The sequence below is a fragment of the Macaca fascicularis genome, chromosome 7 (genome assembly GCF_037993035.2).
Source record: "Macaca fascicularis isolate 582-1 chromosome 7, T2T-MFA8v1.1".
Lineage (NCBI taxonomy): Eukaryota > Metazoa > Chordata > Mammalia > Primates > Cercopithecidae > Macaca > Macaca fascicularis.
Window position 1 is genome coordinate 130,998,042 of NC_088381.1, and position 144,179 is coordinate 131,142,220.

Genomic DNA, 144,179 nt, shown 5'->3' on the forward strand with positions numbered 1-144,179 from the left:
TTGTAAATCAGCACAATCATGAAGTGGAAAACAATAAAAGGAGATTTCATAAAATGTGTGTCTGGAAAATAAACACCTTGCAAGAATTTTGCATCTTAATAATAAGGTAGGAGTCTTTGGGGCACTTAACCTGAAGGCCATGTGTGGCTCCATCCACCTTCTGTCTATGGCTACTGGGGTTATAAACATGGAAGAATTTAATTCCCTTTTTTCTTTTGTCCTGGGGATTTTCAAAGGTTTGTTTGAAGGTGTTTTTCACCCCCTCCTCCTCCCCAGCCAACGACTGTTTCTTCCACTTATCCCATTGAGGGTTGGTCCCTAAATCTTTTCTCCCAGTCTCTATCAAATCTGAGACTTGAGCTGTGGTCTCATTCAAGCCCTGGTAGTTTTCGTGACTCTCTTTTTTCTGATACAGATGATTTCTAGATACAAAGTAATTAGCAAATGAGCTGTTAATGAAACCTGAGCAGACATCTTCAGTCGGTAGAGTTACATTTCTTTCCACGTTTCGTGCTTCACCAACAACGGGTTGGTCAGCAACCAGCAGGCTCTCAGGGAAACTTGTATTTGTGTAATCCAGTCCAATAACCAAAATGCCTCCTTGAATACAGCAGAGCACAATGCCCCCAGCTGCTGTTGAGAGGCCTTCAAGTCCTCCATCTATATATTAATTTTTAATGACATTGATGCTACCAGAGCATTGTAAATAGAAGGCAAGTTTTTAGTTGTTTTCCTAGCAGAAGTGGAAAATTTCCACCAATCTTTCTTACTCTCCCAAGAGATCCCTCATACAAAAAAGGACAAGAGGTTGTGACTTCCAATCCACGGAAGTTCAGCCTGTGGCAGACACATGATGCTTGCCCACCCAGACGATGACCAACCCAATGACTTTAGCCTTTTTGGACCCGTATCACTAAGTAGAGGAAGTCACCACCAAAGATCTTTGTTTGACTTTAAGATGGCTATTTCTGCAAGCTATTCCTGCTCTGTGGCCTTGGTGGAGGAACAACCCAGACTACCTCAATACCAAACTTTTCTCCCTTCTAAAGCATACCCCTCCAATCAGAAGATCAGGAATCAATGGGAAAGTTATTTCTAAACTGTTACCTAGCTTCAGATTTTCTGCATTAAGGGAACTTAAAAGTCTCTAATTTCCTGATTCCCATAGAAAGAGACAAAAAAAGTCAGATAAACCACAGGACTCTCTTCCTCAGAGACAGGGCTTTGTATTCAGAGTTAAGGGACGTAATAATGAAATGCAGAAGAAACACACACATACACCTTTACCATTAGTGGCCAAATCAGCCTCTTCTTTCCTAGGAAGGAAAAAGACGTCCCATCTGCCTGTGGCTTGCAAGTCACCTACATCTCTCAGAATTAAGAGATTTGGGGAAAAAAACAGAAATCTTCCAAATAAGAAAAAGAAAGTCATTTCTGGAATTATAAAAAGATCATGTCCAAGAAAATGTAGCTGATGTGATGTGATGTGTGATATATAGCATGATATGACATGGACAATAGCCAGAGGCTGGGTGCAGGTGGCCTCACAGAAGAAAAATGCAGATACATGGGCATCCCTGACAGCAATGACTCACTTCCCTTGGGGGAGGGGTGGTTCCAGTCCAGACCAGTCCTAGGATGGCCTGTTCAGTTTTAGCAGTGCCCCTACTGATGCTGAGGTTTAGGTCAGTGGGAGATTTAGGTCAGAACCCCTAAAACTACATAACCCATCCTGATTCATAACAATTACCAGTAAAGGCCGGACTCTCACATTAGCCCCAGAAAGGGCTTTCTCTGGAGTGGAAACTCATGACGAGGCTGGGCATCCTAGAATTATCAGAATCACAGCACATCTCATGTTCCTAAGACTGGAGTCAAAACAATATCCTCCATAGAGGCTAATCCAGAATCAGAGTATCTGATCTCATTGCATTACTTCCCTATGTAACTTCTAGCTTCAAGCACAAAAAAAAAAAGGTGGGCAGTGAAGACTTGGCTGTCTTATTAAGGTCATAATAAAACTGAAAGCAATAAGAAGAGTCAGAATTTTACACAAAAAATGCCCTGTTGGCATTTGGGGAAATTTGTGTGAAGCCAAAGCTCAGAGGACAAGAAAGAGCCAAGGAATTAAGATCTCTCGGAAAAAGCAGAAAATATCACCCAAAAAGATTTCACCACATTCTGGTAAGTTGTGTAAGCTTGGTGCTTGAGGTAAACCAAATAATTAATGGCTACATAACCACCACTCAACCATTTTCATGGCCCAAGATTCAAAAGCACAGGCATCTGGTAAAGAGTATTTTAGCAAATGGTCTTCATGCCACTTCTAAATGCATACCTGTCAACCTTTGGAATTGAAGGACATTCTTGACCATGCTACCCGGGCAAGCAATCAGTTCTGTGGACTCATGGACCTATAAAAATGACGATGAATTGTCTTTACTTTTTTATTTTAAGATTCTGTTATTCTGGTTCAGTTCCATTTTTTAAAATTTAAAAAGATTTAGTCTCACATGGACAACAAGATCCACATAATCAGAAGGCTGAGATGTTAAGAATTTTAACTTTTTGCCCCTTTTAATAGGATGTCTCAAAATCTTTTCTCCATAAATATTCAATTTGGTGCAGGGGGAGTAAACAGTGATAAACCATGTTTGTTTTGAGAAATATAGCCAACATTCTTAATGGTCATAACCCATCTTTGCATATAATCCAGTCTGGCAGATGTACCAATCCTTTGAGTTAGAGGTAAAGGATCTAAAACTAGATACTTCAAGTCTCCCAGATGTCTCCATTCACATAGAAATCACAATGGACTTAAATGTCTGTGTCTGATGGCATAAGATTTAGGCTATACGTAGATATAGCAAAATTTCACCTCAATCCAATTTCACAATTTTTTCCTAGGCCAAGGACTCACTGAGTTGGGGCATGTTTGTAGTGTTGGGATAAAAGCTTTTAGTTGACCAGGGTGGACAGGCATGTTTTATAACTCCATGAATGGAGTACCGTGCCACATTCACTGCCCAATCTCAGGGACAAAGTCAAAGGAAGAACCTTCTCAAAGTCCTGCCAAATACGTATCATCATTGTGCTCATTGTGCTCAAAGTGATTGTGCTCATCTTCAGGATGAAGTCTTATCACTGCCAATCACTCTTTCATCTGCACAGATTTGTTAGGCTGCCACTTTCAGACTCAAGCCTCTTTTCTAGAAGCAAAACACAAATTTTCACATTCTAATTTTGTTATCACATATTCTAGGTGTTCCAAGTAGGCTAAATGAGAATAAAATTATATAAATCAAATTAAGTCATAGGTGTCTTCAAATACTTCAGAATGGCACTAAACATAAACAATTCAACTTCCATATTGCAAATAAAACCTCAGCTAAATGATCTGTGGTTGCCACACAGGCTGTCCACCAATATTTGGTCCTCTCCTTTCTGATACATGGTAGGATTATGCTTCTGACCCTCCTGTTGAGCCCAGCATGGGCATGTAATTGGCTTTGATCAACAAATATAAGCACAAGTGTCACTTCCAGGAGGAAGCCTTAAGAGTCAACAGGATGTCTCAAAATTTTTTCTCCATAAATATTCAATTTGTCGTGGGGGTAGTACCTCTTTGTCATATTCATTTCTTCCTCTGCCATGATGATCATCAATATTCTCAATATGACTGCTCTATCGGCCTAGATCCCTGAATAAAGATGATAACAATATACAATAGAGACACAATGTGAGCAATAAATACATATATGTTAACTCATTTAGCTTCAGGGATTGTTTGTTACTGCAACATAACCTGACTGATACACCATAACCTGACTGAAACACCATCTGTTTATAGGAAAGAAAGGCTTGGACACTAAGCACTATGATAAATGCTACTATAATCCCAAACAGAAGAAACTTAAGACTATACCTACTATATGGCAGCATATAGATGATATGTGGGTATATCTATAACAGACTTTTCTCCCATCTCACCCCTCACCAAAAAAAACAAAGACAAAAAACTTCTCAAACAATTGGATAATCTGAATTCTTCAAAATCAATGTTCGAAAACTGAAAGTGAAAAAAACAGAGTTCCCTCATTTTGACCCATTTGTCAAAAATCATTTGCAGACTTCCACTTCTTTTCTAAGACCAAGCACATTAATCAAATACAGAGCTTCAAAGGGGCTTCATTTTGAGTGACGGAACAGACAAATAAATTAGCTGCCCATGGCTCCTTTGTAATTGAAGAGGACCAGTCTGACCCAAGGGGAGAAGACTAAATCAAAAAGCAAAACATCCAAGTAAAAACAGCATCGAGGGCCTTAAACAAACCAAAAAGCCATCCTATACCCTCTGGTGTCCAAGGGTGTTATGTATGAGCCAAGCACGTGTGTGTTCATCCACTATATAAGAGAATGCAAACATCCCACATGTGATTGATTTCTTATGTGCTACCATCATAAAAATAAGTTTGTGTCTGGAATACATATTCCAGACATGTGGCAGTTTATAAACCTGATCATGCATGTTACACCTACAACTTACAAACATTTTTCTCTTTGAAATGATGTGACTCTAGAAGGTTTTCTTCTTTATTTCTGGGAAGAATCGCTTCAAGTTTCTCATTTAAGTAAGTAAAGAACTGCTCGTTTTTAGTTTGAAGAGCTTTTAACTAGTGACTCAGTGAAGAGTGATGTCATATGTTATCCTAGGACTGCTGGTGTGGTTCTCTCTGCTCATTCTAACCATTCCCCCTGTTTCTGTGGCAGGCAGTAATCCCCGTTTTCCATCCTCTAGTCAGCTTCTTCCCAGCCAGCCATAAGCGAACAGCCTCACAAGCAGCGGATGAAACAGGAAGTCTGACAGCTTGAGTCTGCAGTGGGACCCCTAGTGTTTTCCCACTCCATGTCCTGGCATCGTTCCCCAGAAGTACAAACACACACACACACAGAGCTCCCATTGTTGCAGCCTTCCTCAGCCCACTGATCCTAATATGGAATGCAGCAGGAAACCCATGATTTCCTGACACTCGGCAAGCTGGAGGAAGCAAGGGGAAAAAACTCCATTAAAAAGCCCAGCTTTCCTCCATGTTAGATGTGACTTGGAAAATGAGAAAGATTTAGCAAAATTCCACCGTGTCTTTTGCCAGGCTGGAGACAGGGAGAGCAGAGTAAAACCCTCAGGCTGCTGAAATTTCTAGGCTGTGAGGAAGCCCCTCAAATTCTGTGAAAATAAGGGTTTCTTAACTCACACTGAGAACGGAAAGGGGCAGACCCTTTTCATAACCCCCCCAAGTGTGTGTTACCTTTCTTTACCAGTATGGTAAGCAACAGGGCATATCCCAGCCTCGGACATGTCTGTATGATCCAAGGTACCCAAAGTCAGACAGAGTAAATTCAAGCCTGGCACTGGCTTTCCGCCGCTTCATGTGCTTTGGAAGAAGCAGGAGAAGCAACAGCAGCAGCAGGAGTCCCCAGCAGCTGGAGCCGCAAGAATGAACTGCAAAGAGGGAACTGACGGCAGCTGCGGCTGCAGGGGCAACGACGAGAAGAAGATGTTGAAGTGTGTAGTGGTGGGGGACGGTGCCGTGGGGAAAACCTGCCTGCTGATGAGCTACGCCAACGATGCCTTCCCAGAGGAATACGTGCCCACTGTGTTTGACCACTATGCAGGTAAGAAAAAGTGGGAAACTCTCTGCATCCAGATAAACGATGCAGGAGGCGATACCTTAAGTTCAGAGGGGCCTGGCTCATTTCTAATGTCAGTATTGGGTGCGGGCCTGGCAGTAACCAGGGAGTTTAGCATAGTGTACAACCCAGGACTTGACTGTTGGTAGAACAATTTGTGCATCAATTTGTATGGTAACACTTTTTCTCCCTTAAAGCGAATGGGTAACGGCAGGAAAATACTCTGACGTGCCTTCTAGATTTGGGGGACAGAGATTTTACTCAACATTTGCCTTAAGATTCATTAAAGTTTTACTATGAACATTTTTAAATGCAGTGTAATTGCATCACAATTCTTTTCTGCCAAAAAAAGAACCACCACTAGACACACAAATGGTAAAAGGATTGTTCTTGCCGCTCTTTGCGTATTCACCTCATGCCATTTACAAATGAAAATGCTAAGATTAAGAAAACATTCATTTTTTCTAAAACAGTTGGTGCTGTAATACTATAGTTTTATTTTCCTGGGGTTGTAGATTGGGGGAGAGTTTTTAAAAGGTTCTAAATATGTATTAGGCAATCTGTATCTTAAAAGAAAAATGTTTAATTAACATGTTTTTAAAAGTAAAAATAAAAATAAAATCTGAATTATTTTAAAGTATGTCCTGAAAGGACAAAATGCACATAAAATATTTTAAAGCATGGCAGTTAAGACACTGTAGTCACAACTTGCTGGGGACTTTTTATTTTTTGAGTGTTCTAAAGTTTGTAGGTGTACTTGTCTGGGTGATAGTATTATCTAAATTTTTCCATTTTGATTCTGACTTTTTCTCTTAATTTCCAAAACAAATTTTATTAAGTTTATCAAAAGCAAGTTAATGAAATTTTTCAAGCTTATAGTAGCTTACATTTTATAACTTTTTAATCATAACGATCTTTATCAGAGATCTGAGACCTTGTGAATGGAAAATTTCTCCTCCTTCATTTTGGCTTTGGGTCAGGTTCAGCAAAGGGGAAATGGCCCACAGGAAACCAGCATGAGTGTCTGCTTGGCAATGTGGCCATTTGAAATCCTCCTTCTATAGAAAGTAGCTTCTTTTCCAGAACTAAGCCATCACCTAAGTCACTGCTTCCCCCAACACTTACATGATGTATGAAAATATTACACAGCAGACAGGGAGAGAACCACAGTGAATACAGTATCCATCTCCCAGCAGGTTTTTCTATATTTGTAGAAATTAAGAGCAAATTTTAATGCTGGCTCACTTAAGCCTTTCTGAAAATATAATGACTCTGCCCAGAGAAGAACATTTTAATGAGAACAGAATAAAGAGAAGAACAGGTTGACTTTCATCTTGAGAAAAAAACTAATTATAAAATTTGAGGGTCTGCGCCTTGAGAAAGTTCCTCAGATTCTTGTCCTGAAAGCATCTTAGCAAAAGTTATTTATTCTACACCTTCTTTCTGCCAAAAAAGGGAAAGTGGCTACCTTATTTCAGAAACTTTTAAATCAAAGGTAGAACTCAAAATCTAAAGGGAGAGGCTTCAAATGCTTATGAAAATTATGTATCCAAATCCCCATGTATTCGGGGAGCCAGTTACAGTATGGTATCAGGAAAAAGGAGAATCAAGTCAGCTATAAAAAAAACCACACTAGAAATCAAACAAAGGCTGAACCACAGCTAGATTCCACTAGGCTCCAATAATTTTATATTTTAATTATGTACATACTTACTATTGTTGAGCATTAAAGAATCTTAAAGATTTTGGCTAGTCTATTATTTTAGCTCCCAAGAAATCACAGCCACTATACTCAGAGCAATACTTTGCACATAGTAAGCATTCCTAAACATGGTTACTTTGATGTACACTTTGTACCTCCTTAAGTGTATAATCATCTCATGTGCTTTCAGTAAGGTTAAAAAGAGAATGAAGACATGAGCCACATACATCTAGGACTGTAATGAAGTCGTCTTTTTTTTTTTTTTTTTTTTTTTTTTGAGACAGAGTCTTGCTCTGTCACCCAGGCTGGAGTACAGTGACGTGATCTTGGCTCACTGCAACTTCCACCTTCCAGGTTCAAGCGATTCTCCTGCCTCAGCCTCCCGAGTAGCTGGGATTGCAGGCGCGCACCACCATGCCTGGCTAATTTTTGTATTTTTAGTAGAGATGGGGTTTCACCATGCTAACCAGCCTGGTCTCAAACTCCTGATCTCGTGTTCCACCTGCCTCAGTCTCCTAACGTGCTGGGATTACAGGCGTGAGCCACCACACCAAACCAGAAGTGGTCATTTCTGTAAGCAGAAGGATCTTCTCCACCACAAAGACTTGAGTTCCTTTTACCACCACTGTCCTGATATATGATCTGGTTGAATATAAATCCTTAAGCAGACATGTGAGCATCTACAATCAATTGCAAAAGAACTAAATGCCCTCTTCTCCATTTGGATCCAGTGTCTAGTTCCTGGGTCCTACCGGCCTACTCTAAAATGACAACCTGCAGTTGAGTGCTGAGACTTTAGAAGTTATAGTTCAAGTCATAGAGAGCCTATCCATTTTTACTAGTAGACTTTTTACTAGTAACTGCCCAACCCAGAAAAGTAGGGATAAAATAGTAAGGATGGAAATACAACCTACTGTGCAAGATGGTGATCTCTGAAGCCAGGCAGCCCAGTTCTAATACTGGCTCTGTCATTTACTCTGTGGCCTTGAGCAAGTTACTTAACCTCTCTGTGCCTCGGTTATCACAAATGAGAAACAGGGACAATGAAGGTATTAGAATTGTGTGTGAGAACAAAATTGTGTGTGAGAACAAAATGATTAAATATATCTTAGAACAGTGCCTCCTGTGTGATAAGAGTTAGGTACATGGTAGCTATTAAGAATATGGTCTTGATACTTGCATACAGCCAGGAAAAGGAATGAAAATGTAATTAAAAGATAAAGACTACAAGGAGGAAAAATGTAATTACAAGAGTATCCTTTAGAAGACTAAGGTAGAATGGATTGTATGTATTTTCTTTATAAAATGGTTACCATGTTTACTGATAATTAACAAATGTGTCTATATGAAGTAATAGTAGTGGGATATTAAATTAGGAGGGGAAATATCAGTTTTGCATGAGTAAAAATATGCAAAATTGTTTTGAATGAGTTTATTTTTACAGGAAAAATCAACAACCAGCTACAAAAAACAATTTTTAAAGTTTTATGAATTCTGATGTATCCCTACCTCCTACCTACCAAAATCCAAAAGCACATCTGCTCCATGTAGCTTTCCTTGATTCCCCAAGAATAATTCCCTGTTCCATCTTCAATCCCAATTTCACAAATTTGTTTACATCTCTAGGATCTTCCACTACTGTATAGCAACTTATATGCTTCCTTATTTTCCCATCTCTGCTGTGCTGGAAATTCCTTAAGGGAAAGGAGCTGTGTCTTTCACGTCCTGTGAAATCCAACAGTCAGTTCTAGGTCCTCCTCTTGATCTCTTGGAAGCTTTTTTTATGGTTCATTACCCCCCTTCCTAAAGCATTTTCTTGGCTTGGTTTCTGGGATGCCACATTCTCCTGGTTTTGTTTCCACTCACCAGCAAATCTTTCTCCATCTCCAATGCCACCTCCCCTCTCTCTTCCCAACCACCAAATGTTGGGAAACACTGAAACCGCAGTGTTCAGTCCCTGGGTCCTCTTCTTTATTTACACTTAGGGTATGCTTGATTGTATCTAGTTTTGTAACTTTAAACATCATTCATATCCTGATAACTCCAAAACTTGTAGCTCTACCACCAAAACCCCTTGAGACTCAGACTCATATATCCAACTGTTTGAATATCTAATAGGCATCTCATTCTTAACCTGTCCAAACCGAATTGTTTAACTTCCCCAATCTACTCTTCCCCTAGGTTTCCCCATGTAAGTACATGACCACTATTATCCATCCAGTTTCTGAAAACAAAAACTTTGGTATTGACTCCTTTCGTCCTTTGACAACATTCCCCTCCCTTTCCATTCAAACCAATAGTTATCATCCCTTCCTCCTACCGATCAGCTCAACATTCAAAATACATCCAAAACCTGATCACTTATCACCATCTTCATTGCCTTCACTCTTTTTCAAGCCACCATCACCTCTCATTCAAACTATTATAATCAATTCCCAATTCCCTACTTCCAATCTTGCCCCCTATCATCAATTCTCCACATAGCTGGCAGAGGGACTGTCCAAAACCCCAACTTCTCCAATCACTTCCCTTAACACTCAGACCCAACCCTGTATTATCTTGTATATGATGCACTCCATGACTCAGTCCCCGTTATCTCTCCAATCTCATCTCTTAACACTCTCCTCATCAGTGTTTTTGCTGTAGCCACACTCACCATCTTGCTATTCCTCAAGCACACCAAACTCCTTCCCTTGAAGAGTTTGTACTTGCTTTTTCCCCAGCCTCATACTATTCCGCTAGATCTCCCATAGCTTCAATTGACCAGATTATTTAATGCATGTGTGCATGCACACACTCACACCACACACACACTCTCTTTCTCTCTTTAACCTATCTTGCCACAGCTTTCATTATAATAGTTAATACTACCTGATATTATGTATGTATTTGCTATCTCTAGTTTCAAAAAACAAAGTCCCACATATTATAGACTCTCAACAGACTCTCAACTCTCAGATTATTCTCAGCTGAATAAATGAATTACTATGTCTTCACAGTCTCAGTCCTTCCAACACTTAGTTTCTGGTCCATTGAAACTTTGATGACTAAATGAACAAATTGCTTGTCCAATAGATATCTCTTTAGGAATGAACATACAAAAATGTTTATTACATTTATTATATTTCTGAACTATTTTGTTCATATTTTAAATAATCATTTTATCCCCATTGTAATTGTAATATAACATTGAATTTTCTTTTTTTTTTTTTTTTTTTTAAGACGGAGTCTCACTCTGTCGCCAGGCTGGAGTGCAGTGGCACGATCTCGGCTCACTGTAACCTCTGCCTCCCAGGTTCAAGCAATTCTTCTGCCTTAGCCTCCCAAGCAGCTGGGACTACAGGCACGTGCCACCACGTCCAGCTAATTTTTTTCTATTTTTAGTAGAGACGGGGTTTCACCATGTTGGCCAGGATGGTCTTGATGTCTTGACCTCATGATCCACCCACCTCAGCCTCCCAAAGTGCTGGGATTACAGGCATGAGCCGCCACACACAGCCAGTATTGAATTTTCTTGACCTAAGTGGCCTGTGTCACATCTACTGAATAGTGTAACTATATAATGTGTAAATAGCACTTGGGATTCCTTCATTTACATTATATTCAAAAGCTGACATACATTTTGGGTGCCTCACTCAAACTCTTCTAGTTCTAATATACAGAGCATATTTCAGAGTAACCCTAAGTTTGGCTGACGGCTAGGTCTAAAGGGTAGGAGCAGGGGGATGAAGGTGGGAAAAGTCACTCTTGTTTATTACAAGTGTGCCTAAGAAACAGCCCTGGGCTCTGCTCCTTACTCCCTTCCAGGGATGACTCAATGTGTCCTAACAACCTTTAGAGCTTTCACAGCTTACCATGGAAGAAGTGCATTTCTTCCCACATCCTATCTTTAGTTTTGAGTTTTGTAGCAGACCCCTCACTGGTGAAATATTCTTACCGATTAATGTTTCACGTGACATATGGCATAAGCATAAGAGCTCCATTTTGAATTTAGATTGTATGTTGAGTTAGATTTGTACATGGTTTATATGTCCAGGTACATAGGTGTGTAAAATAAGCTCATTCCAGATGAAACGTCTTTATGATGTTCACCATTTCCGTCATCCTCTGTATTATTTTGTCTGTGAATATTTCTTCTGTCACCCACCCCTCCAGAGCTTGTTTGTTGAAAGCCATCAAATTTGGAATACCACATGAAGCCACTATTTGCAAACCCAGGCTGCCTATGCAGGAAATTAACACAATTCATGGAAAGGAGAGAAATCCAGTTATTCTATCAGCTGATTGAGATGTAAAAGGAAGTTGTTTTTACAGACAGCTGAAAGTCAGTTCTAACTTTTTCCACTTCGTTAAATGGTGATCAACCCAAGGTAGACAGTCACAACCTTAATGGCCAGAGCAGGGGGTAGGAAACAGGTCCAACCCACAGGGGGAAGAAAATAACATAATCATAATAAAGAGTGAGTAACAATAAAGTCCCGGGTTTATAAAGGGTTGTGACATAGTTCTGCTCATTTGGGAAAATTTATTCAGAAGCTTCTCTTTTGCTCTTTCTGAAGACACCTGAGAGTCTCTGAAGAATGGATGAGATTCTTTTTTTGTAAGCCCAAGGAAAGCTAAAGCAATTTGCATGAGACTATAAAATAAATCACCAGGTTCTGAAACACAAATATAAAAGAAGTTTGTGAAAGAGGAGACAAGAATGGGCCAGGTGAATCACTCACTCTGTTCCTTCTAAATGAAATGATACTCAAAACCCTAAAGTCTCATAGGTATCTAGTCCCCTGATGTTTCTTTTTGAGGCAGTGTGATGTGTAGCTGATGATCTTTCTAGATTCTAGAAGGCCACACTAAAGATACAGTGACAGGAATCAGGTGCACACATTCCTCCACAGTGTACACTGTGATACTTAATAAGAGCAATCTCCCTCAGAGGCTTTAGGGATGGAAATTGCACTCAGAAAGCTGAAATGTACTGTAGAGGTGGTAAATTGTGAGCTGCTTCTCTTAGGAGTAAGAAAGAAGAAAAAATAGAAGAGGGACAAAGAAAAGTATCTGTGACCAAAGGAGCATGAGAAAAGCCATGTTCCCAGGGGTAGAAGCTGCATCTGCCCCTGTGACCCTCTTGCATTCCAGCTTCAGCTGGCAACAAACCAAGGACTGTGACCAATTCAGGCCTCATTGGACAGTCTCCCTCTGAGCAAGACTTTGCAAGACTTTTAGTTCCACATAGCTCTGCACCCTGCACCATCCAGGTCCAGAAATTCTTCATAAATTTTACTACCTATTTGCCCACTGAAGTTGAGCTTCAGGTAAACAGTATTTTATTCCTAGACTAGCTTTTTTCAAACTTTTCCATCCCTTCTCCTTCTTGTGGGACAAATAACAAATTTGGCTCAAATGACTCCGTACATAGGATATCTGTGTTTTTGGATAGAGTGGCCCTGTTCTGCGTCAGCATGGAGGTGGGCACAAACATAAGGTGGCTCAGGAAAGGACAGGAAGAAAATACAGCAGAAACTGTCTCCCTCATTAACCCTGAGCACAAAAACCACAAGGATCTATGGAGGCCCTACCATCTGTGTGACACAGGTTCTGATTTGGCTGAAGGTTTACTTCCCGGCAAATAAAAATCTATGACATATCTTGGGTTAGTTGGCAGAATCCAAACAGTTAATGTTCTGGAGATACCACAGTCAGGATCAATCCCATCATAAATTCAATATGGGTCAGCTCTGAGTCACAGAGTGGCCTGGCGTTGTTCCTGAATGCTCCAAAGTCCCTAAACATTTTGGATGTGCCCAGTTTTCACACAACAAAAGGACTTGATTCATGTCTATTCACTTAGCACTGTGTCTTGGTTCATGGTACAGCTTTCATCTATGGTGTTCTTCACTCCCAGCCTCAGCATGAATTTCACTTTGGCCACGTGTGTGTGATCCTACAAGCAGTATGGTGGTATTAATTATGACACTAGGACACCACTAGAATATATGTTAACTACAATAAGAATAGCTATACACTTATATAGTTCTTGCTATGAGTCAGGCATATTTAAAGTATTTTTATATATCAATTCATTGCCTCCTCACAATGATCCTTTAAGATGCTATTTTTTTCACTTTTCATTTTTTAAATTTTTATGGATACAGGCCAGGTATGGTGGCTCATATCTGTAATCCCAGTGCTTTGGAAAGCCAACGCACAAGGATCTCTTGAGCCTAGAAGTTCAAAGTTACAGTGAGCCGTAATTGTGCCACTGCACTCTAACCTGGGCAACAGAGCAAGACTTCGTCTCTAAGACAAAAAAATTGTGGATACATTAATAGTTGTTCATATTCACTTATGGAGTATATGTGATGTTTTGATACAGGCATATAATGGGTAATGATCAAATCTAGGTAACAGGTATATCTATAACCTCAAACATCTATCATTACTTTGTTCATTACGTTCTAAACCTACTCGTCTAGTTATTGTGAAATATACAATAAATTATTGTTAACTATAGTCACCCTGTTGTGCTACTGAATACTAGATTTTATTTCATCTAACTATATTTTTGTACCTTGTACCAAATAGCCAACCCTCCTTTATCATAAGATGCTATTATTTTCTCAACTTTGCTGATGAACAACTCCCAGCACAAAGATATTACTCTATTTCCCTCAAGGTTAAATTGCTTGTAATGGGGTTAAGTGGAGGCCATGGAATAGTAAACAATATAAGCAGTGTATAGGTAATAACAATAAAAGAGCCACTGTGAGTTAGGACCTGCCATTAACAAGTAAACCCAAACATGTAAGGGATTAACTCAATGGCAAAGTATTCCTTGCTCATGTGATGCTCCTAAGCAGGTATTCAAGTCAGTAGGGCTGCTTTCTTCCATATGGTCATTTAAGGTCCCAGGCTTCTCACATCTGGTAACTGTGACATCCTCTAGGATTTCAGTTATCTGCGTCCACCCAGCCTAATGAGAAAGAGCATGGAGAAACTTGAATGGAAAGTTTTATGGGCCAGGCCTGGAAGTGACAAACATCATTTTCAATCACACTGCATAGGAGTTTATTTAGTAACAAGGCCACACCTCACTGTAAAGGCGGTTGGGGGGAAAACCTACCTATGTGCCCAAAAGAGGGAAGAATGGATTTTAATGGAAACTAGCAATCTCTGCCTGCATCACACTCTGTGGCCACCAAATATCCTTGCACATTTTTTCCCACATGTAAAACAAACTCACCCTTTTCCCTGGAGGGACCACCTAGAGTTGCATTCTGGCACTGCAACTGTGTCAAAGACCAGCAACTGTTAAGTGATGCATGATTCTTTTCATTTGATCTAAATGTGACTCCTTGTGATCCAATAAAAGACAAATTATCTACCCATATGCACCATTTGCCCCCGTGCAATGGTAGAACAGGAGTGGGATAATCAAAACAGTCAAACTCCCTTTCAGAAAGGGAAGAATGGGAGACACGTTGTAATAATAGAATTCTGATGACAATCCTGATAGTATCATCTATTAATGGAATCCAGAAACAATCGTTTTCTAACTCTGTGAAACCATGAAGATCTGTATTCTATCAATCTCAGCTTTAAAAACAACCAATTCATCTCTTCCCTTTCTTATAACACCTTGCTAAATACATAAAGTAACAATTAATACATACTAACATTCTGTCATTTTCCTGTCTCTTCATAGAGTGCTGTGGACTCAGTAGGGAGTAGCTTTACCTTCCAGGTTTCACAGACAATAGTTTTACAAAATGTTTTGCTACAGTATAACATAGATCATCTTTCCAACCTGCTCTGTTTTGTCACCATCTGCCACCTAACAGCCAAGCCAACAGTACATGTATTTTTAGGTTTTTGTAATGATGGCACCACACTACTAGGTAAGCTAAGATGCTGTAACAAATAGGCCAAAATATATAAGGGTTCAAACTATTACAATCCTATTTTCTTACATAATTGCAACATGTATGTTAGATTTAGAGGGTACATGTGCAGATTTGCTGGCTGGGTATATTGCATGATGCTGACGTTTATGATATGAATGATCTCATCACCCAGGTGGTGAGCACAATACCCAATAGTTAGTTTTGAGACCCTTGCCCTCTTCCTTCCCTCCCCCACCAGTGGTACCCAGTATCTATTGTTGCCGTCTTCCTGTCCATGTGTACCTAGTGTTTACATCCCACTTACAAGTGAGAACATGTAGTATTTGGTTTTCTGTTTCTATGTTGCTTTGCTTAGGATAATGGCCTCCAGCTACATCCATGTTGCTGCAAAAGACATGATTTCATTCTTTTTTATGGCTACGTAGGATTCCGGTTGTATATGTACCACATTTTCTTTATCCAATCCACCACTGATGGGCACCTATGCTGATTCCATGTCTTTGCCATTGTGAATAATGCTGAAATGAACATGTAAGTTCATGTGTCTTTTTGGCATAATGATTTATTTTCTTTTGGATATATGCCCAATAATAGGATTGCTGGGTAGAATCCTGCTTTTGGTCATATAAGAGACCTTGGCAGGTCTTCAGGTTGGTGAGATAGTTCTGTTCCATGTGGTCATTCAGGGATCTCCTTTTTTCCATCTTGTTACTCTGCCATCATCTAGGGCGTTGTGGTGCTCTGTATCTAAACACTGGAAGATGACAGACTATGGAGGAGTAAGGCTAGGGAGTGGTGGTATGGGCCAGACTCACAGGTGGCATGTATCACTTCTGTTCACATTTCAATAGAGAGAACGTAAACTGTAGGCCACACATAATCACAAGGAAGGTGAGCTATGTGCCCAAAGAAGGGACAAACAGACTCTAATAGACACTTAGTCATCTTCACCACAGTCATTAAGTTGAAATTGCTTATACCAAATACAATAGGTACAAATAAACATATCAACTGCCTTAGCACCATATTTAACTTCCTATTTATTGTACTACATATGACACACCTATATTTCCCAAACTTGCCTGGTCATAAGAAAAGCTTACTTGTTAAAAATGCAGATTCTTGGGTCCATATAAGGGCTTCTACACCAGACCCATTTAGAGACAGAGCTGTGAATATGAATTTCTTTTTATTTATTTATTTATTTTTTATTATTATACTTTAAGTTCTAGGGTACATGTGCACAACGTGCATGCAGGTTTGTTACATATGTATGCATGTGCCATGCTGGTGTGCTGCACCCATTAACTCATCATTTACATTAGGTATATCTCCTAATGCTATCCCTCCCCCCTCCCCCAACCCCACTACAGGCCCTGGTGTGTGATGTTCCCCTTCCTGTGTCCAAGTGTTCTCATTGTTCAATTCCCACCTATGAGTGAGAACATGCAGTGTTTGGTTTTCTGTCCTTGCGATAGTTTGCTGAGAATGATGGTTTCCAGCTTCATCCATGTCCCTACAAAGCACATGAACTCATCACTTTTTATGGCTGCATAGTATTCCATAGTGTATATGTGCCACATTTTCTTAATCCAGTCTATCATTGATGGGCATTTGGGTTGGTTCCAAGTCTTTGCTATTGTGAATAATGCTGCAATAAACATATGTGTGCATGTGTCTTTATAGCAGCATGACTTATAATCCTTTGGGTATATACCCAGTAATGGGATGGCTGGGTCAAATGGTATTTCTAGTTCTAGATCCTTGAAGAACCGCCACACTGTTTTCCACAATGGCTGAACTAGTTTACAGTCCCACCAACAGTGTAAAAGTGTTCCTATTTCTCCACATCCTCTCCAGCACCTGTTGTTTCCTGACTTTTTAATGATCGCCATTCTAACTGGTGTGAGCTGGTATCTCATTGTGGTTTTGATTTGCATTTCTCTGATGGCCAGTGATGATGAGCATTTTTTCATGTGTCTGTTGGCTGCATAAATGTCTTCTTTTGAGAAGTGTCTGTTCATATCCTTTGCCCACTTTTTGATGGGGTTGTTTGAGTTTTTCTTGTAAATTTGTTTAAGTTCTTTGTAGATTCTGGATATTAGCCCTTTGTCAGATGGGTAGATTGCAAAAATTTTCTCCCATTTTGTAGGTTGCCTGTTCACTCTGGTGGTAGTTTCTTTTGCTGTGCAGAAGCTCTTTAGTTTAATTAGATCCCATTTGTCAATTTTGGCTTTTGTTGAAATTGCTTTTGGTGTTTTAGTCATAAAGTCCTTGCCCATGCCTATGTCCTAAATGGTATTGCCTAGGTTTTCTTCTAGGATTTTTACAGTTTTAGGTCTAACATTTAAGTCTTTAATCCATCTTGAATTAATTTTTGTATAAGGTGTAAGGAAGGGATCCAGTTTCAGCTTTCTACATATGGCTAGCCAGTTTTCCCAGCACCACTTATTAAATAGGGAATCCTTTCCCCATTTCTTGTTTTTGTCAGGTTTGTCAAAGATCAGATGGCTGTAGATGTATGGTATTATTTCTGAGGCCTCTGTTCTGTTCCATTGGTCTATATCTCTGTTTTGGTACCAGTATCATGCTGTTTTGGTTACTGTAGCCTTATATAGTTTGAAGTCAGGTAGCGTGATGCCTCCAGCTTTGTTCTTTTGGCTTAGGATTGTCTTAGCAATGTGGGCTCTTTTTTGGTTCCATATGAACTTTAAAGTAGTTTTTTCCAATTCTGTGAAGAAAGTCATTTGTAGCTCGATGGGGATGGCATTGAATCTATAAATTACCTTGGGCAGTATGGCCATTTTCATGATATTGATTCTTCCTATCCATGAGCATGGAATGTTCTTCCATTTGTTTGTGTCTTCTTTTATTTCGTTGAGCAGTGGTTTGTAGTTCTCCTTGAAGAGGTCCTTCATATCCCTTGTAGGTTGTATTCCTAGGTATTTTATTCTGTTTGAAGCAATTGTGAATGGGAGTTCACTCATGATTTGGCTCTCTGTCTGTTATTGGTGTATAAGAATGCTTATGATTTTTGCACATTGATTTTGTATCCTGAGACTTCGCTGAAGCTGCTTATCAGCTTAAGGAGATTTTGGGCTGAGACTATGGGGTTTTCTAAATATACAATCATGTCATCTGCAAACAGGGACAATTTGACTTCCTCTCTTCCTATTTGAATACCCTTTATTTCTTTCTCCTGACTGATTGCCCTGGCCAGAACTTCCAACACTATGTTAAATAGGAGTGGTGAGAGAGTGCATCCCTGTCTTGTGCCAGTTTTCAAAGGGAATGCTTCCAGTTTTTGCCCATTCAGTATGATATTGGCCGTAGGTCTATCATAAATAGCTCTTATTATTTTGAGATACATCCCATCAATATCTAATTTATTGAGAGTTTTAGCGTGAAGGGCTGTGGAATTTTTTCGAAGGCCTTTTCTGCATCTATTGAAATAATCATGTGGTTTTTGTCTTTGGTTCCATTTATATAATGGATTACGTTTATTGATTTGCATATATTGAACCAGCCTTGCATCCCAGGGATGAAGCCCACTTGACCATGGTGGATAAGCTTTTTGATGTGCTGCTGGGTTCGGTTTGCCAGTATTTTTTTGAGGATTTTTGCATCGATGTTCATCAGGGATATTGGTCTAAAATTCTCTTTTTTTGTTTTGTCTCTGCCAGGCTTTGGTATCAGGATGATGCTGGCCTCATGAGTTAGGGAGGATTCCCTCTAATTCTATCAATTGGAATGGTTTCAGAAGGAATGGTACCAGCTCCTCCTTTACCTCTGGTAGAATTTGGCTGTGAATCCGTCTGGTTCTGGACTTTTTTTGGTTGGTAGGCTATTAATTATTGCCTCAATATCAGAGCCTGTTATTCATCTATTCAGTGATTCAACTTCTTCCTCGTTTAGTCTTGGGAGGGTGTATGTGTCCAGGAATTTATCCATTTCTTCTAGATTTTCTAGTTTATTTGCATAGAGGTGTTTATAGTATTCTCTGATGGTAGTTTGTATTTCTGTGGGATCGGTGGTGATAACCCCTTTATCATTTTTTATTGCGTCTATTTGATTCTTCTCTCTTTTCTTCTTTATTAGTCTTGCTAGCAGTCTATGAATTTTGTTGATCTTTTCAAAAAACCAGCTCCTGGATTCATTGATTTTTTTGAAGGGTTTTTTCTGTCCCTATCTCCTTCAGTTCTGCTCTGATCTTAGTTATTTCTTGCCTTCTGCTAGCTTTTGAATGTGTTTGCTCTTACTTTTCTAGTTATTTTAATTGTGATGTTAGGGTATCAATTTTAGATCTTTCCTGCTTTCTCTGGTGGGTATTTAGTGCTATAAATTTCCCTCTACACACTGCTTTAAAAGTATCTCAGAGTCTGGTATGTTGTGTCTTTGTTCTCATTGGTTTCAAAGAACATCTTTATTTCTGCCTTCATTTCGTTATGTATGCAGTAGTCATTCAGGAGCAGATTGTTCAGTTTCCATGTAGTTGAGCGGTTTTGAGTGAGTTTCTTAATCCTGAGTTCTAGTTTGATTGCACTATGGTCTGAGAGACAGTTTGTTATAATTTCTCTTCTTTTACATTTGCTGAGAAGTAATTGACTTCCAATTATGTGGTCAATTTTGGAATAAGTGTGATGTGGTGCTGAAAAGAATGTATATTCTGTTGATTTTGGGTGGAAAGTTCTGTAGATGTCTATTAGGTATGTTTGGTGCAGAGCTGAGTTCAATTCCTGGATATCCTTGTTAACTTTCTCTCTCGTTGATCTGTCTAATGTTGACAGTGGGGTGTTAAAGTCTCCCATTATTATTGTGTGGGAGTCTAAGTCTTTTTTAAGTGTCTATGGACTTTCTTTATGAATCTGGGTGCTCCTGTATTGGGTGCATATATATTTACGATAATTAGCTCTTCTTGTTGAATTGATCCCTTTACCATTATGTAATGGCCTTCTTTGTCTCTTCTGATCTTTGTTGTTTTAAAGTCTGTTTTATCAGAGACTAGGATTGCAACCCCTGCTTTTTTTTATTTTCCATTTGCTTGGTAGATCTTCCTCCATCCCTTTATTTTGAGCCTATGTGTGTCTCTGCATGTGAGATGGGTCTCCTGAATACAGCAAACCGATGGGTCTTGATTCTTTATCCAATTTGCCAGTCTGTGTCTTTTAATTGGAGCATTTAGCCCATTTACATTTAAGGTTAATATTGTTATGTGTGAACTTGATCCTGTCATTATGATATTAGCTGGTTATTTTGCTCATTAGTTGATGCAGTTTCTTCCTAGCATCGATGGTCTTTACATTTTGGCATGTTTTTGCAGTGACTGGTACTGGTTGTTCCATGTTTAGTGCTTCCTTCAGGAGCTCTTGTAGGGCAGGCCTGGTGGTGACAAAATCTCTCAGCATTTGCTTGGCTGTAAAGGATTTTATTTCTCCTTCACTTATGAAGCTTAGTTTGGCTGGATATGAAATTCTGGGTTGAAAATTCTTTTCTTTAAGAATGTTGAATATTGGCCCCCACTCCCTTCTGGCTTGTAGAGTTTCTGCCAAGAGATCTGCTGTTAGTCTGATGGGCTTCCCTTTGTGGGTAACCAGACCTTTCTCTCTGGCTGTCCTTAACAATTTTTCCTTCATTTCAACTTTGGTGAATCTGACAATTATGTGTCTTGGAGTTGCTTTTCTCAAGGAGTATCTTTGTGGCATTCTCTGTATTTCCTGAATTTGAATGTTGGCCTGCCTTGCTATTTTGGGAAAGTTCTCCTGCATAATATCCTGCAGAGTGTTTTCCAACTTGGTCCCATTCTCCCCATCACTTTCAGGCACACCAATCAGACGTAGATTTGGTCTTTTCACATAGTCACATATTTCTTGGAGGCTTTGTTCATTTCTTTTTACTCTTTTTTCTCTAAACTTCTCTTCTCGCTTCATTTCATTCATTTGATCTCCAATCACTGACACCTTTTCTTCCAGTTGATCGAATAGGCTACTGAAGCTTGTGCATATGTCACATAGTCCTTGTGCCATAGTTTTCAGCTCCATCAGGTCATTTAAGGACTTCTCTACACTGGTTATTCTAGTTAGCCATTAGTGTAATCTTGTTTCAAGGTTTTTAGCTTCTTTGCAATGGGTTCAAACATCCTCCTTTAGCTTGGAGAAGTTTGATCACCTGAAGTCTTCTCTCAACTTGTCACAGTCATTCTCCACCCAGCTTTGTTCTGTTGCTGGCGAGGAGCTGCATTCCTTTGGAGGAGAAGATGCGCTCTGATTTTTAGAATTTTCAGCTTTCCTGCTCTGGTTTCTCCCCATCTTTGTGGTTTTATCTACCTTTGGTCTTTGATGACAGTGACATTCAGATGGGGTTTTGGTGTGGATGTCCTTTCTGTTTGTTAGTTTTCCTTCTAACAGTCAGGACCCTCAGTTGCAGGTCTGTTGGAGTTTGCCGGAGGTCCACTCCAGACCCTGTTTGCCTGGGTATCACCAGTGGAGGCTGCAGAACAGCAAATATTGCAGAACGGCAGATGTTGCTGCCTGATCCTTCCTCTGGAAGCTTTGTCTCAGAGAGGCACCTGGCCGTGTGAGGTGTCAGTTGGCCCCTACTGGGAGGTGCCTCCCAGTTAGGCTACTTAGGGGTCAGGGACCCACTTGAAGAGGCAGTCTGCCCGTTCTCAGATCTCAAACTCCATGCCGGGAGAACCACTACTCTCTTCAAAGCTGTCAGACAGGGACATTTAAGTCTGCAGAAGTTTCTGCTGCCTTTTGTTCAGCTATAGCTCCTAGTGACGGGAGCTCCAAAGTGACAGGGAGAATGGAACCAAGTTGGAAAACACTCTTCAGGATATTATCCAGGGGAACTTCCCCAACCTAGCAAGGCAGGCCAACATTCAAATTCAGGAAATACAGAGAACGCCACAGAGATACTCCTCGAGAAAAGCAACTCCAAGGCACATAATTGTCAGATTCACCAAAGTGGGGTGGATTCCACCTAGCTTGAGCTTCCTGGCCGCTTTGTTTACCTATTCAAGTGTCAGCAATGGCGGGCGCCCCTCCCCAAGCCTCACTGCCTCCTTGCAGTTCAATCTCAGACTGCTGTGCTAGCAATGAGTGAGGCTCCGTGGGCATGGGACCCACCAAGCCAGGTGCATGATATAATCTCCTGGTGTGCTGTTTGCTAAGACCATTGGAAAAGTGTAGTATTAGGGTAGGAGTGACCTGATTTTCCAGGTGCCATCTGTCACAGCTTCCCTTGGCTAGGAAAGGGAATTCCCTGACCCCTTGCACTACCTGGGTGAGGCAATGCCTCGCCCTGCTTCGGCTCTCGCTCGGTGGGCTGCACCCGCTGTCCGGCACCCACTGTACGACAAGCCCCAGTGAGATGAACCTGGTACCTCAGTTGGAAATGCAGAAATCACCCATCTTCTGCATCGCTCACACTGGGAGCTGTAGACTGGAGCTGTTCCTATTTGGCCATCTTGGAACCTCTAAATATGAGTTTCAATAAGTTTCATAGGCATTTCTAATTAGGTAGAACTTGTGACACTGCCGTTTTAGAGTTCAAACCCATTTAGATATCACAAATGTATATAGTTTAAGCTAATGTGACTTAGTAGGTTCAGAAAACCCTTCTTTATGCTGTAAAGGTGCCTATGAATCAAGCCAAAAGGATCAATTATATAGTCAACCATCCATCAGTAAAAAGCAACTTAAAAACACTTATGCATGTAAAATTTCTTGACTTGGGAGTTTCCAGCAGATTGCATCAAACAGAAAAGGCCTTTATAGCCTCTTGGAAACAGCTATCAAATTCCTAAGTAAGGAACCAGGGTGCTCTCTAAAAAGATCTGTACCCATGGTGGGGACATAGAGAGCCCCTGGAAGAAGGAGAATACAGAAGGCTGAGAACAGAAAGTATTGGGAGAGGGCTGGTGCAGGGTGGGAGGAGAAGCCTCAGGGAGTCAGACTAGAGGCAAGTGGGAATTGTGATGTGTAGCAGTAAGGAGACTAACCTTACCTACTCAAGGGCAGCCATGGGTAGCCAAGTACCAGCTGCTGGGGAAAAGCCTTGAGCTTGGGCATAATCTGCAAAGCTACATACATGTGAATCACTCTGCCTATGAAATAAATAATCAACATGACCATAAGACCTTCAGAGGGTTCACTGAGGGAAATTAGAGAGCACCTGCCCTCATGGGAATAAACAAAGGAATCTTAAAAAAAAAAAAAAAAAAAAAAAAAAAAAAAAACAGGAAAGAGCCTGGGATCTTTGGGATGGTTTTAATGTAGTTGTGTTTTGAAGCTGTGATTTGTTGTTCCACATCCATCCAGCCTTGTGATTATGAAATGAACAGTAAACATCTGTTTCCCCTCTGCAAATCCTTCTGTTCTTCTTCATGCTTTGACCTAACATTTGGGGAAAAGGAAAGAAAACAAAAACAGAAAACTTCTTACAGTACAAGTTCTCTGAGTCCAAAAAGACCTCTACTTAGGTCTTCCTGAAAGAGAAATGCATAAATTTGGGGAAAGGCAGATATTTTGTAACCGGAACTCAGCCACCCTTATCTGGACAGCCAGTTTACAATCACTGTTGCTGACAAGGACCAAGCCTTCCTTTAGTCTCTCCAGCTGTTTTAATACAAACTGGTAAATCAACTGACTACAGATTACCAACAAGAGAGAAACAACACTCTGCATGGCCTGAGCAGAATGCACCACAATGAACAAAATGATTCCTGATCTTTTTGCAGCAAGTTACTTAATTAGCTAACATTAAGTAGCTGAGTATTTACTGTGTGTCCAGCCCTGTGTTGCCTTTGCTATCTTGCTTGAGCCTCACATTATCTCTAGGTAGTAAGTATCCTCATTCCACAGACAAGAAAACCAAAGCTCAGAGAAGTGACATGTCCAACATCACTCAACAAAGAAATGGCAGAATTGGGATTCAAATCTATCAGCTCTGCAAAGGGGGCCCACTCTGATTAAGTTGGGCCCCCTTTCAAAACCTGTTTATCTCCTCTATCATTATTATTTTCTTCATTTACTTAATTTTCCATGGCTTGTCTCCCCCTACAATATACAATTCCTGAAGGCAAGGCTCTTTCTGTCTTGTTTACTTTTATGTCCTCCATACCTGAGAATGAGCCTACAACATAGTAGCCACCCAGAACTGTTTATTGAATGATTGAATGATGAATGACATCCAAGAGTCTCAGTCTTAACCAGTGCACTACACTGAAGTTAGCATCCTGTGTGGACACTCAGGATAATTTTCTATGTTGAAATTATTTTGTCCTCCCACATGCTGAAAGGATATAATGTAAGCACCATGAGCATACTTTAAAATAGATTATATTGACCTTATTTAAAACTTGTAAAAAAAATTGTTTTCTCTGGAAAAGAAAACACCAAAAGGTTTTGCTTCCAGTCAAATTTTAAGCTTATGAGTTCTGAATGATTTAGCTAGGCACAAAGTTGTTTTCCTAATTATACTCAGGATTTCTGTTCTACTTCTATTATATTCTGATGCTATATCTGAGAGGCAAAGGGAAAAACTTAATTACTTAAAGTATGTGCCGCATACATTTTTTCAAATAATGAGATTAATTAAGAGGAAAAATAATAAGCAAGTAATCTCCTTAATATATGCCAGATACAAACCTCCTAAGAATTATGAAGAATGTTCATAAAATGTAACAGTTCATCTCTTAGAAAATACACCAATTTTCAACTGGTATGCTTGCAAGAGATTCAATGACTATGTTCACATTCATTAATAATGGGGCACATTATACTTGTCAAAGTAAGAATTATTAGGAGGAAAAAAAGGCTATGCTCTCTCTCCTCAGGAGTCCTCCTCTCTGCTCATATTGAATTAGCTTGCACTGGAAGCGCTAAATGCTTTTTTATCTCAACTAAAATGAATTTCTTATGACATTTACAATAGTTCAAGGTGGTAAATAAGAGCCTTAAGAGTTTTCCATAGTACACACACTTTTAACCAAACTTTTCAAAAGAGACAAAGAGTTGATGCTAAATCTTAAGTGTCAATATTAGGCATAAACTTTGCTGTAGAGATTCTACTCTATTCATTTCATTCATTTATCCTCTTAATAAGTCTCCATACCATGTTCTTTCTTTTGGATAAACTAAATCTGTCAGGCTGGTCAGAGCCATTTTCTTTCCCTCAAGTCTAGCCAAGATGAAGAATGCCTCATTATTATCCTCAGAATAATTACTCTTCATGTATTTCAAGACCTAGAAAATTCTCATCCCTGTCATCCTCAGATGATACACCCAGATCCTTCTCACTCCCCTATAGCTATTTGACCTATTCTTTCCCCCTTTTAATGGACAACTTTTCGTGAATTCACTACAAGTCAATCACAAATGACTTGTATTTCAAATCTACAGCAAGCACACAGTCACTCTTGCACTTTTTGGTAGGAATAGGTATCTTGTCAACATGGCTAGGTGCAGTCCTGCAGGAGGTAAACTCTAAACGGTCTTTTAGATTACCTCTTTTTCTTTTTTCCCCTGGGTATGCAAGTTAATATAGGTCAACCTAATTAAATGTAGACAACTGAAGTCACCAACATGAAAGTACTACATTTCTCTTCTGGCATTTTAATAAATCTCCATTCAATTATCCCAGGTTTATCTACATTATAATATCATGTTAAAGCTTTCAAAAGACAGGATTTCTTTAGATCTAAGAATTAATACCATTGTGGAATCTTCATATAAGTTCAAGAGACCACATGGCACCTAATTAGAAATGCCTGGCCGGGCGCGGTGGCTCAAGCCTGTAATCCCAGCACTTTGGGAGGCCGAGACGGGCGGATCACGAGGTCAGGAGTTCGAGACCATCCTAACGGGCTAACACGGTGAAACCCCGTCTCTACTAAAAAATACAAAAAACTAGCCGGGCGAGGTGGCGGGCGCCTGTAGTCCCGGCTACTCGGGAGGCTGAGGCAGGAGAATGGCGTAAAAACCCGGGAGGCAGAGCTTGCAGTGAGCTGAGATCCGGCCACTGCACTCCAGCCTGGGCGACACAGCGAGACTCCGTCTCAAAAAAAAAAAAAAAAAAAAAAAAAAAAAAAAAAAGAAATGCCTATGAAGCTTATTGAAATTCATATTCACAGTTCTGTCTCTAAATGGGTCTGGTTTCGAAGCCCTTATATGGACACAAAAATCTGCGTTTTTAACAAGTAAACTTTTCTTATGACCAGGCAAGTCTGGCAAATATAGGTATGTCATGGCACTTGAAGAGCATGCTTAACCTTGGCTCAACAGTTTTTGGTAGTTTAGGAGGCATTTTTGTCCCTGTGACTACCATAGATCACTGTGTTTTAGAGTAAGGAATATGGTATCATTTTAATAGATAGTCTAGTTTTACTAAGATTTAGTATGCAGTACATTACACCTCATCTTGAGTTACTCTTTTGCTTCATTCATTTCCTACCAGTTAACACATTAAAAGTTTCTTAAGGGTAGTGCACGTCAGCCAAACATCCTATTTAGCAACGTCACCAACTGCTACAGATCCAATTCCAGTTTCACTGGAAAAGATACTCTATACCACGGTAATCTAGAACTCAGCAGATTTTTCTGGATACAGGAAAAAATCTTAGGCTCTAAGCTATAAACAACCCCTGAGACAACTACAATTGACCACAAGTTATCTTGGAGCCTACTACTTCATCAACTAACCTTAAGTGTAGTCATATACACGGCAGAAGAAATGGCTTTGTGTCATCATAAAAGTTTCTATATGTGGTTCCTCAAGTAATTTCCGAAACTCTAACTGATGTCCAAGCGCTGTACTTATGGTAGGAGATGAAGAGTAGAAGAGGGTTAGGATATAGATAAATAGATATATAGCTTCAGTGTCACAAGCAGCTAGTAAACTTACCATAGTTTTCCTTTGTGATATCCCTACCGACTCAGCTTTCCCATCTTTTACCATCTCCTGAGCAATTTAGAAGACTGTTCCCTGTGAAATGAGGAAAAGAATTATATTTTATTGGCAGACACTTAGCTCCACTTTTACAGCCAGTATCTAGTTATTCCCATAAACCCTGCAATTAACTCAGAGCCCAGAAAAGAGCACCATGCAGAGCATTTTGAGGGTGAAAAGGGTCAGCCCACAGAAGGATCCATTTGTTCAGTAAAAAATGTTAGCATTTTTCCACTTCTTTGAAAACGGGGACCGGCAACCTTTAAAGAAAGTATCTGATAATGGTGACTTCAGAGGATTTAATGCACTTTTTTTTTTCATTTCATGGTTGTTGAAATCAAGAATCTACTATATCAAGAAATATTGTTTTTTCTTATTTAGTCTTTTTGCCTTCTTCTACTTCTTTTTTAAAGGTTTCTAAACTTTCTTTGGTATGTGCATTAAGAGTTCTCTTTTCTGGCTGGGCATGGTGGCTCACACCTGTAATCCCAGCACTTTGGGAGGCCAAGGTGGGAGGATCACAAGGTCAGGAGATCAAGACCATCCTGGTCAACATGGTGAAACCCTGTCTCTACTAAAAATACAAAAATTAGCTGTGTGTGCTGGTGTATGCCTGTAGTCCCAGCTACTTGGGAGGCTGAGGCACGAGAATCACTTGAACCCAGGAGGCGGAGGTTGCAGTGAGCCAAGATCACACCACTGCACTCCAGTCCTGATGATAGTGCGAGACTGCATCTCAAAAAAAAAAAAAAAAGTTCTCTTTTCCTCCCCCTCTGCAGTAGCTCTGCCTGGTGAATTTCTACATGAAGGAGAATGCACATCTCTCTAAGAGAAAAGCAGCAGTACATTAACTTGACGAGCAGCTTCTGATGAGCCAAATTTCATGATAGTACTATTTAAATTTCATCCTTTATTAAGAAATAAAATGACTTAAAATATTTTAATGGTATATATGAGAATCATAGAAATTCAGTTATGGAAATTACGCTGCGATGCAAGGACTAGCATATTTCTTCTTTGGTGAATTAATCAGAGATTCTGAAGAAATAATGCAAGTCTATCCCCAAGCAATGTCTATCAAATCTATAGAAAGATAAAATTAAATAACATTTTTCTCTGTGATTCTTCAAGGACAAGGTTTTTTTAATCCCCATTCTTTGTTCCACTAGGATTCGTTAGTATCCTCTTTGGTGCAGACAGTGATCCTCCTCTATTACTCCCCAAACTTCTGCTCTTTTCTCATTATAATATCAAGTCTCTTAATACCTGGGTGATTAAAAAAAAATCTGTACAATAAACCCCATGACACAAATTTACCTATGTAACGAACCTGCACATGTACCTCTGAACTTAAAAGTTAAAAGAAAAAAAAATCTGGTTGGTTACATTAAATAGAAAAAAAAAAAAACAAAAACCAACCAAACAAACAAAATTCAGGTCTCAGAAACAAGAAGATTCCATGTAATCCATGTAATCTAGAGAGGAAGACAAGCTGAGGAAATACCCAGTGCCAGAAATCCTGGCTGGGCAGCTCCATCTCATTGGCCAGGAGATGTGCTTTCGAGAGAAGGATCTGCCTGGAATCCTGTTCCGTTACATCAGAGTAGGCACCTAACTTAAGGGAGCTGGATATTCTCAGAAAAGATCAAAGTGTTCCCTGGAATACAAAAGACTGCATTTTAACTTGACTTCCCAAACTCCTTCCTCCCTCATACACACTATCCTTCAATGGCTAATGATACAGAAATTCAAAAAGCAAAATGGAATTTTTTACTAAAGAATCTGACACTCTGTTCTATTTCTAAATATCTATGTTGTGCTTGGTCTCTTGAGGCAGTAAGACCCCACAAACTTTCCTACTTCTCCTCTGTTGTCTCTCAGCTACATGAGACCCTCTCTAAAACAGCTGCTCAGGCTGGGCACAGTAGCTCACACCTGTAATCCCAGCACTTTGGGAGTCCAAGACAGGGAGATTGTGTGAGTCCAGGAGTTCGAGACCAGCCTGGGCAACATGAGGAGACCCCATCTCTACAAAAAAAATTTAAAATGAGCCGGACGTGGTGGTGCGTGGTTGTGGTCCTAGCTACTTAGGAGGCTGAGGTGGGAGGATCACTTGAGCCCAGATCAAGGCTGCAATGAGCCATGATCGAGCCACTGATCTGAGCTTGGGCAAAAGAGTGAGATTCTGTCTCAAAAAAAAAAAAAAAAAAAAAAAAAAAAAAAATATATATATATATATATATATATACACACACTCCTAATCCCTCTGCCAGGCTCTTCCTTCTCACAAGGTAAGCCTCTTTCTTCCTGTCACACATGGGCTTATAGTAGGTACTTGGTAATAAATGCTGATTGTATTGCTAGCTCTGGAGAATGGTGATAGCATTCTCTGACATTAGAAATAAAATCAGCATTATATATGAAAGGATACAGCACTTTTTCCAGTGTCAGAAACACATTTCCCAGTGATGAGAACTGTGTTATGCATCTCCCATGGATAAGCCCAAGGAGTTCATTTTAAACTGCAAAATGAGAAATTTAAACTAGACAGGTTTGAATATGACGTTGCCATGCAATTTCCAAAGTGGTCGTGGCATCCTCCTGCAGAGGCTCTGAGAAGACTTCGGTGTGAGTGGATTCACTACATAATGGGCACAGCCTGGTGTTATGGTGGAACTGAATGTCAAGAGAACAAAGGCAGAAGAATGCAACTTTTTTTTTCTTCTTTTTTTTTTTTTTTTTTTTTTGAGATGGAGTCCTCCAGGCTGGAGTGCAGTGGCACAATCGGCTCACTGCAAACTCCGCCTCCCAGGTTCACGCCATTCTCCTGCCTCAGCCTCCTGAGTAGCTGGGACTACAGGCACCCGCCACCGCGCCCGGCTAATTTTTTGTATTTTTAGTAGAGACGGGGTTTCACCGTGGTCTCGATCTCCTGACCTTGTGATCTGCCCACCTCGGCCTCCCAAAGTGCTGGGGAATGCAACTTTTTAAAAAGCATCTTATTTATTGCCCTCCTCACCTCTGTGTTTCAGGATAACACAAAGGAGCTAGGGAAGGAAGGACATAGCTCCTCCTGCTCTCATCTCACCTATCATTGTTGAATGACAAAGGACAAGAAGGAGTCAGAGCAGAGTTTGGGCTCATGAGCAAATCAGTGGACCTTGAGTTTGTTTTTCACAGAATTTAGAGATGCAAGTCATGTGTGAAGATGTTCCGTCCTGGAGGCACTTTCTCCAAGTTTTATGCACTCTGCTGGGTATAGTTGAGAAGCAGGAAATGATGGTCAGCCATCTGGACTATTGGTTCTGGTGGACCTATTGGTCTAGGAAAGAGGTCCTATTTTCCTCTGCCTCCAAGGCCCCACCCGGCTTCTCTGTGTTGAGCCCCCACCCTTGACAGATGACTCTCCCTTAGTGTTGCAGATCACTTTTCTCTCCTCTTCATCCAAGTTTACATTTACATCTGACATGTTTAACGATTACCCTACTCTCCCATCATCTCAGGATCTACAAGTTGAGTATTGCCCAAAACCCCATTCTCTCATTCCCCTATATCAGTGCTCCTCTTACTGGGAGGTAATTATTATCTGCAGAGTTTCATGGAAAAGTTATGAAATATTCATAGAGGCTAACTTTCATACCTATCGCATTAGTTCAGTGCTGGGAAGGATGTTTTAAATATGAATATCCCAACCTTGAATTTCAAGGGCACCACTGGAAGAAAAGACAGAGAAAGGCAGAGACAGAGACACAAAGACTTCCTCTCTCTTGGTGGTACAAGAAGGAGGGAGATATACTAATATATTCCTCGAGTATTGTTCTCCAATACCCCTACACAAACTCTGCTTTTTCAGATTAGGGTTCAACCTCATCCTAAAAAGATGATGTCAACATGTTTTAATTTTTTTAAAGAAATGATAGTATTATCCATGAAAGTTCTTTAAAGGTTTTTATAGTCTCATTTCATAGTCCAATTTCACTCAATCCTGAGAGCCTCTAAAAATAGCTTGTTGAGCAAATTTATTGCCACAGCTCACAATCTCTCTCTACTATGTCATTTTACATTGAAACCAGGTACTTAGGAAATATCCTGTCTTCTTGATAGCACAGTGCTCCAGGAGTCCCCAGGCAATTAATCTTTGCTAGCCAAATACTCCCAAGAAATCACACATTATATAATGCACATGAAAGCGTTTGTGTGCTGGAAAGCACTATAAAATGTTATTGTTTCTTATTAATAAAAAATCACTTAATGTATTAAGTGTGCCAGGAGTGTAGAATGACATAAGGTGTAATTAGCCACAAGGCACAGCAAAATCCTAAAACCAAAGACATCCTCTTTCCCCAACACTGCATCTCTAAGAATGTAGTTAATCTTTATTTGTTCCTTCACACATACATAAGCAATATGAATACATGAGTGCCAGAAATAGGGCTCAGAACTGGAGGTCTCTGCTTCATGTACTGTAACTCATGCGCACGGTCTTGTTCCTTTTATGGGTAGAAATGCCTCCGAGCTGTTTGCATTATCTCAGCAGCAGTTGGGGGAGGGGGGATCTGCACAGTCCACATCCCTCAGCCACAGTACCAGAAGAATCGTTTCTAATCAAGCATGTAAATCCATTTGTATGACCTTAGAAAGACTCCCAATAAGAACGTTTGGATATTAAAACACTCTATTCTAAAAGACATCATTGTAATTGTACTGTTTACTGTTGATACTATACCTAAAACAATGTATTATCTAGTGAAAAATCCAGGCCTGCTTTAAACAGAATAGTTAATAAGCACAATGAGTCCCTACTAGGATAGATCTAGAATTTAGTTATTTGGAAGATTTTGTTTGTTTCTTTCCTGATTCCCCTAGCATTCTGACTTTGGAAGTTAATGCTCACTCTTACCCCACACTCCCAGTTTGGGAGCCCTGAGCCCAGCCCCTCGACCCCATCTCAATTTTGGAAGTGTTTGAGGTCAATCTTCAAGGAAAGCCAGTGTCCTCAGATGTATCCAACTATCACTTAAATAAACTATCATTTATACTTTTTTTCTTTTTTTTTTTTTTAATGGAGTCTCGCTCTGTCGCCCAGGCTGGAGTACAGTGGTATGATCTCGGTTCACTGCAAGCTCCACCTCCCGGGTTTACGCCACTCTCCTGCCTCAACCTCCCGAGTAGCTGGGACTACAGGCGCCAGCCACCACGCCCAGCTAATGTTTTGTATTTTCAGTAGAGACGGGGTTTCTCGGTGTTAGCCAGGATGGTTTCGATCTCCTGACCTCGTGATCCATCCGCCTCGGCCTCCCAAAGTGCTGGGATTACAGGCATGAGCCACCACACCTGGCCTCATTTATATATTTTTAAACAATAAAGGTTAGAAGTTGATGCAGGAGAAAAATTTCCCCTTGGAGCAACATAAATTGCCTCCAGCTTTCCAGGAGAGGGTTATATTTGCTATCAAAGAAAAAAGAAAAGAAAGCCATTTATAAACAATCTCATCCCTATTCCCATAAACATTGAAAATCTTTCATTTCTCAAGCAATTTCAACTCTAAAATGCATACTGAGAGTTTCTGAAAACCTATTTGATGTTTTCATCTTTTTTTTTTTTTTTTTGAGACGGAGTCTCACGCTGTTGCCCAGGCTGGAGTGCAGTGGCGCGATCTCGGCTCACTGCAAGCTCCGCCTCCCGGGTTCCCGCCATTCTCCTGCCTCAGCCTCCTGAGTAGCTGGGACTACAGGCGCCCGCCACCGCGCCCGGCTAATTTTTTTTTTTTTGTATTTTTAGTAGAGACGGGGTTTCACTGTGGTCTCGATCTCCTGACCTTGTGATCCGCCCGCCTCGGCCTCCCAAAGTGCTGGGATTACAGGCTTGAGCCACCGCGCCCGGCCTGATGTTTTCATCTTTACTTCTGTAAAAATAACAATATCTCATTGAGACTTCTGATATGACCATGATTGTATAAATCCAGTTTTCTTCTCTTCTATTCCTGAAAACTATCCAAAAGAAAAATGAGAAACAAAAACACAAATTGTATTTTCAGTAAAACGAGGACACAGACTCTAAAGTATTTTTGAAAAGGATGCCAAAAAAACAACAGAATTCACAGAAGAGACAACAGTGGGAAGTAGAAAGAAGGACCAGTGGTGTCAGGTCTCAGAAATGTCCCATAAAAATATACTTTTTTTGAAGGCGAGGGACATGCCTGGAGGGGAAAAGGACTACAACCCATGTATATAAAAGAGGTTCAGAAAAGAGATGAATCTTGCAGGTATCAAAAGCCTTCAATAGACCCAGTTCACATCACAGAAGCTAAGGGCTTCAGGAAGAATAATGTAGATCGAGCCATATTTATCTGAAGACATAGTCTCTGTAACAATTGAAAGTATCAGCCTTTTCATGTAAAAAAACCTGCCCAATCAGGAATACCCCTTTGACCCCTTCTCATGACCATTCACAATAGCTTATACAGAAAAATTCACCTCTTCATATAATAATCAATTTTTGAAAGAAACTAGTATTGCACTTAAAGGTGCCAGAAGAAATAAAGGAGGAAAAAAATCAGCAAAATTTATTAGCAGATGAGACTCGTTTTCAGGAAAAATAATGCCATATGATAGGTAAATATTGTGAACAAATATTTTGCTATAACTGAGAAAAACATAATGAAACAATTACCTCTATTAAGAAAGACAACAAGGCAAAAATGCAAGAAATCAAGAAGAGATGGCAAGACACGTGGAGATAGTGGAATGTGGGCTAGCAAAACTCAGGAAAGAACTAGAAGGAAAAATAAAGCCATCAGAGAAATGCAGATAAAATTGGAAACAGACCCTGTAGAAAACACATTAAGGGGTATGAGAATAGAGATATGAAAAGTAAGCCAGATGTAACATAAATAGCTTAAAAGAATTAGAGAGAAAACTATGTATAAAACAATATACAAATAAAATAATAAAATATGAATATAATATATAAAATTACATATAAAAGAATAAACAAGGGAAACTCAGCATATGTATAACTGGAGTTCCCAAAGGATAAAAGAATAAAAGCATAGTAACATCATAGACCAGATTTGAATATTGCTCAAGAAAAAAAATATCCTGGAGTGAAAGACATGAATCTACACCTTGAAAAATTTTTGCTAGGATAATTAACCTGGCACAATCAATGCAAATACAACTCCTAGAAAAGTTAAAGAATGCTAGCTTTAAAGAGACAGGCAAAAAAGATCACATCACTTAATGAGATGAAGGGAGTGTATTAGATGGTAGTAAGACCTATTCCTGCCGGGCGCGGTGGCTCAAGCCTGTAATCCCAGCACTTTGGGAGGCCGAGACGGGCGGATCACGAGGTCAGGAGATCGAGACCATCCTGGCTGACATGGTGAAACCCCGTCTCTACTTTAAAAATACAAAAAACTAGCCGGGCGAGGTGGCGGGCGCCTATAGTCCCAGCTACTCGGGAGGCTGAGGCAGGAGAATGGCGTGAACCCGGGAGGCGGAGCTTGCAGTGAGCTGAGATCCGGCCACTGCACTCCAGCCTGGGCGGCAGAGCGAGACTCTGTCTCAACAACAACAAAAAAAAAAACCTATTCCTAATACTAGAAGATGATGGGGCAATACCTAATGATAATCCAAAGAAACGAAGTGTGAGCTAACTATTCTTTTTTATTTTATTTTATTTTATTTTTTTAATATACAGAGTTTCATTCTTGTTGCCCAGGTTGGAGTGCAGTGGTGCGATCTTGGCTCGCTGCAACCTCCTGGGTTCCATCAATTCTCCCACCTCAGCCTGCCGAGTAGCTGGGATTACAGGCGCCTGCCACCACACCCAGCTGATTTTTGTATTTTTAGTAGAGATGGGGTTTCACCATGTTGGCCAGGCTGGTCTCGAACTCCTGGCCTCAGGTGATCCACCCGCCTCGGCCTCCCAAAGTGCTGGGATTACAGGCGTGAGCCTCCACGCCCAGCTGAGCTAAGTATTCTTACATTCAGCAAATAATACTTCAAGTAATGGCTACAAACAAACTGTTTTGAATATGCAAGGACTCTAGGAATACTGGTCTCATGAGGCTTTCTTGGAGAAATAAACTAATATAAGACAAATTTCAAGCAGCAAAGATTGAGGAACCTATAGTAATAGCACTAGGAGTTAACAGTAAATGTATTTAGCAGTAGAACTAAGACACAACAAATGTAGGTATTAAACTGACAGAACAAAATGTAAGTATAAGAAGCCTTTCCAGTATAAAAATAATATGGCTGGGCACGGTGGCTCATGCATGTAATCCCAGCACTTTGAAAGGCCTAGGCGGGTGGATCACTTGAGGTCAGGAGTTCAAGACCAGCCTGGCCAACATGGCAAAACCTCATCTCTACTAAAAATACAAAAAACATTAGCCAAGCACAGTGGCAGGTGCCTGTAGTCCCAGGTACTCGGGAGGCTGAAGCAGGAGAATTGCTTGAACCCAGGAGGCAGAGGTTGCAGTGAGCCGAGATCGCACCATTGCACTCCAGCCTGGGCAACAAAGTGAGACCCTATCTCAAACAATAATAATAATACCATCAACAACAATTGGGAACGGAAATAAGAAAGGGGGTGGGGAACAATGGGCACATACACCAATTGCTTCTTCTGTAGAAACTTGGAAATCAAAAGAACACTTAAAGCTAACAAGTTTAATAATAGACGTATACATGTGATAAATCCTAAGAAAGATAATACTATTCACTGAAATTGGATAATGGCAAAAAGGAAGTGAAGAGGAGAGAAAGAAAATATGTATTTATCGTTGTTCATAGTAAGGAAATAATAAATACTCTAAAAAATGGAAGAAAAAGGCCATTATATGAAATTAACAATGATGAATTAATACCTAGTACAAAAATGTGAGCATTCTTAAATATCAGTGCTATACATACCAGAATATTTATTCTAAATATAGAATATGTAATATGAAAGAATTAAGACCAATCATAACTGTCATATCAATAACTGTAAATGGCCAAAATTAACCTTTTTTAAAAAAGAGTATTTCTGAATGAATTGCAAAGCAAAACCCGGTTTTATGCTGTATACGGAAGACATACCCAAAACTAAATGATTCAGAAAAATATTTGTTAAAAGATAGTCAAAAGTTCATAAGATAAATGCATAAAAGGAAGCAAGGTCTTGACTGTATTATCAAACACAGTAAAATTCAGATCAAAATGTACCAAAAGAGAAGAGGGCAGTTTATAATGCTAAAGAGCTCAAAACAAAGTGAGAATATAACGTATAACTATCAATGCATGATATAACATAGTATCAATAGTCTGAAAGTAAAATCTAGAAAATATAGAAGAGAAATAGGAACACATTGGTAAAAGTAATCTTTAGTTCACTTCTCTCAGTCTATGGTAGATCAAGTGGATGCAGACAAAAAATCTCAAAAGAAATATTTCCAGAGAAGAAATAGAGAAAGTTGTTAAAGGGCTAACCACCGCCCCCCAGCAAAAAAAAAATTACCAATCTCCAAGGGTTCTGTAGGACAACCTACAAATGAAAGTACCAGAACCAGATGATTTTGTAGGAAAATCCTACCAAACCATTTACGTGATATTAGAACTATTCGAGAGCATCAAAAAAGAAGGAAAAGTTACAAATTACTTTTGTGAAATAAGTATAACACTAATACCAAAGCCCAACAAAGATTTAACTAAAGAAATCTACAGAATAATCTCATTTTAGAAATATCAATACATGACTACCATATGGCTGATAAAAAAAAGAAAACAATTATTAAGCAGTAGAAATATCAATACAAAAGTCATATATAAAATACTGCCAAATAGAATTCAGCAGCCAGGTGCAGGAGTTATCCAAAGTGTTTTAAGGATGGTGCAACATCAGAAAATCTGTTAATAAAATGTATCATTTTAGTAGGCCTGAGGAGAAAGATGATATGATCATCTTCATGGAAGATATTTAAGGCATCAGAAAAATGAATTACTAAAATTTAATTTAAACAACAAAATAGGGAAATGATGGTATGATAGCCTCAATGTTGACCACTGTCAGTTCCTTCCCTCCCTCTATATATAACATGTCCCTCCCTCTATACATCAAGGCATCTATACATCTCCCTCCTCTATATAGCAATAAAAGGAGTTTATTCCTCAACTCTTGAATCTGAGCTGGTCCTATAAGCGTCTTAACCAAAAGAATGCAGAGAAATTGAATGAAGAAAAATCTAAAGGACACAAAAAGGAGCAATACCCTACAAGTCATTAAAACAGATAATAAAATCTCTAATTACAGCAGTGTGGGACTGACAAATAAATGTACCAACAGTCCAAAACAGTACTGTATAGAAAGCCGAAAACACAGAAAATACAAAGGGGACTTTGGCAGAAGAAAAGCAAATTATTCAACAAATACTTTGAGACTGCTGGATTTGACAATGATTCTAGCTTAATAACACACTTGACTGGCAAAGATGTAGAAAAATAAACACCAAAGACGGATTTACAAGAAGCTAATGAAGATTACAATTCAGAGCCCCTCATTTGCAGGGGCACCTTCCAAGGTTCTGGAATGGCTGTAAAAAGGTGCTCACATGGTCATGGATTAATTAATTTGAATTTAGTCACATCGGTATAGGGTTTTGCTGCTTTTATGCCCGGTTAAGTTATTGCTAGCCTCCCTAGGATAAGAATGGCTTCCAAGAATATTCCTGTGGCCTGCCTACCAACTCCCCTCGTGCTGTAGGACAGAGGTTAAAGGCCATAGATTCCATTGTCCTATGAGCATGTCCAGGCACCCAGCACTGGAAGGATAAGTTGCAGAGGTGATAAAAGGCTTGATATGTTTCTCATTCTAAATAAAATATGTGTATACTTTTACACTAACTTTGTATTTCTGTTGTTGGATTATCTTTCTTAAAGAAAACTCATCCATTGATTGATGGTGGGAATGTAAACTGGAGAGCAAATTTATCAGAATTTCAAACACATATTCTTTTGACCCAACAATCCTTCCTTCTGAAATTTTGTCCTACAGCTGTTCTCATACATGTGCAGAGTGACTTACAGACTTGTTCTTGGCAGCATTGCTTGTAATAGCAAACAATTGGAAATAATCCAGCTATCTAAGAACAGGGGACTGATTCAGTAAAGGATGACACACTCATAAAATGGAATACCATGCAATTGTTAAAAATAAAAAGGAAGCACTTAAAGAATTGATCAATAAATATCTCATGATAAAGTTTTATGTGAAAAAAGTCAAACTACAGAAAAATGTGTATAGTGTGCTTCCATGTGTGTAAAAAAGACTAAAACAGAATAGAAACACAATTGCAATGCACACACACTGTAAAAATCTGAAGAATAAACAAAACACTAACACACCAGTCATCTATTGGAGGTTGTAAACTGGATAAATGAGAAACATGAGTGGGAAATGGACTATTCACTGCATGCATTTATATATTTTTTATGTTTTTACTCATGAATGTTATTATGCATTCACAATTAAGTAATTTTTTAAGGAACTCATGGCAGCATTACCTTCCGAGTTTCTTCCAGAAGCCTTCCAGAGCCCGCCGTGAGGATTGCCTGCTTTCCCTACATGCTCTCACAGCTCCTTCTTCTGACCTGTCATAGCACCTATCACACTGTATTGTGATGGCCTATTTACTGAGGTGTCTCTTTCACTAAAATACAAGTTTCATAAGAGGAACCAAATCTCTAAGCATCTGGCACGGTACCTGCTTCATACAAGGTGTACAAAATGCTTGTCAAGAAAAAGTCAATAGGAAATAAGTTATTTCCTTTTAGAAGTAAAATGCTCAACACTATTTGCTTAGACAGTATATCTACGAAGTGAGTCCAAATTATTTGGGTCCAAATAACTGCTTTAAAGCAAAAAAGAGAAGGAGGAACGTTAGTTTGAACTTAAGCATGTTAGTATTATGTATTGATTTTCTATTGCTGTATGGCAAACTACCACAATCTTAGTGACTTGAAACAATGCTCATTTATTAGCTCCCAGTTCTGTAGGTCAGAAGTCCAGCAGGCATGAATAGATTCTCTGCTTAGGATATAATAAGGTCAAAATCAAATTGTGGCCAGGCTGGTCTTATCAGGAGTCTCTGGAGAAGAATCTGCTTCTAAGCTTATTCTTTTTGCAGAATTTGTATCCTTGGGATTGTAGAGCTGAGGTTCCTATTTCCTTGCTGGCCATCAGCCAAGCACTGTTCTCAGTTTCTAGAGGTCACTCACAGTCTTTGACACATGGCCCCCTCCATCTGCAAAGCTATCAATGAAGCACTGCCTTCACAACAGATTCTCCTGTTTTAAATCGCTAATTTTCCCTTATGCTACCAGCTAGAGAAAACTCTCTGCTTTTAAAGGGAACATGTGACTAGGTCAGGTTCATCCAGATAATCTCCTTATCTTAAGGGCAGCTGATTGGTAATTTCATTGCATCTGCAAAATCTCCTTTGCCAGGTAACAGTAACATAAACATGGGAGTAATACCAGGGGTCAAGGATCACTGGGGTTATTTTAGAACCATTTCCACCATACCATGTTGACTCTTAACATGTCAACACTAATTATCCCTAAGGAATAGTTACCCAAATTTAGGCAGCAAAGAATTTTCTCCCTTCTCCACATATTTCTCTCTCCTTTCAATTTCTGGGATTTAATGACCTGAGAACACCAGCTGGTGTGTCTAAAGATTGCCTCAACCACCATGACAGAAAAACAGTGTGTGGGAGGGCAAAGTGGGGTGGTGGTGGTGATGGAAGCAAAGGTATGTGCATGGACAATCCTAAAAATAGTCACAGGAAACTGAACAACAAAAAACGTTTTTATTAAAAAAAAAAAAACCTGATAAGTACAATTTCTATAGGTATCTAAGACTGACCAAGATTTAGAAGGAAATTCCCCAGACCCAAGTGGAGTCCTACTGAAAACAGAAATGTTGTCCCTCACATAAAGCCTTTGAAGTTGCCATCAAGTCCACTGACTTTGGTGTTTTCTAGTTTTTCTCCCTATAACTATGTTTAAATGCTTTCCTTCCTTTCTTATTATCTGGCATTATTTGACATGTCTATTCTCTATTTCCCTTTGATTCGACATTGTTCTTCTATGTAACAGTACCATCAGAACTAGCAGTAGTTCCCACTGTCTATTCTCTATTTCCCTTTGATTTGACATTGTTCTTCTATATAACAGTACCATCAGAACTAGCAGTAGTTCCCACTGCCCAGCATTTATGCCCCCAGTACTCACATGACTGTCCTTCACACCTTCTTCAGAACCCTGCTCAAATGTCACGTTAGCAGCAAGGTCTTCCCTAATCAAGTTGGGTAAAAAGGAGCTACTCTCCACTCATCTTGCCTTATTTTTCAGTAGAATTTATCACTATCTAATACATTGCACACACATATGTACATACACACAAACACAAACACACACACACACACACTTCTTTATTATCTGTCTATTAAGAAAAGGGGGCCATATCTCTAGCATTTAGAAGAATTCCTGCACTCAATAAATATTTTTTGAGTGAATGAATGGAAGTTTAATGGAGTCTCACTCTGTCACCCAGGCTGGAGTGCAGCTCACTGCAACCTCCACCTCCCAAGTTCAAGCAATTCTCTCGCCTCAGCCTCTCAGGTAGCTGGGACTACAGGTGCCCTCCACCATGCCTGGCTAATTTTTGTACTTTTAATAGAGATGAGGTTTCACCATGTTGGCCAGGCTGGTCTCAAACTCCTGACCTCAGGTGATCTGCCTGCCTCGGCCTCCCAACGTGCTGGGATTACAGGTGTGAGCCACCACGCCTGGCCAAGACTTTCACTTTTAATTATTTTTATATGTTAGTTCTTCCTCAATTCCAACAATGATTTGTATCCATCCCTACCTTTTTCCTCAGATTTTATAAGCCCTTTATAGTGGACATAAGAGAGTACTTATGAATAAGCACAGAAATTTTTACCAGTTCCATAATTCACTAGTGAACACAACTACCTTGCTCGGTGATATTAACAACTACTCAAATAAAGTGAAATCACTTTCTTTATAACATGCTCTGCTTCAACCATTGTTTTTCCTGGTTCCATGGGCAAAGAACTAGTCATGCTTTTGCAAAACTTCACATTACAATAACGTTTTATAGCCATGCTAGGAATGGATGCACACACATGTACAGTGGTCAAAAGATGTGATTTTAAATCAAATATGCACAAATTAAATACTCAGCTCAGTATTGCAGTGGTGACTTGATTTTAGACAAGTCACTTAAACTCTCTAAGCTATTGTTTCTTCATGTATGAAATGAGGATAATAATAGGACTTATTTCACCTAAAACTTATGAGGATTACATAAGCCAATGTATCAGTATATGTAGCAGTGTTGAACAAACATCAGTGGCTTCTGCTATTGTTATTTTTGTTCATGTGGGAAAGATACTTGATACAACTTCATTGTCCTTTTGTAATATCTCATCTCATAGACTATATTTTCTTTGGCTATGCTCAGTTTCCTATATCCAGGGAAGAGTAAATAATACAAAATGCCCATAAACAAAACCAGTGTGGATTAATATCGGTTGGTTTGGCTCCTAAAACACTGAAATGAGGTTGGAAGTGATGGGGCACACATGTGTGATGGTCTCTTCATAAGAAGAACAGACAGTCATGAGAGTTGAGTGCTTAGGACACTGGCATGCCTGAGACAGGGGATGATGCAACATGACTTCCTGGGGTCTCTTCCAGACCTACATTTTATTTTTCTTGGTAAAAGCTCCATACACTATGAGTTTCATCAAATCATTTTCAACTAGAGAATCACGCCTGCCATCCTCAAGTGAAGTCTTACATTCTTGGGAATTCAGGCCTACTTTCTTCCTTTCTGATACGTGAAAAGATTACTTGTTCACAAGTCCTTAACTTTAAATTTAGAATAAGAAAGCTGTCTAAAAACTACATTTTGCTGATCGAAGATAATCCAAAAGAGGATTCAGATGGTAGCAGAAGGGAGAAAGGTATGCTAGGGTACCTGGGAAATGGGCAACAAGGAAAACAAGCACAGTCTGTGTCTCAGAGCCACTTCCCGGAATAGCTGTTTAGGAAGTTTGCCAGAATCTAAAGCCAACGCACACGGGTCCCTTGCAGGCAGCTCTTGACCACACAGTCTATATCAAAACTCAATAAGCCATAGTTGGTTTAAAATTAAGTCACATTATCATGTTTCCCATATAAGATTGAGAGGCAATAATAAATATGATTTATGCAATCATAATAATTATACCATACAATTCATCCATTAAAGTCTTTTTTTGTCTTTCTTTCTTTTTTTTTTTTTTCTTTTTTGAGACAGGGTCTCACTCTGTCACCCACACTGGGGTGCAATGGTGCAATCTCAGCTCACTGCAACCTCCATCTCCCAGGCTCAAGCCGTCCTCCCAACTCAGCCTCCCGAGTAGCTGGGACCAGAGGCATGCACCACCATGCTGGGCTAATTTCTGTGTTTTTGCAGAGACGGGGTTTCACCATGTTGCCCAGGCTGGTATCAAACTCCTGGATTCAAGCAATCCACCTGCTCGGCCTCCCAGAGTGCTGACATTACAGGCATGAGCCACCATACCCAGCCTCCATCATTCAATAAAGACATATTTTCATGAGTATTCTTAATTCTTCAAAGTTGAGGTGAGTAGCCAAAGGATAGGTGAGGCAATATAAATTGAGGAGAATGTGAGGATCATGGGAAGTGGTATGTAAAAAAAATGGAAAAGTTAGTTGGGAAGGAAAAAAAAGAGAGGGCTTTGTATTCTCAAACAGTGCTCAAGAGCATGGCCTTTGAGCTCATGAAATAAGTAACTTCCTGCCAAATCCTGAGAGACAAATAGTATATTAGTGGTTTTCAGGGACTGTGAAGGGGCTGAACGGGGAGTAACTGCTCATGGGTACAAGGTTTCTTTTTAGAGTGATTAGAATATGCTGAAATGTATTATGGTGGCGGTTGCACAACTCTGGGATTCTACCCAAAAAACTATTGAATTGCACTTTAAATGGATGAATTGTGTGGTATGCAAATTATATCCCAATGAAAATGCTGAAAAAAATAACTGAAAGAGGGAAAAGTAAAGATAGTAATATGATGCCTTTGCTTACGAAAGTTAACCTCAAACTAGATAGTAGCTAACAACTGAAATAATGGGAGAGAAAATTTTATTTCAAATTCTTAGATAAATTCATCAAAGTCCTTAGTTCCTGAAATCACAAACTAGATTTTATTTAATAGCTACAATAACACCTGGCTACCAGGACAAATAACTCTTGAATCTGTCATCTCCATTCCTACTGTCACTGATTTAGTCCTCCTCTCTTCCCTGGACCATTATACAGTAACAGCCCTTTAACCAGCCTGGCTTCTCCCTTGGGACTCATTCTCCATGTTACCACTGGAGAGGTCTTCCAAACAACATAACAACAAATCCAAGCACATCAATCCTCTGATCAATAGCATTCAGCAGCTCCCAACCCTTCCCAGAATAGAGTTAGGAATCTCTAAACAGGCTTAAAATGCCTCCATTTTCTGTGTTCTGACTCCTCTTTTCAACCATATCCCCACCCACACCCAGGTGAACCCTGGGACTGGACCACACTGCACTGCGTGTCAGTCCCACACTCTCATTTCCATATTTGTGCAAGCCACCTGGTGTGTACAACCGTCACTGTCCCTGAAAAGCTTTAATACACAGCTCAAACTTTACCTCCTTCTTGCAAGCTTCGTTATTTCCCCAGATGTTCTACTGGGTGATTCCTACTCTATGATTCCTTAATTCATCCATGTGTTCTACAAATATTTATCGAGTGGCTTTTGTAGGTCAAGCATATAGTACCTTGTCTGTGCCTTTATTACAGCAGGGTTCACACTGATAGAACTTTGTACATCTCTGCTCCTCCCACTAAACTATGATCCCTCAAGGACAGATATCATGTTCTATTGTTCATCTTTGCATCCCTGCTCCTAATATACTGCCTGATATATTATAGGTACATAACAATGCCTTGGATAAGTGAAAAAAAGGCACTAAAGAGATTATTTGAATATGCTCAACATTACCTACAAATCATCCTTTCACTTTAATATAAAAGACCTGATATAAAAGAGATATGTTTTATTGGTATTAGTAATAGTAATGCCATTTTGTGGTTGTTCAGATCTAAAGCCTTTGGATATGTAACCCACACATGTACACACACATATATGCATATAGACAAATGTAATCATATAGTTTTTCATATTTGAACATGAAAGGATTTAAAACAGATAAAATAAACCATTAACATAATTTTTCTCACTTTTGACTTTTCACATATATTTTTTTCCAAAAAAATATATATGAATTTGTACTTAAGAAAAGAAAGGTGAAATTCTCTGTCCCCATAGAGCTCCATCCACACTATTATGCAGATAACTGTTTTCTTTAACCACAATTTCTTTGGTAAGCCCTGAACAAACATTCCAATCGTTTGCTAAACATATCCACTGAGGCATGGTGCCCTGTTAAAGAAATTAGTTCCCTTCCTTTTAATTTTAAAATATCTATGAACCAGTAAACTCAGAAACATTGTGATCCCAAAATACTATTATGTTTCCTGCCAAGTTTCTTCTGTCTAATCTAAATCTCCTCGGGTTTCTATGCTAAGACGAAAGCATTTTGGTGACTATCTCTTTACTAATATGCCAGACTAAGTTCTCGGGGTTCTTCGTTCGGGACTCTAAATTATCAAAAGGCATATCAGAACTATTACTGGCTCCAGAATGTGATACATTCCACAAGAAAACTCTCCTGGACTCCAAAAAAAAAAAAAAAGACACTATCACAGGGAGGAAAAACAGGTGAAGAAACAGCTATAGATTAAATGCTGTGTTTTAAGCTGATTGGATTCTGATTTTAAAAAGAAAAAAGCTATTAAAGTCATTTTGTAGGCAATTAAGGACATTTTAATATGCAGTGATTTAGATTACATTAAGAAATGAATGTGAATTTTCTTGGTTATGATCATGCTGCTGTGGTTATATAAGAGAGTGCTCTTATTCTTAGGAGATGCTGCTAAAGTATTTATGGGTAAAATGTCACCATGTCTACAATTTACTTTCAAATGGTTCGGGGGCAAAATATGTGCATATATATGCAAAGAGAAAGTATTTGTGGTAAATTGTCAACATCATTGGATGTAGATGGGGGTCATAAGGTATTCCTATAATTCTTTCAACTGTTCAGTATGTTTCAAAATTTTCAAAACAAAAAACTGGAATAAAATCCTCTTTGAAGAAAATTTTTTTTAAATAATAGCTGTCCCTTATTATTGAAATAGTGTAACACACACTATTTCAAATTGATAATGCCATTTAGTACTAGAGATAAATCTATTGGTCATTCATTATTAACTCCAGAACTGTGTTTATATCACAAAATCGAATTCGCTAATCCTACTATAGAACTTATCAAAAGACTTGAGGTTATAATTATTTTCTCCTAGAGAAGAAATCTCAAAATGTAAGTTTATGACTTTCTGTAATAAATGCTTTTTTGCTTGAGCACGTGTTCCCCAGGAGAAAAATGTGCGTGTGGAAACACGTGGAAGAAATTCTCCTTCCTTAAATACATTTCCTAATTATTTCAATGTTTTAAAAGCAATCATGAACAGGTTTTATTGTTTTATATTTTTCCACATATAACAAACCTTCCTTTCTACATCCTCTCCTCTTGCTCTGACCCTACAGAATTCTCTTTTATGGCCAACAAGTTCCAAGAGAGGCTACAGGCTCTGTTTCATGCGTCACCTGACAAAGTACCTTTTCTTGGAATAAGGTCTCTTCAGTGAAGCCTGCTGTGTAAGACAGCTATGGTGCTAGATTACCCAGCTGAATGCCTTCTGGAATATTTTTTTCAGTGTCTGTGTATTAGTACATTTTCACGCTGCTGATAAAGACATACTCGAGACCAGGCAATTTACAAAAGAGCCTTAATGGACTCAGAGATCCACATGGCTGGGGAGGCCTCACAATCACGGCCAAAGCTGAGGAGGAGCAAGTCACATCCTACGTGGATGGTGTTAGGCAAAGAGAGAAAGAGCGAGCTTGTGCAGGGAAAAGTCCCCTTTTCAAAACCATCAGCTCTCGTGAGACTCATTAAACACCACAAGAACAGCACGGGAAAAACCTGCCCCCGTGATTCAACCACCTCCCACTGGGTCCCTCCCACAACACGTGGAAATTCAAAATGAGATTTAGGTGGGGACACAGTTAAACCATACCAGTCTGTATGTGGCATGAAATGCTTTCTAGTTACTGACAAGTAGTCAAGTGTCCAGAATTCTCTCTTCATGGGAAGAGGCTTGAAACACATATATATACACACACACACACACAGAGTTGTCTCTCAATCTTTGTAAGAGGATTGGTTCCAGGACCCTCCATAGATACCAAATTCCATGGATGCTCATGGTGTAATATTTGCATATAACCTACACACATCCTCCTGTATACTTTAAATCATCTGTAGATTACTTATAATACTTCATACAGTATAAATTCTTTGCAAATAGTTGTTATACTGTATTGTTTAGGGAATAATGACAAGAAAAAAATATGTTCAGTACAGCGGCAATTGTCCCTGTTTTTCCTGAATATTTTTGATCCTTGGTTGGTTGAATCCATGGATGCAGAACCCAAAAATCTGGAGGGCTGACTTTCTACTGTGCAGAACTTTATTTCAAAGGAATTTGAATAGACAAAAGAAGATGTTTCATGATACACAGCTTGCCTATAGAAATAAGAGAAAATATGAGCAAGAGAATAAAAAACAATTTCTTATTTTTTAAGAAGGAGCTTGGACCCGTATGAAATAAGATGACATAACCTAGAAAGCATGATCTGACAAAATATTAACCAGTTCAGTTTATTTCATGAGAAAAAAAAAAACTTTAAAACTTAACAAGAATAATTGTCTTTAGTTTCCAAAGTACTCTGCACAACACTTGAAACAGTATAAATGTCAGATCAATTGCAGTCCCCAGAAAATTTTTAATTTTAAACATTAAGAAGTGTCTGTTCTTGAAAGTCTTTATCATTTCTAAAATCCTCCTAGCTTCCCTCTTAGGCCAAAGCAGGAGACTAGTATGTGGCATGCATCCTGTTAGCCGTGACTCAAAAACTCTAACACACACTTGTTAAGTTTCAGTTTAACTTAAAATTTCATGGTTTCGAAGGGCAATTTCCTCTTCTGGTTTTCCAAATAGTATCCAAATATGGCAGAAACAACAGAAATAGCTGAGAAATTTTGATGAAAATTTAGCTACACATTTGTTTAAAGTTTGATTTTTTATTAATTTCTACTGGATTTGAAGGTTTGACTGAATTAATTGGTGTCGATCGTCAGACTATCTCCATCACACCTGGTCTTGTTATCATAGCACAGCCAGACAAAGGGATTTTTCACACGCTTCTCATTCTTTAGCAAGTACAACTTAGGTGTGAAAGAAATTTTTCTTGCCACTTAAGCCTGGCTGTTTTCCCACCCTGCTCTGTCCTGCTGGTTCTTCAGCTGCCAAGCATTGGCAAGCTTCAGACCATATTCACCACACTCTAGAGTCACTCTAATGAGTTCGTCTCTTGGCCTTGATTTCCACCAGCAGTAGATCATGGCTTAACATGGCAAATCTTTCATGTAGGGAAAAAATCTTTCTTGATAATTTGTGAGAGATGAGAACAAAAAATTGTACAGTTCAGGTATATTTAGAAAGCTGAAATCAGATTCATTTTAGAAGTACTCATAGAGGTAGCTACTGTGTTTTGTTAGCTTGTTTATTTGTTTGCTTGCTTCCTTTCCTGGGCCAAAGTGAAAAATGTAGTTCAGACCAGACCACTTTTAGGAAGCCGTGTAAACTATTGAAGCAACAGTCATCATCAGCATGGTATAAAACTAGCTTTTCAAAAATCAGGGTCAGAAGTCTTGAGCTATGCATTTATTATTTTTTTTTTTTTTAGACAGGGTCTGGTTCCATCGCCCAAGCTAGAGTGCAGTGGTGCCATCTCAGCTCACTGCAACTTCTGCCTCCCAGGCTCAAGCCATCCTTCCACCTCAGTTCAACCTCCCGAGTAGCTGGGACTATAGGCATACACCACCATGCCCAGATAATTTTTGTATTCTTTTTAGAGATAGGGTCTCACTTTGTTGTCCAGGCTGGTCTCGAACTCCTGAGCTCAAGCCACCTGCCCACCTTGGCCTCCCAAAGTGCTGGGATTATAGGCATGAGCCACCGCACCTAGCCTATGTACTTTCGGTAGTGCACAGGATGGTAAACACAGTCAGCATGGAGCTTATGGAGTCCTGTTCGTGCCTCAGGAACTACGAAGGGGATTTTCATATATATCCGCACATATTCCTAGGGATCCTGGGAGGTAACTGTGATTTGTGCAATGCTGGAAATGAGGATGATGCAGGCTAATTAAGAAACATGCCCATGGTCACGTCATGCTTGAGTGGACGGCAGAGTTGGAACCACATCCCATGCTCATAACCTTAAACCACTCTGCTATATCACACCCTAGGCTGGAAAGTGGAGGCCCAACTTAGCATGCAGTCTCTCCAGGTCATTAGACACTGCTGGGACCTATTTGAGTGAATAACAACTCATGTTTTATTTATTTATTTATTTATTTATTTATTTATTTATTTATTTGAAAGGGAGTCTACTCTGTCGCCCAGGCTGGAGTGCAGTGGCACGATCTCAACTCACTGCAACCTCCATCTCCCAGGTTCAAGCGATTCTCCTGCCTCAGCCTCCCAAGTAGCTGGAACTACAGATGCCCACCACCACGCCTGGCTAATTTTTGTATTTTTAATAGAGACAGGGTTTCGCCATATTGGCCAGGGTGGTCTGGAACTCCTGACCTCAAGTGATCCACCCGCCTCAGCCTCCCAAAGTGCTGGAATTACAGGCGTGAGCCACTGCACCAGGCCAACAACTCATTTTAAAGTAGGAATTGAAATGAGTGTTCAGGCAACAAATTTGGCCCATGTTACAGAGAAACTCTGGGGAGCCCATAGATTTTCTGTGATTCCCCTGTCATTCTAAGAACACTTGAAGACAAGAATCCACATACATGGACTCCTTTGAGAAATTACAGTGGCTTCAAATTGTTTCTGAAAGTTGCTTAGTAACTTAGATAACCACTAACTTAGTTATCAGAACCTGACTTGACTGACCTACTGCACCCGACCTGGGCTTCTTCTCTGCTTCAGGGGCTAAGACAATCATATCAGGGTGCCTTGGCTGCCATTGTTGTGATGGCCACTGCTATCCACTTGCAGGACAGACATACAAGGAAGCAGACTTCTCTTAAGATGGTTAGAGAAACAGAAAGAGAAGGTTCTTTACCAATCGACGTGTGATATTTTCTGGAATTAAGGGCAGAGAAAAGGGAAGCTTGTGAAGTAAGTCAGGGCCAGGTTAAAAGACTAGAGATGAAATTCTGAAGAACCGAAATAAAAACTTGTGTGGATGTTTGAATCCCACTATTTCTAATCCCCAGGAGTAATGGCCCTGACTTGCATTTCCTTTATAAAGTGCCAAAGAGTGGTAAGTACTCTGTAAATATGGTAGAATGAGAAAATGAATAATTTAAAACATTGAAAATAGAGCCTTTGAGAAAACCCTTAAAAGGTTGGATTTGTTTAATAGGAAGAAGCAAAGGCTGAGAGGTAATTCGTGATGAAACAAAAATATTAAAAGTTTTAATAATAAGAGTATGTAAATATACTTTCTTTCTGGAATAGCCTAAGTGTAGTTGTATCTACAAGAAAGAAAGTAAAAAATCTCATCCTTTTCAAAGATGCACATTTATTATTGTCATCAAAACCATTAAGTGTTTTTTGGCATGAGATACTACTATATTAGTTGCTATGCAGAGCAATTTGGACCGAAATCCCACATTTCTTTAGGAATTATAGACTCATTCCTGCAGAGGCTGCTGTAGCACAGTATAACAAATGCTTGCTGGTTGATTGATCTCAGAGAAGGGAAAAGAAAAAAGATACAGCTGAAGATGTGTAGGGCTCCAGGCATGAGAAGAGAAATGTGAATAAATGAGAGAGAGTGGAATATTTACATTGGATATGTGGTAAAAGTAATAAGGGAAGGAGTGGATGATTGATACCCAGCAGAAGCTGTCAAAATGCAAAAAAAAAGCAAGCCCACAAACTATAGGGTCACTTGTTTTATAAACTTGTTATTAAGTCACACGATAGATATTTCATAAATACCTATTATCCTTACAGAACAAGTAACAAAACATAATGAAATCAAGTTATGTCAGGATTTCCCCCCACGAAATTAGGTTTTTCAAGGAAAATTATTCAATTCATTTAATGTAACTAAGACATTTATAATAGGATTCCACTATATTGCTTTTCCCATTTTTGACAATGGTTCCATGAAACAGCAACTATAATTCACTAAGAATGTGTTCAACAGTGGACTAAGTAGCTAAAGCTTTTGGTTTCAAATTCAACCCATGGCAAGTCCTCTCTGAATATTTCCCTTGCTTTCTCCCCAGAGAGCTCAGGAGAAACAGTGACTAACATAATATATAAATACCAGATAACAAAGACATCCAGAAAGTTCCCTTTGAGGTTACCATCAGTTCTAGAGTGGCTTGCAAAATGCTGCTCAGGGAAAAGTCCAGTGCAGTGGAGGCCACACCATACGCGCATTCATTCCATGGTCATCGAAGTTTACATTTTTGTAATGTGGATTTTAAGCAGGGAGTCAAAAATTCAGTGTCATCCTAAATGTATTGACCATCTGTCCTCTAAGTTTTCTGGGAAAGCAGGACCAAAAATCATTTGCATCCTCCCAAGTCTTCCACAGAGCCATAAATACTCCAGAGGCACAGAGACAGGGAGAGAGGAAGAGATTACTAATCCCATCAACAACTTGCCGGTTTTATTTTTATATTTTAAATGAATACTTGTTACCCCTGTCTCTGGGCACACATTCAGGAGAATGACTTGCCAATAGTTTCTGGTGGTTTCAAGGGAAGGTTTAAGATTTATTAATACAAAGGAAAGTAAGTACAAGCAAAAGACACTCGCATTAACTACCTTTATGTGCCTTCTGCAGCTTTGCAGATGACAGGAACATCAATATCCAGTTAACTTTGCAGAGCAGTTAGTTATGTTGTTAAGAGGTTATGAGAAAAAAAAGTGCAGGCTGGCACCAGAGCCAACTGGGAAGTCAGCCTAAGGCCTGCAGGGTATCTGAAGGCGCAAAGCCCCGTCGGCACTGGTTGATCCCGTAGCAAAATGTCAAACTAATTTATATTCAGGCCAGGAGGTTCTATGGACTAAAGAAAAATGAATAAGTAGTATAAGGACACTATTTTTCATGGCTACATTACCCTCAAGTGAATTAAAAGTTCATTGGTGAAATCATCAATGCCTCTCAAAAATTTTCACCAAATGTAGTGCTTTGGCAGAAAATGACTACAAAGTAAATGCTTTGGTGGTAAGTCCAAAGGAAGCTGAGAAACTTGGAGATGGCATGGGAGTGTCGCCAAAAATAGAAAGCACAAAATGTCTTTGAAAGTCCATGTTTTAATATCCTTGTGAATTTGGCATTCTACCTCATAATATCACCTTGTTTAAAGTGAAAGTGAAGTGCATATACTTTCTTTCTGGAATAACCTAAGTGTAGTTGTGTCTAAAAGAAAGAAAAGAATGATAGTTCAAAGATGTAAAATGAAATGGCCACAATTTTTTTGCTACATGCAGTGTTATTGTATAAATGAACAACTCCGGCAAGTGATTAAAAATTAAATGTTCCATTTCCTATTCAGTTTTATAGTTCAAAGATAATCCCACACTTGAGGAGGCAGGAGAATGACTTGAGACCAGGAGTTTGAGACCACCCTGGGCACCATGCAACATAGCAAGACCGCATCTCTATTTAAAAATTTTACAAATTAGCCAGGCGTGGTGGTACATGACTGTAGTCCTAGCTACTTGCAGGGACTGAGGAGGGAGGATCCCTTAAGCCCAGGAGTCTGAGACTGCAGTGAGCTATGATTGTGCCACTGCACTCCAGGATGACAGAGCAAGACCCTGTCTCAAAAAAGAAAAAAGGGGGCAGGGGGTTTTGTTGGGAGTTGATGTGCAGGAAGACACATTCCTTGTCTGTGCCTCACTGCTCAAACCCACTTGGAGAAGCCTGGCTCGGATGGGAAGGCACACATTGACAATCACCATAAGTTTCTTTGCCATGATTCTTTTTAAGCCATTCCCCACTCCAATTCTGTGAGAAAAAACTCATAAGCTCTTATCCAAACCAAACGCCACTGTCAACAGGCCTATACAATCAGTTATTTTAAGGATGGCAGTTCAAAGATGTCAAATAAAATGGCCACAAGTTTTGCTATGTGCAGTATTTTTATACAAATGAAAAACTCTGGCAAATGATTAAAAATTGAAGGTTCCATTTCCTACTGAATTTTACAGTTCAAATCAATATGTTGTGTCATCCACATCCCCAAATACAAGGAACCCACTGGATTCCAAGGGGCATGACAATGCATATTGTAGGCATAGAAAAGTGGCCAAGTGGTACTTGCACCATCTCGTAACTTTTTTAATTGAAATCAAAAACAAATTGAAGAAAATTTCAAAGGGAAAAAAGTGATAAAATACACCTTCAGGCTCTCTCTATTCCCAATCTGAACAAGCCCTTTTAAAAGCCAAAGGGAAAACAAGTATTTTTCCTCATCTGTCTTGAGGTAACCCAGCTGGCGTCATTATTAACTGGTGTTTCAACTGGAGTGAAGAACCAAAACTAGCTGCTCCTATTCCCATGCTCTCTGGAAAGGCATAAGGATATAAAACTTGACATTTCTGTTTTGTTGTTGTTGTTGAGACAGACTCTTGCTCTGTTGCCCAGGCTGTAGTACAGTGGCATGATCTCAGTTCACTGCAACCTCCACCTCCTGGGCTCAAGCGATTCTCCTGCCTCAGCCTTCTGAGTAGCTGGGATTACAGGCGTCCACCACCAAGCCCGGCTAATTTTTGTACTTTTATTAGAGACAGGGTTTCCCCATGTTGGCCAGGCTGGTCTCAAACTCCTGACCTCAGGTGATCCACCTACCTCAGCTTCCCGAAGTGCTAGGATTACAGGCATGAGCCACCACGCCTGGCCAAAACTTGACATTTCTAATGCACCAAAGAGGAGTTAACCCCATGACCAACACCATATTTTAAGTCTAAATTGTAAGGACATCCTAAAAAGCATCACCATGAAACAACTCCTCAGAGAGTGAGGAAGGCTTAACTCATGACTCCTTTAAACATGTTATGAGTAATACAACAATAGCAGTGACTACTCTGGAATGGTGATCTTTTTTTTTTTAATTGGGCTATGAGAGATCATACACTCTCTTCCAAGGCAAGCAGCAGTCATTTGCATAATTGTGCAAAAGGCACTCTTTCTGATGTGATGCCAAAAGATTGACATCATGAAAAGCATACTTTATAGATGGCCTTCTATAACTGACTAACATCAGTTGATTAAACAGTACATATTCCTACTCAGAACATGTACAACATTCATTTCTGAAACAGATGATTCTATTTACTTCTCATCTTCAGTCTCATTAGTTCCAGCATGGGGATGATAGAGCTCTGACTTCATAGATTTGTTGGGAGGAAGATGTAAGATACAACACACTCAGAAAAAGTTCTTGGGAGTTGGCATATTGCAAGAAGGCAATACATTTTAGCTGCTATTGTTGCTATTATTGTTGTTTGTGAAGCTATTGAGAACATTATCAAAAAAAAGGTAATGTTCTGGCTGGGCCGCAGTGGCTAATGCCTGTAATCCCAGCACTTTGGGAGGCTGAGGCAGGTGGATCACCTGAGGTCGGGAGTTCGAGACCAGCCTGACCAACATGGAAAAACACCATCTCTACTAAAAATACAAAAACTACAAAAAAAAAAAAAATTAGCCAGGCGTGGTGGCGCATACCTGTAATCCCAGCTACTTGGGAAGGCTGAGGCAGGAGAATCCCTTGAACCCGGGAGGCAAAGGTTGTGGTGAGCCAAGATTGCGCCATTGCACTCTAGCCTGGGCAACAAGAGCAAAGCTCTGTCTGAAACAAAACAACAACAAAGGGAATGTTCTGTTGAAAATTATCATCTTTGGAAATTAATAATGGCTACCACTTCTGAACACCCATCAAATCTCAAGCATTACACTAGTGATATTTAGACACATTATCTCTAATCCTTAGAAGAATAGCACAGAAGTATTAAGATACCAATTTCAAAAACAAGAAAACTGAGACTGAAATACATTAAATAATTTGCCCAGGGTCATAGAACCACTTAAAAATTAATTTTCAACAAATAAATAAAGGAGTTATCAGGTAAACAAAGGCTTAGCTTTGATATCATTATTCTTGTCTCTGATTATGTCCACTCACGCATGGGTATTTGTGTGTATACACGTGTGTTCACACACTCCAAAAGCAGCACAGCATATTGAAAACTGTATGAGCTTTGGAGTTCAACAAACATGAATTTACACACAGTATCCAGGGTTTACTGGCTATATGACCCTCACTGCATATCAGTCTTTAACTGTAGAAGCTGCTGAATAACTAAAATCCAAACATTCCCTCATCTCCTCCATCATATATTTGGAAATATTAAACCCAAAGTGCTTCCATCTTGTTCTAAAAAACTCTGTAAGCATCCAGGTACTGAAGCAACTTCAACTCTTTTGGTGCTGTTGTGTCTGAGCATTACTACATTTTAGTTATCACATACAAATTCATAATAGAAAAGAAGTTCAAGATTGTCTTGCTTCATTAAAAAGAAAAGGCAGAAAACACAACTGGCTACATCAATACACACGGTATACTATTTAAAACTTTTTCTTGGCTGGGTGCAGTGGCTCACACCTGTAATCCTATACTTTAGGAGGCTGATGAGGCAGGAGAATGACTTGAGGCCAGGAGTTTGAGACCACTCTGGGCACCATGCAACATAGCAAGACCCCATATCTATTAAAAATTTAAAAATTAGCCAGGCATAGTGATACATGACTGTAGTCCTAGCTACCTGGCATGGGGCTGAGGAGGATCATTTAAGCCCAGGAGTTTGAGACTACAGTGAGCTATGATTGTGCCACTGCACTCCAGGATGACAGAGCAAGACCCTGTCTCAAAAAAGAAAAAAAGGGTTATAACTGTACAAATCTGATCTTAGACCAATGTATAAATCTGGAACTATGATCTCATTGTTGGTAAATGCTTACAAACTGAAGGATCTGGGACACTCCTAAAATCCTTAACTACCCATGGACGCTACTCAATAGAAGACATTCACAGGCACAGTGGCCCAGACCATCAGACTCATCAGAAGAAGCGGGTGATTAGAGCCCAAACTTTGAATTCACACAGACCTGAATTCTAATCCTGGCTCTGTCACCTATTAACCAAGTAATGAATGTTATTATTAGATGATTTATGATCTTTTCATAAACTCAAAGGAGACTCCATAGTGCAACGATTCCTGGTATTTCAAAGACCCAGCTTAGGAGTCTCCTGATTCCCCTCCTCCACTCCAGCTCTCTCCTGGCAACAACCCAGGTTGCTGGGCCAAGCTCCAGAGAAGGGCACAACCCCATGTCTGGTTCCCATCACCTTCTTAACTACTCACTTTCTCCCTCCTCTATCTCACGTCCTCTCTACTCACCACTCATCTCTAACCCACTACCTTTCACTGTAGTATTGGAAATATTTTCTCTTTTAATCTCAGGCCATTTCTTTTCCCTCCCATTTCATGTGTAAGTAAACAGCACAACCTACAACAACAACAAAGATAAAAATTAAAAGTCTAGAGTGTCAGGGAAATTGGGCTTAATAATAAGCCAGTGACAATCAAGAGCCTTGTAAGCATCCAGAGGTTTTCTTTGGAATCTCTACAAAAACCACATGGTAGGTAAAGCCTGGACTTTGAAACCAGACAAACTGGTGTTCTATTCCCAGCTCCAACTCTTACTACTACTGTGTTCTTGGAAAAGTTACAAAACCTGAGACTCTTTTTTTCTTGTATTATTAAAGTAAGAAATTAATGAGCTAATTCACATAAAGCACTTGGTACGGTGCCTACACGGTAAGCATGCCATGGGTGTTAGCTATTATTCATATGATGCTCTCTCTCCTCCTATCTCTTGCACCTTGTTTTTCTTTGACCACTAGGATCAAAAATAAAATTTTCACAATTTTTTCAATGGAACAGTATGTGGAGTAAGAAAACCTTCTGTTTTGTTATATATTTATAAGAAGTCAGCTTTACTGTGCACTATTGTGAGCTAGCCTAGGAATCTAAACGTAGAAGTGGCAAGGAATGGAGGGTGGGCAGATAAATATATTCCAGGTTTCAAATTCAGCTGGACAAACTAGATCACAAGCTGTTTACAGGTTTATGAGAGAGGGCTTTAGAGTCAGCCCTTAGTGGAAATGGGGCTTTAATTCATTAATTCATTAATCCATTTTAACTGTTCCCTACATTCTTACCCAGCTCCATTTTACAGATTTTGAGACAGAATTGGAAGGGAATTCAGAACAAGTCTGGAATCAGAAAGACATGGATCTAGGCTGGGAGGCTTCTAGGAGTGAAAGGAATCTTGGCCTTGATCTTGGGTGAAGAATGAAGAATGGAGTAGCCAGAGCAAAGACTAAGCAAAAGGTGGTAGAAGTGTGTTGAAATAATACACAAGTTTTCTCAATGCAAACAGTAAGTAGTATGTGGGCTCTTTTGACCCTCAACAAGTCCCTTAAGGAATGAACTTGGAAGAACAGCCTTCTAGAACAACATCTCCAGTGGTGTTTCCCTGCTCACCAAATGTATCTGAGCTTTCAAAGCATGGAATTTGAAATTAAAACCTTTCTTTTTTTCAAGCTACCCTCTTTTCATCATTCTTCCGTTTCTACTTTTCTCTTTCCTGTAGCCCTATAACTAGTGTGTTCTAGCAAGTAGGTGAAAAAAATATATACAGAAAAAAAATAAAGACACTATAATCTTAGAAGAAATGATGGACATTTTCATTGTAAATTCTCTTGTAAGAGACTACTAAGTTTCTATTAGCAAATGAAACTATCCTTATTCCCACTTATGAAAGTAAATTGTCTCCTTCTCATACCTGAATGTGCCCTTGGGTAGAATAATGATAGGGGCGTCATCATGGCTTTTGGTAGGATCTATTTTGCCTCCTTCTCACCTATTGGTTATGTGTGAAATAAGATAAATTCCTCATATAAGGTATAGCCCCTAATAAAGTATTGTATTAGTCTGTTCTCGTGCTGCTAATAAAGACATACCCAAGACTGGGTAATTTAAAAAGAAAAAGAGATTTAATGGACTCACAGTTCCACTAACTGGGGAGGCCTCACAATCATGGCAGAAGGCGAAAGGCACGTTTTACAAGGCAGCAGGCAAGACAGAGAATAAGAGCCAAGTGAAAAGGGAAACGCCTCATAAAACCATCAGATCTCATGAGACTTATCCACTACCATGAAAACAGTATGGGGGAAACTGCCCCCATAAATCAATTATCACCCACCAGGTCCCTCTCATGTGGGAATTATGGGAGCTACAATTCAAGATGAGATTTGGTGGGGACACAGCCAAACCATATCAAGTATCATATTAATAAATTATGATATGGATCTTTGACTAAGTGTGTTAGTCTTGAGTAGTGTATCAAAACATATATATATTTTCTTTTATAATGCAGTAATTCTATAAATTCAAATGTGGGCAAGTTTTTTAAAATTTATGTCAAGGTAAATGCAATTAAAAGAAGTGGAACATTTGTAGAGCTAAGGAAATAATAAAATATTCAAGTTTTGGAACTCCTTGACTTACATGCCTTAAATCTGAGTCAGACTTCCCTAGATACTAGTATTATGGAAAAAGAATTTGCTCCCTCCCATCCATTCCAGTGCCAGATTTATTATTTATTGCAGCTCTTTTCCCTTTTAGCTCCCTTTCTCATTCTAAGGTATCCAGAAGGGAATTCCATATTTTACTATTTCGAGTAGATTTCAGAGACAGGAAAAATGATGGGAGTTTGGCCCTTAATAGAATGGTCTTTTCTTCTGCAATTATATAAACTCAATGCTGATTTATATTTCCTAACATTGCTCTCTTTCCTCTGTTTACCGTTCATTTATTTAACAGACATTTATTGGCATGGTAGAGCCACAGAATGAACAAGGCAGACACAGTCCCTTTATCACTACAAGTTATAGGGGTAGTCCTAGCTTCAGATGAAGCTTTAAACATTACTCACACATCTTTCAGCCCTGCCTTCTCAGGGTTGCTTCCGCTCTCAGATAAATTTCTTTTCACAGTTCCCAGATGGCTCCCAGCAGCTCCTGGAGCTACCTCCTTACTTATGCACTACTGGTCAGAAAGAGGAACCATTCCCCACTTCGCCCCATCTCCATCCTCACTCAAAGAAAGGACCTAGAGTTGAGTCCTGTTGGTCCCATTTGGTCTGGCTCGGGTCATGTACCAGTGCCTAAGCAATCAATGTGATAAACAACGTGGGATATACAACAGGTTTAAGCTCATCAGAGCCCATTCTTGCAAACAGTCAGAGCCCACTGCATATGACTGAGAAGCTCAGGGCACTTTTAGGAAAGACAAGAAGGCATGAAATTGATGCTGGAAGAAACAAGACACGTCCCTAAAGTCCCTGTCCTTACAGAGCTAAAAGCTTCTAAAGAGTTGGCAGAATAATGGGAACTCACCAACCCTGCACACACATGAATCATTTCTGATAGATGAGGGCTAACAAGTGCATAGTCTTGGGAATCTTCCCATAGCAACAGGATGCAAGCCGAGTGTTCTGTTAAAAACTACCACCAAGCAGCCAGCATATGCTCAACACTGCTGGCCTCTGGCAGCGATTTAGAGGTGAAACTTTTCGTGTCCAATTAGTCTACACCTTGACTCATGCAGTGCCTAAGAATTCACCTTTATTTATAAAGTTCAGGATCTCAGATAAATTTGACAAGAGCTGCTAAAACTTCAAGTGTTTGCAAGGATATTAGTTTTCTCATTTAGTCATAGTTTAATTTTGATTAACAAGTGGACCTAGTTAGAGAAAACTGAAAATAGCTCCATTTGAACCTCATGTTAGTAGAAATATTCCTTCTCAATCTTGTTTTCCACCTTAAATACTGGATTTATTTCTAAGCTCACATGTTATACCTCATCAATCTAATGCTCTAAGTCAGTGGTTCTCATCCTTGGCCACTTCGGGAGCTTTAAGAAATATCAATACCTAGGTCTCAACCCCAAAATATCATTCAATACCTGGATATCGATAGATTCTGTTGTAATTGGTCCAGGGTGCAACCAATGTTAAGAACCACTGCTCTCAGTAGAACCATGTTAGAGACAAAGATAATGTCTCCTAGGAAGACATTTGATAATGTGTCAAATTTGCATAAGCAACCAATTTAAATGCTGTAGCCGATCAGTTAGGAAACAGTTAAAGTTGACCCAGGATTAAATCAAATTCAGAAATAGGGGGAAATGTTCTCCACATGAACGGCAAGCCACCCATCCGTGCATGCTTTTGCCGCAGCTAGACACATCGCCCACATCTCTACTGCTACCACCTGGTCTAAGCCACCATCATCTTCTCCCCCGGCCACTGTAATATGCTCCCAAGCTATAAAATATACAAGCTCTCCAGGCCATTGTCTGCTTACTCCCCTCATTCACTGCACTCCAGCCATATTGACCTTTCTTTTTTCTTTGAGACAGGGCCTCACTCTATCATCCAGGCTGGAGTACAGTGGCCCGAGCGTGGATCACTGCAGCCTTAACCACCCAGGCTCAAGTGATCCTCCCACCTCCCGAGCAGGTGGGACTACAGGCACACGCCACCACGCCCTGCTAATCTTTGTAATTTTTGTAGAGATAGGGTTTTGTCATGTTGCCCAAGCTGGTCTCAAACTCTGGGGCTCAAGCAATCTGCCCACCTCGGCCTCCCAAAGTGCTAGAATATTATAAGCGTGAGCCACCGCGCCTGGACTCATACCTCTCCCATCTCAGGACCTCTGTCTGTGTTTTTTCCTCTGCCTAGAATGTCACACACACACACACACACACACACACAAATACACAAGGACTTTTTTCCACTGTGCACACAAACACTGTGCCTTGCACACTCAACTTATTGCTCAGGGCTCAGTTTCAATGTCAGGTCTTCAAAGGGGTTGCCCCGACCCCTAGTCTAAACTGAGCCTCTAGAGGCCGGGTGTGGTGGCTCACGCCTGTAATCCCAGCACTTTGGGAGGCTGGGGTAGGCGGATCACTTGAGGTCAGGAGTTCAAGATCAGCCTGGCCAACATGGAGAAACCTCATCTCTACTAAAACTACAAAAAATTAGCTGGGCGTGGTGGCAGGTGCCTGTAATCCCAGCTACTCAGGAGGCTGAGGCAGAAAAATCACTTAAAGCTGAGAGGGAGAGGCTGCAGTGAGCCAAGATTTTGCCATTGCACTCCAGCCTGGGCAAAAAGTGAAACTCCATCTCAAAAATAAATAATTAATTAATTTTAAAAATTAAAGTTAAAAAAATCAAGTGAGCCTCCTGTTTTACATTCCCTTACAGTCCTGTTTTATATTTTCCTAGCAAGGGGTTATTTGTACAGTATCTGGCTCCCCTTCCAAACTACAAGCTTGGCAAGGATAATTCTGTTTTCCTCACCCATGCAAGCCCTCGCACCCAGCTTTGCCCCTGGTCCGTAGTAGATTCTCAATAAATAATTATTAAGTGTAAAGAAAAGAAGTACATTTTATTGTACCATTTCCTTAAACTGAAGGACATTGTAAGAAATAGCTTCTGAAGTATATAGCCATAATTACTCAAAATCACATTTAGGACCTTGTTCACTACATTATTGTAAGTCTTCTCTTTACAAAAACCCATAGAAAAGAATTATTCACAGTCTCAATTCTAGGAACAGTGTGTTTTTCCTGAAAGAGGAACACCAACCTAAGCTTCAACAAGCTCTCTGTAGACAAACCCAAAGAGAAAGGGGAAGGTGCTGAGCAAGGCACACCCAGTTACTGCTCCCAGATTTACCAATCAGATGATTCTCTCACTCCACTGGGGCATTCAGGCCAAGTGTGTTGACCCTAAGTGATTTCCTTCACATGGAAACATTACGTCAAGGGGAAGGAGGTCCTCTCTGCCAAACATCATTGACTTAATAACATTTATTTAGTAAGTATTTTATAAGATAAAGTCTCTCTTCATTTTCTATCGCTTCTGTAACAAATTACCACAACTTATTATCTTATAATTTTGGAGGTCAAAAGTCCAAAATGTCACAGTGGCTCACGCCTGTAATCCCAGCACTTTGGGAGGCCAAAGCGGGCTGATCACTTGAGGCCTAGAGTTCAAAACCAGCCTGGTCATCATGGTGAAACCCTACCTCTACTAAAAATGCAAAACTTCGCTGGGCATGGTGGTGCACGAGAATCACCCAAACCCGGGAGGCAGAGTTTGCAGTGAGCTGAGATCACGCCACTGTACTCCAGCCTGGGCAACAGAGGAAGAATCTGTCTCAAAAAAAAAAAAAAAAAAAAGTCCAAAATGTGTTTCACTAGACTCAAATCAAGGAGCCAGCAGAGCTGCATTCCTACAGGCTCCAGGGCAGAATTCATTCCTTGCCTTTCCCAGTGTCTAGAGGCTGCCTACATTCCATGGCTCATGAGCCCTTCCACAGCACCTCCACCCCTGCTTCTGTTCTGACATCATCTTCTCTAACAGGTTCCGGGAATTAGGATGTGGGCATCTTTGGGGGACCATTATTCCACCTACAACGGTTATGTCAAATAATTAGAGGTCTGTGGATAGGCCAAGGTATATATTTAGGATTTGATTAAAACCATATCCAAGAACTATCTACTATCTTCAGTATCCAGTATCATCCATTCAGACCAGTTCATGAATTCAAACAGTTCAGCCCAAAGACATGATATAAAATACTTTTCATCCTGAAAAAGTAGCCCAGGGATATTTTCAAAACTTTGTTTTAACCCTGAGAAAAACATCCTTCCTAATCAATAGTCCTCTAGTGTGCAGCTGTGATGAAAGAAGCTCTTGTTATTCCTCCTGCTTAGAATTTACTACTGTCTTTCTTGTCCCCCAATCCCCCATGCCCCCGACTCTCACTCCTAGCCATCTCCTAATCTTCTCCCTTCGCTCCTCCATGCCTTCCCAAAAAGGAAACAGCATCAGGAAAGGGACGTGAAAATGAAATAAGAGATAGGGTATCATTACGTTGCCCAGGCTGTTCTCAAATTCCTGGCCTCAAGCAATCCTCCCACCTCAGCCTTCCCAGTAACTGGGACTACAGGCATGAGCCACCACACCTGATAGAAGCACTTCTTAAGAATAGAAACGTGAATATGAGATAATTTCTAACAGACAAATTACAAAATTCTCTGTAACTATTTAGGTTGGGATTTGGCTGGATTTTTAGACAATTTTTCTAGCTCTCCTTCTAGCTCTGGATCTGTATAGAAATTGTTTGTATCACTTGCCTATTCTTTCTTTTCTTATAAACTCTCAAATATGAAGGCCTCTATCATTCTCAAGATCATGCAAGGGGTCATTCAATTTGTCTGTTATCCGTCCTGAGCCTAAGGCTGTCATTTGGACATGCCAACTCCTAATTCCTCCATCTGCTAAAAGTACACTTCCCTGAATGCTTTGAAAGCACATAGGTTTTAAATAATTTTTTTAGAGGCAGGGTCTTACTCTGTCGCCCAGGCTGCAGTGCAATGGTGCAATCATAGCTCGCTGTAAGTTCAAACTCCTGGGTTCAATAATTCTCCTGCCTCAACTTCCCAAGTAGCTAGTTTTTTCTTAGAGATGAGGTCTCACTACATTGCCCAGACTGTCTCAAACTCTTGGCCTCAAGTGATCCTCCCACCTTGGCCTCCCAAAGTGCTGGGATTGCAGGCATGAGATACTGTGCCTGGCCCCTAGATAAAATTTGAACTCATTTGCTTAGTTATTTTCCTGTATTCATCTAGGTCACTTCCCCCTCCTTGCCTATCTCTGCTTTCTTCCAGCCATTTCTATCTTTAGGTAGGTCAGCACTTACTGATTTGTAAGGCTACTCCCTTCCTATTGTTTCTAAGATGGTATGACAAAAAACTAGTTACAAATGCCATACCCCATGGTCAATGAGCAGAAGATCCTTGCCTTGCAGCACAGTCTAAAAGAGAACTTTTTTTGCTGACTGGTAGAGGGTCAACCAATGTGATAGTTAAAAACACACACGCACTGCTGGAGTTTGTCTCAGGAGGTATAGTTAATATCCGTTTATTTTCACTAATTCTTTTATTTTTTTTTTTTTATTTATTTATTTTTTTTTTTTTTTTTTTTTTTTTTTTGAGACGGAGTCTTGCTCTGTCGCCCAGGCTGGAGTGCAGTGGCACCATCTCTGCTCACTGCAAACTCCACCTCCCGGGTTCACGCCATTCTCCTGCCTCAGCCTCCCGAGTAGCTGGAACTACAGGCGCCCACCACCTTGCCCGGCTAGTTTTTTGTATTTTTTAGTAGACACGGGGTTTCACCGGGTTAGCCAGGATGGTCTCGATCTCCTGACCTCGTGATCCACCCCTCTCGGCCTCCCAAAGTGCTGGGATTACAGGCTTGAGCCACCGCACCCGGCCTATTTTCACTAATTCCTAAGTCTGGAATGTAACTAGCAGGTGTGTTGTTTTTCTCTCTGTCTCTTGGTTGGGAGTCAGATTTGGAAGCAGAGTCGCTTCAGCTCTAGAACTGTCCCCCATAGTGCCCCCAGGCAGCACAGTGGTTGGAGTGGTGGTAGAGCCAGCCCCTTGCAGAACTGGGGGTCAAGGTCTTGAGCCGATCCCCCAGGTCCTGAAATTGACAACTGCAATGGCTGCCTTATGTCACGCAGGACTGGATCAGCCCTTGTCTCGGCTGTCAGTGCTGGGAACTGGCCAAACAGTCCATCGCTGTCTATCCTGGAGTGAGCCCAAGCCAGGGGCTCAGTAGGCTTCCTTGTTTTCTAGAATTGATCAGTTTCAATTCAACAACTGCGTCTCCTGGCATGCATACCAGAAAGTATCACCATGGCCTTCTGCTATGATTTTCTGGGTGCTGGGAAAGCTACAAGACTCCACAACTCCCCTCTAGTCCACCAGATGCTCCTGAGACCCCTAGCAGAGCTTTATCCATTTGATGTGCTCCCCTGTGAAATGTATGCGCTCCTGGGGGCGGGGGGCATTTAAGCCATCCATTCATTCAGCAGGCCTCATTAACTGAATACTCATCACTTGCAAGGCACTGTGCTGGGCCCTAGAGGATTCTCTTTGTCTGTAAGGAGTTCACAGTCCAGTCAGTTATTAAGCATTTGCAGTAGCTCAGTGTGCGGGAAAAAAAGAAAATTGGATAGATTTTAGTCAAGGAGAAGAGAAAAGCAGGATACCAATTTCTAAGGCCAGGGAGGAGAAAGCGGGGAGAGCGGAGCTCACCCAAAGAAGATAAACTTGTGTGACTTCCCCAGCTGCTCCTAAAGCCATGCCCACACAGGCTGCCATGGTAGACAGATGGACAGATAGGCAGAGAACAATAGTGGGTACCTTCCACAGGTCCAGAAGCACATCTTTAAAATTATGTCACAGAACTTCAAAAGGACTCTTGAAGTCCCCATATAGAAGAAAGCACATTGGGTTTTTATAGCGATCCAAGATGCTGGCTACAATCTACTGAAATATTGCACTAAACAACAGAAAAGCAGCCCTTTTCGCAGCCTTCTTGGCCCCCATTGCTCACTTTCCTCCCTTAACTCATACTCTCAAATGTTGAAGCCATCATCCCCTTAATAATGACCCAGGGGAGCAAGAGAAATTTTTCCAAGACCTAAGGTTACTTTGTTACAATTTCATCTCTTTCATCTCTTTTTGGCCATAGTCCCTTCCATGCTTCAAATCCCCCGAGGTGACCATCAGCCCTCTCGGGAGGTTCTTCCCACAGCAGGTCCCTGCAGTTCTCTACAGGAATTCATCTGGGACCATGTCCCCACCCTCTTAAGGTCTGGCGACCAGTGATGGGGCAAGGATGAGCACTCCAGCTGCTGTCCTGACCCAGTTTCCTCTCTGCATTTCCTTTGTGGAATACACCGCTTCCTTTATACGTATCTGTCAACACCTTAGGGGCTCAGAGAAGCTACATTTAAGGGAAGGATGAGAGCCTTGTCACTTGAAGTGGGGTCTGCAGACCAGTAGCAAGGGCACTACCTAGAAGCTTATCAGAAAAATAGATTCTCAGGGCCCACCAGACCATCCGAGTTAGAACCTTCACATTAACAAGAACCACCACCACCACCCAGCTCCACCTCCCCGCAGCCTTACCCTCCCCTACTCCAAGCTCCTGATTCAAATGCACTTGTGATGGCAGCAGGAGGAGAAAACATCTCCAGCCCTGCCTTCTGCCCTGTCTCACACTCCACTGAAGGGCCACCAATCCAGGTGTGAGCTTTCCTATCTGTTTTGGAGCCACACATTTCTTGCAGCCTTAGGAAGAGGCTCTTGCCTTGACTTCACCAAGAATGCCAACTCTACCGTGAACAGAAGGATATTCTGTGTCACTGGGGCATTTGCAAATCATTATGGCACTTTATCCTTTTTTCTTTTTTTTTTTTTTACCTTTTTTAAGAGACAGGGTCTCGCTCTGTTGCCCAGGATGGAGTGTATGGAGTGCAGTGACCCAGTCGTAGCTCACTGCAGCCTCCAACTCCTGGGCTTAAGCAATACTCCTGCCTTAGCCTCCCAAGTCGCTAAGAGTACAGGTGCATGCCACCTGGCTAACTTTTTTTTTTTTTTTTTTTTCTAGTAGAGACAAGGTCTTGCTATGTTGCCCAGGCTCTTCTTGAATTCCTGGGCTCAAGAAGCGATCCTCCTGCTTTGGCCTTCCGAAGCACTAGGATTACAGGTGTGAGCTATCATGCCTGGCCACGTGTTTATCCTTTATTCCTCAACCACATGCTTCCACAGCTCATCCCTGTGTCACTTACTCCCTGCACTATATGCCAACTGGGGACTGGCATCTCCGTGACTAAAAATATTATTTTATTTATTGTCCATCTGTTGAATCCCTATAGTGGGCCAAATATTCTGCTAGACATTTGTCCTTTAAGCAAGAGCTTGTGGATCAGAGTGCACAGTCCCACTGTATAGCCCTCATTAGAAATTTGTGATTGGAGGGGAGGGAGAAGCGCAAGCTTCACAAGATAGGGATGCCAGAGCGACAGCAAAGGTAATCAGTATGCTACTGCAGCCCACCCCAATCATACCCACACGTGGCTCTTCTGTAACATCCTTTGTCTCTTGGCCAGTCCCTTCCTGGAGGGCAGGGCTCAGTAATGTATCAGTCCCCCCAGGAAAGAACAGGCTGGACCAAAGTGACAAGAGTCTCTTGGCCGGGTGCAGTGGCTCACGCCTGTAATAGCAGCACTTTGGGAGGCCGAGGCAGGTGGATCACGAGGTCAGGAGTTTAAGACCAGCCTGGCCAACATGGTGAAACCCCGTCTCTACTAAAAATATCAAAAAATGGCCAGGTGCCGTGGCTCACACCTGTAGTCCCAGCACTTCGGGAGGCCAAGACGGATGGATCATGAGGTCAGAAGTTTGAGGCCAGCCTGACCAACATGATGAAACTCGTCTCTACTAAAAATACAAAAATTAGCCAGGCATGGTGGCACGCACCTGTAGTCCCAGCTACTCAGGAGTCTGAGGCAGGAGAATCGCTTGAACCCGGGAGGTGGGAGTTGCAGTGAGCCAACATTGTACCACGGCACTCCAGCCTGGGGGATGGAGCGAGACTCTGTCTTTAAAAAAAAAAAAAGAAAGAAAAGAAAATTAGCCAGGCATGGTGGCACATGCCTGTAGTCCCAGCTACTAAGGAGGCTGAGGCAGGAGAATTGTTTAAACCCAGGAGCTGGAGGTTGTAGTGAGCCGAGATCACACCACTGTACTCCAGCCTGGGAGACACAGTGAGATTGTCTCCAAAAAAAAAAAAGAGTCTCTTTATCAGCCCGCCCTGACCCAGTCGCCAGCATCCCTGACCCCTGTCCACTCAAGAACCAAGCCCAGCTCAAGCTGAGTTGCCCTTCCAGGCAGAGCCAGCTCAGACAAGAAGTTTAACAATCCTCCAGCATTCATTTGGGTTTTTCCAGATGAAGGGTCATAGGTCAAGACTGATGGAAACAGAGAGAGGCCACAGGTCAGAGAGCTATCTGAGTGACCAGGTCAGATTAGGGCAACAATGAAGGTACCATGGAAGCTCTGAGCCAGGCCCGAACAGCCTAGCAAACCACACTGAACCAGCCCCTTCTTCTTAGAAGGTGCTTTCAAAGATGGATTCAGGTTACAGTAGCCCATGGCTCCCTACATCCTCCTTCCTTTCTCACCATATTCCTTCCCCACCTACCCCATCCTTCTCCCCAGCAAATATGACTTTTTTCCCCTCCTCTGATTTTTTTTTACAAGGCTATCATTTCTCTGTAGTTACTGGCAAAGCCACTGAATACCACCCCTCCCCAGCCTTACTCCCACACCAGGTCCTGAATACCTTACTCCACGAGGACAGAGGAGGGGAGGTGATTTCACATCCCCCCATCCAGGGGAAGTCCCAACCCCGCATCCACAGGGCTCCCTGGCACAACCTCATTTTGCCTGTAACCCATTAGTGACTGACTCCAAGAGGGCTGTCATCTGGCTCACACCTGTAATCCCAGCACTTTGAGAGGCGGGCAGATCACCTGAGGTCAGGAGTTTGAGACCAGCCTGGCCAACATGGTGAAACCCAGTCTCTACTAAAAATACCAAAAATAAGCTGGGCGTAGTGGCGGGCACCTGTAATCCCAGCCACTCAGGAGTCTGAGACAGGGGAATTGCTTGAACCCAGGAGGTGGAGGTTGCAGTGAGCCAAGATTACGCCATTGCACTCCAGCCTGGGCAACAAGAGCGAAACTCCATCTCAAAAAAAAAACAAACAAAGAGGGCTATCATCTTATTTCTAATTCCCTTTCCTACCCTGGAGCCTTTAACCTTCTGGTCTAATAGAAATTGCAGTTTCAGCCACCCATGCTAGCCTTGACAGTGTCATACTTTACACAGCTGAGTACAGGTTCCAAGAGAAAGATATGAGGTTAGTATAATAAGAGAGTTCAGCAAATAACCCCTTGACCTGTATATATATATATATATGTTTATATATATATGTGTGTGTGTGTGTTTGTGTGTATGTTTAGTATTATAAATGTTCTATGTTGGGATTACAAGAAAAAGTATTAAATTATAAAAGTTTATCATCATTCCCCTCCTTCTGCTTTCCCCTTCTTTGGCTGAAGAGAGAAAGCACCCTTGGCCACCCAGCTTCCCTCTCCCCAACAGCCCAAAGGAGAGTATGAGGGTACCAGTCATGCCCTGGGCTTTCCTGAGTTGCCAGAAAGGAAACTAAACTCTTTACAAAGGCATGCTGCTAAAGAGTGTAGAAGCAAAGCTTCAAGGCTATGGCAGGCCATGAAAAGTACTGAGAAGAAGGTGGTTTTAAGAAGCAGTGCTACGCTTCAGGATTTGAATCCCCTCTGGTGTCTTTATCTTTCAGATGAGATCAGAATGGTTTACAAGTATTTTTGGCTGCAGGTACTGAGTGTTTCCTTGTATGTGAAGCCACCATGAGAATGTACCACATGGTTCCCATCTATATTTGAGTTGCATTTTTTAAATGCTTTGTTTTGTTGAGATGGAGTCTCACTCTGTCCCCCAGGCTGGAGTGCAGTGGCATGATCTCTGCTCACTGCAACCTTCGCCTCCCGGATTCAAGCAATTCTCCTGCCTCAGCCTCCTGAGTGGCTGGGGATTACAGGTATGCGCCACCATGCCTGGCTAATTTTTGTATTTTTAGTAGAGACTGGGTTTTGCCATGTTGGCCAGGCTGGTCTCAAATTCCTGACCTCGTGATCCGCCTGCCTCGGCCTTAAATGCCTTTAAATGCACAGAAACTCTAGTGAATCAATTGTACCTTACCTAAAACCAGGCAGAAAAGCATCAGCAAAGCCAAGAATAACAATTCGAATCCTCAAACTGCCAATCTAGTGAGCCTGTTGACCCCAGGAGCCAGATATTGCACAAGGCATCTTTCTATCTTTCAGTGACAACGCATAACATAGGTGCTGAAGGGAGTCAACGTTAAGTGCATCCTTTCACCAACTTTGAAACTTTCCTTAAGAGGACTAGCTAGCCATGCACTTTATGTTGCTGATAAGCATCCCAAAAATTATATTTTTATTTGTAGGTGCTTTGAATGAAAACAATTAGGAAAAATATGTGAACAAGGACAGAGAAGTGATAGACTTCTTACCTTACACAAACTCTGAGAACATACTTAATAATAAAGGTAACAGTGAAAGATGGTCTTGCATATATTTATTACAGAAAGGATCCAACCACTGTTTTATCTCAGATTATCATATATATAATCCTCCCCCAATCATAATTAACCATCAAATGTGAATCAGCAGATATGAATATTTCTTGACCTATATTAAGAAATAAAAAAATAAGGTTACCTTATTTTTATTTGAAAAGAACCTATGTTTGTTACCTAAAAAGAACCCATATTCTGGCTGGGGATATTAGAAAAAGATAAATGAAATAAATAAAGGGAAAAAACACCAATACATAAAATTCTAGGACTGAATAACAAAGAGACAGGCAAGTAAATATACTCTTAGGATGACAACCATGCACCAAAGTAGGAAACAGAGAAAAATGGCTTAATGTTCTCCAAATTATATTGTAATCATCTGGAGAAGAAGTTATTGAGAGCAGAAACACACACTAAATATTCACTTGGCTAGTTTATCTCACTATGCCTAGACATTGTCAATAAAGGGCTATATTTAGAACCAATTTACTATTGTTGTCTGTACAGCTCATATATTTCTTTCAGTTTACAACTAATACATTTTGGCAGATTCCCACATTCTCAAATGCACAATATTTTCTTGGTACCTCTGGAAAGCAAGTATAGGTAGAGCATTAGTGGTTCATCATAGTTTTCTGAAAAAGATGAGTTGCTCTGCAATACATAGTTTATAAACCTCCACTGCAGCAGACCTATTTATCACACATTCTACTCGTAAAATTATAAGCTTGGTCTTACAGCCTAAAATAAATCTGGATAAGCCTAAGATGAAAGCTTCTGAGAGTCAATATAGGAGAAATGATAGAATTTAAGTGATGGGAGGTAAGTTAAATGACATTTAATCCAATCTGTATATACATTAACAACAGCACAATAACCACACCCAAATACTAATTTTTCTAACTGTTGTACAGGTTCATGATAGCAAAGAATGGAAAAAATAAAGTGTTTTCTGTGGTTATTTTACACATACACGTAGAACTTTATCTCCTGCTATCTGCACATTATATCCTGAATATTTTACCACATTCCCCATTATTTTTTAAAAGGTTCGGTCTTAAGGCTGCTCTGTAACTGCTGAGGACCAGCCCCTGATTGTTGAGTGTGTAAATGGTTTCCAACTGTTAGCTACTATAAACACTTTGATGACGAATAGACTTACATATACACATTGTTGTACACATGTACAGATGTTTTTTACCATAATTACCAAATGCCCTCTATTTATATCAATACTACATTAGCTTTTATTCTGTCATGGGGGATACACTGCAGAATAAGATTGCCGAGTCAAATGTGAAAAAGATGTTTCCTGTTTAGGCTTTTGATCTATATTGCCAAATGGCTTTCCAAAAGAAGTAAGCCATAAATTTGCACTTTCTCCAGCAGTGTGAAGTGTCCATATCTTTATGCACTCACCCGCACTGGGTATTTCTTCTCTTCGGCATTGCCAGTTTGAATGACCCAAGGTTGTATCTCTCTTTAATTTAAATTGTTTTCACTCCAATGTTAATTTGCCCTTTATATTTATTTCTTTGTGAATTGTCTGTATTCTTTCTTATTTTCTTTTGGGTTAATCCTTATTAATTAGAAAACCTGTTTATGTATCAAAGATATAATCTTCTTTGATAATATATGAAGATATATTATAACCATTTTCCCAGTATATTTACCTGTCTTTTTTTTTACCCCATCCAATGACCTATTTTACCTTTCTTTTTTTAAATTCAAATATATCCATATTTTTCTTTATAGTTTTCATCATTTGCTTTTGTATTTTCAAAGTCGTCTTTATTTCCAAATAGTAATCAATTGGATAAATACGATATATTGACTACTTCTTCTTTTCCTGCTGATTTGAAATGTTATTTATCATACACCAAAACCTTACATATGTCACATAGCACTGTGACAGACAGAAAATCCTGTTTATTTCCATCATTATTGTGCTGGAGCTAAACTGCTTTAATTAGTAAAACTATAATACACATTAACAATACAGTATGCCATATATGTTAACATATACATCCTGCCATTCTTTTTCATTATTAGCTATTCTCACCAGTTTAATTTTTCATAAGGCCACTATAATCACTTTGTCGGCCGGGCGCGGTGGCTCAAGCCTGTAATCCCAGCACTTTGGGAGGCCGAGACGGGCGGATCACGAGGTCAGGAGATCGAGACCATCCTGGCTAACACGGTGAAACCCCGTCTCTACTAAAAAAATACAAAAAAACTAGCCGGGCGAGGTGGCGGGTGCCTGTAGTCCCAGCTACTCCGGAGGCTGAGGCAGGAGAATGGCGTGAACCCGGGAGGCGGAGCTTGCAGTGAGCTGAGATCCGGCCACTGCACTCCAGCCTGGGCGACAGAGCGAGACTCCGTCTCAAAAAAAAAAAAAAAAAAAAAAAAATCACTTTGTCATGTTTCCAGCTGAAAAAAGTCCTATTGAAATGACTTGAAACTTATTAAATTGGGAACATCTGACATTTTTACACTATAAAGCTTTCCACCCAAGAACATAAGCTGTTTTTCTATTTGTTTTCTTTTAGGTATCTCAGCAAAGTGGTGTGCTTTTTTTTTTTCATGAAGGTGTTGCACATTCCTGGACACTTTATAGTTTTTATTGTTATTGTGAAAAAGATATTTTCCATCACATTTTCCAACTAGGTATAGCTGGCATCTAATATAATTTTTAGAAGTCTAATAATTTTCGAAAAGTATTGACAGGAACGTACTATTCCACTTTTATCAGAACTTATAACTCGGTCACTTCTTCCCAAAGTCTTACTTAAATAACAACTCCCCTGTCCTCTGTGGCTAATGTCAGGCTGGCCTGGCTTCAGTTGGAACCTCAGACATCTTGCCAGGGGTCCTGCCTCACTGGCCTTGAGTCAGGTAGCTTTGTAGCTGGTGAAAATTGACCAGGAAGTGGAGGAGAGTTCCAAACACAGATTCCACCTAGCAGAGCCACGTGTCCATGGCATCCCCTCACAGCAGGTGAGCCCGTTCTAATGTCGTTGCTGGTGACCCATTCTGCCATTAAGTGTCCAGAAAAGCTAATGGATGACCCTTTGGGAAAGGCCAAGGACTCATGGAGAGAAAATAGATGCCTCCATGAAAACCTTCAATTTGGTTGGAGTATAATGTACTTTCATTCACTCAGCCAATATTTATGGAGCTACATGCCCAGCCTGTGTTAGACCCTGGGACATGAGAATAAATAATACACTGCTTCTTATGACATGGATGAGTAAACACAAAACAGCCTTAAGATATTTGGGGGGCATCAGAGAAGCATGATGGAAGTGAGTTTTCCAGGTTGTGGGAGTGTTCCAAGCTAACAAGTATGGAGAAAGCATTCCAGAATTTCTTTTCCAGAATTCCAGAGGGAACAGTTTAAGCAAAGGCATCACGAATACAACACATTGCAAGAAGTTTGGGTTGTAGGAGGGTAAAACATAAAAGAGAGCTGGAAAGGTAAGCCAGGGACCAGATTGCAAAGACTTTGTAAGCTCTTAGATGGTATTTGAATGTTATCTCGGAGACGACTGGGAGCTGCAGCTGTGTTACTCTGATTGCAGTGAGGAAAGGAAGGACAGAAGATGAGCCTGGAAAATGGGATGCCGACTAGAAAACTTTTGCAATTGACAAGGTGGGGCTGGGGGTGGCTAATGGCGACAGCTAAGAGGATGGTAAGGAAGAGTCGGACTCTAAAGATAAATAGCAGGTGGAATTGGCAGGATGTGGAGATCAAATAAATGCTGAGGAAGGAAGAGTGAGGTCAAGCAAGACTGAAATTCCAGGATGTGGATGTCTTGGAATTGTGGCTCTGTCTTTGGTTTGGCTTCATCCCAGAGTCCTGGAACTAGGCAAATTCCTCTCCCTTCTCTTCCTCCTTCTCCTCCTCCTCCTCCAACATCAAACAGGTGCTGAAAAGGGCAGACCTTTCCCTAAATATCCACCTCACCCCAGAACCAGGGCAACTTTATTCCAGGAAGCTATTCCCAGAGGTATTGTTAATTCAGAAGCCATTTGCCCAGTGATACCACCTTACATTTGTGTAAGTTTTGACATACAAAACTTTCTTATTTATAATCTCCTTTGCCCTGAAATGAACCTCATTTTGCCAATAAGAAAATAAAGGCTTAGGGAAGTTGCAGCTTGCTCAAGTTTCAAGAGTTTGTTCAGTGGGTCTCCAACCAGTTCTCCTGCTTTAAAATCCAGGGAGGTTACAAATTGGTACAACTGGACAGGCGTGGTGGCTCATGCCTGTAATCCCAGCACTTTGGGAGGCTGCATCAGGCAGATCACTTGAGGCCAGGAGTTTGAGACCAGTCTAGCCAATGTGGCAAAACCCTATCTCTACAAAAAAAAAAAAAAAATTAGCTGAGCGTGGTGGTTTGTGCCTATAGTCCCAGCTATTTGGGAGGCTGAGGCAGGAGAATCGCTTAAACCCGGGACACAGAGGTTGCAGTGAGTTGAGATCATGCCACTGCATTCCAGCCTGGAATGCAAGACTCTGCCTCAACAACAACAACAACAACAAACTGGCACAACTCTAAATCAAATCACAAGTCACAATAGGCATACCTAAAGGAGAAAAGAAACAAGACCAAGGCTGGAAGTGCATGGCACTTGTATGTTACCCTATTCAAATGGGACTCTCATTATTGCAGGATGAATATACAGGACCTAAGGAAAGAAAGCCCTCAGCTCAAAATCCTAACATATTCTCAGGAAACCTCTTTGGTTTTCTGTTCCATCTTTGTTCTACAAAAACAGGACCTCATGCCAGCACAACAAATAAGGGACTTCCCTGAACAACTTTCATTTCACATGTACACACAGCCTGCAGCTCAGGTGACAAGAGGCACTCTTTGCAAAGAAGGGAAACAAGGAAGCTGGCTGAGGCAAGCTGGTGTCCACGGGGGAGAAGAATTTCCAGCAGCATTAAGAAGAATGAAGCTCTACCAGGAAAGAACTCACCACCACTCATATTTATGTAAATGCATTGTTTGTTTCTAGTTTCATATTAACTGCTAACTTATTTTGATTTGAAGAGAATTTCAACCCTGATGCTTGTGAGTTTGTTCCTTATCAAAGGTACATGAATGTCTGTAAGCCTTAAAACAGGTCAAAAAAGCACACAAGCAGCCTGCAGGAGCAAACGCTGGAACTAAGTGAGTCACTGTCCCGGACAGGATCGTCCAGGCCACAGAAAAGGAAGAGGAGCAGGAGATAAGGATCAGTTAGATGAGAAAGGGGCAGTGGAAGCTGCTGAAGATACTCGGTCAGCATGATGAGGGTCAGAATTACAAATGCTCATCTAAATTCTCCATTTCGTGCAGCCCTCTATGCATAGATGCCCAGTTGTGATGATTACCCCTGACTTCGTGTAGTTTCTTCTGCCCCATTAGGGTACACACAGTTTGTTCACTTTCCGGGTAAGACAGAGGCCCCGTGACTACTTCCCATCATTTCACAAAATGAGTAGCAACATGGACTCAAATTCAGGCATTGGGAGAGGGCAAGGGTTGAAAAACTACCTAATGAGCACAGTGTTCACAATTCGGGCAATGGGTACACTCTAGAAGCCCAATCCCCATCAGTACGCAATACACCTATGTCACAAACATGTACATGAACCCCTGCACCTAAAATAAAGTTACATTTTTTAAAATTCAGGCATTATAAAAAGCCTTTGAAACTGGGATATAAGGCCAAAAGCATGTAACATGTCCTTTCAATGTCATGCTGTGCACCCTCACCCTCAAGGATCAATTAATTATTAATTATCTAAGGGAAATACTTTTGTTTCTCTCTGCTATTAACTACAAGCTTAGACTTTATGAAGTTACATGTTAACTTATACATTTTGATGAGCAGAGATGCAAACAATTCCAATTTAGTGGAAACGGCATCAAAAGTTATCTTTTCTATAGGACAATAGCCAGTTTTCTATTGAAACTAACCACCTATGCTAACATTGCCTTTTTTCTTTTTTTCCTGGTTTTTTGTTTGTTTGTTTGTTTGTTTGTTTGTTTGTTTGTTTTTTCCAGACAGTGGCTTACTCTGTTACCCAAGCTCTGGAGTGAAGTGCCAAAAACATGGCTCACTGCAGCCTTGATCTCCTGGGATTAAGCATCCTCCCGCCTCAGCCTCCCAAGTAGCTGGGGCTACTGATGCACATCACCACGGCCAGCTAATTTTTTTTTTATGTTTTGTAAAGATGGGGTCTCACTTTGTTTCCCAGGCTGGTCTCAAACTCTTGAGCTTAAGCAATCCTCCTGCCTCAGCCTCCCAAAGTGCTGAGATTACAGGCATGAGCCACTGCACCTGGCCTAACATTGCTTTTTAAATATTATAAATGCCTAGTTCTTCAAAATGCTCTTTGAGCAAGATTTACCATCTTGCAGGTTCACTCACAAACGAGTTAATAAATCTTTGATATGTGCTCATCCTATATTTAAATGAAAGCTGTGTTTTTAACTTTCCTAAAATTATATTTCTTGCTATATCCAGAATCCAGTGTTTCTTCCTCCAACATAGCAGCTTTGTGGTACTACATACACCACATAGTCAGGTGTGCCTCATTCTACCTGGCAAATACAGTACACGAGACATAAGAATGCAGACAGCTGGTTATGTGCTAGCAACTGAATGGCACTTGGAGGCATCCCTGTAACTGACCTGACATTTCCAACATTTCTCTTGAAAGCCATCCTATATTCATAATATTGACTTCAAAAGACCGCTCTTGGCAGCTGAGACAGCCAACCCAATGAGGAAGGGGCTTTGATGGCTTACTGGGCATGACAGACACTTCCTCATCCAGATTTGAAGAACACACATTGTTTTGTGAGATAACTGAAATGCTGAGGGAAGTAGATGTTAAGTTCTACCTGAGCTATTTTCTCTCTGGGTGAAACTCAAGACAGCAAGACCAGGACTTAGACTTCATTAGCATCTCACACCAAGTCACAAAATTAACCACTCCAATTCACTCAAAAAAGACAGACAAGAGAGCAAAGAGTTTAATGGATTTGGGGAAAAGGACCTTCATTTTACATACTTACCAGGTCATTGACAACTTTTCACACTTTATTGAGAGAACCATCTGAGCCATTAGCAGGTCATTTGACCTACTCTCTTTAAAACCTCTCTAAGCTCAGAAAACAACACTAATAGCTCCAGGGATAGAAGGTGATCTGAGATTTTAGTCTGACCACTGTCTACCAGGCAGATTTGCTGGCTATAGGCCCTTCCCAGCAGTTCCAATCTTGCCAGGAGCTTCAAGCTGCCCCTCTGCACATTTTGAAGAACTTTCTTCTGCCCCCAGTGCTCTATATCCGTACTGTGTATTCAGCATCTATTATGTGTGCCAGGAACTGGCTGTGTACTGTGGGGTATACTGGGCATGCAGACTCTGCCCTCAAGGATCTTCCTATCCAGTGGGGAATATCAGACAGATCTAAATACCTATTATAGGGTAGAAAATGACTAGTAATTCACAAACATTAAGATCACACCATGTGCCAGTTAATGTGCACTGAGTGGAGAGCAAGACAGGCTAGTCCTTGTCCTGAGAATGGGTTCAATAAGCATTTGCTGAAAGAGGAAAAATAACAGTTGTTTAGCACCCACCATAGGTCAGACTATGTGCCGGGCATTTTCTCATTTAATTTCCTCCTCACAAGTACTTTCTTTGGTAGGTGATGTTATCCTCCATTTTTAATAGATAAGGAAAGAGGGGCTCAGAGACCGTAGGTGTCTTTCTCAAGGTCATTACAGTGATGAATAGCAGCTATAGGATTCAAATACAGAACTATCTGACTTGAAAGATCCTGCTCTTTGGACCTCACTACATTTACCATTAGCATTTTATGACAATACCTTCCTTCTGCGCAGGTGTGACTGACTCATTTCCAAACTGAGAAGCCTCATAGGACACAGGTTAGCAAGCAATAAGGCATCCACTGCCAGTCCAAGATAAGGACTCACAAAGCCATGACCCGTATAACCCGCAATGTTTGATTGACACTTGATCTATCTCTGGCTGTCCCTTGACGTCCTCTGGCATAAACTGTGTGATCTACTTATCTTCCTTCTGATAGAATGAGAGAATAAAAGGGCAGAAAAGAGGAAATGAAATGTTAAGGGCACAAGCTCTGCCACCTCTTTTAGGATTCCTCCAGCAGGAGTGACCCCACACACAGACAGACTAGACAGCCACTACATAGCAAAGCTGAACATCCAACATGGCTTCCACACCCAAAATGGCATCCTCCCTTCCCCCACCATTTTGCCTTAACTCAAGGAAATTATTTTAAGTCCTTCTCTTTTACTTGTTTTGAGGAAAAGAATAATTCAGGATTTCAGAGCTTAACAAAGCCATCAGAATGAAGCCTCAGTTAGTGAGCTAGGGCAGCCCTGCCCTGTGTGCCCACCTTCGTGGTATCATCTTCCCCAGTACACCCTGGGCAGCTCAGGACCACAGCTGTTCCTGCCCCAGTGCACCCTGGGTAGCTCTTGGACATCCTCAGGAACTCAGCTCAGACACCTTCTCCTCCAGAGAGCCTTTTCTTTTTTTAATTTCAACTTTTATTTTAGATTCAGGGAGTACATCTGAGGTTTGTTCCATGGGTATCATGCATGATGCTGAGGTTAGGGGTATGATAGCACCCATCACCTGGGTACTATGTTTACTACATACCCAGGTAGTAAGCATGGTACCCAATAGTTAGTTTTGCAATCCATCCCTCCCTTTTTCCCTCCCCGCTCTAGTAGTCCCCACTGTCTATCATTGCCATCTTTGTGTTCATGAGTACCCAATGTTCAGCTCCCACTTATGAGAACATGCAGTACTTGGTTTTCTGTTTCTGCATTAATTAGCTTATGATAATGGCCTCCAGCTGCATCCATGTTGCTACAAAGAACATGATTTTATTCTTTCTATGGCTACATAGTATTCCATGAGGTATATGCACCAGGCTTTCTTTATCCAGTCCATCCTGGATGGACACCTAGATCAATTTCATGTATTTGCTATTGTGAATAGTGCTACAATGGACATATAAGTGCATATGTCTTTCTGGGAGAACAGTTTTTTGTTTTTTGGTTTTGGTTTTTTTTTTTGGATATCTACCCAGCAATGGGATTGCTAGGTCAAATGGTAGTTTCAAGTGCTTTGAGAAATATCCAAACTGCTTTCCACAATGGCTGAACTAATTTACATTTCCACCAACAGTGTATAAAGTTTCCCTTTTCTCCACAGTCTGACCAGCATCAGTTGTTTTTTGACTTTTTAGTAGTAGCCATTCTGACTGGTGTGAGATGGTATTATACTATAGTTTTGATTTGCATTTCTCTGAAGATTAGTGATGTGGAACATTTTTTCATAAACATGTTTGTTGGCCACTGTATGTCTTCTTTTGAGAAGTATCTGTTCATGTCGTTATTAGAAAGCTTTTTTGTTTTTGCTTAAGTTACTTATAGATTCTGAATATTATACCTCTGTCGGATGTGTGGTTTATGAATATTTGTTCCCATTCTATAGGTTGTCTGATTACTCTGTTGATAGTTTATTTTGTTTTGTTTTTGTTTTGCTGTGCAGAAGATCTTGAGTTTAATTAGGTTCCACTTGTCCGTTTTTGTCTTGGTTACAATTGCTTTTGAGGACCTAGTCATAATTTCTTTCTCAAGGCCAATGTTCAAAATGGTGTTTCCTGGGTTTTCTTCTAGAATTCTGATATTTTGAGGTCTTATATTTAAATCTTTAATTCATCTTGAGTTAATTTTTGCATATGGTGAAAGGTAGGGGTCCAGTTGTATTCTTCTGCATATGGCTAGCCAGCTATCCCAGCACCATTTATTGAGTAGGGTGTCCTTTCTCCATTTCTTATTTTTGTAAACTTCATCAAACATCAGATGGCTGTGGGTGTGCAGTTTTATTTCAGGATTCTCTATTTTGTTCCACTGGTCTATGTGTCTGTTTTTGCACCAGTACCACACTGTTTTGTTTACTGTAGCCATATAGTATAGTTTGAAGTAGCGTAATGTAATACCTCTGGCTTTGTTCTTTTTGCTTAGAATTGCTTTAACTATTCAGGTTCTTTTTTGATTCCACATGAAATTTTGAATAGTATTTTCTAATTCTGTAAAAAATGACAATGGTAGTGTCAATGATAAAAAGTCAAACTTTGTAGAATATTTGAAGAGATTTATTCTGAGCCAAATGTAAAAACCATGACCCATGACACAGCCCCAGGAGGTCCTGAGAACATGTCTCCAAGATGGTTGGTTACAACTTGATTTTATGCATTTTAGGGGGGACAGAAGTTACAGAGACATAAATCAGTACATATAAGGTATATGTTGATTAGGTCTGGAAAGGCATGACGTCTCAAAGCCCAAGGGCTTCCAAGTCATAGGTGGATTTAAAGATTTCCTGATCGGCAATTGGTTGAAAGGGTTAAGCTCTGTCTGAAAAGTTGAAGTCAACAGAAATAAATGTTTGTAGTTAAGATAAGGAGAGTTGCAGAAACCAAGGTTCTGCAACCTATCTACGTAATATATAGATAGATAGTTATCTAGATGAAGTCTCTGGGTAGCAGGCTTCAGAGACAACAAATGGTAAGTGTCTCTTATCAGACCCTAAAAGGTGCCAGACTCTTAGTTAAATCTCTCCTGGATCAGGAAAAGACATGAAAAGGGAAAGGAATTTTCTATGGATTGTAGACAAGAGACAGTGTTTCAGGGCCATTTCAAAATATCTCAAAGATATTTTAGGGGAAAATACTTTGGTTTCTTTCAAGGCTTGTTCTCTGTCATGTGATGCTATATGAGAGTCAGGTTGCAATTTGGTATCTTATTACTACAGAGTCTGTTTTGTCAGTCACAAGACCTCTGTTTTCATGTTAATGCTGGTCAGCTTTGCCTAAATTCCAAAGGGAGGAGAGTATGATGAGGCATGTTCCACCCAGCCCCCCTTCCCACCATGGCCTGACCTAGTTTTTCAGGTTTACTTTGGAATGCCCTTAACCAAGAGGAGGGTTCCACTCAGTCAATTGGGGTGCTTAGAATTTTATTTTTGGTTTACAGTAGTTTGACAGGAAGGCGGTTGAATCTGTATTGCTTTGGGCACTATGGCCATTCTAACAATATTGATTCTTCCAATCCATGAGCATGGAATGTTTTTCCATTTGTTTGTGTCATCTATAATTTCTTTCAGAAGTGTTTTATAGTTCTCCTTGTAGAGATGTAGGTATTTTATTTTTGTGTGGCTATTGTAAACGGGATTGTGTTCTTGATTTGTCTCTCAGCCTGAATGTTATTGGTGTATAGAAATACTACTGATTTTTGTACATTGATTTTTTGTATCCTGAACCTCTACTGAAGTCATTTATCAGTTCTGTGAGCCTTTTGGCAGAGTCTTTATGGTTTTCTAGGTATAGAATCATATTGTCAGCAAAGAAGGATAGTTTGACTTCCTCTTTTCGTATCTGTCTCAGAAAGCCTTTTCTGATCCAGCTCCAGCAGTGTGTGTGTGCAGACATGTGCACAGCCAGCAGCACCCCTGCCGCAGGCCCCCACACCCCTCACACTGCCCTGACACAGCTCATGCCACACTGCACAGTGCCCATGCTTTGCCAGGAAACCACTTGTCTCCATGCTGCATGGCAGGAAGAATTGTATCTGGTCTTTCTACTCCCACCACTGAGTTCAGTCCAGGAACCCAGTAGACTCTTGAAGAAGGAAAGAACAGAGGAAAGAGAATGCTTTGCCCAGATCCTCCACCCACTACCTCAGCTTCCTGTGCTCACTTCAGGCCTGGAGAAATTCCCAGGGATCAAAGCTGCCACAGGAGAAAAGGGTGAGGCCCGAGGAAAAACAGACTGAAGAGAATGACTGAGAAAGCAAGGAATATCTGAGCAGGCGCTCCAGGGCTCCAGTAACATAAGTCAGAGCCATTGCTTAGGAATATTTGCAGTGCCCAGTGGGGCAGTGAGGATGACTCGACTTCTAGGAATCACTCCACAGATGGCCCCGGGCCTGTATGTCATGAGACAGTCTAAGGGGTCTCTGGAACAGCCAGCTGCCCCTGACCTGCACGTACTGGGCTCACTCGAGGTTCCATGCTGTAATAGCTGGATGTCTCCCTTCATGCCTAATCCATGACAAGTTAGTGAACTGGTCACTGAAGAAGCCATTTAGGCAGATTTCAGAAACATCTGACTGGGCTCTCTTCTGCCATCGGGCATGAAGAGGAAAAATTAAACAGGACGAGAGCTCTGGGCCACACAGCCTCACCTCCATTTCTGTGGCTAGCCTGACTTGTGAAAGAAAGTGAAAACGTTTAAACGCCCTTCTTCCGTCAGCATGGTAACCAGGGGTGGGATGGAGCTGGGTTCACCATTTTAAAATACACATTTAACAGCTCATCTGAGTGGTTGCAGCCATGTTATCAAGCTGAACACATGTCGATCTGAGTAGATTAGAAAAATAGTTCCCAGTGTCTGGGGACATAGTGCTTTTAAACAAGTGCTTTGCTTTTCAAAGAATGAGCCATTAAGAAGTTCCTTGTATACATGTAGCCCATGAACCTGAAAAGAAATAAAAGTAAAATCAACACCGAATCAGCAACTCTAAGCAGCAGGCTAGAGAATTTGGCTGTTAGAGATACGGTTATAAAAGATTGTTCTTCAGTTTATCTTTCATTTCCTGCACAGCTAATGATAGAAAGACTCAAAAATCATCTTCACATTGAATTTGCACATTTTAACAAGAGAAAAAACTCATACTTTTCTTCATATTTTATTTCCTTTTTCCAAAAAGCGATTCAGTTTTTTTTTTTTTTTTTTGGAAATTTAAATTTGCTCTTTCCATTCACGAAAAGAATTCTATTACTCCTGCATTCAATCTGTTCAATCTCAGTTTAGTTTCAAGTTGAGACTTTCATTTCCAGACATGTACAGAGTGGTTGCTGTCCCTGTTTTGCTTCTCATTTTCAGGGCACAATTCCTTGGCAAAGCAGTAAGCTACTGACTAAGTCAAACTCACTACTTGTCACCCTCTAAACACCCTTTACGTATGGAAGACTGAACCCATACAATGTCTTCTGCAACTAAAGTTCAAAATCATAATGAATCAATTGTGCTAAAGCACAGGAATATCTAATTTTAAAAAACTTTTCAAAATGAACGCTAAGCCCTTCTCATTTAACTATTTGCTTGCTTTATAGACTATAAAAATATGTATTAATAGGTATGATAATATTCTCTGTTTTTAGGGTTTTATAAATATTTCAAAGCAGAGAGATTTCTAATAGACAAGCTACTTACACAATTCTGCGCCCTGAAAGGTGTCCCAAACCAAAGAAAAGAAGGCAATAACTAATGAAAAAGGGGCCAAGCATTCTTTCTCATCAGAAGCTTGGTGTTCCAGAGACGAATAAGGATGGGTGGGTAGCCCACAGAGTGTCCTGGTGGCACCAATAATATTCATCTCTGTTGAGAAATCTGGACTTGGCTAAGACCATCTGCCATCACTGCAGCCCAAGGTTACCTTTCATTTGGAAATTATGCTGTCAACTTGGTTTAGAATGTACATGGGTGAGGCATATGCTTCTCCTTGCTGCCCAAGGAGATGCTGGCATGGAAAAAATGTGAAGGTGCCTGATTGAAGCTTGTGTTTATGGACTCTCCTCTTCTCTTCTCCCCTAGTGACTGTGACCGTGGGAGGGAAGCAACACTTGCTCGGACTGTATGACACCGCGGGACAGGTACATTTTTATTATCTCGATTCATTGGAGGGGGGTGGTATAGGGGAGAAAAAGATCCGTTTGCTTAGGCAGATGGGACTCATAGCACAAATATTACCCATTCTGATCATTTGGGGCTAATTTATTGTCTGCCTAAATGACAACCAAAAGCACATTCTCGATATTTTAAAAATACTTATAACTACAAAAATCTAAATTGTTACATTATTCAAGGCATTGATAGGTAAATAATGATTCATTCATTGACTGATAACCATCAAAAACCAGAATAACAGATTTGTGACCAAGAGTTTCAATTTCTTTCTGTGGAAACCTATTCCAGATCCAAGATTCATAGATCAATTTCATAAATTTTAGTTGCACCCATTTTTTTCAGGTTATTTTCTTTGCCCACCCTTTATTTGAATTGCCTAATGAACTGCGAAAAGGCCCAAAAAGAGATTGGCTGGGGTGAGAGGAAGAGAGAGGGAGAAGATGGATTATGTGTTGGAAGGAAGAAAAGTCAGGATCCTAGATGTTTTCCAAAAGTGAGAGTCAACCCTGAATAACTGGGGGTTGACTCCAAATTCCCTCAGATTCTTGAAATCTTCTCACTTTGTCAGGACTGTTTCTTCAAGTTGGAGAAACTGGCCCACCAATAACGTAAGACAATGGGCTAAAACCCTCAACATTTAATCAGTTGGGACATGCTCTCTTTGGGTGAAAATGGCACTTAATCTGTCTTTCCCAGCATCCCACACATCGCTACGAAGTTTCTCAGGTTCTAATGTTCTAATCCAGTTCGTGGATTGGTGGAGGGGAAGTGGTTAAGGAACTGATGGCTGTAGTCCAATTTCTTGGATAGAGCTTTTGTTATCATATGTCTTGGGTCATTTATTTAGGTCAAAATCAGCGGGTTGTTCAGTCTGTCCACATTCTTACACCTTAAGTCCTTTGGAGTGAACATTTTACCCTGCTATTTCTCAGTGTGAGTTTCCTGGGAATTGTTGTTTGTAGTGATGCATTCATCTAGGCCTTTTTTTTCACAATTGTTTTGGATATACATCATTTTGCTCAACTTGAAAGCTCTTCACAATAATATAAATAAATGGAATTCTCTTTAGGGATTTCTGTGAAAATTTGTAAGGACCACTGTATAAATGTATGTGGAACATCAAAGGTTGGTATTGGCCAGGCTAGGGTGCGGAGCCTGGAAAATCTAACACCAGACTCAAAGCTTCTAAGAGCATCCAGGGTCCCCTCATTGGCAGATGCCTGTTTTGGTAAGCTACCGCCAGGAACTGGGAGAGAAGTGATCACTCATGTCAATAGCAAGCCATATGACTAAGAAAGGAAGCCCCCTACATGCTCAAATGAAAAAATCAGTTTGCTTCTCTGATCTAAGATACAAGGGCCTCAGGATAGCTCATGCCCCCAACAGAAAGCATTCCAGCCACAAGGGTACACCACTTTGGAGGCTGAAGTTGCCTGCTCTATTTCAATCACACAATCATTGGGGTGTCCCCATTCATCAGGAACTCATAGCCTGAAAGAGAGAGGAGTTTATACCCTCCTCCCCCATAGTCAGATTGTACTAATACAATCCGGTTTGAAAAGTTCAATACGGCAATGATTATTTCATGACTCTGAAACCTCTCTCTGGTCCCTCTGGCTTCGGAAAAAGTCTCTCTGTCCCCTGCTGCCCAGTCAGTTCTCCCCCGCTCTGCAGCAATCCAACAAGTATTGCCTCCTGTGCGTTAACTGCTCCAAGAACAACCTCCACAGGCTTCTGTTTAATTTTAAATCCAATAAAACTCTTTAAAAGCTCTTGTGGAGTTTAATTATTTTTTCCCACTGTTCTGTTCTTTTAAGAAAAAATTTAAATAACACTAATATAAGAGTTGAAGCTGTAAGACGTTGTAAAAATATCTTTAAACACCACATCAAAGCAAACAGAATGGTCTCAACATCTGACACAAAAGTGATGAAGACTGATAAAATATAACAAATAGATTATAAGATATTTTTTCAACTAACTCTCACTTGAATGCTTTATATTCAGAGGTAGACAAGACTCAAAATGAACCATAAAGCATGGGGAAAAGGAATCAGAATGTATCGTAAGGTTCCTTCTAGGCCAAAAATTCTATGATGAGGACTTTTCACATGTAATCTCAAGAAACCCTGATAGAACTGGAGTAACTAGCCAGAAGGACTTGAGGCTTGACCCATGGGAGACCTTTCAGCTGCAGAAGATTGCTGAATAATGGGAATGTGGTACACCACAGGATAACCTGTCATTCATTTTCTAGAACAGGGATTCTCAAACAGGAGTATGTGTCACAATCACCTGTAGGGCTTGTCAAAACTCAGCTACTGGGCCCCACTCCAAGAATTTCTGCTTCTCCAGGTCTAGGGTGGGACCCAAGAGTTTGCATTTCTTTTTTTTTATTTTTATATTTTTATTTATTTATTTATTTGAGACAGGGTTTCGTTGCCGTCACCCAGGCTGGAGTGCTGTGGTGCAATCTTGGCTCACTGCAACCTCCGCCTCCCGAGTTCAAGCAATTATCCTGCCTCAGCCTCCCAAGTAACTGGGATTACAGGCACCTGCCATCATACCCAACTATATTTTTGTGTTTTTTTCTAGAGATGGGGGTTTCACCATGTTGCCCTGGCTGGTCTCAAACTCGCGACCTCAGGTGATCCGCCCATCTCAGCCTCCCAAAGTGCTGGGATTACAGATGTGAACTACTGCATCTGGCCCAAGAGTCTGCATTTCTAACAGGTTTTCTGGCAATGCTCCTGCTGGTCCCTACACCATACTTTGAGAGCCACTCAAAGCGTGGCCCACCAACCTGTGGCATCAACATCACCAGGAAGCATGTTAGAACTGCAGAATCTTAAGGCCTATCCCCAGCCTACTGAATTTGCAAATCCATTTTAAGAAGATCTCCAAATCATTAGAATGCACATTAAATTTTGAGAAGCACTACTCTAAACATTTCTAGTGGTTGAGGCATTGTTCTGAAAGTTAGGAGGATGCAATGAAAAATAACCATTACTGAAATGTATTCCCATAGTTCTACAATTCAGCTATTAAGACTTTGTAACAAATTTAATTTGGAAAGTGTCCCAAAAATTCCATTCCCAGTCCTAGGTAGAATAATCTGCCTCTTCTCAGTTCTATACTAGTAAATGTGCTGGATAGCTAAAGGATGTGTATAATTCAAAAATACTCATTTGGCCAATTACTTACAATGGAAGAGAGATGATTTCAAAACCAACTGATTAATCCCTGAACCACAAAAAGGAAATGTCTCTGAATCCAGCTATAGAGTCCATCTCGCTTGAATAATTAGATTTTTGTGCATGAATAAACCAAGGAGCAATCCTCCACATTTTTGTCTTGAACTAACTGAAGCAAATGTGTTCTGAGAGGTAAAGTGATAGGAACTCATTGTCTTAACCCTCAATGTCAGTGCTAAACAAAATCATTTGACCTGCTTTCCCTTAACTTTGAGGCACCTTCTCTGCCTCAGACCTGGCTACAGCCCCATGAGCCATGGCCTGAGACACTCCTACCCCTCCACAATTCAGGCAAGCATGTGCTAAAGATAGTTTATAATGGGCTGGGTGCAGTGGCTCACGCCTGTAATCCCAGCACTTCGGGAGGCCGAGGCAGATAGATCACAATGTCAGGAGTTCAAGACCAGCCTGGCCAACATGGTGAAACACCGTCTCTACAAAAAATACAAAATTAGCCAGGCATGGTGGTGGGCGCCTGTAATCCCAGCTACTTGGGAGGCTGAGGCAGAAGAATCCCTTGAACCCAGGAGGCAGAGGTTGCAGTGAGCCGAGACCGCAGCATTGCACTCCAGCCTCGGCAACAAAAGCAAAACCCCATCTCAAAAAAAAAAAAAAAAAAAGAGAGTTTATGATGAAGTCATTTGCATACACTGTCAACACATGGTGGCTGCTATTAAACATTAGCTCCCTCCCCCAAACCCTGAAACAAACTAACATTTGGACTTGGAGTGGAGCCCTTTGAAGATAGATTCGTCACAACTGTTTAATTCTCTGTTAGGTAGAATTCCAAACATTAGATGAGGCGATGAATTGAGGAATTTTTCTCAGGGTGAGTGCATGTAACTCCTCAGATCACACTAGGGAGGAAATAAGGCCAACCAGCCCCGTAAGCCAAATCTATTTAGGTTGTGTCAACTCATCCTGTACGAGACATGTCCCTAGTAGTGTGTTACTGAATGCTAAAGGGATATCTGGAGCTCAGATCTTTGGCTCAGCTATGAAAGAGTCCCCGAGCCGACTTTCCCATGATGTCCTTGCAGGCCAGTTTGTTTACAATGCATCAGGAGAGACCAACTGGACAGCAGGCTGTTGGTTGGGTTGCGGATGCCGCAGCCAGCCCTGGGCATTCACCAGCTGAGGAACTTCAGACTGGGAAAGGGCTGTTTCCCAGGCTACGGCTTGCAGCCAGATGGCCTCCCACCTCACTGCAGGTCATTACAGTAGAACCAGCCATAGTACTAAGACAAGGGCTCGCCTCCTTCTCTTAATGTGGCCTCACCTAGAAGGATGATATGGGAAAGTCCTACTCGGATTGTGGCCTCTCGGGCGAGACTCCAGGATGGGCATATCTCAGAGACAACACCTGTGACAATGGCAGTGAGCAGCGCTGCCAGGGAGGCATGGCCGTCTCCTGGTGTCAGCAGCCACGTGCAGCCTGGCCAGGCGCCTGGTTCTGTGGAAGGGTGAACCACCAGGTTCCCCACAGAACCAGGAACCATCTGCATGTGGGCAAGCACAGAATGGTGTCTGTCACTGAGAAACCACAGCCCGCAGTAGCTCAGCCGTCACCAGTGACCACAGAAGTAGAGAAGCAAGGAAGGCCATCAACCGAGCCCCTCACTCACCCAGGTCTATGTGTCGCACATCTTCCCCAGACCCTGATTTCTGAAGTCCCGCTTTCCCCCAAGGGCTGAGGAAGCACACAACCAGGCAAGGAAGCAAGCGCAGCTAGGGTTTACGAATGGCAAACCGGGCTCCACTTGGAAGGAGGGGAGCCTTCCCCTTTGCTATTGGCTGATCCAAGGGGGCCATCTGGAGCACCGGATCTGGCAGCAACCCTCTATGGAAAGTTTGCCTAAAACCTCAGAACAAATGTTTTCCCTCAATGAGCAACTCCAACTTTCTTGCTCACGTGTATCTTCATGTGGGACTTTCAGGAGTAGGCAATTTGGGAGATTAGGGAGAAGTTTGCCCACATAACAGGTGCTTAGTAAAAGTAACCTTAGGACACAATCTTACTTCTCCCCAGATTATGAAAAAGAGAGCTGCAGGAACGTTGAGAGTTGCAGTTGGAGTTTTCAAACATTTGGGTCTTACTACTACTCAGTTCAGAAAAAGTTAATTTCTGAATCAGCCCTGGCATCCAATAAGGGTAGGGAAATGCTTCCAGGACCAGCAGCTGTTGTTGATATGGGATGGAGGATGGACTCTTTTACTGGATCGTTAAAGTACGTACTATGTTCAAGACAATGTTCTAAGTGGCCTACAAATATTAACGTATTTTATTCTCATAACAACTCATAAGGCCAGCACTATTAGCCTCATTCTGCAGATAAGGAAAGTGAGGCATGGAGAACTTACCCAAGATCACACCATAGTCACAAAGCCGGAGAATTTCTACCCACCACCGATGCTCTTAAGCACCATGCTATGTACCCACCCTATACACGATGCCCATGTCTTTCAAATTCAGCCTGATTTATGGGCGAATATGAAAATGAGACTTGTACCAAAAAATCTGGGATAAACGTCACTAAACCCAAGACTTGGAAGCAGAATTCTATTTCCAATTTAATGTGGGTATGGGGGGTGGGAGGAGCTCAGTGCAACTCTCTTTGCTGCTCAAAGTGTGGCCCCTGGACCCAGTAGCACTAGCATCACCTGGAAACTTGTTAGAAATGCACATTCTTGGGCTCCATTCCAGTCCTGCTACTGAATAAGAATTTGCACTTTAGCCTGGGCAACATAGCGAGACCCTATCTCTACAAATTTTTTAATTACCCAGGCGTGGTGTGCATACCTGTAGTCCCAGCTACTTGGGAGGCTGAGGAGAGAGGATCACTTGAGCCCAGGAGTTCAAGACTCCAGTGAACTTATGATCAGTGCACTACAGTGTGGGCAGAAAGCGAGACCCAATCTCAAAAACAAAAAAGAAAAAAAAAAACACAAAATTACATTTTTGTATGTGGATTGCAAAAATGTATGTGGATTCTAAGAAGTGCTGTCTACAAAATGATTTCACTTACCTGCATCATGATGCAGCCTATAATATTTAGGACCCAGGTGTTTGGCACATCTGATGCTAACACTTTCTCTGAACTGTTCATGTTTAATAATCACCCATAGTCACCCCAGAGCACCGGATCTGCCTTCAAACTGAACATGTTCTTGCCATCAGGGTGAAGTTGGGCTAAAAGCACTCAAAGGCCTACTTTGCCCCAAATACTTCCCTGCACTCCCCAATCCTAGCCTGTTTGTCTACTTTACCCCCAAAGCTCCATTTGAGCCTCTCTTTTAGATTAAAACCGTGTCTCCTCACGAAGCAAACAAGCACCTGTCTTCCATTCTGAATTTCAACATTAGAAAGGGCCTCAAATACCAACCAAACCACTTATCCACTTCTCATAGCCCCTAACATCATCTCCACATGTTACCATCGAACCCAGGGCCAAAGCATGCTCCCTTGTGAAAAAACATTAAGTTACCAGCTGGCACAAATTCAACTCCCCCAGCCCCCAGGGGACGCTTTCTTTTATTAATCCTGACCCCCCTGCCATATTTTATAGCTGCAGCCCAGGGTTAGCCCCCAATAGCCCAGGTGTGAGCCTTTTTTTTTTTTTTTTTTTTTTTTTTTTTTTTTTTTTTGAGACAGAGTCTCGCTCTGTGGCCCAGGCTGGAGTGCAGGGGCGCGATCTCGGCTCACTGCAAGCTCCACCTCCCGGGTTCACGCCATTCTCCTGCCTCAGCCTTCCGAGTAGCTGGGACTACAGGTGCCCGCCGCCACTCCCGGCTAGTTTTTTGTATTTTTAGTAGACACGGGGTTTCACCTTGTTAGCCAGAATGGTGTCGATCTCCTGACCTCGTGATCCGCCCGTCTCAGCCTCCCAAAGTGCTGGGATTCCAGGCCCGGCCGAGCCTTCTTTAAAACTATTTTTGCCCGGTTGTCCTGGTTAAATTACTCCATCTGTCTAGACCTTGTTTCTTAAACCATAATACTGGCTCAGGGGAGAGGGAAGAACAGGAACCTGTGGTTCTGAAACTTGAGCTGCATCAGAATCACCTGGAGGGTTTGTTCTAGCACTGACGGTGCAGCCTCTCCCACAGCGCCCCAGCCGCGGCAGGCTGCGTGGCACCTGGGAATGTGTAGTTCTAACAAGCTCCCAGGTGACGCCAATGTTGCTGGACTGAACAGCATAGTTTGGAAACCACTGCATTAGCTAATCTTTAAGGCCTTTTGGAATGGTATTTTCCCAATTCACTCAGATAAATATTCTACATCATTCCATTTTAAGATTAGCCAGCAGAGTAAGAGAACCTTAACTTGTCTTATTTCCACATAAGTCGACTTATTTCATGTATTTTCATTTTCTTTCCCCAATTGAATTGCCAATCTTACTCCCCCCGTACATAGTTCATACAGCATCCTTAACAGTGCTATGCATTCAGTAGGCACGAAATTTTTTAAATGGCATGATACAGCAGGACTAAGGTTTCCACAGAAGAGATCCAGAGTACAGAGCACAGTGAGCCCAGTGACTGACACTATCAGAAACGACTCAGCTGGAGGGCCAGAGGGTAAATGATCAGAAACAGACTTCTCTCACCTGCCCCACCTACAGTCAACCCAGCAACCCGTGGTCTTCCAGCTTTTCCATAATGTGAATAGAAATCCTGATAGCCACTGGGTTAAAAAAGCAGACAAACATACTCCTTTCCGACTATGCACAACAGTTATTTGTTCCTACCTAATCTAGTTGTGACATTTCTCCTCATGGCGTTTTGCTTTGGTTTTTGGCTTTGAGGTTTTAAATATACAGTGTTGCTGCCATCCAGTGGTAATCTGAAGCAGATGCAGGCCATCAAATAGATGATACAACCTGTGGTCAAACGTTTTGATTGCTGGGTAACATATGAGTCAACATTCCTAGACAAGTGAGTTAAGAAAATGCTTAATCTGTCACTTAAAATTCTGAGCGGCAGAAAACAGTGTGGTTACAATTGAGAGCCAGAGCTGGATTGGGGCTAAATACCCCATCCTGGTATTTATGAACTCTGTAACATTGGCCCATCATGGAACTTCTCTAAACCTTAACTTCCTCTTCTATGAAATGTGAATGTTGATGGTACCATCCTTCCAGTTCCATCAGGAGGATGCCATGAGAACGTACGTAAGAGTTTGAAACAATGTCTGACCTTTAGTAATAAGCCCTCGGGCACATCCTCCGTTAATGGTGGAGATGATAGTGAAGTACAGCCATGTTCTCTACTCCAGGCCCACCCCAAACCAATTAAGTCAGAACTCCCAGATACGCAGGCCCACTCTCCAGAGATTCTAATTTAGCTGGTTCCTGAGTAGAAAAGGGGGTGGGGCAGGGAGTTGATTAGCAGAGCATCAGGATGGTTTAAAGGCTCCCCAGGTGATTGTAATGAAAGTCACTGCAGTAAATGGCCCGCAGAAATGCCATGTGTTCATCTGCAGGTCACTGTAGAGGTCATTTCGTCCAGTCCGTCAATAAGATTTATTGAATATTTGCTGTGAAAAGAGTACATGTAGGGATGAGAAAAAAAATCAACACAGTCCCTACTCCATTTATGACAATCCAGATGGGAGCATGCAGTGGCAGAGGGCAGGTGGTGTGGTGAACAGCTGTAGATTATAGCCTGGGAAGGAGACTTCTTGGCTCATGGGCCATACAGCTGCTCTTTAAGGGAACATTCCAGAGAGAAAAGAGAGAAGTGGGGAGACGACGGGAGAGGAGATTTGTTTTTCAGAGCTAGTTGTGTAAAGAGGAAGGGTAGTGCCAAGAAATTAGCTATCCCTTTCTCCACTGCGTCCCCAGCTACACACACACACACACACGACATAGGCACAACTTGGCTGAGACGCAACCTGGCCTGACTTCCCAGTATGACCAGTGTTTATTCAGCTGTGCACCAAACTCCCAATTATTTGCTTGACTAGAAATGTGGTAAATTAGCCACAATAGTGGGGTTTTGTTGGTTTTGGGTTTATTTTTTAGGATTTTACTTTTCAGCATCCTTGCCATCTTGCTTTGCATTTTGCATTAGGTACCTAAAACCTTTGCTTAAGTTTTAATAGTAGTAGCAGTAGTGGCCACATATACTGAATCCCGTGTTCTGCATACTCTGAGTAGCTAAACAATAGATCAATGCATGCCCACCAACCAGAGTGGACCATACTTAATATTCTAAGGTACTTCCTTTCGATCTCATGTGTATGTACGTGTGCACATGTGTGTACTTTCTTTTCTGGTCTTTTTTAATTTTTTTATTATACTTTAAGTTCTGGGATACATGTACAGAACGTGCAGGTTTGTTACATAGGTATACACGTGCCATGGTGGTTTGCTGCACCCATCAACCCTTTATCTAATTAATAAATATATTATTAGAGTCAATGGAAAGGTTGATATTAAAAATATATCCAAGATATATTACATTTTAAAAAACACAAGTGGCACAACAATATGAACTATTTAATCAATTTGTTTTTAAACTAAACATGTGTATGTTGTATACATACATAAACATAAAATGGGCCAGGTGTGGTGACTCACGCCTATCATCCTAGCACTTTGGGGGGGCCAAGGTGGGAGGATTGCTTGAGCCCAGGAGTTCAAGACCAGCCTGGGCAACATAGTGAGACCCCATCTCTACAAAAAAATTAAAAATTGGCTGGGTGTGGTGGCATGTGCCTGTAGTCCAAGCTGCTTGGGAGGCTGAAGTGGGAGGATTGCTTGAGCCCGGGAGTCTGAAGCTGCAGTGAGCCATGATCACGCCACTGCACTCCAGCCTGGGCAATAGATTGAGATCCTGTCTCAAAAAATAAAATAAAGTAAAATAAAATGTTTGGAAGGACAATGTTTAAGCAGTAGCCCTCTCTGGGGAGAGGAAAAACTATTAGAGATCATACCAGGGATGAAAACAAGCTTTCACTTCTACTCTATGTACTTCTATAATGTTTGCATTTTTGCAATGAGCATATACATGTTTCATGAGTTTCTGAAATGTTTCATGAAGAGTAGTCATGGCCCTAATAAATGAGTTAATTATTTATTAACTCCTCTCTATGAATACATATATATGATAGGTATGAACATATAAGTTTAGTTGCATATATAGTATACACACATATATAGTGTATACACATCATATATAGTGTGTATACACATACAAATTATGGTATGTATGGACAAATGTCATGTTGTGATATGTGATGTATATATAAATATGGTATGTGTATGCACATTCACACACAAAGTTACTGTTGGCTTATGTGTTACTAAATTCTATAAAAATATAAAAAACTTGCTATTGAAATATCAGGTTTTGCCTTGGAACTTCCTCAAACATGTCACATACAGTAAAAGGTTCTTGCTAACATTTTCCCAAAGTTGAAATGATGCAAAGTTTTACTTTGTATTTATCAACTCCCACTAAAATAGCAAATACATAAATATCTTATGTAACCAGAAACTCTTCCACAGAGCGTATTCTGATCTGAAAAATCTTTAGAAAGAAAATAATTAAGCTAGCATTTTTTTTATTTGGCCTTTAGGTAATCTTTGAAACAAATCCAAAATCCTTAGCTCTAAACCCTCACTCAACATATTTCTTCAAATATTGTGGTGTCAAATTTGGCAATAACTCTTGTTTTGCATGTTAGTTCATTTATTCTAAATTAAATTTGGATACAATTTTTTTTAAATTGTGTGAGGAGAGGATTCCTGTTGCCCTGGCAAATAGCTCACTAATTTAAATATAGTATATTCATTACAACACAATTCCAACATGATGGAAGAATTACAATAATCTTTACTGAATGTTACACTTTAAATGGGTGAACTTTGGTTTTTTGTTTTTATTTTGTTTGTTTTTTGAGACAGGATCTTGCTGCATTGCCCAGGCTGGAGTACAGTGGCATGATCACAGCTCACTGCAGCTTCAAACTCCCAGGCTCAAGCCATCCTCCCATTTCAGCCTCCTGAGTAGCTGGGACTACAGGCATGTGCCACCATGCCCAGCTAATTTTAGTATTTTTTTGTAGAGATAGGGTCTCACTATATTACCCAGGCTGGTCTCAAGCTCAAGGAATCAAGTGATCCTCCTGCCTTGGCCTCCAAAGTGCTGGGATTACAAGCATGAGCCACCTTGCCTGGTCAGGTGAACTTTTGAATACATAGAAACAGAGAGTAGAACTATTGTTACCAGAGGCAAGTAAGGACAGGAAACGGGGAGGTTTTGATCGAGGGTACAAAGCTGCAGTTAGCTAGGGTGAGTAAGTCTACAGCTATAATGTACAGCATGATAACGATAGCTAATGATACTATATTGCATACTGGAAATATGCTAGAAGAGTAGGTTTCTGGTCCTCTTGCCATAAAATATCTTTTTAAAGGTAAGCTGTAAGGAGATGAATATGTTAATTTGTTTCACTATAGCATATATATGTATATCAAACACCATGTTGTACACCTTAAATGTATACAATTTAAAAACAAATAATAAATAAATGGGTGAACTTATGGTATATATCTCAATAAAAATGCTAAAAATATTTTTTAAGTTCATCTTAAGAGGGGCAATGCATAATCTCTGTACGTAACAAAAAGGTATTTTTCTGATTGATGGCTCCTTTAGTTCTAGTAGAGAAAGAACTACCGATTCTAGGGTTGAGGAAGAAACGGGATCCCAGTGCGCTGTAGTGGACTCTTACCTGCAATCTGACCTTGGAACCACATGGGACACACCTTACACGGGCTGTACAAACCCTTGTCTGCTCTTCCCACAGGAGGACTACAACCAGCTGAGGCCACTCTCCTACCCCAACACGGATGTGTTTTTGATCTGCTTCTCTGTCGTAAACCCTGCCTCTTACCACAACGTCCAGGAGGAATGGGTCCCCGAGCTCAAGGACTGCATGCCTCACGTGCCTTATGTCCTCATAGGGACCCAGGTTAAAATGCGGGCGATGGCAGGGTGGGGGGAGCTGCAAAAATGGGAAGGCCCTTTCGGTACCTCGTGAACATCCTATTCTGCCAAACGCTATGGAAGAGTGTCTCAGACATGTCAATCCTATGAACAGAAGCTCTTAAGGTGTGCATGATGATTTAGCCCATAGTGGAAAAGATAATAGAGCTCTTTAATATGGAGCAGAAAGTTTTGATATGGCCTTCAAAAATTAATCTCTCTGATTTTTTTTTTAATAACAAAGTAATGTTAAAAACAGACACCCTTTGCCAGGCTTGAATCAGAGCAATGAGGTGAGGGTGTCAATTGAACACATTATCTAGTATTTTTATATCTTAAATCCACAGTTGTTTTAAAACCACAAAATAGGTGGAAGTGTCAAGGTGACCACAGCAATCAGAATAGGCATTCTATGACAGGAATTCTTTAATTATACTTCTGGAGAAGGAAGATAAAAATTCACCACTGTCCATTCCTTTTAAACCTCTTGGTCTTCCAGATCTTAGAGAAGAAGTTAAAACACATATACCAGATAAACAAACCTAAGATTGTGAAAGCCTTTACAGTATTCTGAAAGCTAATACATTTCCGGTTTGAGTTTCCAGTAGTATGCCAATCACATTAAATGTATTAAAGATTGTTACCGTTTATAGTTTTAAATGGATTTTGTTCTTTGGCATTTTAAAATCCAAATTACTATCCCAAAGACATAGGAATGTACTAATACTGAAGGGCTTCACTGTTGGCTATTTCATATGCTATTTCTTTCTATTATTCATTTATGTTCATTTTGAACAAGAGAATTTTTTTTAACATAAAGAAAAGAAAAATTTCCTAAAGAAGATATGGACAGGTACACAGTATATGTATTTACTTAGAGAAAGTAGAGGAATACACATCTTCGTAAGTCAGAGTAATCATAGTTAACGCTTCTGCTCCGAAAGATAACTGTTTGTTTAAATGAAGTCTTTTGCCTTGAATTCTAGATAATAATGTTTGTCCATATTGATGGAACCTGAATCCCTGCTGCCAAATATGTGACAGAATATTCAATCACCTTTCTGTGATTCAAGCTGATTTTATTAGAGATAGGCACAAAATTGAGCAATTCTCTCTCTCTCTCTCTCACACACACATACACACACACACATACACACACACAGTTAGTAGAGCTGAGTAATGTGCTTATAAAAGGGACCCTAATATACTGGTCTTTAAGACACAAGCCCTTGTGTTCCCATATTCACACCCATTCATGAACACATGGGTTCACATACACAGTGAGGCTTTAAAGCAACCAAAATATTTAATTAAATTATCAAATCTAATCCAGATATATAAATGCTGTCTTCAAAGTTCTACCTTTGAAAAGATTAATGCTTATCTTGAGCAAATCCTTTGAAAATTTCTCTTAGGGACTTGCCTTCCAGAGCTTGCAGAACATTTGTTACAATATCCTCACAAGTAGCAAATCTTCATACCTCCTTTGAGGATGAAGATTTTATTTGGAAAAGCAAAAAAAAAAAAAAAAGATGTGTTCAAAGCCAGGAAACAAACTAGTAAATAATGAGTAATATACTTTGGGATCAAATAAGGCCTCACTGTAAGGTCATGAGACTGGTTATCTTGCATGCCCTGTAAGCAGAATCTAGAAATAAATAGAAAATTTTGAAAAAACATCTAAGATAGCAACAGAATCATCCGAGTAAGTCTTCAGCTCGCAGGGTAACTGTTTGAAGGGGAAAACATAAGGAAAGTCTGTTGTGTACATTTACAAAGAAATTGCTTTACTTTTTTAGACATAACATGGGCATGTGAATCTGCTTCCTTAAAGAAAATTTAGCAACTTCAAAGATGTTAACAGGGAAAAAGACTCTATGATGTTACAGTTTAAAATATCTGGCAAGGCCTGAGAAAATAAATAAGTTTATCATGTGTGTTTTCTTGCCAGATTGATCTCCGTGATGACCCAAAAACCTTGGCCCGTTTGCTGTATATGAAAGAGAAACCTCTCACTTATGAGCATGGTGTGAAGCTTGCAAAAGCGGTACAGTCAGATTTGAATTTCATTTTAAATGTATGCTGAGAGAAGAGTGTGTTGTATGCTTTGGAATGGGTGTGCAACATTGGGTTTTGCTTTAAAGTGCAATGTGTTTAGAATCTTCTCTAAGCTTTCTATTCTCCCCCTCTGTTCTAGTCAGGCTGGAAGGAGCCATTTGGTTAGCCTTCTTGTCAGCCAGCATTGTCTGTTTTTCATTCAGAAAGCAATTTGGTGAATTTAAACAGCTGAAGCACTTATCATTTGATTTAGCAACCTCTAGAACATCTACTTGCCATATTTAGTATGAATAAAGGGAGTCGTTAGATATATATCTGTAAATCTCACTGCTTATTATGGATGTAACTCATTTAAATAACCCCATAAGAGGCATTTTGTGATTTTCTTGGGAGAGACTTGGGTTAGCATCTGGCAGGGTTATATTTGTCCAGTATTTCTCACCATATAATGAATAGCCACTTAGAGAGCCTGGATTGTGTCACAAACAGCATCTGGAAGGATAACATATACCAAAAAGTGACTAGTTGGGGATCTAAGTGGCTGTTTGGCAGATAATAGCAACTTGCTCAGAGCTGGAACTGTTTTCAGGGACCTTTCTTCCTTCTTGAGAGCTTAACATGAAGCGTTAGGAAAATGCTTTAGAAAGTATTTGCCAGACACCAAGTCTTTGCCTCCCCCATTATCCCGAGATGTAAGCAAAGCAGCCACTGAAAAACATACGAGAGGATGGAAGTGCTTTATGCAAGAGGAGGCCGATAAATCACACCTCCAGAACTTAAATCGGATTCCTCATCAAGTCATAATCTATTGACCCAGGTCAGAGGTTTGAAAATTTTCAATCTTACTTTCTAAGTGACTATCCTAGTAAAATGCATACCCCAGGCAGAGTTAGAAGTCACCCTCTACAAGCCAGTCAAGAATATTAACCACAAATTCTTCACTTACAAAACTATGCATTTATCTTATTAAAACTTGCTTGTAGGCCCTAAAACTAAGCATGATACACTCAACTAGAAATGAATTAAATACAATCATGTTTTTACAAGTACACTACATGAGAACATCTCACGAACACCTGATCGAGATACTGAACCCTTCCTACTTCTATGCACAGTAATGTCAGTACTAACTAGCGCCAGCCATTCACGGAGTTCTTAGGATCCTAAGTACTTTATAATCTCTCTCACTTCAGCCTCATGATGACCCTTTTAAGCAGATAGCGTTGGTCTCAGCTTACAGATGAGGAAACAGTCTTAGAAGACAAGCACGTAGCTAATAACGAAGTCAAAAACTTCCAATCCAGCTCTGTGGACATCACCACCCGTGTACCTGACCATTGTGTGAATAACCTCCAACTGTGTATCTTTCCTCGGGTGAAATGGGTTTATGCCTGTAGGTTCTTCTACCTTCTCCTCAAACATTCAACCTCAAATGCTCTCATTAAGATACCTAAATAGCTGGGAGGCTGAGGCAGGAGAATGGCGGGAACCCGGGAGGCGGAGCTTGCAGTGAGCCGAGATCGTGCCACTGCACTCCAGCCTGGGCGACAGAGAGAGACTCCGTCTCAAAAAAAAAAAAAAAAAAAAAAAAAAAAAAAAAAAAAAAGACCTAAATAGGTAGCTCCATAAATAAATAATTGTATGTGGTTCCTTTCTACACATTTTTCGCAGTCAGGAGGTCCCCACTGGCCGGCACCAGCTTCTTGCAGGAACTCAATTTCTGTGTTCCTTCATGCCGTCAGCTTTCCTAGCCTCACTTCTGGTTGGGGAAGGTGTTTTTTTCACCCTCTGAAAAGAAGTCGTTCCAAAGCCTCCCATCTCATTTCATCCTTATTTTCGGAACAATGGCTGAGTTCACCATTTATATTGCCTTTTGCTAGTTTCTCCTAGCAACTGCTCTCCGATACAGAGGGAATCACGTTTAGCTTACAAAATCCAATTTAGAAGAAAACCTAGCAAGATTTTAACTTGTCTTATCACAATTCATGTAATTACAGGGATGCTTTAAGTTTCTCTACTCTCTGACTTTTCTGTCAAGTAGTTTCTAATCACAGCTAGCATGTATGGAGTGTTTATAATGTGGTAGGCTTGGTGCCAGGCGCCTTACAGCCTTTGTCTTAATTAATCCTCACAGCAAACCCCTGAGGTGTGTGTATTATTATCTCCACTTTCCTGCAGGAAACTGAGGCTCAGAGAGGTTAAGATCGCCCAGCTAGCAAGTGGCAGAGTGAGGATAGAAAACTGTGCTTTAACCACCCGCTCTTCTGCCTCCCTCCTATATAATCTGGAAAGAAACCTTTAGGTTTGGGGCCTCTTTTTTATATGCTGGAGTCCTTATTTTCATGTGCAAAGCTCCCCCACAACTTAAAGGCTTTGCAAGTTCAGATTTTTCATATCTGATTCTTTCTGTTCAATACTTTTCAATTTCCAAAGCATTTTCCATCTAACATCTCTTTTTGGTCTCAAAGGGTGTTTTATTTTTAAAGGACATTTTTTATATCATACATATTTTCAATTCTTTGTACTCCAAAGTCAACCACATTTACATATTTTGCACTAATTTATCAGAAATATTCATTATTCTTTGACTTCTTTTATCCTCCCTCTTCTTATTACTGTAGTTTTTAATCCTCAGCCTACTTTTCCCAGTCTTTTACAAATTTGTAACTGTCCCTATTGCTGCTAGAATTATTAAATTGATTAAGCGCACCTGATATGTGCCAGGTGCTATGCTGGATGCTACACTTTTTAGCTCTAAGATGAGAGCTCTTTGTGCGTTCTCTTTCCCAGTTCCATCTAATACAGTCTAAACATGATCTTCTAAGTTCAGACTTCCTAAGGTATTTTTTGATACAGGAATTTGCTATTTTTTCTTTTTTAATCTCTGCATTCTCTTTGCCCTCTCTTGCCACCTTCTTCACCCTGTGCCTTTTGTTGTTGTCACTCTTTAATTTAGCACCTGCTAAGTTTCCCACCGGGCTTTTAACATGCACAGGTGGGATTTAAAGCAGCAAAATTGCTGCAAACATCCTGTCATCAATGTTCAGTCATGTTAATCAACTGGAGTCTTTAATGCCCTCTTCCTGACTGGAAGAGTCACTGCCACCTGCCTTGTGCTGGCCATTTTCCCTTTCTCCCCTGGTCATTGAAAGTCACTTCACCAGTTGGGCACAGTGGCTCACGCCTGTAATCCCAGCACTTTGGGAGGCTAAGGCGGGTGGATCACGAGGTCAGGAGATCGAGACCATCCTACCCAACATGGTGAAACCCCATCTCTACTAAAAATACAAAAATTAGCTGGGCATGGTGGCGCTTGCCTGTAGTCGCAGCTACTCGGGAGGCTGAGGGGAGAGAATCACTTGAACACGGCAGGTGGAGGTTGCAGTGAGCCGAGATGGTGCCACTGCACTCCAGCCTGGCAACATAGCAAGACTCTGTCTCAAAATAAATAAATAAATAAATAAATAAATAAATAAATAAAAAGAAAGTCATTTCACTGCTGGTGTCTGGGTTACAAAGGCCAGAAGAGGAAGGAGACAGGCAAACAAAAGCATGCCACCTGGATAAACACAGTAACAAACAGCTGGGCAATGTACCAGGTAGCACAGAAGAGAGAGAGACTAATACATTCATGGAAGGAGCTTTCAGAGATTTCTTTAACCAGTTAACATCTCACCCAGGTTTGAAGGATGAGGAAAAGTTTTTCAGGTGGGCAGAGGGGTCTGGGGAGGGCACAAAATTCCAGACAGGGAGACCAGGACACGCAAAGGCATCCTTTAAAACATAGGGAGCAAAGTTCACCCACAAATGTTTTGATCAGTCCAAACAGATATTTTTAATGCAATTTAGTGGCCAACATTTAACAGTTTGGAAACACATTTCTAGCTTCTAAAAGAAATTCAGAAGTTCGAGCAACTCTAGGCCAGCATTTCCTCATCAACGGAAACTGTTAAACATTCTTTTAGATTAAACATGTACCCTTCAGTCTGCCACAATCCCCACCACTTCCATATTATCCTATACTCAAGTAACACACTTTACATTATCCACCCTTGAATTGGCATCTCTGCATTATAGTCTTCAAAGATCAGCAGCAAATCCATCCAGCCTAGAAATGTTTTTCCTCTTTCACCAATTAGATCATAATGCTAACGTGTTGAGATGGTGGCGTTTCTCTTACAACCTGTTTGGTTCTTTTTGCTTTTCTTGGCTCTCTATTTGCCTTCTCTGTGTGCCTTTGCTAATTCTCAAATGAGGAATAAAGAACTACTCTGCTACTAGCCATTTATTTAGACAGGAGCTTACTCTCTTTATTCCACTAACATCTTCTCTTCTTTTCTCTCCGTTTACAGCAAATGCCTTCCTTTTTCCTCTCTTCTCTCATCACCCTTACTGTATCCATTACAGCTTTGCCCATTTATTCATTAATTTTGCCCTTTCAGCTACAATTTCTTTACATTTGCTAGAGACAGCCCAAAAGAGTAGTTAAGACTTTGGCTCAGGAGGCAGACAAATTCGAATCTCTGCCATTTTCTTAGTTGTGTGGCCATAAGGGAGGTTACTTAGCCTCTCTGGGCATCAGTTTCCTGAGCTGTGAAATGAGGATGGTGACAGACTTTTCCTTGTAAAGTTCTTGTGACAATGAAATTAGCTCATGTACCACAAGGTCCAGCTCAGCAAATTATAGCTGTTGTTAAATCCATGAGCCCTCTCAGATATGTCTACAGCTGGGAAGATCTCTTTGCCTTTATCCCTTCCAGTTACTTTCTATCTTATTCTATAACTTGTCCTGCCCCAACTACAACAGCATGGAAGAAGTACTAGGTTTTGTTTTACTTGATTAGTCATTATGTTTTCTTTTTTATTTCTTGTCAGACTCTTGTATCTTCTGTACATCGTTGATAAATGTCCCTGCTTTTAAGATAATAGGTTTTAGCTATTATAAAACAATTAGAAAAGTGTTTTTTCAGTTTACACCCTCAATCTCTACTTTTTTCTTGAAAATAAGTCATTTGGGTAGAACACACTCCAGATTGCTTGCACGTGTATCTAAACAAGGAGCCTCGAATCCTGAACCCTCCCAGACGGCTTCTAAATACTTGACTGTGTAGGTCATTTTGCTCCAAGGAGCAGATGAAGTCGCTGCCGTAAGAAGGGCCACATTTCCTTGAGACAATTTTTCATTTCACATCTTTGAGGACACAGATAATTTTTTTAGCAGTCTGGTTGTGCTTTTTCCTTGAACCAGAATGAATTATTCTCCAACCCTGAGAGCACTTGACACATGGTAACAATACCTACCTCAAAACTGGGTTCTGTTTCTCACACGTGTTTGCCAAATCACACCCATCATCTGATGACTACTTTTTCTATCAGTACAACATAATGTTATATTAACCCGGTTACACAATAATGCCTTTATCTGCTATTTCATTATCTTCAGAAATGTCTGAATTGGAAGAGACAAGTTTGGGCTCCTCCCACTGCATCGAAAGGCAAAGCCTGACACGCTGTCAGCCGCACTCTGGGGGCAGGAGGAGGCTGGAGTGCCCTGCCCCTCCTGCAGGACTCCAGGTGTGAGTGAGCTCAGCCCAGCTGTCCTGGAATTCCAGGCAGAATCGATCCTAGGCTTGGGATCCTTAGTGGAGAGGCGTTCCAGATAGAAAGGTGCCACAGCAGTTTCTAGGTATTTTTCCAGACAAGTGCCACCACATTACAGCCAAGTCATTCAGTCGTTCAGTTGGCAACACCGTTGCCGTTAGATTAATGTTCTTTTCACATGTGTTTGAATCAAGCTTTGAACACAATCCCAAAATGCAACAGAAGGCATTTCATCATGTTATTAGGAAAATTTTCTCTGCCCTTTATTCCTCTCTTGTATCTAACTGTTTTTAATTATTTTAAAAAGTTATTAAAACCAAACCATGGTTAAAATGGAAGCCATAAAACAGATTTTCAACATTCAACATCTTTTTCTTTTGGTATTTTCCTTTGGCTCATACAGTAACCATTCTTGTCAGGAAAAAATGTAAAGTGCATCACCTCTGTCGGAGAAGTTAGGAAACAGTCTCTGGCCCAACTAAAACCACTTGATTTGATGCTTAGTTTTCATATTTGTGGCCTTTGAAATAAGTGGGCAATCTCATTTCATTAACTGTCAACTTGACCAGCTTCTTACAGAGCTGAGTGATAGGGGTCACAGTTACTGTCACAGAGCAAGGAAAAGAACATGTATCAAGAGACACAGATTCTAGGTCTATTTCTTTCACTTGCTAGTTGAGTGCGCATAAGCCATTCATTTTACCTCTCTGGGGTTATTCCCGCTCTCTTCTAAGCTAAACCACAAGTTCATTTAGTCCACATATTGCAAAGTGGCTGGCTGCTGCCACATATATCCCACATCAGTGTCTTGCTTGGCCCATGGTAAATATTTCATAAATTGGTAAATATTAAATTAAAAACTCCAAATTTCCAACTCCTCTTGAAAAATACAAAAATGGGCACCAGTAAACCAACATCACCACTTGGAAGCTGATAAAACGGCCCACTCTAGAGGGGCGTGTGCTTTACCGCCCAGCATAGTCCCCACCTCTCCCTACTGTCTTGCGCCAGCCCCACTTTATCATTTACATAAGCTATTGGGCATAATAGGCCTATGATTTTGCTACCTTGTTTTAGCCACTTGTCTGCTGTGGTTTCCAGGAACTCACCATTTAGCCAACCTCTTCTGAATCTGCTTTAATTTTACAAAGTGATTCTTAAAATGTGAATCAAAAACTAAAGCCATTTCTCTAGATGTCCTTAATAGTAAAAGGCCAGCATCACATCACTGACTCTTCCTGAGCTTATGAACAATTAAAACCGCAGGTCTTCACAAGAAGCTGACGCTAAATACAGTCTACACTGGTCTGTGATTTTTAAATGAGAATCTATAGTTCTGGCCTGAATTTCTATATTTCTCATGAGGGGTTTGTGATTATCAAACACACCGTAGTATGAAATCATCAGAATATTTAAAATGAAGCCCTATGCAGAAATACCTTATCATTTATATAGACTGTACACTGACAAGGAGGATGTCTCTGGCATTAAATGTCTTTTATGATTATTGTTACATGTTTTATTATTATTGTTACATGTTTTAGTGGGGGGTTTTTTAAACTTTTTTTTTTTTAAATATGCCTTTTAAAGTATGTTAAGGCTGGGTGCAGTGGCTCACACCTGTAATCCCAGCATTTTGGGAGGCTGAGGTGGACAGATCACATGAGGTCAGGAGTTAGAGACCAGACTGGTCAACATGGGAAAACCCCATCTCTACTAAAAATACAAAAACTAACCCAGCTTGGTGGCACGTGCCTGTAATCCCAGCTACTCAAGAAGCTGAGGCAGGAGAATCACTTGAACCCAGGAGGCGGAGGTTGCGGCAAGCCAAGATAGTGCCACTGCACTCCAGCCTGGGCAACAAGAGCGAAACTCCATCTCAAAAATAAATAAATAAATAAACAAATACATAAATAAAATGTTAAAACTAAATAATAATGCCAGTTGGATATTACCTTGTTGAGGTGTACCTTAAAAGAGGTACATTTTAATCAAGAATGACCTATAAAACCATATCACCCACTCCCTTTCTCTCTGCTTTATCAACCAAGCTGACACTTTGCCTTTTATCATACCAAAGGAGATACATTTCACTTATACATGATTTACACATTCTGCCTACAAATGAGAGGATATGAAAAACAAGATCATGCACCCCTGTTCTTCACAAAACGTATTTAAATTATATCATTGGTTTTGAATTGTCTCCTAGTTTTTTAGATCTTTATATTTTTTATATTCTTAGGAATAAATGGCTATGGATCAATTTCAGGATGTACTGCTTTCCAGAAGTGATCCACAACCATTTATTGCTAATAAAGGAATGTAAGAAATACAAAAATACAAAAAAATAGAATAACATATACAAATTGAAATGAAAAAAACAAAAAAAAAAGGCAAACGTAATCCAAACCACCCCACAAGCTGTTTGTAGGACAGGCAGAAGTGAGTGCTTGTCTGGGCAGTGAGCTGATACCACTGTGCTGTTCTCTTTTTTCTCTCTCATGCCTTTCTCTCTTTTGCGTTTAAGATCGGAGCGCAGTGCTACTTGGAATGCTCTGCTCTGACTCAGAAAGGTCTCAAAGCGGTTTTTGATGAAGCAATCCTCACCATTTTCCACCCCAAGAAAAAGAAGAAACGCTGTTCTGAAGGTCACAGCTGCTGCTCAATTATCTGAGGTTGTCCGGGACCTGCCTCCACCCCACCCAGGCATGAGAATGGCAGCCAATGTCTGCGGCCAAGCTCCAGCCAAAAAGGAGGGCACGACCAGAAAGGAATTCCCTTTGCACGGAGGCTTGCCCCTCCACCCTGTGAGCCCTCCCAACACAGCACACTAGTCAGCCCACTGCCACAACCTCCCTGCCAGCCAGAAGCGTCCGTACTGCACACTCTCTGAGAATGCTGGGCCTGGATTGCAGACAGTGCCGCTGCTGATCAGATCAAAAACAAAGTCAAAGGCCTTTTACAAATCCCCAGCTCATGAACGCGAAGCTGATAGGAAATCACCCCAGGGAACCGGAAAAAGAAAGTTGGTTCCTCTCTTGGTGGCCTTACTTGATGTTTTACAAAACTTGGGACTACAATACTAACCTTTTTTTCTGAATCTGCTGTTCTACCCATGTGTCTCACATTCATTTGTATTATTTCAAGAAATGTACTAATTTCCAGTTTACTCAGGCCTTACAAATCCATACCAAATTAGCCTAAAGACAAGGCATTTTATATTCATTTCTATTTTCAGCATGTTTCTACCAAAGCTATTAGAATCAACACGTACCTCTGAATGCCTGATTATAAGAAGACATGAGAAGACTTAAAAGTTTTGGAAATTTACAGAGCCATGATTTTTGAACCTGATTGAAAGAAAACCATCTGAATTGTTGCAGGTCCACATTTTTGCCAAAGATGCACTCTACAAATGCTTAGTAGTGGCCTGATTTTTTTCCATATTATATTGCCATGACAAACTAAAAATGAACTGTGTTTAAGAATATAGTATTTCTGTTTTTCATCCAAGTTGATTGGGGGAAGAATATGGCAGGATCCATCTTTTCAGTATTGTGTATTCAGTAAAGTGGACGTTCCTGCTCTTCCCTTTCCCCATTGCATGCCTCTTCCTCCCTTGATTTCACTTTCTCTCATGCCCAGATCCTTTTTTCTCCCCAGTTATAACCCAGTTATAAAAGAAAGATCTGAGCATAAAAATACATGTTTAAAAATACCTAAAGGTAAAGGAAAGTGTCTTAATTTTTCTATTTACTTCAACTGAAAGGCTTCTAAGCTCGCCCCATGTAAGTTCTCATTCCATATCAGTGGATACCAAGCTCTGTATCCATTTGTCCCCTGCCCTCCACGATGTGTGACATAGAACACGGACTTTGGTCCTGGGAAAGCAAAAGCTCGCAGTAAGGAATCCTGTGCCAAACCATGTACAACAATTCCAAACCTCCAGGAATGTTTGTATCACAGAGCAAATTACTTCCTGCCTTTTCATTAGCGCCTATCAGGGCTTCTAATTAGTCTTACTTGCTTATAAGTGCCCTGGAATCATCCAGGTAGGAGCTTAATTTTTTTCAATTGCATGAGCAAAGTGCTTCTTAGTAGTATGAAATTACAACAATTTTAGTTTAAGACTTTCCAGATTCAAGCTCCCACTGTTGGAAAAAACCAGCCTTTCTAATCTCTTCTGCTATTGGAGTAAGCCCTTAAGAACTGCGTGATAGCCAGGCACAGTGGCTCACGCCTGTGATCCCAGCACTTAGGGAGGCTGAGGTGGGTGGACCACTTGAACTCACGAGTTCGAGACCAGCCTGGGTAATGTAGTGAGACCCTGTGTCTCTATAAAAAATTAAAAATTAGCCAGTTGTAGTGACACACACCTGTAGTCCTAGCTACTCAGGAGGCTGAGGCAGAAGGATCACTTGAGCCCAGAAGGTAAGACTGCAGTGAGCTGTGACTATGCCACTACACTCCAGCCTAGGTGACAGAGCAAGAACCTGTCTCAAAAAAAAAAAAAAAAAAAAAAAAACCCTACATTTCAAGTACTATTTCCCTTCTCTCCCATCTAATTGCTAAACATTTTCTTTCATATGCATACACTCCACTGACTAGAAAACGGGAGTTTTAAGTCAAAGCTTGACATTTAGAGAAAACAAGGACTTTCTGCCTTTATAAATGGAAATCAACTGTGTATGAACTATAACTCTGCAGAGGTGATGAACTCATCCTTTACAAACAATAATGAGTTTTAGTCCTGTAATAAATGAAATGTTACTAGGCAGCTTTGTTGCATGATTGCATAGTTACATCTTGCTAACGGGCCACTCGTTTCTCATTGACATGGATGAAAAATTGAGAGCAGTATGTTTCCAGGTGTGCGCACTCGACAGGCAAATAGCTCCCCAGGTCATCGCTCCCCTAATGGGCCACAGGAAGTAAGCTGATCATGATGGGGAGATCACTCTGTCACCCAGAACCAGCAACTGGATAGAGACTGTGGTTAGTGTCTGGGGGGAGCACAGGCTCCCAGGGGTCTTAGGAGCTAATTACTGAATAAAACAATCAAAAACAAAGCAACCTAAATAAGTTCATGTCATTCTGCCAAATTAATCAGTTATTCCTTGTTTCATGGCAAGATCCAGTTTGTTTCACTAAAAAGTGTTTTCTGCTATAAGATTAAACTGTATTCTGAAACCAAAGATAAGAAGAGACATAGAGGTCAGGCACAGCGGCTCACGCCTGTAATCCCAACACTTTGGGAGGCAAAGGCAGGTGGATCATGAAGTCAAGAGATCGAGACTATCCTGGCCAAAATGGTGAAACCCCATCTCTACTAAAAATACAAAACTTAGCCAGGCATGGTGATGGGCACCCTGTAATCCCAGCTACTCAGGAGGCTGAGGCAGGAGAATTGCTTGAGCCCGGGAGGTGGAGGTTGCAGTGAGCCGATATCACGCCATTGCACTCCAGCCTGGGCAACAGAGCCAGACTCCATCTCAAAAAAGAAAAAAGAAGAGACACAGAAATTTGAAGAAGGATCCTTTAATGGTCCACACCATCTTCCAAAGTCCAGAAGTGGCAGCTGATATCCATCTGAAAGTAGAATCTTAGCTTTTCGGAGCTAGACAAGGCCTCAGAAACAACTATAGTTCAATTCCTTATTGTACCGATGATAAACTCATACCTAGATGGGTAAAAAGAGGTGTGTTGTAGCAGTGCTGTACAGATCTCAGTTTTTCTGCTTCCCATACAATCCTCTTCAACCCAATACTACAATGTATTCATTATCACACATATTAAGCTGGAGTTCTGTAGCCATGTTATTAGAGTTGCAACTGTTTATCCTATAGATTCCAGCCACATTTTAAACACATAACTTCATGTAGTTAGGCCACTAAAAATAAAGTAATCCATCAAGCTAGTAATACACTAGAGAATTTTACCTACATACTAAGATACCTGAAATCCACAGTATACGGCAATTTAACCCCCATCTAATAATGGCTCAATCAAGTAGCTAAACATATTTATTTCACTCGGATGGTTGGCTGGTTGGTAGAATGAATGGACTCCTTGGCTATTTTGCGAACACAAAGGACTAGGACACAAGTCAAAGCCACGTCCACAGTAAGAAATCCGGGCTGATTTCTGCCAAGAAAAGTTACAAAGAATAATTACTTGATAACGTGGGTAAATTTTGACATAAAAGAAGTAATGGATAAAAAGAAAGAAAAATGAACAATTGCTGAAGACAGTAATTACAGCAACCCTAAACCAGAAAGTACTAAGCCAGGAAGCCAAAAACTAAGTCATACACATATGACAAGGTGCAGGGGTTGGTCCTGAGACTTCAGTGAGAATATGTCCGATCAGGATATGCAAAGAACCATTTGGAAGATTTCTAGTTCATAAGAGAAGTATCAAATGAAGTGGATGTGACCATATGCAATTTGGTATGACATGGTAGTAAAAAAGCAATCACAACTACACTCACAATTTTAGGAGAAAATAAAACTAAATCCAGAATTTGAAGCCAACAACAACAACAACAAAAAAGTCATTATTTAGGGTATACGTTCCTGTGGGCAGTACCTTGCAAAGTAGAGCATCTTCAAGAAGAAATATTTGACTTGAGGTAAGGCTTTCACGATTGCCATATTACATTCATAAAGGCAAACTCATCCTTGAGACCAAAGTGACAGAAGATTAAAAATTAAGGCTTTGCTTTAAAGAAATGTTGACATCATGCTGGAAATTATTATCCAGCTACTTACACGTTTGTTTTTAAATCCATCCCTATGTTTAGCTGCCAAAATGCAAACTGCGCGTTCTCTCTCAACAGAGAGCGCCACAGGTCACCAGCTATTATTCTCCCAGGAGTCATTGAGTAGGCTGCCCAAGTACACATAAGGAAACTCAACAAACTGTTTCCATTTCAAGGACCATTAGAAACAGAAAGGAAAAGAGAAGGTCAGGGAAACTTAGTTTCTAACAAAGGAAGTGAGGCACTTTGAAAAAGAAAATATTTAGAGAACAGAGAGGAAGCTAAACCCAAACAACCAAAAGGCACAGCTGACGATCATTCCAGGAAGTTGGTAACTTCTGCTGGTCTCTAGAAGCACAGGAAGAAAAGGACTGTTAGCGTGAAGAACGCTCGATGGTTCTAGGTATCTAGGTAGAGTCAGTCAACAGGGCTAACCATGTGATAATCCTGGGCAATTCCACCTCACAGTTCACTAAAAAACAAGTGAAACCCTGGGGAAAGCCCTTTGGGTCTTTAATAGTAATGGAGGACATCACCCTCTCACTTTCTCTGCTTCTACACAGCAGGCAGTCAAGGAAAACTTGCCAAGAAATATGAGTGAATAAATGATTTTGAAAGTTTCATTGAGCAGGAACAGGAAAAGGATGATTTGGGGATAGCTGGAAGGATAGTTACTTGTATGAATAATATTTATTCATCTTCAGTGAGATATTTCTAAATAGAAAGATTGTATTTAAAATGTACAACCACAATAACAGAAGAAAAAAAAAATGTGAGACAAAGCAACAGTTCATAGTGCCACAATGGTCAACAAAGACCAGAAAGGAAATTAAAGCACAAGTTCTACTCAGCAGCACTTCAGCCATCAGAGGCTCTGCTGTGCTATTTTGCAGATCTCTTTCAGTTAGGGGAGGAATGAGTCAAAGAGGGCTTGGCTGCTCTGTGAAATGGTGACATTCAAGTTCAACAATAGTTCTTGGCTTTGAAAGTCCACTACAGGAAATTAGAGTAAAATATGCACCATTAATCTTGGTCACAATCTATTTTTTTCTCCTTAGAGGATGTCAAAAAACTAGGGTTGCTTCAGTGTGTGCGTGTGTTTTAAATATGTTCTACTTTGAAAATTTCATTTTGTTCTATGAGTTCTGCAGTGACTCAGAAGCTCCATGATACTATAACTGGAGTAATTTTGTTGTATTTTTAGCCGTGTTCTCCAAGCCTCCCAGTATATGCTGTGATCTTTGCCGAACAGAATCTGATCAGTGTTATAGGGGAAATGATGTGTGAGGCTCTACAAGGAGAGGGTCTCCAGGGCCCACACCTGAGTCATGCCTTGAAGTAGCCTCAGCACACTTAGCCTCCCAGTGATTCTGTGCAAGTCAATCTCAATCTCAATCTTTTGAGCTTACGCTAGTTCTTTGGGGAGAAAAAAAGATAGAAACAACTTCTGAATAGGGCAGTATGTTTGGGGCAGCTTTGTGAATACATATCTAAAATTACCTCCACTTGCCATTTTTTAAATCAATTTTTTTTCAAGCAATCAGATTCTTTTCTCCTACAGGAGCTGTGGGCAAGAAAGCTAATGAATTCTACATCCTTCTCATCACCTGGTTTAAATTGTTTTCTGCTCTGAGTAAACAGTAATTACTGTTTAAGTACATCTCAGCAAAATCGTATCCCAATTGCAACAGTTCATGTTCCTCCTAATGTAATCTCTGCAGACGAAATGATCGTCAAGGGAAGTGGGCTGACCTGCTCACAGGACGGCGTACTTATAATCTGCACCTTATGTAATGGCGATTCTGTGTGCCTGTGTCATAATTATTGGAATATTATTTTATGCGTTTTTTCTTTTTTTTTTTTTTTTTTTTTTTTTTTGAGACAGAGTCTTGCTCTGTCACCCAGGCTGGCGTGCAGTGGCGCAATCCCGGCTCACTGCAAGCTCCACCTCCCAGGTTCACGCCATTCTCCTGCCTCAGCCTCCTAAGTAGCTGGGACTACAGGTGCCCGCCACCACGCCCGGCTAATTTTTTTGTATTTTTAGTAGAGACGGGGTTACACAGTGTTAGCCAGAATGGTCTCGATCTCCTGACCTCGGGATCTGCCCTCCTCGGCCTCCCAAAGTGCTGGGATTACAGGCGTGAGCCACCGTGCCCGGCCTATTTTATGCATTCTTTAACATTACAATTTATTTTGTGCCATGTTCTGACTTTTAAGTCATTAAATCGTCCTCTGTTCATATTTCTGGGTAATTTGAGGGTGTCTCCATCTGCCATTCCAGAAAATTGCCTTCCCCAGGCCTCTGTCAGAACAAGAAATTGTCCAGCCCCTTGTGACTCAAAATGTGGCCTGGGAACCAGCAGCGTCAGCCTTACCTGGGAGCTACCAAGGACTGTGGAATTTCAGGCTCAACCCAGACCTACTGAATCAGAATCTGCATTTTTAACAGGACCCCCAAGTGATTTGTGTACACAGTGAAATAGGGGAAGTACTGGTCTCTGAGATAACCAAGTTCATCATCAGCCTTTATATCCAAACAGAGAGCTGCCTAGCGAAGAACCGTGAACTTAGCCTGTCTCTCAGACGCTACCTTTTGAGTATTCCTTAGGCTAATATTTGGCTGCTCACATTTACTGGATGAATAAAAGGGCTGTCAGAAGTCTTTTCTTTTTCTTGTCATGTGCAGCCCAGCTGCAGGAAAGGAATATGCATATTTTAGAATCAAAAGCAGAAAAGCAGCATCTGGTTTGCTAGATCTGCTAGATCTAAAGTACTTCTGTTCTGAAAGTCTTTTTCGTGTTTATTAGGGTGAGAAAAAAATGCTCCCCCAAAATTATTTTCCAAGAAGGCATAAGAAAGATTCATGGTACATGAAGTTTTATAAACTCACGAAATAAAGATAAAACAAATTTCTGAGGCATGAAACTTTTGGTAAAGTTTCTATCTTCACTGCTTAAAACACAGAGCTCTAGATGACAGAATAAGGGTTGATTACAAACAACTTGTCCTCTAAACAGGACACAGACTCATGCCAGAGACTCGTGTTGTTATTGCCTTCAGCACAGATCAGAGTTTTATTAACTTTCTAAACATATTTTTACTAAACATCACCGGGGACCATGCTTTGTTCTCCCTGCCCACACCCCACCCTGTGTACCAGAGCCCTTTAAAAATTGTACACAAGCATGTACAGCAGCCTATCAACTTATTCAAATCCTACTGTTGCTGATGAAGTTCTGAAGGCAAATCACACCTACCTTCAAACAAATCAAAAAAATAGCACAAGGGGCGGGGCGCGGTGTCTCACACCTGTAATCCCAGCACTTTGGGAGGCCGAGGTGGGTGGATCCTGAGGTCAGGAGATCAAGACCATCCTGGCTAACACGGTGAAACCCTGTCTCTACTAAAAATAAAAAAATTAAAAAATAAAATTTAGCCAGGCGAGGTGGCGGACCCCTGTAGTCCCAGCTACTCGGGACGCTGAGGCAGGAGAATGGCGTGAACCCGGGGGGCGGAGCTGGAAGTGAGCCGAGATCGCGCCACTGCACTCCAGCCTGAGCGACAGAGCGAGACTCCGTCTCAAAAGAAAAAAAAAAAAAAATAGCACAAGGACCACCTGTGCTCTTGTACCTGCAAATGGCCTAGCTAATTTTCTCACTAGGATGTCAGTGATTCGGTCCCACAATAAGGACCTGATAGCACTGTGCAGGTGCAGTCACTAAAGGCCCACCTCCTCTAGGAAGCACCAACCCTCTTCCTGCAGCAGGCTTCACTTTACATTTGCAGACACAGGTCTGACGTTAGGACATTCAATCAGGTGTTCCTCATGCTCCAAGCAACTGGAACCCACCTGTGTTCCAAGATTACCTTTCAACTGAAAAGCTTTTAAAGGCCAGACACAGTGGCTCACGCCTGTAATCCCAGCATTTTGGGAGGCCGAGGTGGTTAGATCACCTGAGGTCAGGAGTTCGAGACCAGCCTGGCCAACATGGCGAAACCCCATCTCTACTAAAAATACAAAAATTAGCTGGGCATGGTGTCTGTGCCTGTAATCCCAGCTACTTGGGAGGCTGAGACAGGAGAATGCTTGAACCTGGGAGGCAAGGGTTGCAGTGAACCGAGATCATGCCACTGCACTCCAGCCTGGAAGACAGAGAGAGACTCCATCTCAAAAAAAAAGCTTTTAAATTGGGACAGCTGTCACCTCTGGTAGCCACTCGACTAGCCAAAGCAGCTAACATTCTTGGGTTTCAGCAAATCCCAAAACAGAATCTTACCAAAGATTGTTTTCCTTTTTTTTTTTTTTTTTTTTTTGTTTGGATGGAGTTTCGCTCTCATTGCCCAGGCTGGAGTGCAATGGCATTATCTCAGCTCACAGCAACCTCCACCTCCCAGGCTCAAGCGATTTTCCTGTCTCAGCCTCCCAAGTAGCTGGGATTACAGGCAGGTACCACCACACCCGGCTAATTTTGTCTGTTTTTAGTAGAGATGGGGTTTCTCCATGTTGGTCAGACTGGTCTGGAACTCCTGACCTCAGGTGATCCGCCTGCCTTGGCTTCCCAAAGTGCTGGGATTACAAGAGTGAGCCACCATGCCTGGCCGATTATTTCTTTTTACTGCAAATGTATCCCTGATTTCTTCCTTATAACCACTGATGCAAGCAGCCAAAAGGGCTTCTACCACAAGGGCCTGCCTATCTTCCTACAGCCTGCCACAGCATGGCACTCCGACCCAGCTACTTCCTTCCCCAGGCCACAAAGGAAAGTCTATTTTATCCTCTTCAAAAAAAATGGACGGGAGAAAACTGGTATCAACAATCCATTTGCCTTCAAGAATCCATTTACTTGTAATCTTAAAATGTTTAATTCCCAGTGCCTTTACTGCAATAGTAAAATAAATTCCCCATCCGGGATAACCAAAGGCCTCTCTGCATTTGAATAAAAACATTTCTACTGAATTAGGCACACTGAAATGATGAAGTGCTGAAGGAGAGAACCCTCCCCACCCCGCCCTTGCTCAGAGCCCACTCGCTTCTCCTTCCCTTGTCTGCAGCGTAGAGATTGGCATGGGTACATTTATGGTACGTCAGTTCCTTTCGGCTTTGACCTGAAGTTGGCTCAGATTTGGTTAATGCTGAAATTTGCAGCTGACTTCAGTCAGACTTTGCTTCTCATTAATGAGTTGACATTGCAGTGGGGAGATGTTTCAGCATTTGCTCCTTGAGCTTCCTCAAGCAGGAGCCAAAAGCTGAACAAGATCTTCCTCTTAAAAACAAGTCCAACACATTTTAAAAGAATGGATAGTTTAATTCCACTCAGTAAAACTGGTCCCCCCAAATATTTTAATTTTGATATGCAGATTCCAAGAAAAAATGGAAGATGGGAGGTTCAAAACAGTCTGGAAGCTTCGATCATTGGACTGTGATGGCTCACTCCTCCATGTTGGGTCACTTGAAGACTTTTTTTTTTTTTTTTGAGACAGAGTCTCACTCTGTTGCTTAGGCTGGAGTCCAGTGGCATGATCTCAGTTCGCTGTAACCTCTGCCTCCCAGGTTCAAGCGATTCTCCTGCCTCAGCCTCCCGAGTAACTGGGATTACAGGCATGCACCACCACACCAGGCTAATTTTTGTATTTTTAGTAGAGACGGGGTATCACCATGTTGGCCAGGCTGATCTCGAATTCCTGATCTCAAGTGATCTGCCTGCCTAGGCCTCCCAAAGTGCTGAGATTACAGGCGTGAGCCACCGTGCCCGGCCACCACCTGACAAATGTTTACATGAGCAACATAGTAAAGCTGAGAAAGCATGATCTGTTCATGTATTTCATGTAGAAAGAACTTGCAAACTAACAGGATAAAATGTTTAAGTGCATAATTCTGTATGTATATACTTCCTCGAGATAATAACTATTAATAGTTCATCAATATCCCTTATTGTGTGTGTGTACAGTTTATTTTCAGTAAATAAATGCTCTTTCAAATGATTTTAACTCATATTTGCAACTTGGGGATAGTCACATTTATTCCTTGCTTGTAATTCTTTGAAATCACCAAAAGAAAACTACTATTCTTATCTTGGTATTATTAATATTCTTTATTAAAGTAAAATGTTTTTTGTCTTTTAGAGAAAGTCTGTTTGGTTTTGTCAGGCACGTGGGGAAGGAGGTGTTTGTATTTTTGGCTTTGTGTGACTTTCCAAAAGCCCCAATGGCTCACAATCAAGGTCAAAGCATATAACTAACTGTTCTTGTGTATCAGGAAGCCTTTATTAAAAAAAAAAAAAAAAAACTCAATTATTTACTATGCTAAAGAAATTGTACAGCCAGAGGAAATTAGGGTCAAATATAAAGCCAAAGAGCTTGGAAAGGTTTATTTTATTTCTGATAATGAGGACCTGGAAAAGAGAATAGAATACTCCCTCTAAATTTCTTAACATTGGAGACAAATCCCTGCCTTACATTGCCAATTACAGTGCTTTGCACCTGCTCCCCTTGTTTGCTCATCCTTCCCTAGTTCTTGTCCCAGATATCACTTGCTCGGAAGGCTTCAGTACCCCCTTCAGACACTCTAGGATCACAACCACAAGCCTCTAAGCCTACGAGACTTCCCTGTACACAATTCCAAACAATCCCATTCATTAAATCAAAGGATTGCTTGAGCCTTGAGCCTGGGAAGTCAAGGCTGCAGTGAGCCAAGATCGTGCTACACTGCACCCCCCCAGCCTTGGTGACAGAAACACTGTTTCAAAATCAAAAAGCTCCCATGGAAAAATAAAATTCCAGGAAATTCCCCCTCTTTTTACCATTTATTAGCTACAAAATAACACATTTCGGATTCTAAAAGACCCTCTGAACAAGCGGACTGTTCCTGCAGGACCCAGGAGACCCCCCAAAACTGTGAGTGCCCCAACTGTGGAAGGGGGAAAGGGAACCCCTCCTCTCCTGAACACACACCTGCACTGGAGAAGATGAAGCTCTGTTTGCTGGAAAAGTTTCCAACGTTACCAGGAGCTGAGTCAGTTTGGAGAGCCAAGGGAAATACAGGGGTACAGGAAGCAGCAGAAAGGCCCTGGGAGCTCATTGGGTCCGCAGGCAGCCCATTCCTGCATAGCACCACAGGGATCCATCAGGAGGGCGGCCAGAGAAGCAGGGGGTAAAACTCCACAGGGAAAAGGAATTGTCTAGCTGAACTTTGTAACAATTTGAACACGGTGAGAAGCCTCCTGGCCAGAACTCAGGGGAAGGTGCAAATCCGGTGTCCAAACGCCACATGCAGGGGAAGAACCAAGCCCTTTCCTTTACTTTCGAAGCTGGGAGGCGGATAGCCTGGGACAGGTTTTCAAGCCCATATTGCCCTCTGCCTGGGGGTCTGGGGGCCTCTTGGGTAGGGGGGGGGCACGGTGGGAGTGAGACAGATCGTTTGGTTTGCGTGGGAGCTGCATGAGGCCTGTGATTGCTGACTTTCCCCCACTTCCCTGACAACCGGCAAGACACAGCAGAGGCAGCCATAGTCCTCCTGGGTACACAACCCCAGTGGCCTGGGAATCTCACCCCATTCCCCCACAGCAGCAGCAACAAGACCTGACCAAGGAGAGTCTGAGCTCACATATGCCTAGCCCTGCCCCCACCTGATGGTCCTTCCCTACCCACCCTGCTAGCAGAAGACAAAAGGCATATAATCTTGGGAGTTCTAGGGCCCCGCCCACCACCGTTCATCCCCATACCACAGCTGATCTCTCTGGAAAGCACCAGCTTCTGGCAGGAGGTCAACCAGCACAAACATAGAACATTCAACCACCAAAGCTAAGAACCTTCACAGAGGCGAGATTTCCTTGAGAGGTGATTCCAGTTGGTTATTGGGGGTGGTGGGGAGAGGGGGAGGGGGAGGGAGAGAGAGAGAGAGAGAGAGAGAAAGAAAATTTATTCCAGGCAGAAGACACCACATATAGACAAGTAGAAGAAAGAAATTCAGAGCTCAAAGACAAGGTGTTTGAATTAACCCAATCCAACAAAGACAAAGAAAAAAAATAAGAAAATATGAACAAAGCCTCCAAGATGGCTGGGATTGTGTTAAACAACCAAACCTAAGAATAATTGGTATTCCTGAAGAAGAAGGTAATTCTAACAGCTTGGAAAACATATTTGGGGGAATAATCGAGGCAAACTTCCCTGGTCATGCTAGAGACCTAGACATCCAAATACAAGAAACACAAAGAACACCCAGGAAATTCACAACAAAAAGAGCTTCACCTAGCTACACTGTCATCAGGTTTTCCAAAGTTAAGACGAAGGAAAAAATCTTAAGAGCTGTGAGACAGAAGCACCAGATAACCTATAAAGGAAAACCTATCAGATTAACAGCAGATTGCTCAGCAGAAACCGTACAAGCTAGAAGGGATTGGGGCCCTATCTTCAGCCTCCTCACACAAAACAATTATCGGCCAAGAATTTTGTATCCAGCAAAACTAAGCATCATATATGATGGAAAGATACAGTCATTTTCAGACAAATAAATGCTGAGAGAATTCGCCATTACCAACCCACCACTACAAGAACTGCTATGCTAAAAGGAGCTCTAATTCTTGAAACAAATCCTGGAAACACATTAAAACAGAACCTCTTTAAAGCATAAATCACACAAGACCTATAAAGCAAAAATTCAAGTTAAAAAGCAAAAAAAAAAAAAAAAAAAAGTAGGCAACAAAGAGCACAAGGAATGCAACAGTACCTCACATTTCAATACTAACATTGAATGTAAATGACCTAAATGCTCCACTTAAAAGATACAGAACCACAGAATGGATAAGAACTCACCCGCCAACTATCTACTGCCTTTAGGAGACTCACCTAGCACAGAAGGACTCACATAAACTTAAAGTCAAGGGGTAGAAAAAGGTATTTCATGCAAATGGACACCAAAAGTGAACAGGGGTAGCTATTCTTATATCAGAAAAACAAACTCTAAAGCAACAACAGTTAGAAGAGACAAAGAGGGACATTATATAATGGTGAAAGGCCTTGTCCAACAGGAAAATATCACAATTATAAACATATATGCAACTAACACTGGAGGTCCCAAATTTATAAGACAATTACTAACAGACTTAAGAAATGAGACAGACAGCAACACAATAATAGTGGGGACTTCAGTACTCTACTGACAGCACTAGACAGGTCATCAAGACAGAAAGTCAACAAAGAAACAATAGATTTAAACTATACCTTTGAACAAATGGACTTCACAGATATACACAGAACATTATCATCCAATAACCACAGAATACACTTTCTATTCAACAGTGCATGGAACTTTCTCCAAGACCGACCATACGATAGGCCATAAAACAAGCCTCGATAAATTTAAGAAAACAAATCATATCAAGCACTCTCCCAGACCACAGTGGAATAAAACTGGAAATCAATTCAAAAGGAAGCTTCAAAACCATGAAAATACATGGAAATTAAATAACCTGCTCCTGAATGAGCATTGGGTCAAAAACGAAATCAAGATTGAAATTTAAAAATTCTTCAAACTGAAAGACAGTAATGACACAACCTATCAAAACCTCTGGGATACAGCAAAGGCAATGCTAAGAGGAAAGTTCATAGCCCTAAATGACTACATCAAAAAGGCTGAAAGAGCACAAACTGACATTCTAAGGTCACACCTCAAGGAACTAGAGAAACAAGAACAAACCAAACCCAAATCCAGCAGAAGAAAGGAAATAACCAAGGCTGGAGCAGAACTAAGTTAAATTGAAACAAAAATAAATATAAAAGATAAATGAAACAAAAAGCTGGTTCTTTGGAAAGACAAATAAAATTGATAGACCATTAGCAAGATTAACCAGGAAGGAAGAGAAAAAATCCAAATAACCTCACTAAGAAATGAAACAGGAGATATTACAACTGACACCACTGAAATACAAAAGATCATTCAAGGCTACTATGAACACCTTTACTCACATAAACTAGAAAACCTAGAAGAGATGGATAAATACCTGGAAAAATACAACCCTCCTAGGTAAATCACTGAAGAATTAGATACCCTGAACAGACCAATAACAAGCAGGAATATTGAAATGGTAATTTAAAAATTACCAACAAAAAAGTACAGGACCAAATGGATTCACAGCAGAATTCTACCAGACATTCAAAAAATTGGTACCAATCCTTTTGACAGTATTCCACAAGATAGAGAAAGAAGGAACCCTCCCTAATCCATTCTATGAAGCCAGCATCACCCTAATATGAAAACCAGGAAAGGACCTAACCAAAAAACAAAACTACAGACCAATATCCTTGATGAACATAGATGCTAAGATCCTTAACAAAATATTTGCTAACTGAATCGAACAACAAAAAGATTATCAAAAAGATAATCCACAATGATCAAGTGGGTTTCATGCCAGGGATGGTTTAACATACACAAGCCAATAAATGTGATACACCACATAAACAGAATTAAAAACAAAAGTCACATGATCATCTCAATAGATGCAGAAAAAGCATTCAATGAAATCCAGTATCGCTTTACAATTAAAACTCTCAGCAAAGTCATCATAAAGGGGACATACTTTAATGTAATAAAAGTCATCTATGACAAACTCACGGCCAACATAATACTGAATGGGGAAAAGTTGAAACCTGTCCCTCTGAGAACTGGAAAAAGACAAGGATACCCACTTTCACCACTTCTCTTCAACAGAGCACTGGAAGTCCTAGCCAGAGCAATCAGACAAGAAAAAGAAATAAAGGGCATCCAAATCGGTAAAGAGGAAGTCCAACTGTCACTATTTGCTGAAGATATGATAATTTACCTCGAAAACCCTAAGTCCTCCTCCAGAAAGCTCCTAGAACTGATAAAATAATTCAGCAAAGTTTTCAGATACAAGATTAATGTACACAAGTCAGTAGCTCTTCTATACACCAACAGCGACCAAGCGGAGAATCAAATAAAAAAACTCAACCCCTTTTACAATAGCTGCAAAAGAAAAAAAAAAAGAAAGGAAGAAAACTCAGGAATATACCTGGGTATATTCCTGGGTATATACCCTGGGTTCAGGGTATCTAATTCTTCAGTGATTTACCTAGGAGGGTTGTATTTTTCCAGGTATTTATCCATCTCTTCTAGGTTTTCTAGTTTATGTGAGTAAAGGTGTTCATAAGCCTTGAATGATCTTTTGTATTTCAGTGGTGTCAGTTGTAATATCTCCTGTTTCGTTTCTTAGTGAGGTTATTCAGATTTTTTCTCTTTCAATTTTATTTGTCTTTCCAAAGAACCAACTTTTTGTTTCATTTATCTTTTATATTTATTTTTGCTTCAATTTAACTTTCAAAGGATTTGAAAGGCCTCTACAAGGAAATCTACAAAACACTGCTGAAAGAAATCATAGATGACACCAAAAAAATGGAAACACATCCCATGCTCACGGATGGGTAGAATCAATAGTGTGAAAATGACCATACTGCCAAAAGCAATGTACAAATTCAATGCAATCCCCATCAAAATACCACCACCACTCTTCACAGAATTAGAAAAAACAATTCTAAAATTCATATGGAACCAAACAAGAGCCCGCGTAGCCAAAGCAAGAATAAACAAAAAGAACAAATCTGCAGGCATCACACTATCTGATTTCAACCTCTACTGTAAGGCCATAGTCACCAAAACAGCATGTTACTTTCACAAAAATAGGCACAAAAACCAAGAGGACAGAATAGAGAACCCAGAAATAAACCCAAATACTTACAGCCAACTGACCTTCAACAAAGCAAACAAAAACATAAAGTGGAGAAAGGACACCCTTTTCAACAAATGGTGCTGGGATAATTGGCTAGTCAAATGTAGGAGAATGAAACTGGATCCTTATCTCACACAAAAATCAACTGAAGATGGATTAAAGACTTAAACCTAAGACCTGAAACTATAAAAATTCTACAAGATAACATTGGAAAATCCCATCTAGACGTTGGTTTAGGCAAGGATTTCATGACCAAGAACCAAAAAGCAAATGCAATAAAAACAAAGATAAATAGCTGGGACCTAATTAAATTAAAGCGCTTTCCCACGGCAAAAGGAACAGTCAGCAGAGTCAACAGACAACCCACAGAGTGGGGGAAAATCTTCACAATCTATACATCTGACAAGGGACCAATCCAGAATCTACAGCAAACTCAAACAAATCAGTAAGAAAAAAAACAAACAATCCCATCAAAAAGCGGGCTAAGGACATGAATAGACAATTCTCAAAAGAAGATATACAAATGGTTAACAAACATGAAAAAATGCTCAGCATCACTGATGATCAGGGAAATGCATATCAAAACCACAATGTGATACAAATCTCACTCCTGCAAGAATGGCTATACTCAAAAAATCAAAAAAATAGTAGATGTTGGTGTGGATGCAGTGAACAGGGAACACTTCTACACTGCTGGTGGGAATGTAAACTAGTACAGCATCTAAGGAAAACAGTGTGGAGATTATTTAAAGATCTAAAAGTAGAACTACCATTGGATCCAGCAATCCCACTACTGGGTATTTACCCGGAGGAAAAGAAGTCATTATTCAAAAAAGATATTTGCAAACACATTTTTATGGTGGCCCAATTCACAATTGCAAAATTGTGGAACCAACCCAAATGCCCATCAACCAACAAGTGGATAAAGAAACTGTGGTATATATATACAATGGAATATTACACAGCCATAAAAAGGAATGAATTAACAGTATTTGCAGTGACCTGGATGAGATTGGAGACTATTTTTCTAAGTGAAGTAACTCACGAATGGAAAACCAAACATCGTATGTTCTCACTGAAATGTGGGAGCTAAGCTATGAGGATGCAAAAGCATAAGAATGATGCAATAGACTTTGGGGGCTTTGGGGGAAGAGTGGGAGGGGAGCAAGGGATAGAAGACTACAAATACGGTGCAGTGTATACTGCTCAGGTGATGGGTGCACCAAAATCTCATGAATCACCACTAAAGAACTTAATCATATAACCAAATACCGCCTGCACTCCAATAACTTATGGAAGAATAAAAAATAAACACATTTCCAAGAGTAAGGAGTTGCTGAGAGTTAGTTTATGCACCAGAGTCAATTCCCCTGCACCACTCCTCACATGCCTAGGAAAAAAGTTTAGAACATACATCCCTCAGTTCCACAACAGTCTCTTTGAATTTCCCTTCGAGGCTCTGCTTTTTCTCCCTCAGTCTCTTCCATGGTAAGCTTTCATTTAAGCTACAGCAAAACACTATCTTCCTAGAGGTTATACAGGAAACCCAGAGAAAAGTTCCAGTCTCCATAAAACAGCCCAACCTTGCATGGAGCCACCTCCAGGAAAGATGGCATAAATGCTAATCAATGGTAAGAGATAGTCTGACGATAAACTCAAAGACTTCTCCAAGCAGGAATGACTTGTAAGGAGGATTCCAAAAAGGCACTGTGCTCTAGTGGAAAACGTTTGGTTCTGATTCAAAGAAACCTAGCATGTGCTACTTATTAGCTGTGTCACCTTGGACAAGTTATTTGACCTCTCTGAGCTTCTATTTCATCATCTGTAAAATGCTAATGGTAAAATGACAATGACAGTGCTTACTAGCATAGTTAATACAATAACTAAGAAGTGTTAATATAAAGGATTCTGCTTATAGTAAGAGATCCATAAATGGTAACAATATATTTTTGTTATTTTCCAAACACAGTACCTTGCACAAAATTTATGTTAATAAATATTTGTGGAAAGGAGGGAGAAAGGAAAAGGGAGACTTGAAAAAGATTCAGGTTTAGCACAGTATAAATCCTGATAGAGGTTTTCCTCTTTTTCACTAATAAATTCTCTGATTATAGCATCGATCTATTGAGGAAATTGTTTGAATACCATGAACTATTAGCACGCAGATCCTGCAGATCAGAGCCCTCTGGTGGCCATTGCAGCGTTGCTATCTGTTAGAACAATTATGCCCACCTTGTCTCTTACAGCTGTATGTCGCCACCTGGTCCCTGTTGTCCTAGATCCCTATCACCTACGCTGACACCAGGAAGCCCAGTTCCACAGCCGCTTCCCCAGGCATCAACCTCAGCCTAGAAAGGACAGTGATGAACGAGCTTTTCTGAGATGTGCCCCCTCACTAGTCATTCTTTGTTGCTTTGTAAAAGAAATGGCCACTAAACCCTCCAGATGAACACAACCAACTGGCGAGTTCTCTGGTCTTGTGTAATAAATCCATTCTGGCAGGCCCACCTCTCAGTGCCTTTTGTTCCTCAGTACTCTGCCAGGACAGCTCTGGCATCTTCTTTTCATTAATGCAAGCCACCATTTTCCCCACTCTTGAAGGACACAGCCCAACAGCACGCTGGGACCAGATCCAGGTGTCCTTTTGATTACATTATATTCTGATAATGCCTGCATATGGATGAAATCTTCTTATCCAGTCTTATATTCTGGCACCCCACCCGCCATATCCCTGTCTAAACCCCCGAGATCCATTGCTAAGCACACTTTACCAATTCCTCCTGGTTTACATTGTCAAATCCTGAAGCTCCTTCAGGGGAGATGCTTGTTCCTCCCACCACAGAGCAAGTCCCTCCCCAGCCAGATCATCCTGAGACTTGACCATAATTAACCACCTAGAATAACACGGGGGTGTAGGCAATATTTGAGGAGGGCCATATCATCATGTAAAGCATCCTCCTCGGCATGGTCTCCAGGCAAGGGGAGTATGCTCTCCACTAGCAAGCAGGAGTCAGGAGGTTCCCCTGCAGGGAAACCTCGAGTCCATCATCCACCTAACTGTTCCCATTCCAGGTCTCTATGTCTCACTTCTTCCCTATTAGGACCTTGACTTAAGTATAGGAGACTTGCCAGAGTGGTAAATTCAGCCCTTTTATTAATTCAGCTGCTTTGTCAATTAGATATTAGGCCTAATTTTCAGCACAGTCTGTCCTTCAGCTGCATTCGAAGACAGTCTCTTCAAATCAGCTTTCATATCATGCCTGAGGGCTTTTATTGCACTTAACCACCAACTAATCCCACAGTCCTTATAATTACCGTGGTCTTCAATATCTCCCAAATGTTATTGTATTAGCCAGTGCATGCCTTCCCATGTGTATTCCAGATCAATTTACTACAAGGCAGTCAGTACAGTCATGAACTGCACAATATTTTGGTCAATGGCAGATGGCACATATGATGGTGGTCCCATAAGATTATATTTTTTCTGTACTTGTTCCATGTTTAGATACACAAATACCTACCATTGTTTTACAGTTGCCTACAGCATTCAGTATAGTAATCTGCTGTACAGATTTGTAGCCTAGCAGCGATAAGCTATACTTAGCTATGTAGTAGGCTATACCATCCAGGTTTGTGTAATTACACTATGATGTTCTCACAATGACAGAATTACCTCATGATGCATTTCTCATAATGTACCCTTGTTAAGTGACCCATGACTGTAATTGTGATGCTACAGCATGCTACCTCCTGCATTCAAGCTGAGCTTCCCAAAAGACAGCTAAGCTGGAGTTTATTCATTTGGTCCCTTAAATCCACTCTCTACCTTTCTTCAACTTAGTGCCTAGGAGGCCAACATTTATGGACTGAATCAATGGGTTTTCTCACTCTCTGCTTTCCCATTTGATTCCCACGTGTTTTTTTTCTTTTTCTTTTTTCTTTTTCTTTTTTTTTTTTTTTTTTTTTTTATAGAGATGGGGTCTTGCTCTGTCATTCAGGCTGGCGTGCAGTGTCACGATCACAGCTCATTTGCAGCCTTGACCTCCCAGTCTCAAGGGATCCTCCCACCTCAGCCGCCCGAGTAGTTGGGAGTATAGGTGCGCACCACCATACCCAGCTAATTTTTTTATTTTTATTTTTTGAAGAGACAGGGTCTCACCATGTTGTAATTCTTCCACCTTGGCCTCCCAAAGTGCTAGGATTACAGGAATGAGCCATTATACCCGGCTTGATTCCCATTTCATTCAACAGAAGACCAGGGAGGAGAGTGAGGATGGGTATCTGCTCCCCCACCTCCCTCCCTACCAGGTCTCAGTTTGGGAAGGGCTGCATCCTCCTACCAAAGGCTGCAGCTCCTGTTGTGGATCTCACTTCTACAGTTTTCTCTGGGGTCTGACAATCACTCCCTCCTCTCGTTCCTTCAGCCTAGGGTTGTCCATTGCTGCTGAACCAAATCTGTTTCATGCCCACTTGTTGGTTTCCTTAATTCTGCTCACACATTTATAAATCATCTCTTCCGTATCCCACTGCAATAGATCACTGGTTTCCTGCCAGGACCCTTATTCATGCTGTGGTCATCTTTTCTCAAATCCTGGCAAGCCCTTTGTGCCTCAGAAAATTGAGGAAAGTCTTTGGGGGTGGGTTGAAAACACTTGAGTGGCACCACCCAGGATTCATCCCTAATCATCACCCACTGTTCCAGCAGAGACCCCAAGTACTTGCCTTCTTACGTTAGAGTGACTTCCTTTCCTACCAACACATCTGCTAAAGGTTGGGTGACTTTTGCTCCTGCCTTTTGCTCCCAGATGTTCACCCCGCATCCCAGTACTTGACTGTCAATCTCAACATTTGCTTTACTGTGTTTTAGGGGGACTCATTGAATTCTTATTCAAGAAGGACTCCTGGCTCCCAGGGCTATGTCTATGCATTTGTGCCACCGCTGGGACTCATGCTACCCAGAGTCATCTGTCTGTGTCCCTTACTAAACACGATGTGCCAAATTAATGCTTCAGTAAAAATAACCTTGTAGTTTATTTGAGGTGTGCTTCTCACTGTTATTCCAAGTGTACTAAAAATTAAAAAGACTTTCTTGAAAGTTGTCATGAATTCAAAAGACAGAGGACATGCTTTATTGGCATTAATATAGGTTTTCCTGGCACATTATGAAAAAGGAACAAGGTTAAATTCAACCCCAAAAAATGCCAGAATTAAAGACATTTGCATAACATTAGAGTTCTGGAGGTTTTTTCCAGCCACAGAATTAGCTACTGTAAGATTTCAGAGAAGGCAGGAGCTAGAAAATCACAGACTTCTTCCTCTGAGCCAGCGATGCAGTTTTACCCCTAAAAGCATGTAAAATTTCAGAGTTTAGTAAGTTACAACTTAAATTTAAAATATGATAAATCGGGAAGAATACATGTGATTGGCCATTTTGCCATAGCTTTGGGAGAACATCATACTCTAAAACGTGAGTTTAATAACTTTTTAAGGCTAAATGAGATAGCTATTAGTTACATATTTTATTTCTGGGTATTTTTTTTCTTTCAATCCCACCATAGCCTCTTTATTAAGGCTCTTAAGGGAGTTTAGGGAATTTTGCTAGGGAAAATAATTATCCAAATCCAAACATCTCTTCATTGAAGCTGCTCTCTTTGTATATCTGAACAGTCTTATTTCTTGTGTAGATAATTGCTCAGTTAAAAGGGGAAGGGAGCATTTTCCCTAAAGAAGCTTGCAGTTGGAATTCCTTGGGGGTGAGGAAGACTAGTACATGGGTTTTGTTCATTTCTAGCCCTTTAATCATAAATCCGGTTGGAGATCAGTGGTTAAATAGAACATGAGAATTTAAAGACTTTCCAGCCCCATTTTCTAATTACATCCAATGTGTTTAAATCATTAGCATATTATAAGTCCAAATTGGGGGAGGATTGTGATACACAAATTATGTTCCAAGACTCAAGGCAAAGAAAAATTAATTTGCAGGTATGTGAACTGGAGAAATTATTTTGGTGAAGGCATGAATATTGTTTCGAATTTTTAGCATCAGTAGGCTGCATTTGGGCCTTTTGTCTGAGCTGGACCTCAGGGTCAACAGGTAACCTCCTCCATGGGTATGGTCGACATTAAACAGTCTTGCATCCAGGAAGTATAACTGCATGTGCTGCTCACACAGGTGGGTCTGTGAGGCTGAGGCTGCTAGCTGCGCTCTGCAGACCATGCGGGCCTCAGATGGTCTCACACTCCGTGGTGGCAGTGGAGCAGGTTCCGCAGTCACAGCGGACGGCCACGGGATAGGTGTAGAAGGGGTCGACTCCCGGGGCACAGTTGGGCAGCTTGACGGTCACCTGTTTGGTCTCGTTGTAGGTACAGACTCGATGATGGGCTTCAATATAGGGGGGTTCCAGAATGGGTTTCTGTCCCCACAGATAGAAAACAGGGAATTCATTAGAACATATGATCTTGTTTCAGTTTTTTAGTATCATTTATCACTATCAGAAATTAACTTGTTATTCATTGATTTACTTGTTGCTCTATTGTCTCCCAGTAGAAAACAAACTCCTGAAAGCAAGAAGCTGATTTCATTCAAGACTATATCCTAAGCTCCCAGGAGAGACCATGGCACACAGCAAGTGCTCCATGCGTAGTCAGCAAATGAATCATCTTGGTCGTTGCAAACACCTTCTAACTGGTCTCCCCTCTTCCATTTTTACTCCTTACAATCTATTTGCAACACAGCAGCCCTGACTGATCCTGTTTAAACATAAGTCAGATCATATTACTCCTCTGCCCAAAGCCCCAGTATTTCCCATCTCACTCAGAGCAAAAATCAAAGACCTTATGATCACCTTCAAGACCTACATCACCTCCTCTACACCTCCACCTTCTGAAATGCCTGCAACCATTCCCACCCCACTGACTTCCTCACTAGGCTCACAGCGGTCTCCTTATTGTTCCTGCCACCCAGCAGGAACAGTCCCAGCTCACGGCCTTTGCACTTACTGTTCCTCCTGCCTGGAACATTCTTCTCCCGTATGATTCACTCCTTTACCAACCTTTGGTTTTTGTTAGAATGTCACCCTCTCAGGGAAGCATTTCCCAACCATCCTATTTAAAATTGCAACATTCCATCTCCATGCCCAGAAACTTCCCATCCCCCATCCTGCTTTATTTTTCACCATAGCACTGATCAATACCACCTGACATAGTCTACCTTTCTTTCATTTGCGTGCTATTCCTCCCACTCTAGAAAGTAAGCTCTTTTAGGATGGAGATTTTTGCCCGCTGTGCCTCCCGTACCTAAAACAGACCCCGGGAGGGTTTCAGTAACTATTTGTCATTGCATCAATGAAAGAAAACATTACAAGACAGGTTCCCGAGTACTCTGTGCACTGTTCTGATCATCAAAAGATTCATTTCCTTTCTTCAGCTTTTATGAATCTTAATTTCAAAGATAATTTTGATAAACAGAACACATAGATCAGAAAAAATATCAGCACCTCGCCGGAGTTAACATCTCGAGCCCTGCAGTCAGAACTATGGAGCTCGAGTCCCTGTTCTGCCACTTGCTGGAGACCTCGGAAAATTCACTGAACTTTCTGAAGACTCAGTTTCCTCCTCTGTAAAGCAAAATGTCTACCTCCCACCATTGTTTGAGAGATAAAGTAAGATGATATACGCAATTCACAATGTCTAGCACAAAGTAAGTGTTCAATAAATGTAATCCATTGTTCTTATTAGTGCAATTATTATAAGGAAGTAATAATGAAAATAATAACAAGCTTTCAAACGACAGCACCTTTGCTTTTTTGTTCTTCTTTGTTCTAGGCAAAAAAGAATATGTAACTCAAGATGAAGTTCTTGCATGAATGTCATGAAAATAGCAAACTTGCCTTTTTTTTTTTTTTTTTTTTTTTTGAGATGGAGTCTTGCTCTGTTACCCAGGCTGGAGTAGTAGTACAGTGGCGTGATCTCAGCTCACTGTAACCTCCACCTCCCGGGTTCAAGCAATTCTTCTGCCTCAGCCTCCCGAGTTGCTGGGACTACAGGCACGTGCCACCATGTCCGGCTAATTTTTGTATTTTTAGTAGAGACGGGGTTTCACCATATTGGCCAGGCTGGTCTCTATCTCCTGACCTTGCCATCCGCCCACCTTTGCCTCCCAAAGTGCTGGGATTACAGGCATGAACCACCGCGCCCAGCCAGCCTTGCCTTTGACAAGGACCAGAGAAGCTGAATTTGTCCTCAACTGTTTTCTCCTACCATCCATATTTGCTTTATGTCTTCTTACCATTGGTACTCTGGGAACCTAGGCAGACCAAACACCTCAAAAAATTTAAATTTCAATCCTAACACGGTGAAACCCCGTCTCTACTTAAAAAAAAAAAAAAATTAGCCAGGCGTGGTGACGGGCACCTGTAGTCCCAGCTACTCGGGAGGCTGAGGCAGGAGAATGGCCAGAACCCGGGAGGCGGAGCTTGCAGTGAGCCGAGATTGTGCCACTACACTCCAGCCTAGGTGACAGAGTGATACTCTGTCTCAAAAAAAAAAAAATTAAATTTCAGATACATAATATTTTAGTATAAGTCTGTCCCAAATACTATATGAGACAGACAGACTTATGCTAAAAATTTATTTGTTGCTTATCTGAAATTCAAATTTACCTGGGCTTCCTGGTTTTCTGGTTTCATTTCAGTTTGGGTTTTTCTGGGGAGGGGATTGGTTGTTTTGTTTTATTTTGTTTGTCTGTCTGTTTGCTAAATCTGGCAACGCTATATGCAGATTATGAGGAATAGCTATTTTCAACAACAGCTCCACCTTCAAATGTAAATCCAGCCAGTCTATCGTCATGAGCATCCTTATTTTCAGACATGCTTTCAGTTAAGTTCCCTCCCCCAAAAAAATCAAGGGCTTTATATCTCAGAAACTTTCAGATTGCTGGGAAAATGAACCTCATTCTTTTATTTATTTTCTATAGGTTATCTCCCTTTTCATAACACCGTCAAGACATGAATGAAAGTTGGCTAAGATCAGAGACAATCTTGTTCTTTAATGGTTTTGGTGCTTCCATTTTTCCAGTGAGAGCACAGTTCCTGACCTCCTATGGGTGACCACGATCCGATTAAAGCCATTCATCAGTTTTTAAAAAGAAGAGAAGATGGGCTGAATTGAGGGGAAGCAGGAGTTCAAGGATTTGGCACAGAGAGGGCTTCAAATAGCCCAGACACTAAATGCAAACAGGGAGAGGCCCTGCCAGGCCAGTCCCTGAACAGGAGGAGGCACCAAGTGCCCCAAGTGAATTTGCTGCCAATTGACAGGCAAAGTCTACTTAGCAAAACCCGATTTTCATTTGGCTAAGCCCCTGAATGAGGCAAAAAGAAAACTACTTTGATGGAGTCGTTTCATCCAATTTGGAGATTTCATCACTATGACCCAATTCCATTCATAGGGCCGTAATTGTACCTAAGCAAGAGCAGGCCACCCTCTGGGTCCCTGAAGGGAAGGCTATTGTTCCCAATGGCAGTGTCCACTCACAGTGCAGGTTCGCTTCTAAGTGGCCTTCCATTAGGCTGGAGGATCTACAGCTCCAGGGACAGGTCCATCCCAGTCAACCGACAAATGTGTATTGAATACCTTGTTCATACACAACACCTTGACAAAAGCTGTGAAAGTTATAAGAATGAACCCCTGTCCTCAAAAAATTTAACGTGTGTGGTGGGGGAAGAAGTAAGACAAAAAGTAGAGCATAGTCAAGGGCTTACCTGCAAGTCAAAAAAGCCCCAGAAAGGGAGCTGGCACTGCAGATGGGCATCAGGAATAAATATGATAATGACAGATGAGAAGGAGAAGGGATATCAGGAAAGGACCAAAATGAGATCCATGAGGGCTATTTGATAAAACCTTTGAAAGTCACTTACCAAGGCCAGAGTAAGAAAATGTGTTGTCTTCAGGAAAGCAGGCAGACGCCATATTGCTGAGGACTTTGAAAGCTGGTAATTGAATCTGTAGTAGTGTGTGGACATTCAAGGTTTTGGGGTCAGGGCATGACAAGATCAGAGCTAGCAACTCATCAGTTACCAAGTGCGCGGGCCTCAGGGGGAAGAGCCCACAGTTACTACGTAGTGTGATCTGCTGGGGTGCTGAATAGCTCTCTTCCTCTTCACCACTCAGACAGCTCCTCTTAGTCCAACAGGATTTTTAACTTTGTTTGAGAGTGTTATCCTCACTTTAAATTAAATGTCTCTAAAAAGGCCAGGTATCATTGAATATGAAGGAACGTAATAGATCCATCAGTGATAACCCCAGAGGGCTCCCAGGGACTTCAAGAGGAACAGGGCTGCAGAAGAGGCAGTGAAGGGGTCTGGGACTAACTCTCACCCTTCAGCTCAGGTCCTCTTTCTTGGAAACTGGCCAATTTACCCAAAATGAAGGAACACAGGGAGGAGTTTGGGTCACAAGCTTGAACCACAAATTGATTTCCAGCTTTACACTGACACTCTCTGTGACTTTGCAGCCACTCTCCCTTGAATCCCTCCATGTCATCTGTAAAATGGGTAGAACAGTACATCGTGACCTCCCAGAGATGATTCCTAGATACACAGACACAATGTAAACCAAATTCTTAATCTTCTCAATGCTTTGTTAGAGGGGCAACATCATGCTTTTCAAATCACTTTTGGAAGATGCCAATCACAGTTTTGTTTTGGTTTTTTAAATCCACAGGAAAGGGCAGATGTCCCAGCTCCACCTCATATCATTTAAAAAGTGAACTCTTGAGAATCAGACCCAAGCTGCTGGCCCAGAAGATACTGTCATCTGCACATCTTAGCAACTCACCTCCCAGGTCTCACAGCGACCCCAGCAGGCATCCGTGGTGATCCGAAGGCCCCTGCAGCCTGGCTTCTTGGCCAGGAAAGTAAACTCCCTCACGGCACAGCCCACAAAGGTGCGCAGGTTCCCACTGGAGGTGCCAAGGACACAGCCACAGCCAACCAGAAGGAGGAGGGCCATGGGGCCAAGGAAGAGGAATGCCAGCTTCATGCTGCTCTTCCGGAGAGGGAAAGGATAGAGTTTAACAGATCTGGCTGCCCTCAATGGCACAGTCAACCATGCATTGGTCGCTATCAAAGGGACCTTGCTTCTAGCATTTCAGGGAAAATGAGCCCAGAAATTGTAAATGCCCACAAACTCCAACACAGGCATCCAGCGATTCCTGTAACTGGTGCCAGTGTGGATTCCATGGCCCTCTCTAGATGCCCACCCTCCAAGTGCATTCTCAGGCTTTTCCTTATTGTAACTTAACTGCTGCAGTTGACTTGTGTGCTGAAGAAGTTTGTCCCAGTGGTCTTTCCAAAATAAACATAAAATATGAGTAACACCAAAACTAATCCATAATCCAACAGAATACATGAATACATATAAATTATTTTTATTCAGGTCCAGGGTATTTGGGTGCCATGTTACATACTTTGCTCAAAACTATATTTTCAGTGTCATGATGGGGAATGATTTGGGAGGTAAATATTAATAACAGTATTCCCTATATGCATCGCTACTAAACCAACTCACCACTAAACATGGATATGCAGAAAATATCATGAAACCTATCATCTGAGTTGGTGGCCATTCATAAATGTGTCCTACTCACTGTAAATTGGTTCTGCTCTAGACTTCCACTGCAACAGCACCTACTTAACATTCAATTTAAATCCAAATGATGGAAAGCATAGGAGTTATTGAAAACATAACCTCAATCCACTGTCAAGTCCATCCTCTCTGGGTCTTGGTCATTCCCCGTGCTCTTTCAGGAGCCAGAATCAACCCCCTTCATGCCTGGCCCACTAGACAGAACTCACCTGGATTCTGAAGTATAAAGGATATGGCATTCATGGACCCTTACCCCCCACTGAATTCATTATTTTCACAGTTCCTACTTCTGACCTTGCTGTAGCAAGTTCTCTGGGCTTCCCCTCCTCTGGAATGAGGTTACAAATATGGAGAAGCACTTACCTAATCTTGCAGGAGCCAACGCTTCTTTTAGAGCTGAAACTTGCACTAAGATTTCAGGGAGTCACAATGAATGGTAGAAGTTTGCTCTGGGTAAATGTCTCTACCTTCTGTTACTGGGCTGCTTGATTGCTCAAATATATAGAAAAGGTCTTGTCAATCAAAACAAAAGAGAGGCAGATCCTTACAGGAACTACTAAACACATCAAAGCCATGGAATAGAAAGCCAGTCTCTATTTTCCAAAACTGATTAACTTAAAGGGTGTTGTTTTGTTTCTCCACATCACCTGCTGAAACAGAAAGTTACCTTGGTGGGTGGCATAATCCTAAGGAAATAGTCAGCGGTAGTTCCACCTGGTTCTCAAGAGAACAAATGCATTGTGGCAGATGGATTAAATTTTCCTTCATGGTAACCACAAGTTTCCTTTGAAATGGGTAAGTGACTAGCAGCTCATGGCAAACCCTTTCCTTTAACTGACAACATGTTTCAATACACTGAAAAATAACAAAACAATAATTCTTGCTGGAAAGAATGCAGGCTCACTACCTGAAAAGATGGAAATCACAGTGAGAAGAAACATGTTGAAAGTCTTAAAACTAGCTAAGAATTAGATGATATCAATATCACCTTAAAATGAATCATTTAGGAAAAAATACCAGGATGTTCCAAGTGATTATCTTCCAGCATGGGAATTAAAGAAAACTTTTCAGTTCTTTTACATGGTTTTCAGCATTTTTCACATGTTCTACATTGGGCAGACTTTTGTAATAGAGAGTCAGTCAATATGAACATTTTAAAATTAAAATAAACCAACAGGCATGCATTTGTTCTGACTGTAAGGACATTCAGTGCTGCTCTGATAGAGATGTTTCATCAGATTTTTGGTCTTAAATGATTAAAATAAGAACAAAATACTTTTTGGAGAATGGGATATAGTTTATATTTCAATCTACAATAACAGCGTATGAGTGGATTAAAAATGTACTTGTTCATGGCATTTTTCTGGATGCTCTAAAAAGTAAATGAAGCAGACATCATCTTTGTCCTTAGGAGTTTCAATATCATAGTAAATAATGACATAGGCAGAGACATTGAAGATGCACACTAACTAACTAGTGAAACAAAGTGAAGAAGTTAAACCATTTCCATTTTCTGCAAAGGAAAGTGTTCTTTAAATACATGTGCTGCTCATCGTAGATTTCATTTTCAAAACAGATAACAATGCCCGGTGAGTCCATCAATTTGCCACCCCTCTCTCTAGACCAGAATTATTACACGTGTTTCATAGAAAATTGAACTGGCTTGGAATAAAGGACTTTCTTCAGCCCTTCAGCCTGTGAGTAGCATAACCAGAACTGGAGTACTCTGGGGACGGACTGCTCAGCTGGCCTGATCTTCCTAACTTGCTGGCCAAGAGCTAGCCAACTGGCAGTGAGCTGCCATCCTGGGCTGTTTCTGAAGACGGCTGCTCAACCCTTTTAGACCTGAAACATACACACTTGTGTCTGCAGAGTCACAAAATAAAGACAGACTACAAAGGCCAAGAGCATCTTTCTTTCACAATCCCCAACTTATTTATAATGCAGAGGTGTGGCATCATGCATTCCACCCTGTCAGCATTAACTTTATAAGAACGACAATTTAGAGTCACTAAGCATCTACTATGTGCCAGGTACCATGGAGTCTGCTGTGCTCTTACATATGTTATCTCTAGACCTTACAACAATTCTTTAAGTCAATTATTATTTTCTTGTTTTTACATTGGAAGAAATAGAAACTCAATCGTTTTGTAACCTGCCTGCTTCCAAAGCCTTCAACAACACTGGGAATGGCAAATGGGTCTATTTCATCCCTGGAACCAACTACAGTTAATGGGAAGCGGCTACCTGGAATGTTGTGTTAAAGAAGGCAGCTGAAGTCATTCTAAAGGCAAAGGGCAGTGGCCCATCCACTTCATCCTGGGTGTAGGAAAGGAGAATGGTGTATGGATGCCACCTTTTGCAATGTAGGCTGTGTCGCACCTCTCTATGGGCAGAGTGAGAGTTTGTGGTGTGACTTCAAAGGCTAATAAACGCCCTGCTACCCACGGAATATCTCTGCACCATAGTGTGCGTGTGCCTGCCACCTTCCCTTCAATCTACGTTGAAGTTCCCACCATTAAAGCCCCTCTCTTGAGGTAGCAAAGAAACATATGAGTAATGTCTCCAAGGATAGACTCTGGAGAATCTTCTCTCCTTTTGTTCCATGATCATATTTACATGGATTTATTGTCACCTTGGAGGGTGAGGCACAAGGTATAGGTTCACTAGGGGTAGAAAGAAAGGAGAAGTGGTGTACGTGAGTAATCATCTTGAATTCCAGGGGGATCGTGACTCCAGAGGAATGAGCCAAGTGTTAGTGCCTCAGAGGGGTGACTGAGAAACTGAGGCCTGGTCCAGGGAAGGCGGTCCCAAGTGGGGAAATCCTGGGGTGCACACTGTGTGCAGGAGATGGAGACACTAACAGAGCCTGAAACACTCCCTTCCCTCCCGCAGCCATGCGGATTCTCAGTGGCACAATCTCCTTTGGGACTACCTTGAGCAAGTCACTTCTCTGAGCCTCAGTTTCTTCATCTGTAACACAGTGGGGTTGGACCCTGTGACTCCCAAGGCCCTTCCCAGTTCCAGAATTTAAATATTTATAGACTATTTTATGAGCACAAGAAGCTGAGGACAAGTCAGAAAGAGAGTGCAGAAGGTTACACAACCATAAAGTTGGCCACATTGTACTGAAATCTTGATTCTGACACTGGCCAACTTATGATCTTGGACAGGTCTGGTAGCCCACCTGAGTCTCAGTTTCCTACAAAATTAAAAATACCTCCATCATAGGGGTCATGTGAGGATTCTACAAAATAATGTCTATAAATTACTTCTCACAGTAATTTATATTACTTCTTAAAGAAGGCAGCTGAAGTCATTCTAAAGGCAAAGGGCAGTGGCCCATCCACTTCATCCTGGGTGTAGGAAAGGAGAATGGTGTATGGATGCCACCTTCTCACAGGGCTTGATACATGATAAGCAGGCAATAATTGTTGTTTCTCTTTCCCTCCCTGGAAATGCATCATTATTATGTGTACCACTAAGAAATAAAAAGCTGCCAATAAAAAATTATATCACACCAGCAGTTGTTAAGCATATCCTGATTTCCAAGGTATTAGAGGTGAAAAAAAAAAATGTGAGTCTGAGAAGAGAAGAAGCAAAGTCTTTGGGGACTATGAGACCTCACTAGCATTCTGAAACCAGGACATAGGTAAGCACCAACCTTGCTTTCCCAGCCAACTTGGGGTGCTTTAATCTGACACTAAAATTAACAACATGTTTTCAGTAGAAGAAAAAATCTAAAGTATTAGGCTTAATTTTTAAAGTCCAAATCTCATATTTTGAGGGTAAAAGCTTTATCACAGTTGCAAATTTCAATACATTAATAAATCTTCACAAACACTCAATTTCAGTTCTGACCAAATATGGAGTCAAACTAAGCCAAACAATGCTCCCTGAGCATCCACGGTCTTGCACAGGTATGAAATGAGAGTCCACAGGAACTAAGCTGTTTGCTGCATCACTTAAAACCATCTCTTAAGAGTTTAGAAAAGATGTGCATGCTCTAATATGCTTTTCCACACTGTGTTCTCAAAATACACAATGCTCTGCCCAAGGGTCAAATTAATTAGCATTATGCTTCCCATGGGTGGAAAAAAAAAGCCACATATGAAGCTATGAGTTTCAAGGAACTAAGAGAATTAATGATAGAAGAAAGGTCAGCCTTGAGTCTTATAAAGTGGTATGTTGCTTTTAATACTGCTTATTTAATACTTGAGTCTTATAAAGTGGTATGTTGCTTTTAATACTGCTTATTTTCCACGGGGGAGAGGAGAGGAATTCTGGGCACTTCAATTCCACATGAAGATGAACAGTGAAGACTTGGAAGAAATTAATTTTGTTGAAAAGTCATTTCTTCCTTTCAAAGCACTGGGTATTTGTGGTCAGCTCCTCGTGTTATTGACTTAAAGAGATAACATTTGCCCGAGATGATGGTGCAGTTGCTATGGTAACATTTTTTTAATGAGACTAAAAATAATGACTCCTGTGTCTGATTTACTAGGACAAGTCAAGCCTTTCTCCATAACTGTCTGAAAGAATTATCTGTCAGTTGTCACAGATTTATTTCAAATTAAGGGGCACATGGTTTGGGCGCTGAAGTGAAATGTTTTTATTTCTGCCTGACTCTTCCACTTTTGAATATCATAGCTTTGCAGGGCATGGCAGACACATGCCTAATAGAAAGGAACAGAGTAGAGTTTAATGAGTCACAAAGAGGCATTCTTTATTTCAGCTGCATCCTGTATTCTCATTGGAATGAGTCCACAAAGCTGCTGGGTCCCCAGACTCTTCATTTGTAATTCCTGGGGCAGTCACACAGACATGGCCAAGGTTGTTGTTAGCTAAGCTTCAAAGCAACAGCACTTCATTTGTTAGCGCTTGACTTTGTTCCAGAAAAGATTCCTAGGCTCCTGGCCACTGAGTATGCACACGTGTGTCTGTGTGTGTCTATCCCTACACTCCAGTGATGGGAGGATGGAGAAGGGGGGAGGAGAGCTGTTCTACTCGCCAGAGTGTTGTATCATTTAACGAACAGGTATTAAGCAACTACTGTCTCACACTGGGGTCGCTGGGTTTATTTAAAAAATTAAAATATAATGATGTTGGGAGGTGGTGGGCAGGGGGGGTGAGCTGACAACTGACAATACTCAAAGATTTCTGTCCTCCTTCCTTTCCTTTTCCTACTCCCTTCGTCCCTCCTTCTTTCTGGGATTCTGTATTTTATTGAGCATATCATCGAGTGTTACCATATGTCAGATACATACAAAGAACATTTGATGCACGTGTGAACGAAGCTAACAAGCTGTCGTCAAAGTGTCAATAGTCTAATGAGGATGATAAATAAACCAACATTTATGGACCTAAAAACTGCATCCTTGGTCATTTACCCCAAAGAAATGGAAATTTATATTCACATAAAAACCTATACATGTTCAAAGCAGCTTTATTCATAATAGCCCCAAACTGGAAACAACTCAAGGGCCCTTCAACAGGTGCATGGTTAAACAAACTGTGGTACATCTGTAACATGGAATACTACTCACCAATAAAAGGGAATAAACACACAGTTTAGATGAATCTCCAGAGCATTATGCTGGGTGGAAAAAGGCTATGTAGTGTCTGACTCCATTGGTGTAACATTCCTGAAATAACAAAGTTATAGAAATGGAAACTAGACCAGTGGTTGCCAGGGATTAATAAGGGTCAGGGGTGGGGAGGAAGTGTTATGGTTATAAAAAGACAACATGAAGAATTTTTGCGCTCATGGAAATGTTTTGGGTTTTTTTTGGTTTTTTTTTTGTTTGTTTTTGAGTCTCACTCTGTCACCCAGGCTGGAGTGCAGTGGCAGGATCTTGGCTCACTGCAACCTCTGCCTCCCGGGTTCAAGCGATTCTCCTGCCTCAGCCTCCCAAATAGCTAGGATTACAGGTGCACGCCACCACACCTGGCTAATTTTTTGTATTTTAAGTAGAGACGGGGTTTCACCATGTTGGCCAACCTGGTCTTAAACTCCTGACCTCAGGTGATCCACCCACCTCGGCCTTCCAAAGTGCTGGGATTACAGGCATGAGCCACTGCACTCAGTGGGAAATGTTCTGTCTCTTGACTGTAGTGGTGGATACACAAAAGAAAGATAAAATTGCACAGAACTAAACACACGCGTGTACACAAATACAAGTAAAATGGGAACTCTGAACCAGATCAGTCATTGCGTCAGTGCCGTACCCTCATGTGATATCGTATAATAGTTTTGAAAGATGTTATCATTGAGGGAGACTGGGAAAGGGGTACAAGTGGTCTCTCTGTATTCTTATAACTGCATATGAATCTACAATTTTCTCAAAATAAAAAATTTGACTTTTGAAAATTGATATAACAGTAAATGTGATAAGTCTTATGATAAAAATGACAATAGGAGGCTATGGGAGCTTAAACTAAGGTGTGGGGGCTGAACATGGTGGCTCACGCCCGTAATCCCAGCACTTTGGGAGGCTGAGGCAGGCAGATCAACTGAGGTCAGGAGTTCAAGACTAGCCTGGTCAACATGGTGAACCCTGTCTCTATTAAAAATATAAAAATTAGCCAGGTGTGGTGACATGCACCTGTAATCCTAGCTAGTAGGGAGGCTGAGACAGGAGAATCACTTGAACCTAGGAAGTGGAGGTTGCAGTGAGCCAAGATCCTGCCACTGCACTCCAGCCTGGGTGACAGAGTGAGACTCTGTCTCAAAAAAAAAAAAAAAAAAGGTGTGGGGAGTAGTGTTGTCAGGAAAGACTTCCTCAAGAGGTGATTCCAGTTACTGAGGGGGTGGGGGGGGGGAGAGAGAGAGAGAGAGAGAGAATGAAAGAAAATGTATTCCAGGTAGAAGACACCATATACAGAGCAAGGGCTTTGTCGGTCTTGTTCACCGCTATTTCTCCAATGCCTAGAACACTGCCTGGCTCACAGTTAATTATCAAAAACTGTCGAGTGAATAACTGAACACATGAGTGAGGATGTGATGAGTTTTTCTTTCATCATGATTGAGCATAGAGTATATTCAGGAAGAGCCAGGGCCAAGAATGGAAGAAGCAGGTCGGATGCAGATCAGGCACTCTGAAATGTCCCCAGGGTATAGTGAGGAGAAAGACAGAGCAAGCAGACCAGCTGGGGAGGTTGCTACCTAGGTGAATACTTTGCCTACAACTTCAGATACTGAAAGCCCTTCGTGGTAAGTTCTATATCTAAAGGAGAGGTATCCAATAAAGATAGAAGTCACACATGCAATGTTAAATTTTCTAGTAGTCACATTTAAAAAGGTAAAAGAAAAAAAAAAGCTAAATTAATTTAAATAATCAGTAGGTGATAACTGCTAGAAATAAAATAGATTTTATTTAACCCAACATTACCTAAAATGTCCATGTTTCAACATGTAATCAACATAAAAAGTTATTGATGAAATATTTTACACTCTTCTGACATCCTTTTTTTATATTAAATCTTTAGAATCTGGTTGGCATTGGCTGGTGCAGTGGCTTACACCTGTAATCCTACCACTTTGGGAGGCCAAGGTGGGAGGATCGCTTGAGCTCAGGAGTTTGAGACCAGCCCAGGCAACATGGCAAAAACCTATCTCTACAAAAAAAAAAAAAAAAAAAATACAAAAATTAGCGGGCATGGTGGCCCACGCCTGTAGTCCCAGCTACTTGGGAGTCTGAGGTGCAAGGACCCCCTGCAGGAGATCGTGGCTGCACTGAGCTGTGATCATGCCACTGCACTCCTCCAGCCTTGGTGAAAGAATCCGGTCGGCACTGATAGCACATATAATTGGCCACACATCTCATTTAAAATAACCACATTTCAAGAGCTACATGTGGTGGCTACCATATTGGACAGTGCTGATGCTGCCCAGTGGCAAGAAGTAATTATTTGAGCTTCTTCTAGACCCTGTTCAAGTAGCTTATCTATTAATTCTTACAACAATCACCACCACAAACCTACAAACTGTTTTATTACCTACCCTTTCTGACAAGTTACACAAATCAACCATGGCTTTCCAGCTAATCAGAGATGGAGCTGGGATTCATTTGGCTCTGGCTGACTGATTTGCACTGTATCAGACTGCTTTAGCCACTCTGTTATACTGCTCCAGTGAGAAACCTTGGCCTAAAGTGAGGGGATCATTAGATCAACCTTATAGAAATATGTGAGTCCTCACCAGCTGAGCCCATGCAGCTGATACATGTGAAATTTCAAAGCTTAAAGCAGTGAGTCCGTAAAAGAGAATTTTTTTTCTGAACTTATCAAAATGCTCATTTACCCAGAATCATGATTTCTGATGTGCTGAACCAAATTACTTGATTTGAAAGTCTCAATCTTTAGAAATATGCCTGTTTGCCTCACTCAATCACTGCTTCTTACCTTAACAACACTGAATAGCCTGCATTGGAGTGATTTATAGATAGAAATTTCTCCTACGCAGAGATGACCCTGACATTTCATGAACAATGAAGCCAGAATCAGGTCCAGAAAAGAAAAACTAATATAATCAAGAAGATGGAGGACTTTTATAATGAAGAATAGGATTGAAAAAAATGCAATCCACTCTGGAGGGATGGAAAATACAACATAAGATCTTGAAGCCATCACAACTGTGCGTGTACTGAACAGCAGCATTTTAACAACTGATGTAAGACCCATTTCTGTCTGTGGCTCCTGGGTCCTGAGTGTCTCTTGGGGTCAGTGGCCCACCTTTGCAAAATGCTGGCCAAAGATTAGACATATAGTTTGAGACTTAAGAGCTGGGTAATGTATAACTCTTAAACTCAAGATTCTGGGTTAACAAGCCATGGATAGAAAACAAACTAGACCCAGGACAGAAAGCTGAAACAGCCTGAATGTTAAGCACATAAACATCTAACACCATTCATTGATTTCCTCACTATCTACTCGATCTCCCTATTTGGATGTCACAGAAAGAGTGCAACCTCATTATGTCCCAAACAAAGTTCATTATCTTTCTCCCCAGGCTCTTTCCCACCCTATTCATCTTATGTTTTTCCTCTCTGTAAACAATACCACCTGAGATTCATTCTAGATACCTCCCTGTCCCATATCCCACCTCCACCACACACACACAATCCTGTGGTTCTGTCTCCCAAATGCCTTGTGACTGACCCAGCCTTCCTAATTCAGAGCCCTTGAAGGCACTTCTTACTGATGCCTCTCCTCTGCCTTCACACTTGCCCTTCCAGCTCCCCAACTCCTGCCTCTGCTTTGCCTCTGCTCATCGTCTAGGACTTGGCTTAGCTGCTGCTTCCTTCTGGAAGCCCGCCCTGATCCTCATCCTCCAAGTCTGAGGTGGGCACCCAGGCCATGTGCTCTCATCATGCCAAGTACCTCCCCTACAGCAGTTCCTTTCACACTGCATCATCAGTGAGTGATAGCTCATTTGTCTCTAACCCCTGTTAGACCATTAGCTCCAAGTACCTATGCCCGCCATGACTCTCCTGCCCACTCTTACATACCCTATGCCTGCACACAGTAGCCAATAAACACTTAAGGAAATGACTGACTAAATGATTGTGGAGAACACTGAATACCACTTATTCTCATTTTCTCCTGACTCATATCTTTGTCAGTCTCCATTAAAGTTCGGCAAATACTTCCAGAACAGCAAATAGTCAATCCAAAAAGACTTGCCTTCCCATATCTAAATGAGAACTCAGTGGGCCAGTACAGATGCCATCATGAAACACCAAGATCTTTGTGTTGGTGCAGTGTAGGACCCACACATGGGGGTGTGAGCTTACCCAGGCAACAAGTGGTCCTGGAAGCATTAGGCTCAGGCAACAGGGTCAGCACCCACTTCCTATTATCTTCTTTCCCATCCACAGGACATTAAACCTGATCACTTTCACCCCACCACCAATTTGAACCAATTCCTCCTTGTGAATGGTCAGCATACACATCTGCTTCTTGGCATTTTGCTCTGTTTGGCTGGGTGTTATGACACTAACTTCAATTATTTCAGGGAGAAAAAAAAAATTTTCCCTCTTTGCAGCTTGAAATATCTCATCAATGAGGAGAGTATGGAAATTAGATTTGTTTGACAGCCAGCTATTTGCTTCTACCACTTCTGCCATTCTGTAGCTTTCTTTGGATAAAGGAGTTTGGGCTCTTCTGACAGCCCAGTGGGCAATGACCTAACTTTAATAATCCTCTCCCCTCAGGGGGAAAAGTAAAGAAGGAAACTTCATAATGAAATTACTGTGCCTCAAAGATGTAGTAACTAGATTCTTCCTTTTTGCATTGTTCATGTCCGGGGCTCTGGAAACAAGATACACATTTCAGGCATGCCTAACACTTATTCATGCTCTATTTTCTGCACTGCCTTGAAGATAGATAAGGCCTTCAGCAGACTAGGCCAAGAGTATGAAGTTTGAGAAATACTATTGAAACACAAACACACA

The 144,179-nt window shown here is 40.9% G+C and overlaps 2 protein-coding genes and 1 long non-coding RNA gene across 3 annotated transcripts; 1 reads left to right on the forward strand and 2 right to left on the reverse strand.

Moving 5' to 3' along the window:
- Window positions 1-4,985: 4,985 nt before the first annotated feature.
- Window positions 4,986-108,358, forward strand: RHOJ (ras homolog family member J). The gene is made up of 5 exons (XM_045396543.3): window positions 4,986-5,673; window positions 83,582-83,640; window positions 95,741-95,905; window positions 97,871-97,966; window positions 106,109-108,358. Exons 1-5 carry the CDS (start codon window positions 5,496-5,498, stop codon window positions 106,253-106,255), a joined length of 645 nt encoding a protein of 214 aa, XP_045252478.1. The 5' UTR covers window positions 4,986-5,495; the 3' UTR covers window positions 106,256-108,358.
- LOC102137408 (uncharacterized) lies at window positions 23,548-110,537 on the reverse strand. The gene is made up of 3 exons (XR_279326.5): window positions 110,352-110,537; window positions 27,196-27,276; window positions 23,548-23,687 (listed from the first exon to the last, which is right to left on the reverse strand). It is a non-coding gene; the product is annotated as an uncharacterized lncRNA (long non-coding RNA).
- A 14,838-nt stretch (window positions 110,538-125,375) lies between these two features.
- On the reverse strand, window positions 125,376-134,200 carry GPHB5 (glycoprotein hormone subunit beta 5). Its single transcript, XM_005561445.4, has 2 exons — window positions 132,916-134,200; window positions 125,376-128,495 (listed from the first exon to the last, which is right to left on the reverse strand). Exons 1-2 carry the CDS (start codon window positions 133,117-133,119, stop codon window positions 128,307-128,309), a joined length of 393 nt encoding a protein of 130 aa, XP_005561502.1. The 5' UTR covers window positions 133,120-134,200; the 3' UTR covers window positions 125,376-128,306.
- Window positions 134,201-144,179: the final 9,979 nt, after the last annotated feature.

Excerpts from the sequence above, each read along its gene's own strand:
- RHOJ (XM_045396543.3), top strand. The coding sequence starts at position 5,496 with ATGAACTGCAAAGAGGGAACTGACGGCAGCTGCGGCTGCAGGGGCAAC. Across the intron at positions 83,641-95,740 it reads TGTATGACACCGCGGGACAG|GAGGACTACAACCAGCTGAG; the intron begins GTACATTTTTAT and ends CTCTTCCCACAG. Across the intron at positions 95,906-97,870 it reads ATGTCCTCATAGGGACCCAG|ATTGATCTCCGTGATGACCC; the intron begins GTTAAAATGCGG and ends TTTTCTTGCCAG.
- GPHB5 (XM_005561445.4), bottom strand. The coding sequence starts at position 133,119 with ATGAAGCTGGCATTCCTCTTCCTTGGCCCCATGGCCCTCCTCCTTCTG. Across the intron at positions 128,496-132,915 it reads GTCGCTGTGAGACCTGGGAG|AAACCCATTCTGGAACCCCC; the intron begins GTGAGTTGCTAA and ends CTGTGGGGACAG.